The 144179-nt window shown below is 34.0% G+C and overlaps 2 protein-coding genes and 3 non-coding genes across 11 annotated transcripts; 1 reads left to right on the top strand and 4 right to left on the bottom strand.

Moving 5' to 3' along the window:
- Positions 1–66466: 66466 nt before the first annotated feature.
- Positions 66467–69996, bottom strand: RPS12 (ribosomal protein S12). Its single transcript, XM_051997769.1, has 6 exons — positions 69930–69996; positions 69736–69786; positions 69319–69435; positions 67622–67724; positions 67222–67323; positions 66467–66556 (listed from the first exon to the last, which is right to left on the bottom strand). Exons 2-6 carry the CDS (start codon positions 69747–69749, stop codon positions 66494–66496), a joined length of 399 nt encoding a protein of 132 aa, XP_051853729.1. The 5' UTR covers positions 69750–69786; positions 69930–69996; the 3' UTR covers positions 66467–66493.
- On the bottom strand, positions 66743–66868 carry LOC127563652 (small nucleolar RNA SNORA33). The gene has a single exon (XR_007954090.1). It is a non-coding gene; the product is annotated as a small nucleolar RNA SNORA33 (small nucleolar RNA).
- LOC127563673 (small nucleolar RNA SNORD100) lies at positions 67396–67479 on the bottom strand. The gene has a single exon (XR_007954111.1). It is a non-coding gene; the product is annotated as a small nucleolar RNA SNORD100 (small nucleolar RNA).
- On the bottom strand, positions 68750–68822 carry LOC127563608 (small nucleolar RNA SNORD101). The gene has a single exon (XR_007954049.1). It is a non-coding gene; the product is annotated as a small nucleolar RNA SNORD101 (small nucleolar RNA).
- Positions 69997–70077: 81 nt separating the features above from the next.
- Positions 70078–114912, top strand: SLC18B1 (solute carrier family 18 member B1). Of its 7 annotated transcripts, none has more exons than XM_051997761.1 (16): positions 70078–70208; positions 77554–77904; positions 82833–82972; positions 83809–83904; positions 84601–84696; positions 88616–88689; positions 90925–91072; positions 92126–92282; positions 101917–102053; positions 103618–103719; positions 104959–105050; positions 106091–106186; positions 109262–109336; positions 112388–112481; positions 112762–112811; positions 114230–114912. In XM_051997761.1, the coding sequence occupies exons 2-16, from the start codon at positions 77865–77867 to the stop codon at positions 114303–114305; spliced, it is 1473 nt and encodes a 490-aa protein (XP_051853721.1). In that variant the 5' UTR covers positions 70078–70208; positions 77554–77864; the 3' UTR covers positions 114306–114912. The 7 variants fall into 7 exon arrangements, with proteins under 7 accessions (XP_051853721.1, XP_051853726.1, XP_051853723.1 ...); XM_051997766.1 differs by having other exon boundaries at positions 82817–82972; XM_051997763.1 differs by having other exon boundaries at positions 70078–70212.
- Positions 114913–144179: the final 29267 nt, after the last annotated feature.

Below are 144179 nucleotides of genomic sequence, written 5' to 3'. Positions count from 1 at the left end.
AAAAATTACCCTGGCATGGGTTCTGTCAATAAAAAATTATTTTAAAAAAAAGTGTTAATTTTCTAAAAAGAAAATGACCCAGTATTTAGATAATCACTTTCACTTACACACACACACACACACACACACACACACACACACACATATCAAATTATGACATGAAATTCAATTGTAACTCTTTGAGCTAACATATTCATATCTTTGACAAGAATCGCAGATGGATGTTATGGGCCAGAACTTGAAACAAGGTACTAAGTGGAATTGAGGAGACAGTTTAGCATTGATTTAATCCTAAACCAAATAATGGTTTCCTAGTGACTTAATGATTGGTTTATACTCAGTGTGGAGCATATTAGCAGGGGCTGAGAGCCACAGAGAGAAACTGGCAGAGGTAGAGAAGACAAAAGACTGGCTGCAGGAGCTCAAGCTCTCAGAATCAAGGAGAAACATAAGCCTCTAAGAAAGCTAACAGGGCCCTAAGAAAGGAGACATGACTTTGAAAGAGATAATAAAGAATTTGGACTTTAACACCTGGCTGTCCTTGTAGTGATTACTGAACTGAAACGAAGGCTATTCCCAGAGAACCAAAACAAGAGAACATTACAGATGGACAATGAGCTGGTTTCAGAATCAAATAGGAAGTGGAATGTTGCCTGGAATTCATTTAATAAATTACTCAAAATTTTTGATGATTCCATGTTAAGCCCTAACAAAAAAAAACATATTTTTTATTTTTAAATGTTTTTGTTTTTCTCAATTACATGTAAAAAGAATTTTTAATATTTGATTTTTGTTATTTTTTTGAATTCTAAATTTCAACTTCCCTACTTACTTAGCCTCCCCTTGAGGACAGCAATATAGATTATAGTTGTGCAAAACATATTTCTACATTAGCTATGTTGCAAAAGAGAACAGAAACCTAAAAAAGAAAAGAAAAAAAAAAAAAGAAATGTTTTAATCTGCATTCAGACTCCATTAGTTTTTTCTTGTGAAGTACGAGTTAGCACCCTGGATACCTTAGAATCAGCCGGAGTCAGGATAAGCAAAAGTCCTTGATCTTTATTCTTGGTCTTTAGGGGTAGAAGTGAATTGGATGGATGCAGAATCTCCACAACTTCTCCTCTTCATCTCCTGCCCAAAAGTGATTCTGGCTAGTCTTACTCCACCCTCTAGTCTCTCTTACAATTCTCTGTATACATCAATTATCAAGCCAGCACAGAATAGTGGGAAGGGCCATTTTCCAAGCATATGCTAATAGAGTATTGTCCAATCCATAGTTAGCCTTACGTGATCAGTTGTTCATCCTCAGTGCATCAACTCAAGAGTTTCAATCTTTTATACTTTCTCTGGAGGTAGATAGCATTTTTTCATCATAAGTCCTCTGGAATTGTCTTGGATCATTGTATTGCTGAGAAATGACCATTATAAAATGTTACTGTTACTGGGTACTATGTCTCCCTAACTCTGCTTAGTTTACTTTGCATCATAACTCTTCATTCTCCAACTCATTTGCAAATGAAGAAACTGAGGCAAATTAGGTTAAATGACTTTGTCTGGGGTCACATAGCTAGTAAGTCTCTGAGTTCATATTTGAACTCAAGAAAATTAATTTTTCTTCCTCCAGATGAGATGCTTTATGTATTGCACCATCTAGTTGCAAAACCACCATACTTTTAACATTAATATTCTTTCATTGCCATTATATGACAGCAAATGATACTACATCATAATCTTCAAAGAATCAAAATTGCAGGAAAATTGAAGGGAAATAGAGATGCTTAGTGAATGTAAGTGAGAAATAACAGATTACCAACAGTGGTTTCAAAGAAATGCATTGAAACTCAAAATCAAGAACATATATATTACCAGAACAGAATGTGAGTGCAATCATATAGAGGCAGAGATGCTTAATAATTCCTATATTTCATTGGTAACCATGAAATGTTAAAAGACCTATAAGAATGTCCCCAAGACATTGGGCATGGGATGCTTCCAGTATCTTGCTTTATGGAAGATTTCTATGAAGACACTTTCAAGAATTACCAAGGATGAGAAGGTGTGAATAAATTGTAATTGTACAAATAGAGATCAGGTATCCTTCCACATACAAAGGTATTAGCCCACTCTGATGCCTCACTGAGGTCTCAAAATGATCCTAATTCTAAAGCAAAACATAAGTTTTGGGAGCTTCTACAAGCTTCAGAGGTTTGTTTGTTTATTTGTTTGTTTTAATGGCCCTTATGAGGACTTGTATGTTTATTAGACTAGATCAATCAATCAACAACCATTTATTAAGAGTTTTATTAAACTTTATTAAGAGGACTATTACTGAGTCCTAGGCATCTCTAAAATCCTTTCAGCTATAAATCTGTGGCAGTGATCAATAAATAATAGAATGATACATTGGAAAGGATTTCAGAGAAATCACATAGATCAATCCTCTCATTTATCAATTATGTAACCAAGGCTCCAACAAGTTTTGCTCAAGGTAATCTATTCAATAAATGGCATTATTAGAGAACTAATTCTTAGTTCTCTTTTGAATTAGAAACATCAATTTGAACATCTCAAAAATTATCTCAGCATCATATATTTAATAGGCTTTAATATTTCACATGCAAAAAACAAAATCCCCAAACATTTCTGAGCTAAGGAGGGCTTTTCAGAGATAATCCCCGAAACTTGTTCTACCTTTATTTTTGTTTTATTTTTCTTCCCTACATGCCATTGTGTAATATTTGGAAAAACACTGTCATTCACAGAGATTCACTAAGACCAAGGTTTAAATTTACTGGGAAAAAAAAATACTGAAAAAACAAAAAACAAAAAAACTAGTTCCACAGGCTATTCCTCATACTTGGAATATTCTTCCTCTTTACCTCCATTTCTTGGAAGTCCTACACTAGTTCAAGGCTCAGCTCCAGAGCCACTTTTAGAACTTGTTACTCTTCTATCTTCCCTGTTGTTCAAGTCACATCCAATTCTTCATGATGCCATTTGTAGTTTCTTGGCAAAAACACTGAAACATTTTTTTCATTTCCTTCTCTAATTCATTTTGCAAATGAGGAAACTGAGGCAAACAGGGGTGACTTGCCTACGATCACACTTTCCCTGACCATCCATAAAATTATTTTTTTACTTATCTTTATATATGTTGTTCACCCTCTGACCAGTAGAATGCAAGCTTTTTGAGGGTATGAATTATTTTCCTACATCTGATCCATAATAGACTCTTAATCAATGATTCTTGAATTTATAAGGGCCAATATTATTATGTAACTAGGATCATTAAGCAATCCTAAATTTTATTAGTCAACTAATTGAAATGCAAAGTTACCTGAAGAAGAACTAGTGTATTTTTAAGGGTTTGAGTTATGGGATTGATTGTTTAACTTGCTCAAACCTTTCCTTCCTTTTCTTCCTTCTCCAGGTAACTTTTAAAAAATTGCTATTATTAAGCAGTAAAGAGAACTAATTTGCATTTCTCCTTCTACCCTTGCCTTTGATTTTGGAGATTATATTAATGAATAGTAAAATTTTTAAAAATGGAAAGATAGTTATTCAGGGTCTTTCATTTCCTCACTAAGTGAATTAATTATTCTCCCTTTCTGCTCAAGAAAACATTAGATTAGTTGACAACTAATCTAGTCAGATAGGTAACAGAAAGATAACAAAAGTTGAGTAAAATCAAAGGTATATCACCTTTTCCTAAAGGCTAACCAAATACTATTTGATTAACTTTTATTAAGCCTGAATAGAACAATAAAAAGGAAAAAGAAGATTTTAAAAGGCAACCAGGTGACTAAAATGGAAAAATCCTAGATGGGTGAGTAGAAAGACACCCAACTAATTAGTTTTGAGAGCTAATCAAACTGAGTTCTATATTTACCTCTACCACTTGCTATACATACACATTTACATGTACATATATACATATATATATTCAACTAGATGGTGCAATACATAAAGCATCTCATCTGGAGGAAGAAAGATTAATCTTTTTGAGTTCAAATATGAACTCAGAGACTTACTAGCTGTGTGACCCCAGACAAAGTCATTTAACCTAATTTACCTCAGTTTCTTCATTTGCAAATGAGTTGGAGAAGGAAATAGTAAATCACTCTAGTATCTTTGCCAAGAAAACTTTAAATTAAGTCATGAAGATTGGATATGACTGAAACAACTAAATAACAATATATGTATACATATATGTCTGTGTGTGTATATGTATTAAGTATATATGTGTGTGTGTATATAGACACAGATAAATAACATATACATTATAAATGTTCTTGAACCCAGTAATCTCTAGGTGGAGCTACATATGCTATCCATCATTCTATTATATCTTTCATCATAAATAGTTTCAATCAAAGATTTCTGTGGTATGTCTTCTCTTATTGTATGACCTGTTCTTTGAGTATAAATTTCTGGAAAATTGATTAAATCTTTAAGATAAATAAAATTATTTCTTATTTGCTAAGCAAATAATTTTAAAAAGCTTATCTTTATAAATGAAATTTTTAAAAATATTTTCTCATGTAATATCTAGAAATTGAAAGAGCCCTATGACAAAGGCTTATGATTAAGGAGAAAAGAGTTACCTATGTTTTCTAGATATTGGGCTTAGTTTTCTTCATTATAATAACAACAACAATAATAATAGTATTTTGAATGTGTCATGAGTTCCAGGTATATAGTTAGTGCATAATAAAAAATTCTTGAATGGAATTGAAATGTTATTTAATATTTACAATATCCCTATGATTATAGATAAGGTAGAATGTACTTTATTATTACTACAAATGAGAAATCTTATATGCAGAGAACCTGAGACTAGAATATAACACTCTAGATTCTTTTCACACTTGTGGACCCAGACTGAATCAAGATTTGTGGTTTCATGCTACCCATCGGCAAAGCAATTCCTGTACTATTCCAGACAAAACCTGGAACTTTCGAATGAACCAAGAAGCCATGGTCCATCAACATAGTGGGGGGATTCAAATGATTGATATTTCTGAGTCTTTGCCAATGATGCCATTGAATGAATAGACCACAGCAGAGTTGTTCAAGTGAAATCAACCAAACTGCTTTGTAATGATTCTGACCTAGAGCATGTAGAAAAACCCATAGGAATTATTTACTGAATTTGGATCTGGACCAAAATTTACTATATTTGTCACATAAAGTACAATTATAGTTTATAAGTCGAATAATGTTTTTCAGCTGAATGAAATACAAAAGAAAACTTTGGTTTTAGGTCATATATAGACATGCATTATAAGCTAAAATGAGCACTTAAAGGTTTGGTTTGGTTTTGCTTTTTCCCCATGGCAGAAGGAAAAGTGGGAAGTAGAGAAAATACATGTTTGTTTACTAAAAAAAAAAAAAAAAAAAAAGTAAAATTAATTCAAAGGGAAAAATAAAATCAGCACCTTAAATTTCAAAGAGAAAGTAAATAAACAGCTAATACAGTTGAAATACAGTAGTAAGTGTGTTGTATCATTCCTAAATGGATTTAGGAAGTTAAAAAAACTAATTGGCAATAATACAATACTCCCACTAATTTAAAAAAAATAGCAAAACAGGATGATGAAAACTTGATAAATTGATTTGTTGGACTTTGGTTTGGATCTCAACTGTGTTGCTTTACATTAGTCACTTCATTTGATCTTTGGTCCCATTCCTCAGTCTAAAAATTGAAGAAGTGAACCAGAATTTAGATGAGCTCTAAAGTCCTTCTCTGCCTTAAATGCTATAAATTCCAATGAAAAAGATCGGTACTTACTATACTTTCATTTCCTCACTACCCATTGTGCTAAGTCTTTTGCAAAACAGCTTCCATTACAGTTCTTGATTCATCTTTCTAAATCTCAATTCAGGCTTCATCTTGCTCTAATTCTCCACTATATTTCACACCATTGATCACATCATTTTTATCCTTAAAATTGTCCTTCTTTGCTTTCTATGACATAGTTTTCTTATTTCATTGACCACTGTATCGCTCCTTTTTGTCTACTTATCTTGTTTCCATACTTATCTTCTTTCTATTCCATAAATATAGACAGTCTCCAAGTCCTTTTGCTTTTTTACTTTAATATTAATTCTATCAGAATTCCATTCATTCACTATCAAAACTTCAGTTAGTATGCCTTCAAAAATAGTTTTTAAACCCAACTTCTCACATAAGTCATTAAGCCTTAGAGATTTAATCAATTTTCCAGAGGTTTCTAATTTATACTCAATGAATAGGTAGTACAACAAAAGAAGACCTATTCCAGTTAGCTTTGATTGGAACTATTTATGATGAAAAGCAAGATATCATGTCTCTAGCTGCTCACAGGACCCTTTCAAAAATTATACTCATCATCTACTTAGCTCAACTCTTTCCTCAGCTTCCCAAACTTTTTCACTTCTCCCTGTTTTCCTCATTCTCTCCATTCTCTTGAGTTTGTAACCGGAGAGACTAGGTCACTATATCCGAATGATGCTTGCATGATAGAACTGGAATTTACCTCATATCTAAAGTCTTTCAGAGATATACTGGAGAATCTGAGTCTTCATCATTTCATTCCTCAGATACTGAAATGATCCCTGCGCCTTTGTCCCAGTTTTAGTTTCTCCCTCTTCTTATCCATCTTATATATCAGTGCCAGATAAATCTCCCTAAAATAACAATTTCATCATATAATTCTCCTACTTATGTTGAATCCTTAAATAAATTTCATATTTCAGCATGGCATGCAAATACTTGCACCAAGGGTACTCATCATACTAATTGAGCTTTACACAACCAATTTTATTGCCCTTGTGCTTTCTGCTCTGCTTTGTTTGACCTGTCTTCTCACTCTCCTGACCACATCCTATTTGTTTGTCTCTCCCTTTACTTTACCCATGCTTTACTTTTTTAACTGCAACAATTCAAATCCTATACATCCCTCATGTCCATTTCAAGACATATTTTCTCCAACCCATAAGCATTTTTTGTTTCCACTACTTCATTTTTATTGCTTATTGAGAATCTGAGTTAATAAAGTTCCTAAGTCATTATTTAAGTGGATAGGTATCTGGGCCTAAAGTTAGGAAGACTCATCTTCCTGAGTTCAAATCTGGTGTGACACTTACTAGTTGTGTGTCCTTGGGCAGATCAGTTAATGTTTGTCTAGGTATTCTCATCTATAAAATGAGCTAGAGAAAGAAATGGCAAACCACATCAGCATCTCTGCCAAAAAAATTCCAAATGAGGTCACTAAGAGTTGGACATAATTAAAAACAAAACAAAACAACAACAACAAAAAAAAATTACTGAACAAGAAGCCATATTAACATCTTTTTAAGGACAAGAATTGCAAAGCAACCCAAAAGGCTCAAAGTGCTCATGTACTGATTTCAAAAGCTATCTTAAAAAGCTGTCAGAGAAAAGAAAATCCTATTCAAGGGCTCACTCTAAAAGATTTAGTAATATAGTTTAAGCTACTTGCCCCTAGCAAAGGTCATAAAACTTAACATATCATACTTTTTTTCTTTTTTTCTTTTTTTTGCTGAGGCAATTGGGGTTAAGTGACTTGCCCAAGGTCACACTGGTAGGAAGTATTAAGTATCTGAGAACAAATTTGAACTCAGGTCCTCCTGACTTCAGGGCTGGTGCTCTATCTACTGCACCACCTAGCTGCCCAATGTATCATACTCTTTCAGTACTAAAAGTTCAGTGTTGGGAGGGGCAGAACCAAGATGGGGTAGTAAAAGTAGGAACTTGCCCAACCCCTCCCCCAAACTGCTCCAAATTTCTTTAAATGACTCTAAATAAATTTTAGAGCATCAGAACATCCAAAAAGAGGAGTTGAACATTTTTCAGCTGAAGGCAATTTAGAAGCTCAGCAGAAAAGGTCTATGGCATCAGGGTTTGGGTCTATCCTGCAGTCCCAGTATGGGGCACACTGGCACAGCCCCAGATGCAGCCCCAGCCTGGGCCAACCTTTGAATCAGCAGCCGTCCTGGTGGCTTCCAGATCTCTCAGCCAGAGACTACAAAGAGGACCTGAAAGGCCAGCAGAAAAGATCTGTGGAACCAGGGTGGGAGCCCAGTGCACAATTTCCCCATATCCCTAATCCTGTCCCAGCCTGGACCCCAGTGCAACAAGGTAGGACCTCTGAGCAGCAGTACTGGAGGCTTCTGGACCTGGGACATCAGGGAGGGCTCTGAAGATTAATGGAAAGGATCTGTGGCAATGTGATAGGAGTCTGCTGTGCAATCCCAGCATAGCCCCAGTTAATGGATCCCCAGCCTCAGCCAGTGCACTAGATCTTACAGCTGCAGGGCAGAAAAGAGTTCTTGTCAGATTCCTAGAAGGATCTCTGGAAACAGCTGCACAAAGCCTCTGAAGTTTGTGATTGCACCCTCCATCCTGGAAAATGACCTATACATACAAAAAAATATTCATAGAAGCTCTCTTCTCACGACAAAAAAATAAATTTTAGAGATTGAGGGATAACCATCAATTGGGGAATGGCTTAATTGACTGTGTTTATGTATTTGTGATGGAATATTATCATTGTTTGAGAAATGATTAGCAAGATGCTCTCAGGAAAAAAAAAAAAAAAACACCGGAAAGTCCTCCATGAACAAAGTGAAATATATTGTATACAAAATAATAGCAATGTTCTGGGATAACTAGCTGTAAATAGCTGTTCTCAGAAGTATAATCATCCATGACTACTTTGAAGGATTTATGATAAAAAATCCTATCCTACCCAGAGAAGGAACTGATTATGTTTGGATACAGATTGAAGAATTCTTTCTTTCTCTATCTCTCTCTCTCTTTCTTTGTAACTTTTCTTGAGAATTTTTATTTTTATTAGTGTGGGACATCTATGTTTTCTTTCACAATTTGACTTTTATGGAAATAAAATTTTACATAACTTCACCTATGATGTTTTAATTGTGAGTAGGGATAAGGGAGAGAACCTAGAACTCAAACTTTTTTTTTTTTTTGGCTAAGTAACCAGCCCAGGGTCACACAGTAAGGAAATGTTAAATGTCTGAGGTCAATTTTGAATTCAGTTCTTCCTGACTTCAGGACTGGTGCTCTATCCATTGTGCCACCTAGTTGCCCCCAACTCAAAAATCTTAAAAACAACAACAACAAAAAAAAATGTTTTGAATGTAACTGGGGGAAAATATTAAATAAATAAATTTTTGAAATGAAATAAAATAGAAGTTCAATGTTTGCAAAAGTTCTGTCAAGTATATAACCAAATTGTTGATTCTCTTCTAAATACGATGCTTTAGAATTAAAAATAACAAAAAAGATGAATATCTAGAACTATTTTTATAAAGTAGCAAAAAAAAAATCATTCTTTGAAAACTCAATTAACAAAGTTGGGTTTTGTTTATTTCAAATGCAAAGGAATGAACATGCACCTAATTTTCTGCTATGAAAAAGTGATGTTGCAAGAGACTGTTTTCTAAAATACCGTGCAGTGAGTAATCTGTGTTTAGTTAATACTGTGCCATCTTGTGGATTTGGAGGAAATTGCTACTAAATACTTTTACCAGCTGTTTTGACAATCATAGGAATGAATATGAAAAAACTTCACTTAAATAGAAAGTTTATTAAGTGAAATTCTCCTGCTAGATTGTTTCAGCTGACAAAGGCATAATCTAGATCTAAGGTTTTATTTAAACTAATTTATAATAAGGCTTCATATGGGATCTTGTTTATGATAATGGGACCAAAATTGTTCTGAATGACAGTTTAGTATGCTTGAAAGAGGCAGGTAACTGGCACAGCAGATAGAGTACTCGACTTAAAATTGGAAGGACAAGTTCAAATGTAGCGTCAGAAACTTTGTCACTAGAGAAGGAAATAGCAAAGCATTCCAGTATCTTTGCCAAGAAAACCCCATGAATAGAATAGGGTCACAAAGAATTGGACATGACTGAAATGACTGAATAACAACAATTTTTGAAAGAACACAAGAATAAGAATCAAGAGACCTTGTCTCACATTTGACACTAACTGGCTAGGTATGCTTTTTAAAAAGCAAGTTAGACTATATTATCTATAAAAAAAATTTAACTTGAAAATCCTTCAGCTCTTGCCTAATGAGTAGACACAAAAATCTTTCAAACAATGAGTTAGGAGATTGAATTCCCAGTCCTCCAAAGGAAAAAAAAGTCATTCTCTCCACTGTGGTTCCCATTGTGTCTTCAGGCCAAAAATAGAAGAATGCCAGAAAAAAATGACAGGATCAACTATAGTGTTTATGAGAAATAATATTAAATATGGCAATTTTATTATTTAATAAAATAAAATACAATTAAGCAGAAATAAGATAAAGATAATTTCTCTTATTCAATTTTTTTTTCTCTTAGTGCTCCTGCTACTAGTCCAAATGCTCACAATAAAATAAAATTTAAAATCCTACATCCCCCTGTTTTCCATTTAGAAGTCATTTCTCATGGTATTACAAAAGATAAATATGTGTATATATAGATATAGATATCCCTATTCTCTTAAGATTGAATTCAATCTTCTAATGGATTTTGTATGTATTTGTAGAAGATTTCACCCCAGGTTTTTTTGAGGGAGGGACAGTGTTTTGTACCTACTGTTCTTGTTTATATTATCTTAATAAAAGCTTTTGCTAAAAGCTTATTAGGTTCTGGTTGACTGGCTTTAAAAAGAGGAGCACACTAATATGGGTTCAGGGTAATAATATTAGAAGGCTAGCCCCTCATGATTATCCTTGGAATCCTGAAAGAAATAGTTGTCTTCTTGGCTCCCCATGCCAATAGGATTTTGAATAGCAACTCCAAAGTGGGTGATACACAAAAATGACAGAATACAGACGTGTGTGTGTGTGTGTGTGTGTTTATTTGTTGTTATAAAGTTATTTCAGTCATGTCTGACTCTTTTTGTCAGACCCATTTGGGGTTTTATTGTCAAGGACACTGGAATGGTTTGCTATTTCCTTCTCCAGCTGATTTTGTAGGTAAGGAAACTGAAACAAATAGGAATAAGTGACTTGCCCAGAGTCATACAAGTAGTGTCTGTTGGATTTCAACTCAAAAAGATGTCTTTCTAACTCTAGACCCTGTGTTCTATCCACTGTACCAATAAACTAATATGTAAACATAGACTCAGACACACAAATATGCATATTCATATACATATATCTGTGTAAATATATTATGTATGTACGTATATATATTAACATGTATGTATAGCAATATATATGCCTATATTTCTAAACATAAAATATGCATATAAAAATGAAGGTAGGTTGGTTACATAGTGAAAAAAGAAAGGAAAAAAAGGAAAAAAACACCACTAAAATGAAGCTGAATTCAAAGTTAATTGAGTTAGTCTCAAAGAATAGAGGATGAAACATGTTCCCCTCTTCTCTATATAGAGACAGAATATTACAATGGCAGAATGTATGTATTAGATATAGTTAAGATATTAGTTGGTTTTGCTTAATTTGAAGCTTTGTTTTGTTTTGTTTGTTTATTTTGCTTTAAAATTAGGATCTACAGGACCAAGGACTATTTGGAGTATAAGAAAGAACAGGTATCAATAAAACCTTTTAAAATAATTATCAGATTTTTTTAAAATTCTATTTTCCAGGATCTGAAAGTGGAAAAGAGGGGATAGAGTGCCCATATTGGAAAATGACTGAATAAATGTGAACATAATGGAATATAATTGTGCTATAAGAAATGATGAAAGGTATAATTTTAGAAAAGTCTGGGGAACTTATGATGAGGTATGTCCCAATTCTCCTCACAAAAAAGTAATGGACTCAAAGATCAGGATGAAAAATACATTTTCAGACTTGGTCAATATGGGATTTCTTTTACTTGACTATGCACATTGTTACTGTTGTTTTTTTTAAAAAAAAAAAAAAAGCATTTGATTTCAATTATTTTTCTATTTTTTTTTCTATTGGTAAGAATATCAGAGGAAAAAAGGAAAGAAAAAAAAGTACATTTCAAAAAGAAAAGGAAGAATTATGTTGAGAATGGAAAGGGTATGTTTCAAGAAAAATGTATCCAATTTGTGTAAAAATGATGGTAAGGACAATATATTTGAGTGGCCAGATAAGTATAGATATAAATAAGGATCTAAATGCAGTATTCTTTAGGATAAAGGGGAAAAAAAAGAATTACTTGATCTTGCCTGTGATATGAGAACATATCATATATGACTAGGTTAGTTATGTTATTGAATGTACTATTTTCTTAATAATAATCAATGTAAGCGAATATACTAAAAATTCAGTAATTTTTCAATTATTTTTAAGACCTAAGTCACATAAAGTATTTTCCATGTAACACATTTTTGGGGCCCTTAAATTTTACAAATGTGAAAACAAATTTCTTCTCTTCCCAGACTAATATATTTGAGAGAAAGGGGCAAAGAAAGGCAATTGTTTTTTTCCAGGTGAGTTATTCACACTTAAAAACATAGTAATACTATTTTAACCTTTAAAAGAGAAAACATGGCTTTTTGCCGAATATACAATTTCCTCCTAGATATAGTCCACAAACATTTAGACTATCACATGCACCAATATTTCAAGGGAAAGAGAAATTACTTTTTTTTTTTTAGTCAAGAACAAAACAGTGTTGCTTTTTATAAAATATTGTAAAAGCTGAGTGGTGAACAGTGACACCCTACAGGGATTAATACAAAGTATTCTAGGTTTATAGTCCTTAGTTATCAAACTTCTGGGAAAGTAGAAATATATGTCCTGAGGGCTTAAACAGCTCTAAATCATTGCTGATTATTTGGCACTAGTTGGTCTTCTTTACAATGTCTTGAGAAAAATATTTTAAACTTCTAAAACAACCTAAAAAATAGTCTAACACTGTAGTTTAAGATGCATATGCTAACATAGTTCCTTCAAAAAAGGAATGTGTAGAGACAATAGGAACCAAAGCCCAAGGTAAATATGAATTAACTTTGGACTGATCTGCCAATGTCACTCATTTGATAACATTCCCCATTTTACCCAGATTGTATTTCCTATAATAGAAAATAAAAACCCTTCGAATTCTTTTTGAGTGAATGATTTGTTGTGGTCACAAGACTAAGTGGTTAAATATTTCTAACAACTCATATCTTTATCAAGCACTGCTTTGAGAATTTAGTTAGGCTTTGGTCTTGAAAAAGCAAGAGAAATATAACCTGGTATAGTGAAAGTATAAGGAGCTTTCATAGTGGAGAAGAGAGGGAAAGCATACATTCTTATCCCTAGAGTCTTACTTATACTATGAAAGCTGTTTGAAAGAAATAGCTCTATTAACAAAATGCTCTTTGTTTTACCTGGGTAAAAGAAAGTAGCCACCATATACCAAAAGAAGTTTTCAAAATTTCTCTCTTGAGTTCCACTACTGGCTTCTGGCAAAATTTCAGGGACTCTCTTCCTTTTTCTTTTTAGCCCAAAAGTTTTCACTCCTCATTTCAAAATCTTGCTTTTTCCCAACACTAGAAATGAGTTTCTTCTCCTACCTTACTGTATTTGTTTTAGCAACTGATTAAAGAAAATTATCTTATTAATTTTTATATATGTAAACACATAAGAAACAGATATGTACATTTTTATAGAAGATCATCCAAATGTGTATTTAGCTATGGAGTAAAAGTCTAGAAATTGAATTGTATATATGGAATGAGTAACTCATTCAATCAATATTTATTAAACACTACTATGTGAAAAGCACTGTGCTAGCTGCTAGTATCTCCCACATCCCTATCATTGTACTGGCTGTCCTCCATTCTTAAAATGTTCTCCCTCCTTGCCCACTACCTTTTAAAATCCCTCACTTTCCTCAAGACTCAACTAAAATGTCATTTTCTTCAAGAGGGCTTTTTTTGGTCCTCCCTACTGTCAAACCCTATATATTCAGCATATATTTTATATGTAAATATTTCTTTATATGCTGTCTCTATCATCCAGATAGAAATTCCTTGAGGAAGCTGACTGATGTAGTGGATAAACTATTAGATTTGGAGAAAGAAGTCCTGAGTTCAAATTTTGCCTCAGATACTTCTTAGCTATATAATCCTATGTAAACTATTTAACCACATTATTTTGTATTATTATAATACTATCACTATTATTATTATGTAGTTTAGGGTCTGGAAATACTATTTTTCTTTCTTTCCTATTTTTTTTTCATGATTTCTCTTGAATCTTATGCTTCTCTTCTGAGTCCAAAATGACTTTCATTCATATTTAATCTAGCTCTATAGTAACCTCTCATTGGTTTGACTGGTATAAAGAGAAATTTGCAAATCACTTTAATCAGACCATCCATAAGCAATGAATATCCTTCAGATTATTTATAATCTTTCATTCTTTAAAAATTATTTTGTAATTATAATTGTAATTTTGTAATTAAGTATGCCTTGGAAGATTGACTCCCACATTCTTTATATGTGTATCTTGAAATTATTCGGATAGGATTTCTTTTTACTAGTTTTTCCAACAAGAGACTTTTGAAAGAATGTCATGATTTTGGGGGAGTGGGTGTGTGTAAGTGTATATCTAGCAATGGGAATATTGCCCTCTTGATTAAGCTACTATTTCTTGCTTTTCTGGAGAGGTGTGACCTTAGAGAATGTTTCTCTAAGCCCATCAACTATAAGCCTGGCCTATGAATGCCTATTTTCCTTCAAAACTCAACTCAAATTCCACCTTCTATAGAAAGCAATCCTTTCAACCGCATTGCCTTGTGACTTGAGTGAATTTGGTTAACCAAAAAATGAATACCAAAGAGCCTGAAGGCTGGGAAATAGGTAGAGATAGCAGGCAGAGAGTGCTAGGAAGAGAGATTTCCCAAGGTCTCTGGGAGAAGTCTGCATCTGATTTTGGAGCATCCAGTGACCAATCAGTGTAAGCATACTGACCTGGAAGTGAATGCCAAACCTATAGAAGTGACTCTTCACCATTTATTAATGAAATAGGGTGAAGGGAAAGATTATGAGAAATGATTTCTTGTCAGCCTCAGTACTTTGTCTCATAACGGAACTAAAGGTGAATAATCCCAAATTCTCAAAAACTCTACCATCAGGGTCCAAGCTCTGGCTGGTATTACCCAAAAGTGAAAGCTTCAAATATAAACCCAGTAACAAACTGTATATCTGTTATACTAATTAAAGTGTGAACTGAATTAATACAAATTTGGCTGAGAAAAGAGAGAGAGAGAGAGAGAGAGAGAGAGAGAGAGAGAGAGAGAGAGAGAGAGAGAAAGAGAGAAAGAGAAAGAGAAAGAGAGAGAAGAAAGAATAAGAGAGAAAGAAAGAGGAGGGAAAGACAAAGAGAGAGAGACATAAGACAGAGAAAGAGATGTGAACATGTAAAATATAATGTTATGTTTATGTAAATAGACATGTGTATATATTTGTATATGTATGTATATACATATAAATAATGTGTGTATGTATATATGTATGGAATAAAGCATCTGTTTCGCTGGCAGTGAATAGGGAATTGAGCCTGGAGTTCAATTCTATCTTCAGACATAATATTATTATTATTAATTGGTAGCTATTTGTTTTGTTGTTGTTCAATCATTTTAGTTGTATTTGATTTTTCATGATCTCATTTTCAGATTTTCTTAGCAAGATACTGCAGTAACTGAATGGAAAATAAGTCTGTTTCCAGGCCCAATGCTCTATCTGCTGTGCCACTTAGTTATATGAACCAGGAAATAGCTTAATTTCTGCCTCTGTTTCCTTGCCTTTTTTTTTTAAGAATATGATTTTGCCAATACGGGTACTCCCTCTATTAATACAAAATATAACCCATCTATTCCTTAATACATGATCTGCAAGTTTTGTCTGAGTAACCCCCAAAAAAGGTTGGTGGATGGAGTACCCCCTTGGATTTATAAAACAACAGTTTTTTTGAAGTATGAAGTACAGGCCTCTGAGAAGACTTTGTGGAAAGAGATAATATTTATGATCAACACTATTTATTTCTTAATTTTGGTTAGAACTTAATCTGCACACCTCTGCTAAGGGTACCTTCTCCAAGACTCCCTTAGAAATTTTGATTTGTCCATAGAAATCTTAGAAGACTTGTTGTCACTGAGCCCTAGAGTATCATCCAATAACTTACCAGAGTCCAGCGGAAGAACCCTGAAAATATGGCTACTAATCATCTTCTAGACCACCTAGCGTTCCTTAAGTCTACAGTAAAAATAACCCTCTCTCCCCTCTGCCTTCAGGGTACCCAAGGATTCAGGCTCTGTAGGTTTAGCAGCTCCTCTCTTAAACCAAGGGTTGTCGAAAGTGATTTCTTGATCCAATGATGTGGCCACCCCACCAATCATCTCAACAACAACTTAACAGAATATATGAAGTTAACTATTTAAAATAGAGGTTAATCCAAGGAAAGCTCAGCTTCCTACTCCTTATGGAGTTAAATTTTAAAATAGGCCCCCTGAGTAGACATGTGAAATCTTGGGGTCAAAATAAAGATGAATTTTGTAATTTAGTCTGGCTTGAGCTTTTTCAGGTGAATATGAACTGACATTTGAGAAACTGTTCTGCTTCCACATGAATGTTGGGGAAAGGTTTCTAATTCCAGCTTGAGAGTGACCAAAAGACAGCAAAGTGCAAATGTGCAATGTGCAAAAAAATAATTTTACAATTTACTAAAGTGTTGAGTGGCCACTTCATGATGCAAATTGATTACACCCCAATGTTGTGAGAAGAAAAACATTGTATGGTATTAACAGGATTTGGAGTAGGCTGCTGGCTGGGTCTGTGCCAAGGTGGGACCTGTGGTCCAGCTGGTACTAGAATATGGACAAGGCTATCAAGATAGGCAAACCTAAAGCTTCCTTTTGGTTTGAGGTTCCCAGGCAATGGAAGTAGAAAGACTCAGGGCACAAAGTTTATTGGTCCTATGCCCAATTTGGGAGGGTGCCTGTCTTATAACAGTCTCATGTAAAAGTGATGAAAATGGATTGTCTGTACTTCCATTTTGGAATTTTACCTTAAACCATTTTTCCATTTCCATAACCACCTTTGGTGGTTAATTTTTATAGTTAAGATGAAAAGATTGAAAAAGACACTAACTACCTGTGTTACCTTAGGGAATAATACCCCTGAATATCACTGGACCTCAGTTTCATTTTTGGAAAATGGGAATTTTGTTGTTATTTTTTTACCGTTTCAGGGAAACGGTATACTGAAAGAGAGAACAGACTTTGAAGTCAATGACCTCCCTTTAAATATCTCCTCTGACACCACCTGTGTGCCCTTTTTTCCTAAGTACTCTGAGCCTCAATTTCCTCATCTATAAAATAAGGGGATTAAACTAAATGGCCCCTGAGATCTCTAGAAATTTTAAATCTTATGATCCCAGGCACTGGATCTGATTTTTAACAATGTAATTTCCTATTACATTCAAAAGAAACTTCAAATCTCTCTTCTCTCAGTAGTGTGCATATCACCACATACTGGCCTATAGGGACCATTTTATGCTTACCCTAAGGAGCACAACTGTCCCTTCTTGTCTCTCACATTTCCATTCACAAATTTGTCAAGCATTATTGTCTATACATGTCAGGAGTACCACTGAAGGAACAACAAAATCAAAGAAGAAACAGACAATTAACCTTCTACCTCCTTAGCATGACAAAGATAAACATTTTAGCCTGTACAGACTTTGGAAGAAAGCCTGTTGTTGAAACATTTTGCTAAGTCACCTGACAAGCTGTTGATATGAGTGCAATAGATAAATTTCTGTAAAACTTGCCTTGAGTTTTCCAAAATTCCCACAAGGAAATTTTAAGTAGAAACAATCACCTTCGAGGCCTATGCAGCATGAATAAGTTCTATTCTATTTACAGGTAAGTTCTGAAGAACATCAATTACTTTCACAATGATCCTGCCTTCTTTTCAAATATAACATTTTTGAGTAAAAATTGATGACCAAGTGACATTTCCTCAGCCTATTCAAACTATATGCAGAATGAGTTCTCAACTCCCATTTGTTGATTTGTCACAAAGTTAAGTTATTTTCATCAATTTAGGTTTTACATTAAACATTCCCCAATTTAATTGGAACCATGCGGACACATTTGGTTAGATCCACATTCCTATACAAAATAAAAGGCACACTTTGTTAGAAGTTCAGCATTCTTTAGTAGTAAGCCATATTTTGTTTGCAATTACAATTGAATGCAAAGTTCACACTTAATAGCAAGACTTCTAGTCACATGGGTACAATTCAATTTTTAAAACCATCCAGCCAATAAGGGAGAGAGTTATCCACCCAGTTCATTTTAATAATGGAATAAACAGTATTTTTAGTGACTAATCCCAGGTTTTCAAAATAGTGCCATTGGAGAATAGAGACTATTTTAAGGAGCTTATTTAACCCCCTCACCTGCTACTTCTTGCTCTCCTGGGATACATCTCTGCATCTAAATGCAGGCAGAAGTGAGACCTAAAGAGTCAGCTAGTAAATAGTGCAGTAGAGTAATACCTGTTTTGGTTTTGTGCTTTTCAGTACTATTGTGAAAAACGATTCTGATTAGGGTTATGAAGCCAGGTTAGAGAGAAACAGCTTTCTAAGATTTGTATTTTCTCTGTCTTATATAAGCAATTCTGCATAAGTCCCAAGTGCTGTGGCACTGTAACTTATTTTGAGAAGAGAAATATTTTACTACAAAATATCACTACAAAATTTAGTGTAATCCCAGCCTCCCAGTTGGACAACATAAAAGGAGCAAACAAACAAAAAAAAAAAAAAAAAAAAAAAAAAAAGAAAGAAAGAAAGAAAGAAAAGAGGGGGAGGTGAGGTGATTGGAAAATGTGGAGGCAGCAAGGTGGTAGTGTAATGGATAGAGCACCAGCTCTGTAGTCAGGCTGACCTGAGTTCAAATCTGATCTCAGACACTTAACCACTTAATACTTCTTAGCTGTGTGTCCGTGGGCAAGTCACTTAATACCAATTGCCTCAGGGAAAAAAAAAAAGAAAAAGAAAAGAAAAAAAGATTGGAAAATGTGTTTTTTACGTGCCCATGTCCCACTGAATTCAATTCAATAAACATTTATTTAGCATTCAATATATATGATGTATTGTGCTAGGTACTGAAGATAACCAATACACGAATTAAACAGCCTCTACCTTCAAGCAGTTTACATTTATTGGGAGAAAGAAGAGCAGGAAAAATAAACATAAATGGGCATATGTAAAGTAATAAAAGGCAGTTTCAAAAGGGAGAGAGTGGTAACAACTAGGGAAATAAGAAAAAGACTTCATGTACAAGTTGGCCCTTGAATTGTGCTTCAAAGAAAGGTAGATAGTCTCAGACAGAAGGAAGCACATGCTAGATTTGGGGGATTATGGGAGAAAATGCTGTTTGTACAAGAGGGCCAAAAGTGAAAGGTGGAATTCTATGTGTAGGAAATAGATAACAAATCAATTTGATTAAAACTGAGCATGCAGATAAGGGAACAATAATATCATGTTGTTTACAAATATTTAATAGTGTCATATTGTGTCCCATTGTGTAGATCTGCTGGTCTTTGTGTGCGTTTACAATCAGGCACTCTTTTGGAGAAATAGGGAAATGACCTACTGTTAGTGTTGTCACTGGCTGGTCAGTTAATTCTACAATCATTGCTTACCTTCTTGGATTACCTTGCTGAGGGCAAGTAAGTACATGTCTGTAGGAGTTCAGATGAGGTGCTGGGAAGATTCAATTCTTCCCTATTATAACATGATTTTTAGGGTAACTGATAATTCAGGTCATACAGACAGACAGGTATACAGCTGACAAATTTTAGGAGCACACTGAATTCTATTATCAACATCTATAGAGTCATTTTAGTGTCTGAGAAGAATGGTGACAACCCCTAACAGATGTGAAAATTCTTAGCATCACTATTCTGAGTCTTCAGGAGTCTCTCTACAAAGGAAAAGATAGTTTTGTGGAGGTTTGTCCAAACTGAAGTAAAAGTGGCTGAGGCAGGATTCTGAGCCAATAGCACTTTATTAAAATGTCCACGGTCCCCTCTAATTAAGTGGACTTCTGATCTTCCTCATGATCTAAAATGCTCCTTTCTCCTAGGACCTGGTTTTTATAGGGTTTCAAACCAGATTTATAACTAAACATTCTAAAGTGACTATACAAAATAAAGAATCTCATTGATTGACATATGACACATAACTGAAAATAAGCAAAAATAATGTTAGTAGGATCACAAGTTGGGTGAAACAAGGAATATCTCCATTAACTAGGTGGTCACAAGATGGATGAGCTCCTCCTTAGGTGAGGCAGGAGGAGATGATAGAAAACCATACATGGGCTCCAAGAACAATGGGAGGAAGGGGGATTTTCCATATTATACCATCATAATTGGTTGGGTCATGGAATCTGAGCAAAAGAGGATGGCGATATCCTTGTTAGTATTCTTGTGGTTTCTCAAGTGAGCTCCATAGCTGTTAAACAAATAGTAAATAGTAAAGTCTGAGGCCTATTATAAGTCCCTTCTGCTGGAATCTACATTTCTATATAACTTGTGAAAAGTATGGATTAATATACTATTTTTATGCCTATTAGGTTATTGAGTAGATATGTATTACTAGGTGACTATAATAAAATAATTACTAACAAGCATTACCTCATACAATCATAATGAACTAATACTGATTACAATTTGAGTAAAGGTCCTCATTGAATCATTTCTCTCATGGGAGAGTGGAAGGTAAAGGGGATACAGAGCTTTTAAAGGATTGGAGATCTTTTACATGTGTGAGCAGATCCAGGTCTGGCTAAACCTGGTGTAATGAATATGATCATTTGTAGTGAGGACAATAACAATAAATAAATAGTATATTTTAATGACACTTTAGCTCATTCCAATTTATATAATATTTACCTATATAGATTTTTATCTCCATTTAATAATAATAATCTTAATAGATGGACCATGACATAAGGAAGGTGATGTCATGACTTGCAAATAAATTGGATTTAATTGAGATAAGGTTGTACGAAGTCACCAGCCTCATTCTCTCCTCCAGAGCCATCAGGGTGCAGTGACAAGATAGAGATCAGTATGACTGAAGATGGTCCCAATGCAGTAGGAGGCCTTTAAAACAAAACAAAACAAAAAAACCTAGAGTCTTTCCCAAATCTCAGTTTCTCTGAGGCAACATCTATTTCATAATTAAGGTTAAGTAAAAGTGAGGCAAAAACAACAACAACAACAACAAAAAAAAAAAAAAAAAAAAAAAAAAAACGACCTCTTTTACCTAGTCAAAATAAAAGAATGAATCAATGAGTAATAAAATCTGCCAGAGAAAGACTCCAGAGTTCCTAGCCAAAACAGAAACAATTGTTATTTATGTTAATTCTAACTGGGGCCCTCAGAATTCAAATAATGTTAAAGCTTGGAGTGGGACTTATTATTGACCAATCAATAAGAACCAGAGTGATTTGGATTTAAGGATAAACTTTAAGAAAAGAGCCAATGTTTCTTGATCTTTAAATTGTCAGTAGTAAGTACAGTGAATTGAATATAGTAAGTGCTTATTAAGTATATGAAATGAAAAAGGTACTTGAGAAGTTTGATCTTATCTATTTTTCTTATCATATTGATTATACTGTTATCTTAGCAATGTTTTCTTCAAATGCAGAATGTATGTAAATTTTAGACCACATCTGAATTTTCATTTATTCTCTGTCAATGGTGTCTAAGGTAATGCATTTTTACCAGATTGCCCAGTTAAATCAGGAAACCTAGATTTGTTTTGGAATTAGCCTTAAAAAATCTCAAAATAATTTCAGTTCTCAGACAATGATAGTTTTATGCTGTGGGATTCTAAAGTTCACCTCTCAAAACCAGTTGAATCAAGAATAAAACCTTTGCTTAGAAAACACAACAGCAACAATTGACTGCATCTTTCCAGAAGACAATTCCATTTCAACGCTACATTTTTCTTTGTATATTTTTAATAGAAATGTACTCTCTTAAAGGGAAATTACAGTAATGAAAAACATACACTCAAGAACTGCTCTCGAGACAGAAATTTCATCTGGCAAGTGTATTGTAGACATTGATAAACTACTCAACATTTGCTCCTCTGGTTTATGAGGTCATTAGGCTAGCTCAGTGAAATTGCAACTTTATATTACAGTGAGATATGTAAGAAGACTCTTATAATTTGTCAATAATAAGAATCCTCAGAAGAAATAAAGCTGTGATTTCCCCCAAATCCTTCGGGATATTCTACAAACTACATGAGTGTAGTTTGGGTAGGTTTATCATTGTCACTAGGTTTCCTGGATAAAGAACCAGATAATCCTTTGGAAAATAATACTGGTAAAACTCTAGTGATAACTTTGTTCTATTATCAAAAGGCTTAACTAAGCAATCAACAGAGCTAGGATATCATAAATCTCTTATTTGTGCCTGTTATAGATGAAATCAAAAGTACTGATTGCTATTGTGGAGGGGGTGGGAACAACAAAAATATGGCAGGAAGGATAAAAGTTAGGGAGATAAATGATATAGGGCAAGAATGAGACTAACCAAAACTTAAAATTATTCATTCTTATTCTCATAGTACTTTCTACTCATTCACTTATCAATTCTAATTTATATAATATTTACCTATATAAATGTCTCACACTGTGAACAATCACATTGTATACTGTGAACAATCATACTGTATAAATAATTTCTCCATATAATAAATATTGTTCATAGGGCTTCACTTCTCACTTGAGACATAAGCACTAAGGATCTTAAAATTTTAGTCTGTAAGGGAAATTTAGAGGTTGATTTAACCCTTTTATTTGTAGCTGAGGAAACTAGAGAATATTTTTTTATCAAGAATGTCCCCATCATTGGGAGTATTCAAGAAGATGATGGATGACCATTGTCAGCAATGCTCCCAATGAGACTCCTGAATGAGGCAGGATAAATTAAATGACTTCTCAGCTTCCTCGTAATTAAATGATCTATCTGCCCAGGGTTATATGGTCAGTTCACAGTAGAGGCAAAGTTAGAATTCAAATTTGTGAGCCCAGCTCATGTGCGTTCTCATTTACTATTAACCAATTAGCTTGTTCTGGTTTTCTGCTTGAAGTCAAGTATTATATAAAGTTTCAAAATTTTATAGTGTAATCTACAAAATAATAAACATTTGCTAAATAAGACTATACATATCCCTTTAAAGTTCATAAAAGTTCCTTTGTTCCCTCATCTTAATTGATTTAATCAAACCAAGTAGGATTGAAAAAATCTAAAGGGCAATCTGCTATGGAAGACAAAATATTTCTTCCTTAGCTTCCTTAGCTAGAATGAGACAAGTTGCTGTTTGACTGCCTCTATCATGCACACTGATCTTGCTTTCATTTCCAGAAAATAGATAGCTCCTTAAGAGCAGGCACTTTTTCTGCCTCAGTGTATTTTTTAATATTCTCAGTGCTCAGCATAATGCCTGAAATATAGTAGGTGCTTAATAAATACTTGTTGTCTTCCAAACTGATAGGATTAGTATCTTCTCAAAGGGATGAAGGCCAGTCTAATTGATGGAATCAGTGGTGTTTAACAACAGAGAATTTTCTCCTTCTAAAGATTTTTCTTGATTCTGCCAGCCTTCGACCTTCATTCCACTCCAAATTACTGGTTATATAGTACATCTTAAATTTATTTATTTGCACATATCTTCCTAGAAGAACATAACTCTGTAAGGGCAAAGATTGTCTCATTTTTAAAAAAATTTGTATCTCAGGGGTCAACATAGTGTAGGCAGTTGTTGAGTTGTTATTAGTGGAGATTTCTTTTCTATATGGCTTCCTTCCAACTCTCAAATTTCTTTTTGTATGACTGTATGATTTTGATAGATTGAGCAAAGTGGGCAAAGACAAAGAGATTAAAAAAGAGAGAGCCTAAAGCAAGAAAGCAAAGTCAGGACCTAAAGTCCTAATTTGGGATTTGCTTTTGAATCAAGATTCTTTTGTTTTTTGTTAATTTGTTTTCTCTTAGTTTTAGTTGCCTAACTGTAATCTCATTTCTACTTCCTTTTCAGAGATGTGTTCTTTGTCCTTTGTTCTCTAAGAAGACCATGACATCAGGGAGGAGATGCCATAATGTGCAAATGAACTGGATTTAAATGAGGGAGGGCTGTGCAAGGTCACCTGCCTCACTTTCTCTTCCAGAGCCATCTGGGTCCAGTGGCAAGATACATATCAGAAGGACTGGACATGACTCTGAATACAATGAGAGACCTTGATCTTTTTAAGGTAAGGTCTTAAAGGGCTCTCAGTTTAAATGAGATTTCACCCTCGGTGAGTATGAGTAACAAATGAAGGAAAGAATCTCTTCTTTCTCCTAGTCCAAAAAAATCTAAAATAAATGAATGAAGCCTGAGAGGAAGACTCTCAGGATTTCTGGCCAAAGTGGAAATGACTAATCAGGATCCAAACAATGACCAAATGGGACTTGGCTGGTAAGGTCACAGAGTAGGATTGTAAGACTACCCTCACAGTTCGGTAGGCAATTTTCTTGAAAATTAATTCAGCATGTAATTTCTCACAGTCCTATCTTCAATTAATGTCAAAACTCACTCTACTCACTTTATGAGCTATTATATGTATATATAATATATATTATATGTACTATATATATATTCATTGTAAAAATTATAAAACAAATATTAAAAGTCACCAATAAAGCCTTATGTTATTTTTCTTCAAAGGGAAAATCACAATGATAATTGCCCACATTTATATAATGCTTCAAGTGTGCAAAATGCTTTCCTCATCATGAGATAGATGAGGCACATGTTCTTTTTTTTTTTTTATTTAATAATAACTTTGTATTGACAGAATCCATGCCAGGATAATTTTTACACAGCATTATCCCTTGCAATCACTTATGTTTCGTTTTTTTCCCTCCCTCCCTCCTCCCCCCCCCCCCAAGATGGCAAGCAGTCCTATATATGTTAAATATGTAGCAGTATATCCTAGATACAATACATATTTGCAGAACCGAACAGTTCTCCCACTGCACAGGGAGAGTTGAATTCAGAAGGTAAAAATAACTCAGGAAGAAAATCAAAAATCAAATAGTTCACATTCATTTCCCAGTATTCCTTCTTTGGATGTAGCTGTTTCTGTCCATCATTTATCCAATGAAACTCAGTTAAGTCTCTTTGTCAGAGAAATCCACTTCCATCAGAATACATCCTCATACAATATCGTTGTAGAAGTGTATAATGATCTCCTGGTTCTGCTCATCTCACTTAGCATCAGTCCATGTAGGTCTCTCCAAGCCTCTCTGTATTCATCCTGCTGGTCATTCCTTACAGAGCAATAATATTCCATAACATTCATATACCACAATTTACCCAGCCATTCTCCAATTGATGGGCATTCATTCATTTTCCAGTTTCTAGCCACTACAAACAGGGCTGCTACAAACATTTTGGCACATACCGGTCCTTTCCCTTTTTTAGTATCTCTTTGGGGTATAAGCCCAATAGAAACACTGCTGGATCAAAGGGTATGCACAGTTTGATAACTTTTTGGGCATAATTCCAGATTGCTCTCCAGAATGGCTGGATTCGTTCACAATTCCACCAACAATGCATCAGTGTCCCCGTTTTCCCGCATCCCCTCCAACATTCATCATTATTTTTTCCTGTCATCTTAGCCAATCTGACAGGTGTGTAGTGATATCTCAGAGTTGTCTTAATTTGCATTTCTCTGATCAATAGTGATTTGGAACACTCTTTCATGTGAGTGGTAATAGTTTCAATTTCTTCATCTGAAAATTGTCTGTTCATATCCTTTGACCATTTATCAATTGGAGAATGGCTTGATTTTTTATAAATTTGAGTCAGTTCTCTATATATTTTGGAAATGAGGCCTTTATCAGAACCTTTAATTGTAAAGATGTTTTCCCAGTTTGTTGCTTCCCTACTAATCTTGTTTGCATTCGTTCTGTTTGTACAAAGGCTTTTTAATTTGATATAATCAAAATTTCTATTTTGTGATTGGTAATGGTCTCTAGTTCATCTTTGGTCACAAATTTCTTTCTCCTCCACAAGTCTGAGAGATAAACTATCCTATGTTCCTCTAATTTATTTATAATCTCGTTCTTTATGCCTAGGTCATGGACCCATTTTGATCTTATCTTGGTATGTGGTGTTAAGTGTGGGTCCTTGTGAGGCACACGTTCTTAGTGTCAAAGCTAGTACTTAAAATGAAGTTTTCTAGTTCCATATTTACTGCTATTTCTGCTATTTCGTGGATCTCTCAAACAAATGTTAAAAAAAAAAAAGATGGGAGTATGTATTCTGATGAGATTGAATCCTATGTTAATAGAAACTCTTTTAACAAAAATCATACACATACATATAGTTACTAATGTGATATTTATAATCAGAAATAGGGACTAAAACTATTGTTTCATTGCTATAATGAACATGAGGAATTTTCCTCTACTGATGCAGGAACTCTGCAACTTGAAGAGCTTCCTATAGTGATGAAGAAGCAAGAAATTTGCCCACAGTCACATAGGGTGAATGTCAGAGTCATGTGGACCCAGATCTTTTTTATTTCAAGACCAGTTGTCTATCCAGTATCCCACACTATATTCCTACTTGAGTCAATAGAAGTCCATTTTTCATTAAAGGATAGTTATATTTCTTTTTGAAAATTTACATTAAACAAAATTCTTTTCCTCAATGACACTTATATTTTTCTTAAGATACATATATATAAAAAGTATATATAATTATTCATTTTATTGTTCATTAAAATGCTAAGGAAAATCTTGCTCTAGAATGAAGCAAGTCCTATATACCATTTTGCAAATATGTTCAATAAGGCCAAATTCAGGAAAGACAATTAATAATGAAATTAAGTGAATAGTACAAAAACAGGCAGCTCCTGAATGAACTAATGTCTTTAAATATATATATATGTATAAAAACATTAGTTTTTTATGCCTTTGAGAGAAAGAGAATGATAATAAAAGATAAACAACAAAGTTTATTTTGCCAAGGATCTTCAAATTAAAAAAGAAATGACATAAAAGAAATTCTAATCATTTTTTCTTACTTTTTACCATAATGAATTTTAAAATTTTTATTTTATGACAATTTTATTAATGCCTTTCTTTTATATCATCATAATTTCTACATTTGTTATCTACACATACTTCTCACATACTGACTTTCTGTAACAAAGAAAAAAAAATTAAGCAAAATGGGCTTATACCACATCATATGTAATAATATATTAAACTTTTTATATCCATAGTTTCCTGTAGAGGGTCAGAACTCTACATCTCCTTATCCAGAAGGACAGAATAGAAACAATCGTTAATGTCAATAACGCAAAGAGTAGTAGGCTTGACCATTTCACTTCCTGAGAGTATTTAACAAAAGTGTCCATCTATACACTAATATGGGAAACTGGGGAATGTGTAGCTAATATCCCAGTCATTAATACAGGTAGACAATGTGTGACTTATCCCAGGAGAAGTAGTAGCATCAGGTTTACTGATACAGACTCCTAATAGGCAATCTGGTGATATTTACCCAGATTCTGACTCTATGCAACAGAATCCAGGAATATTCTGGACTGCAATTGTTACAGCTGACCATTTTATGCTCTTTATCTATGTAAATGGCATACCATTGAAAGGGTTGGTAGACATAGGTGCAGATTATACAGTTATTAAAGGTGCCATTTGGACCAGTCATTGGCCAAAGATTAAAGCAGACACCTACATGTCTGATGTAGGAGGATCAATAGCAGCTGAAATTAGTGCTGCCCCTTTGAGATGGATATTTGAAGGTGAAACAGGAGTTTTTACTCTTTTTATAGTAAATAAAATCCCCATCAATCTGTGAGGAAGAGACATCTTACAACAGTTAGGATTACAAAAGAGTGCTTCATTTGTTTAGGCAGGGCTGCTGTTGAAGGCCTGTCTCCACTTTCACCTGTTCACATTCAATGGAAAACTGTTACATCAGTGTGGATAGAACAGTGACCCTTAACAAGTGAAAAAATTCAGGCCTTATTAGATATAGTAGAGGAGCAACTTGACCAAGGACACTTACAACTTTTTCTAAATCCTTGGAATTCCCCAGTATTTGTTGTAAAAAAGAAATCTGGAACATGGACGATGTTGACTGATTTTAAAAAAGTAAATGAACAGATAGAAATTATGGGAACTCAGCCTGAACTTCTATCTTCTACTCAGTTGCCTAGGGAATGGCCTCTTTGGATTTTAGACATTAAGGATTGTTTCTATTCTATCCCTCTGAATAAGAAAATGTAGAGTTTTCATGTTCTTTTTATTGTCATTATGTGAGTCATTCTTCATATTATTTCCCTAGCTTTATTTATTTCTCTCTTTATCAGTTTACAAATGTCTTTCCATGTTTCTCTGAATTCCCCATGTCATTTCTTATACAATAATATTATATTATATTCATCTTTTTTTTTAATTTTATTTTATTTAATAATAACTTTGTATTGACAGAATCCATGCCAGGATAATTTTTACACGACATTATCCCTTGCAATCACTTATGTTTCGTTTTTTCCCCTCTATTATATTCATCTTTAACAGTTTGTTAACATTTCCCAATCAGTTGGCAAAACAATTACTTGTTTCTAGTTTCTTGCTGCAACAAAAAAGTGTCAAGATACTTTAAATGAATTGTTTTCAAGTCCACATAAATTGTTTTCTCATATACTAAAATAATTTTCACTCACAATCACAAAATCACTATTATTTTTGAGAAATAATCTAGAACAGGAGAAATTGCAGAACATTGAAGATGGACCAATATCCCAGCATTCAAAAAAGGTAAGAAAAGCAAATTCCAGAAACTGCAGACCCAAAATTTTGATGCTCATTTTCCAACAAATTCTAAGCTGAATTCTTTAATAGATGATTTATGAGCACTGAAGAGGAAAATTGATAATCACTAGGAATAAACATAAGTTCATTAAAAATAAGTCATAATAAAATAACTTCATTTACTTTTTTGAAAGGTATATCAAAAAAAGGCTATCATTATGCAGCATTTTAGCCTCTGGATTTCAGTAAGGTACTTGACGAAGTCTTGTAAAGTACTTGTGAATAAGATGGAGAGATGTGGATTGTACAGCAAGGTGAATTTCTAGTTGGTTGAATAACCACGAAATGTAAATGTTGCTTGGTGAATTGCTTATTATCATTCCAGAGGAAGGTTTCTAATAGCAAACCATAGGGTTCTCTCTCTGACTCTGTCCTGTTTTAAATCATTTATCAATAGTTCAATCATTAAGGTAGAATTTGCTGAGCACAAACACATAATTGAATTGCAAATTGAAAGAACTTCAGTAACATCATCAAGGTAATTAAATGAAATTTGGAAACAAACAGAAACAGCCAATGTGGCCAGTGTTGGAATCCAACCAATCTTCATCTTTACTATTATTTCTGTCTACCAGCAATAAATGAGACTGTATGAGACATAAATGAAAAATGTTACATCTAAAATGAACTTTCCCTAACAGAGAGCTCCAAACAATAGATAAATGGCTGTCACCTTTTTCCTCTCTGTCCAAGGGAGCAGATGTCTAATTTAATTTTTCTTTTTTAAAGTTAGATTTATAATTTGCTTAATTAATAATTAATTATTATATATATATAATATAATATATAATAATATAATAATTAATAATTAAATAATAAATGATAATACCTATTATCATAAGGTAACTGCTTTGGTTCGTTTTTATAGATGAACTAAGGCATTGAAAATAAAAAGGAGGAACATTAATGTATCTATTGAGTGAAAGGACAGAGGTTCAAATGTTTTGTTTAAATCATCAGAATCTTCTCATGACTAGATACTTGTCCTTGACAAGTATCATGGTATAGTGCATAGGCTACTAAATTTAGAGTCAGGAAGACCTAGATTAAATTCCTACTTCATATTCTTATTAGTTGTGAGATCCTTGGCAAATCATTTAATGTCTTCACACCTCAGTTTTCTTACCTATAAATGATAGGTTGGATTCATTAACATCCAGCGTACCCTGTAAGTGTAAATCTGTGAACCTGCAACTTCACCAAAAAGAGTAAGCTATTTGTATCCAATCCTTTTTTTCCTTAGATTATAAACAGAGTGAAATGTAACAACTGGGGCTTAGAAAAATCAATACACAATACACTTTTAAGTTTAATCTTCATTATTAAATTTTTTTCATTATCATTCTAAGTCTAGACAATCAATAAAACAGTAATCAAACCCTGATTTATAGCTTTGTTGGGTTCCAAGATGTAAATGCTCACAAATGATTTGACAATCAGCTTTGTTGATCCACATAAATCATCAGTATATCTGTAAATCATTAACAAAATCCAGCAGGAACGAGTAGAGAAATTTCATTTAAAATTACTATAGAATGTTTAAATTATTTCAGAATTTTGTCTACTAAGACACATGCAGGAACTGGGAATATTAAAATCCCCTTCACAGAAATAATAGGAGAAATATTAATTGTCCATGAGTAAGCCAAAACATAATAAAAATGACAATACAATTTAAGTTTATTAAGTGCCATACCCAGTGAAATTACCAAGATATAACTTTAGTGAGCTAGCAAAAATAATGAAATTTATCTGCAGGAATGAAGAAATTTCTTAAGGGAAATGCAAAAAAAAAAAAAAAAGTGGAGCGAGGAGGAGGGCTTGCAGTACTACATATCAAACTTCACCACAAAGCAGCAAAGATTCAAAGGATGGATTTAGTATTTCTTAAAAAATAAAGAGGTCAGTTCTCAAGCAAATTAGTCACACTATATTCAGAATAAAACAAATGTAGATCCTAGCTATGAGAGAATTCACTACTTGACAAAATTCACTGAGGAAACTAGAAAGCAATGTTGTAGAAATTAGTATAGACTAATATCTAATCCTGTTCCAAATGAGTACATGTTCTGTTAATATAGAATATAGCATCATAAATTAGAAGAGAAAAAAGAAAGCTCCAGTAAGATCTGCAGATTATAGAAGAGCTCATAACCAACTAATACATAGAGAGGACTACAGAGTATAAAATGGAAAATTTTTATTACATAAAATTTAAATTTTCACACAAAAATGAAAAGAGAAATAGTTAATTGAGGAAAAAAATTTATGCAGCTTTTTTTTGATAAAAGTTTTGCTTCCAAGATAAATAAATTAATTCACATTTATAAGAACTATATGCCAATAGATACTCAAGAAATATATTACAGCATAGTAATATATTGTATGTTGTACCATATTAAGTGATAAAAATTATGGTTCCAGAGAAACCTGGGGAAAATTATATGAAGTGACAGAAAGTGAAGTGAGCAGAACCAGGAAATCAATTTATTCAAGATTAAAAAAAAATTATAAAAGTCTGAAAATCTCATCAGTGTGTTCACCAACTACAATTCCAAAGGACTGATGAGGAAGTCCCCTGTCTCTCTCATAGCAGACAAGTGATGAACTCAAGATGTAAATTGATAACATATACTCTTTGAACATGACCAATATAGAAATTTGATTCTTTGATTCTGCATATTGTAAGATCACCTCAAAAAGTTAAAAATGGGTGGGAAGAAGGCAAAAATAAAAGCTTGTTAATTGAAAAGTAAAAAAATTAAGAAACTTGTGTCACATCCTGTGAGAGTCTTTAGTTTTTTACTCATTTTACTTAAGGATTTTGATTGAGCAGAAAATGGGGGGAAGGGAGTAGGAGAGAGAGATGTTATATGGCAAGTTTTTTTTTTCTGATAAATGTCTCATTTCTCAAATAAATAAGGAACTAGGCCAAATTTATAAAAATAAAGTCATTCCCCAGTTGATAAATGGTCAAAGAATATGAACAGGCAATGTTCAGAAGAAAAAATCAAAGCTATCAATAGTCACATGAAAAAAGTTCTAAATCACTCTAAATGTTCTAAATTAGATAAATGCAAATTAAAACAACTCTAAGATAGCACCTCATATTTATGAAATTGTCTAATATGACAGAAAAAAATAAATGACAAATGCTGGAAGAGATGTGGAAAAATTGGTACACTAGTGTGAACCACTCCAGCCATGCTGGATAATAATTTGGAACTATGCTCAAAGAGGTATAAAACTTTGCATAATGCCCTTTGATCCAGCAATACCAATCCTAGGTCTGTATTCTAAAGAAATCAAACAAAATGAAAAGAACCTATGTGAATAAAAATATATTTATAGTAGCTCTGTTTTTTAATGGTAGAGAACTAGCAACCAATCTGCTTATCCTTTTTTATAGCACAATAGTACATCAATGATTGTGAGTATGTACTATTGAGCTATAAGAAAGGACAAGCAGGTTGGTTTAAAAAAAAAAAAAAAGAAAGCCTGGGAAGACATATAAACTTAAGCAAAATGAATGGAACCAGAAGATCACTGTACACAGTTAACAGCAATGTTGTATTGCTGCTTTGATGAAGAAAATAATTCAAGATAATTTTAAGGACCCATGATGAAAAATTACTATCTACCAGCAGAGAAAGAACTAACCAATTCTGAATGCAGAGTGAAATATACTTATTTTACTTTTTGGAGGGAGGGTAGTTTTTGTCTGTTTTCTTTTGTAACACGACTAATGTAGAAATATGTTTTGTATGACAATATATGTAATTGATATCAAATTGCTTGCCTTATTAGAAAGGGGGGAAAATTAGGAAAGAGGGAAAGAATTTGGAACTCAAATTTTTAAAAAATTAATGTTATATTTAACATGTATTGGTTATCCTGCCATCTAGGGTAGGGGGGGAGGGAAGAGGGGAAAAATTGGAACGAAAGGTTTGACAATTGTCAATGCTGTAAAATTACCCATGCATATAACTTGTAAGTAAAAAGCTATTAAATTTTTTTTAAAAAGAGTTATTGGATGCATAACATCAAAAAAAATTAATGTTAAAATTTTTTATACATAATTTGGAAATATTTAAAATATATTGAAAAATATTTTGAATATTCTGCATTTTATTTAGAAAGGTATACAAATAACAAATTTAATATCAACAAATATAAATTTTGAATTGTAACCCAGGTACAGAATAAATAAACATCCTAGATTCCACAGGCTAATTATGAAGTGGAGTAGAAATTAAACTCCCCTACCTATTCCCTCAAATTTAATAACAAATAACACTAAATGTTTAGTTATAAAATGAATATTACCTCTACCTCTCTTAAAAATGAAAGTAAAATCCAATGTATAACTCACATTTTTAGTGAGATTTGTTGAAAGATATGATTTGTTGTAAAGATGAATTTTAGCTAGAAAAAATTTAGATGACTATAGAATGCTGGGAATGCAAAAAAAAACTATGCCCTTTGGTTACTTCCCAAAAGAAATCCACTTTTTTGGGCTTGTAAAGTTTCTTCTAGCTTTGTGTTAGTCTTGTACATATTGGTTCAAGAATCACCATGGACAGTAAAAAATTCATGATCAAATAAAGGATAAAGAAGATCACAGATGATAAAAAGATAAATTTTTGCATATTTTGGGTGAGGATGAGTATCTCTATAAGGAGTACAGGATGAATCTTCACTAGTGATGTGAGGTGGTTTGAGGCTAAAATGCCCCTTCATGTGACAGACATCAGTCCTCATAAATGTAAAAGTTACATTAACAGTCTTTTACATACTAATGATTAGTCATTAATGAAATTCAAATATGAGACATTTAAAACTTTTAGTGGACTTTGACAAAGTGAACTTCCCTACTATTATCTAAGGGAAAGTATGTGTATTTTTTTCATCATCATTATATTTTTTTTCTTTTTTTTATCAGCAATTTAGACTCCAAGGAATGAGAAGATAATGAGTACACTGTTAACCTGGGAGTCAGAGAAGATCTAGTATGTTATTCCATCTAATGAGAGAGCAAAAACAGAATGGGCTAATCCCATAGAGAAGGTGAATCCTTAAGTTATAAAGGAAACAGTTTCCAAGAGAGAGATGTAAAGTATGAAGGACAGTTAGTGCAAAGGAATGGAGATAGGAGATAGAATATTGTGTATCAGAAGTGGCAAGACCAATAAAGCTGGAAAGATGTGTTGGAGTTAGTGAAGTACCTTGATAAATTCAAGTAATAGGAAGCTACTGGCATATGCCATAATTAAATGACATTACAGCATCTGGATTTCTGGAAGGCATTTGGCAAGATTTTTTATTATAGCCTTGCAAAAAAAAAAAAAAAAAATGGAGGAATATGGCTATGATAGCATAGCCAAGTGAATCCATAGAATCAAATGAGGTAATAAATGCAAAGTACCTTGCAAGTTCTAAAATATTACATAAATATTACCTAATATATTGTCAAACAATTGTATACAACAAATGTGGACTTGTGGATTAATGTTACAGTTCAGCCTAACTATCCACACAGGAGAATACAAGTAGATGAAGAATGATGGTTAGATAGACTATAATATGCTTTTTTTGTGAACAACCTAGAGGGTTAATTTTCAGTATTTATGTTGAATAGACACTGCAGATGGATAAGAAGATGAACAAAAATGAAACAGAAGGAAGACAACAGATTGGATTGCCTCTGGTAAATATCTTAATACTTTTAATGATTACTAAGTTTCTCCCCAAAAAATAACAGCCCATCTTTTTAACATCAAAATTGTTCTATTCTATGCGACTGAGAGTCATGACATGACTGAGAGACATGACATGATATATCAAAGGATTTAAGTTGTGGAACAAATGAAAAAGAATGAAGACACATGGTAGATGTGAGTAAGCCACAATGAAGAATTACACAAAAGAAAAAATATGTTAAAGATTTACCAAAGGAAATGAACAGGATTTGTACCAAATGTCAAAGCAAAGATTGCAATAGAAAGATGGGAAGAGAGAATCTTTATCAATAAAATGACTAATATGTGTCCTGATTAAAGAAGATAATAGACTCATTGGACTGTTGAAAGTAGTGTGTTATAGTGAATTAAGCATTAGACATGGAATAGGAACATAGTTAATAAATATCTGAGACAGAATTTGAACCTATGTGAGCCTTAATAAGTTTCTTGATATATCTGAGTTTCAGTCACATTAAATCTAAGAATACTCCCAGCTCTTAATCTATAATCCTGATCAGATCACATCTGTATACTGTGTTCAGTTTAAATCCCTTTTAAAATGAACATTGACAAAATAAGAAGAAACAGATTTATTATGAGTATTTCTGAAGGACAAACAGATAGAAAGCATCAGGTCCACATAAGAATTTTCTCTCAGGGCTGTTGTTTGTTTCTCCTCCTTTTAGAAGAGGATCAATGATATCATTGGCTGATGTCCTGACTTGAATATGAATTGGAGTTAAGTAAGGCAAAATTGCAGAAAATCCTCAGCCTCATTCCAGTCATCAAAATCGAGCGGCAAGACAAAGTCAAGACTGGCAATAGCCCAAGCTATAGCAGATGACCTTGTGGTCTTCAGTGTCTAATCAAGCTCTGCTCCATAATGTCTGCTTCAGCTACCTTCATGTCCATCAGCACAAATTGTTCTCATTTGCCTATTTCACAGAGAGAAGTCTTTGAAAGACACCCTCCTTACTCACTGACAGATTTGATTTTATATGATTTCAGTTACCCTCAACCTGGTTTAGCCCACCTGCTGAGCAGTTTTACCATAATGTGGCCATATATTGAACCTTCAAGGAGCCACAGGTAAGATTTGGGTAAAGGTGGACACCCAAGGTAGAGAAGCAGCCCTGACAACTAGCAAGCCCTCACACCAGAGGCATTAATCCCCGCAGAATATCCCAAATACCCTTCAGAGCTAAACAACAATGGAATGAGCTGTTTTTGGTGTAGTGAATTTCTTGCCACTGGAAATATTCAAATAGATGAAATAAGCTCTGGCTCACTCCCCAAAGCCAGACTGGTCATATCTACCCCCTGCCCCTAGGATCTAGAGTTTCTCAGGATTTTATAGGGTATTTCTTCTCTAGCTTGAGCTCCCAGTGATGTGTACCTCTCTTGCACACACTCTTAAATGCCAATGATTAGCATCCTAGTCTATTTAATCATTAAATATCAATTAGTCGTTACAAAGGAATAGCTACTTTGAAGAGGACATTTACTGTAAAGAAAGAGGAAAGTAAATATTTATTAAACACTTACTATGTTCCATGAACTGTGCTAAGTACTTTATAAATATTATATCATTTGATTCTCACAATCACCCTGGGAAGTCATAATTACCATAATGTAATATACAGCAAGTAGTTATATGTAATAAATTATAACATGTAACATAATACAGCATAATATAACATACAGGGAATTTCTTCATAGAATTTGTTCCAGGTAGATCTGACTCAGTCTGGTCCAGTACAAGTAGAAAAAAACAAAGTACTCATTGACCATCTAACATTTAACAAAAGGAATTATAATTTAAAATAACATGAGAATAATATTCAGCAAGGATGCAGCATTGGTCCAATTGGGCACAAATCCCTTATCTCTGATTTATCATAGTGGCATGACTGGTTAGAAACTATGCAAGCCTGATTTATCTGTGACTTCTCATGGGAGAGACTTTTATATTATGACCAACTATTTTAATAGTTGAAGTCTTAGTCCCCTGGTGCAATTAAATCTGAGATGATTTCCATCCCTTTTAGGAAAAAGAAAAAAGGAAAAAAAAAAAAAAAAAACTCGTGCAAATGGCAGGGATCTTAGAGAATATTGCTCCTACCAGAGTTAAAACTTGTATAAAATGACTCAAGGCCCCAGTTAACTTTGAGATTCTATGATACATGGATACAATTAATTTATGTTTGATTAGTTTATAAGTATAGCTTTTTAGAATCTGAAGAAAAAAAGAGGTCATTGCAGAGTAGCTCAACTGAAACTATTTTAAAATTAGTGTGAATTAAGCACAGATCATTATAGACCCAGCAGATCATCAATTAACATTCACTAAAGTTCATCCCACTCTTTGGGCACTTGAGATAATTAAGTGATTAGAGTAAGCCTTAGTAGGAAAAGGGCAACAGATTTAAACATAACTTGTATTCCTGATCTTCTTAATACTAGTTTAGTAATAACATTTCTCTACAAGAGTGTAGGATAAACTGTAGGCAATATAACATGAGAAGCTTTGAATATAAACAGTGAATATTTTAGTATCAGAATCGAGAATGGTAAGATGGATACTATCACTAACACCCCATATAAGATTTCCATATGCTGGTTTTGCTTTTGGGGGTCGGTTTTTTGTTGTGTGTGTATGTGTGTGTTTTTTTTTTCCCATCAAATTGGAGAATACTGTAGAAGGAGAAAAGGATTAGTTGGGACAGACCACCCACAGAGAAAACAATTCAAATTTCAGAATCTCTTCCCTATGTCAACCAATTAACCCACTTAGTCATCTTTTCTCTAAACTGAAATACCTTACAATAGAAGGGTATAAACTTCCCACTCAAGCTTTGTTTACATCATTGCCCTATGACTGTACCTCCCTTAAAAACATTAGTTTCCTGTTAAAATATCCTATTATTTTAAAAGTATTTTTATATGGTCTATGAGGTAATACTTCACTGAAACTTGCTTGGAATCTTCCTTATGTTGGATTAAACCTTCTCTTTCAGCTGATCAATTTACAAGAAACCATATGACTTGATGTAAGCACTCAAATTTTCTTCATTCTCACACAATAACCATCACTCATAAAGGTGGATGTTGACCAGATCTGTAATAATTTTTAATAGTGGATGTCTTACCTACATTTTGTATTGGGTCTGTAAGAGTAAAGGAAATTCTCAATGAGGAAACTCCTTCTATCAATTCTGATCAGCATCTGCTCAAATACTAATCAGAGAGGCAAGGTTGAATGAGGTCTGATTCCAAGGTCCAATCTCCACCTACTATACTATTTCTTTTATATACATAAGGAATACAAATTACTAGTAGGAAAAGTGAGCAGTTTCTAAATTTGAGGTCTACAAATACTTCTTTTCTTAACTCATTCAAAAAATAACATTCAGCTTAGTGGAGCAATAGACAATCCTCTGTAGCCTCTGTGGGACTCAGTTTCTTCATTAGTAAAATGAGGATAATAATAGCAACTGCTTCCTAGGGTTGTTGTAAGGATCAAATGAGATAATATCTATAAAGTTCTTAGCACTGTGCCTGGCATACATAGGTACTATATAAGTGTCAAATCTAATACTTAATTATTGTTATTGATATTATTACTATTACTAATATTATTATTGTATTATTGAGCCACTGTCAGTAATATGTGAAAGACCACAGAAGATGGGGAAAATAAGTGCACCTCATTTTCAAGAATCATGCAGTATATTTTATAAAGCACTTTGCAAACCTTTAAGTGCTATATAAATATTAATTAATATTTATAGTTATCATTATTATTGTCATTTACATAGCAATGTGATAGATACTTTTTTTTAAGAACATGGAAAAAGGGCATTCTTGAGTTTTTTAAATTTCTCTATTTAGTCCTTTTAAATTAAGGCATTTACCTCTCTAGGTATTTTCTTTTTAAATGCAAATTTTACTAGGAAGAGTAATCCTTTAAATTTTTAATGTTAGTTGATCACATGCTTCCATGAGAATACACTAACGGGCAAAAGGCTAAGTACTGAGGGAATGAGAATTTAGGTGTGCGGAAACTAGCTTAGACAGAATAGGTTTTTTTTTTTTAATTTTCAGCTTAAGCATTTACACCTCAGAAATTGATGAATGCTGCAAATTACAGCTTGATTTTTTTGCTTTATTGGTTATCTGGATTTAAGACAGTAATGAAAAAAAATTAATAATGCAAATTAAACTTAAAAGCAATATATTGGGCTTTCGAGGGAGTTGATTGTTCAACATTTGCCAACACATCCCTGGATGTTTGGTGGGAAGGAAAAAAAAAAAAATAGAAAAGCAATTTTGGTGTGTAAGGCTCTTGGCAGCAATGACCACTAGATTAGGGATAGAAGTATCAGGATGGAATGGGTAAGTAAAGAAAGGAGAAGTGGAAAAAATTTAAAAAGCAAACCTCTTGTTTCACACCTTTGCCTAAGGCCAGCACCAATCTATTCCACTTTGTCACAATAATGAATGCTTTTGGGGAAGTGGAGAGAAGAAGGAATGATTGGACCTATTATTTCACTGAAGTTGGAAACTCTGGTACAGAAACATTCAATCAGCAAGCATTTATTAATCATCCACTATGTTCCAGCCACTGCACTAAGCCATGATACAGTTCTGTCATCTAAGAGTTTATATTCTATTAGGGGGATACAACATATATTGGTGACCATGGAAGAGAATTTTAGTCTAGGCAGGCAGTCACAGAGATTAGAGTAGAGATATAAGCATTAAATTTGTTATACTTTTTGGATAGCAATGAAAAGCATTGATCTAATTATTATTCTCTAAGCAAGAGGTAAAAAGGGTGGGCAGACCATCCACTAAGTTCATATAAGTTAGCTTCTGATAACCTAGTAGAAAGCATAATTTTGGGTCTAGGGTTGCTTAGCAACTCTACTGTTGAATGCCAAAGCTGATGGAGAGAGAGGAAGGATCATATGGAGAGAACATAGAACTATTGTCTCCTTCTTTATAAGTTTTATGTGACTGATCATAAATGTTCCTATTGCATCTTAACCAATGAATTTCCAGTCAAAGATATTTTAATTTTTAATGTATGTGAGTCACTAATGGATGAAACATCTTCCAAAAATATGATAACACATTCTAGATACAAGGAATTAATTCTGCCTTGTGTAAATAAAGTCTATTTTTTGAGATGGGTACTTTACCTCTTCCCCAGTGCCTTTCTTCCCCTCACCCAATTTGCCCTTTTTTTTTCACCCTTGCCCACTTGCAGATCTAAGAAACTAGGAAACCAAACACATTCCCTCCCTCTAAGGACCTTCTAAACTCCAGAATATTGCATACAGTTGGAATTGGTTCATTCCTTCTGGGAACATAGACTCTAATGAGAAAGGTTAGGTGCATTTTTTCTCATGATCTTCAGGTCATTACTCCCTAGGAATGATGTACTCAAATGTTAGTTTTTGACTTGTCTCAAGGAACTCTGTATAATATGAATCAGGTGTAGGACAGTTCTTTACTCCCTACATACAAAACACAGAAAAACTTAAAATTAGATTCAGTAACTTAATTTAGATCCACTGCTACACTTTCCTGGAAAATTGATACTTAAATCTTTAATTATGTTCTTATCAGAACATAAAACAGTTTCTGGAACAGCTAAATAAACATTGTTCATTTTCATCTTGACTTGACATTGTGCCATTAAAATCCATTTCCACTAGCCAGATAAGCTAGGGCTTTACTTCTTGTTGGTGGCCATTTTTTCCAATGCAGAATTTTCCCCTGCTCCCAGTGAATTCCATTCAAAGTCACTTCAAAGCCTAGAAATGTCCATTTCAAGTCCAATGTTTGGTCACCTACTCAGTAAAAGAAACAAAAACTGGAAAAGGCAACTAGAGTCCTGAATTGAATTTCAGTTAGATCTAGGTGCCAAATTAGAGTTCATCATATAGTCTAGAGTGAAGGAAAGGATTCTTTCCCACCCTCAACCTCTTTACAGAAAATATAGTAAGAAGGAAATACTTGCTACACTGGAAAATTAAAGGAAGAAAGAAACAAGAGTGGAATCATTCTCTTTTCTTAAGGAGTCACTGATTTTCTCAGTCAATATGGAATTACTTGATCATCTCAAAACCCAAGAATTTTCAAGTAGTGAGTAATACCACACAAAAGTAGCTAGAGATCTTATCATTCTCTAAATACCTAAATACTATGTTAGGATCCATAGAATCAGAAAGGGCAACTTCGAATTGAATTGTATTCCACTTCTTTTCCAGTCTTTGTTATAAAGAATGGCTTTCCTGAAGATGGTAGGGGAATCCTGTGATGAAAAATACAGATGACAAAATTTTATTTTAGTTTTTTAAAAAATAATGCTCTTTAACAATATTATCTCTGACTGTTTAAAATTAGGAATATTTATTAGAAACAGAACAATGAGCATAAGTGAGCAGAATTTAGTATGCTAATCATACAAAAATCACCAAAAAGGCAATGTGGCCCATTAGGGATGTGTTATTTTTTATATGACATTCTTCTTAGATTCTATGGCACATTGGAGTTTGAAGAAAGCCAAATGCTTTCCTCAGAATAGGAGAAATATTGTATTGCAAGTGGTATTCTTCCTGGTTATACATGAAGAAAATAAATCTTTAAAATGAGGAAAACTGATAAAAGTAGAAAGAAAAGTAAGTCAAAATATATGTACATACAGTTTTTGTAGAGATGGGATCTGGGTCTATAATTTCATTGGTTTTGTTTGGTTGTTTCAATTATATCTGACTGTTTGTGGCCCCATTTGTGGGTTTTCCTGGCAAAAATGTCAATTTGCCATTTCTTTCTCCAGCTCATTTGACAGATGAGGAAACTGAGGCAAATAAACATTAAATAACTTTCTAGGGCCCCACAGACTGACACTCTATCCACTGTACTACCTAATTGGCCCACAACTGGGAAATGGCTAAACAAATTGTGGTGCTTGTAATATAATGTAAAAATCTAATCTTGTAATCTAATGTAAAAAACAATGAATTTGAAAATTAGAAAAGTACAGGAAAACTTATGTGAGGTGGTGCAAAGTGAAATGAGCAGAATCAAGAAAATAATATATGCAATAACAAAAACAATGCAAATTGAACTAGAAAAAATAAGTGAACTCCATGTAATTATAATGATCAGGCACAAATCTGAAAAAAAGAAATAAGAAAATGAACCTTCCTCCCATCTTTACAGATGTGAGAGACTATGTGTATAGAGTAGGTTGCTGTTTTAGTTAGTTTTGATTAATCCCTTTTTTTTAAATTAACTGTAATGGAAATGATTCTCTGGGAAGAAAAGTAAAAAGGAACATATTTAGAAAGTTAAGTGATACTAAAATCAATAATACTTAACATTAATATATCACTTTAATGTTTACAAAGCACTTTATGAATATTATATAATTTGATACATTATCACTGGAAAGTAAATACTATTATTAACCTCATATTACCTCTGAGACAAACAGAGGTTGAGGAACTTGATGGAGATGGCTCTGAGCTTACATCTTGACTTCAGGTTCAGCACTCTACATACCCTGTTATATATCTGTCATAATAAAATTAAAAATAAAATCAGGAAAACTGAGCTCCAGAGTGATTTCCTCAAGACCAAACATATCTGGAAGAGCAGGGACTAGCACTCAGTTCTCCTGAAATCAATCCAAACATTCTTTCAATATTAGTACACTATTAAAATACAGTGCAAAAATTTTTCCCCAAGACTAAGTTTACTTGACTCTTTTCTTTCACATTTGGTGTTATAATTATGCTTTGTATTGATACAGATGATGCATTTATCATCACTACAAGACCTTTTCTGAGTGACTATTGGGCATAGGATTATCATAAAAAGCAGAATTAATAATAATAATTATAGTAATATTTTCCATTTATATAATAGAACTTTAATGTTTGTAAGGTATTACATATGAATATATAATTTCATTTATCTTTCTATTAAATTTCCATAATTTTATAAACAAGTATTTCTATTTTCATTTCAAAAATAATGAAATCAGGAATCTGAAAATAAATTATCTATTAGTTTGATAATTATTCAAGAAAACAATCCAATAATGAGAACAGTCTAGATTTTTTTTTCAGTCAGAAAAGTATTAAGAAAAGGAAAACATAGGACCTGGGGGTGGGGTGAAGTAGGTGTGTGTTTTGCGAGGCGAATGCATAAATTATTAATTATACACATATACTAATTACTCCATACAACATTATATTGTATATGTTCATATTTATATATAGTAATATAAATATGGATATTATGCACATATACATATAGGCATATACAAAATGCATATTTGGAACATTTAATACTATTTTAAAATGAGCAATATATCCCTAACGACTAAAATAGATGTGGTATTACTCAAGGAAAAGAAGATGGAAAAAAAAGGATTAAGCAGTTAATAGTATTTTTCCCCCAAATCTATATACTTTTCTTTGAGAAAAAGGACTAAAAGAACTCTGGCTTCAACTAAGTAAAGCAATTCTTTCAGGAGGCTTTTTTTTTTAAGGAAAAGCTTAGCATAAGAGTTCTCACGATAAATATTCAATTTTGTTGTCTCAAGATGAAGTATCCAGATTGTGAATGCACCCAACCATTCTGGAGAGTAATTTGGAACTATGCTCAAAAAGTTATCAAACTGTGCATACCCTTTGATCCAGCAGTGTTTCTACTGGGCTTATATCCCAAAGAGATACTAAAGAAGGGAAAGGGACCTGTATGTGCCAAAATGTTTGTGACAGCCCTATTTGTAGTGGTCAGAAACTGGAAACTGGTAGATGCCCATCAATTGGAGAATGGCTGAATAAATTGTGGTATATGAATATTATGGAATATCATTGTTCAGTAAGAAATGGCCAACAGGATGATTTCAGAAAGGCCTGGAGAGACTTACATGAACTGATGCTGAGTGAAACGAGCAGAACCAGGAGATCATTATATACTTCAACCACAATACTATATGATGACCAATTCTGGTGGACCTGGCCATCTTCAGCAATGAGATGAACCAAATCAGTTCCAATGGAGCAGTAATGAACTGAACCAGCTATGCCCAGCAAAAGAACTCTGGGAGATGACTAAGAACCATTACATTGAATTCCCAATCCCTATATTTTTGCCTATCTGCATTTTTGATTTCCTTCACAGGCTAATTGTACAATATTTCAGAGTCCGATTCTTTTTGTACAGCAAAAGAACAGTTTGGTCATGTATACTTATTGTGTATCTAATTTATACTTTAATATATTTAACATCTACTGGTCATCCTGCCATCTGGGGGAGGGGATGGGGGGAAGGAGGTGAAAAATTGGAACAAGAGGTTTGGCAATTGTCAATGCTGTAAAGTTACCCATACATATAACCTGTAAATAAAAGGCTATTAAAAAAATAAATAAATGGAAGCAATGCTGAAGAATAAATAAAAAAAAAAAAGATGAAGTATCCAGAATGAAGTTAAGAGGAAGAAAATATTTATCTACCTGAAACTGACACCTAATACAAATTATACTCCATCAAAACTTTTTTTCCAAATTACCCATTATTCTCTTATGGAAGAAAAAAGACATCGATTATTTGGTACATCATTGTGTTCCAAAATACTTCTGATGTATATTTTATTATTTGGAATGAGGCCATTCTAATAATGGTTTATTAGGATGATTGCTTGCTTTGTAGTAAATTGACATTTTTGGCCATGACCCTAAGAACAAAAGCCAGGCAAAGAATGATTTGGAGATGATGTACCAAAAAGCCCATTTTTCAGGATAGTCTTGTTTATATCAGTGCCTCAAAAGATCTATGATAGTATGCGGGTTGCTCATGTAAATTGTGAGTAAGGCTCTGAGTATCCTACTAAGTGGTTTCATGGATTGTTATGGCCAAAAGAAGTCATCAACTGGCGGATAAATTTCTAGTGAGAACGTTATCCAAACTTAACGTGGCTGGTTCTCAAATATCAGTTCATTTCTCAGTCTGTACTGTCCAGATTGCTAGGACTAGCACCACAGGTCTGTAGCTTTTATGCAGGTTCCAGTATTTGAGAAGCACACTTACTTCCTTTCTATAGCATTTTGGAGACTTCCATCTCCATGCCTTGAATCAATTATCAATACCTTCATAGGAAATAAGACGAAAGCTGAGTCCTAGAAGTGGGTGAATGAAATGATGTTACAGACTAGTAAAAGTTGGGTGAAATAAGAATGGAGAATAGTGGGCCCTTTTTCCATCACAACTATAGCCAGGATAAAACTGTTTCTCCTGAAGTCTCCCTAGACTTTCCCTTTATTCCTGAATACATTTACTATAGATGCTTAAGTTTCTAGTTTTAGCATTATATTGACATTGCTTCCAAAACTCCAAGGTCTTTTCTGTGCCAGAATCACACAATTTGGCAGCTTTCCATGTACTGTGATATAAGGGGTTCTAAGACTCCTCTACTAGTCTGCTGAAACATTCAATGTTATTGTAACTCTCTATGAGAGTTTGACCTTGCATCATGGTGGCCATGGAGAAACTGATGCTTTCTCAAGATCCCACTGGCTGTTAGGGTTATGAATTATATATGAAGTCTCATAGAATTGTTCAGGAAAATTCTGCAGAAAAGACTCAAGAAGCAGGAGGAAGAGGAACCAATGAATATCCAAATGCATCCTTCATCTTGGGAAGATGTAAGGAGCTGTTGACACCTAAGCTTCTTCCCTTCAAGAATTTTTAAAGGAACATATGGAAAAAAATGTTAATACTTCAATTTATTTCCTCCCAATACAGTCAGAAAGACAATGTTGAGTGTAACAGATATCAAAAACCTGAAGCAATACCTTGGGCTATTAGGATAACTCATCAAATATGTAAAGAAATACCCAATGTACAGCTAAGCCCTAAACTTCCTTTCTTTCTAATGGATCATTTTCATGGATGTACTGGAATGACATCCCATCTGTCTTCAACAACAAACAAAAAATATACTGTCATACAAAGTGGTCTTTAAAAAAGTATTGAGGACCTGACATGAAGGTTCTGAGTCAGTAAATTAAGAATTGAGAGTGTGGACATACCAAAAATGGGGTAAAGGCATATCCAAGATGATTTCCATCAGTGTTTCACAACTTGCTTTCAAAACTGCATTTCTTTGATGCTACTGAATAAACATCTAAAGTACTCTATTAGAAGAACTAAGTTTTATTAAGTCAGAAAAAATTTGGTCCTTGCCAAACCATAAGAATTTTCAAAGAACAAAAAGCAAAATAGATACAAATATCCACAGGTAAAGCTGTGAACACAAAGAGCTAATCAAAAATTAAAGACTATCCTGTGTCTTAAGCAGAAAACTGGAATTTGCAATGTTCACCTTCACCCTTCAAAAGCCCATGGGACAGCAGAGAGGAGAACACAGAATACCTTTATATAGAAAATAAACTGCCTAAAGGAAAAGCTTCTAGCAGAACTATTTCCAAATGTTTTAAGCTGTGCACACACTTCTTGCATTTATCACACTATTATGTTAGTAAAAACACATTTTGGAGGCTGAAATAATAAGTCTGAACAAAGAACTAAACATAGAATGGATGTACATTGACCTATGGGAATTCAACCAATGTTTTATTTAAAAATTTCAGCAGTAAAGTATTCTAAGTGGGAATAGTGGGCCCAAAATGCTGTAAATCAAACAAAACATTTATGAAGGAAAACTCTTTAATTCCTCTCCAAACACTTGTATCAATGAAAAAATAATCAGAATAGAACAAATTCAATGTCAGAGGTTAATGGAGATGTGTGGCATATCAGATTGCAGCCTTCTATTATATAGTATGTAAAGTATGCTATATACGAGTTCATTTTTAATCCCAATCCTAATGTTTCAACTGTACTTACATATGGATCCAACTTAGTTATTGGAATGTATTTTCCCCACTTTTCTCCTTTCTATTTCCTTTTTTAGGGTGGTATGTAGAGTAAAGATTTTAAAGGTCTGGTAAATAATATTCCCCATTCACTCAGTTTGTTATGTAACACATACAGGACATTGTGCTGTCTTTCTTTACATGTAAAGATGATGCTTCACCATCGGTGGCAAATGTGTCATGGTAAAGATACTTTATTTATGAATCCATAATCCTTTCTTGGTCTTATCAATCAAGTTCATGAGAGCCAAATATTGAGCAAAGAAAATCAGTCAATCCCAAGTGAGATATAACTAGTGACTTTAACATCACTAATGTTGTACTTTGAACATCTAGCACAGATACACCCTTCATAATATGTGTGTGCCTCAGCTAATATGCAGCAATGATAATAAATTAGTATATTGTACTTGTCAACATCAGGAATTGTTAATATGTCAAAAAAAAATTAATACAATGAAACACAGATGTGATTTTATTTTTAGCTTGGCCAACCTCAAAGAACACTATATCCAATATGCTAATAGTGCTAAAGAGATAATGGATAGCAAACAAAACTCAAAGGCAGGAAGTGTTGGGTTAAAATCCTGCCTCTGACAACTATAGCTGTGTGACCTTTAAGCAAGTCACTTGAGATCTCAGGGTCTAGACATCTATAAACTATAAGTTAAAAACTCTGACCCTTATTGGTAGAGGGTTTTTCCTTCCAGTGGGGAGGAATTCTTATACCAATGAAATTACAGATCCAATACATATACCCTAATAGGGAACCTTTTGTCTTAATTAAGATGTCATCCATCAGTTAAATAAAATACTTAAGTTACGAATAGAAATATCAGTAAAGATAGAATCTTCTAACCAGCTGATTTTTAGGGAATTTTTCATTCATTTGTTCATTTCAGAAATCTTTATTGAACACAAGGCTCAGTATTGACTGCTATATTGAATTGATAAGTCATATGCACATATACATACACATTCCTTATATACCAAAATGGCTTTGCTATCCACAAGCACAAATGCAGCTGAAAGATTTATGCATGACCAACAATTCTTTCCATGCAACGAACAGTGTTTTGGTTTGCAGCCAGAACTGCTGTCTGTGGAGCCTGTTGTTGTTTGCCTCACAGACTGAATGTCACCTTTTCTCGAAAACAGCCACTTCATCTCTGGTTACTAACTGTGGGGTCATCCTGTCATCTGATGCGCTTTCCCAGCATTCTACAGCTGTTGTGAGTCAGCCTGGTCCTTTTGTTTCTTGGACTCACAGGTACCCCATGCTATCCAGCAGCTGGTTAGGTGGCCTCCTTTTATTATTCCTTATCCCCAAAGGTCCTCCTTTTCAGAGTTGCATCTCTTTGATGACACTGAATGGTCCTTGGTATGGGGTCTCATAGTTGATAATCATGTTTTATTATGTCATTTCAAACCCGGTTGAGATAATGATGAAATTTCTCAATAATTCAGAAATGATTTACATTCAATAATTTCTCAATAATTCAGGCTCAAAGGGAGATTGATCATTTTAAAAGTTGACCCTCTTTTTTGTCCACTGTATTCTACTTCACTTCTGCCTTCCAAAACCAAATTAATAAGATGAAAAGAACCAGTATTACTTAAACAGCATACAATTATACAATATCCCCTGTAATTTCTAACATTTATTTATCATTTTACAGTTTGATAAGTGTTTAACTTATTGTCTCATTTGATTCAATCCTCACAACTCCATAAGGTATTATTATTCCCATTTTACGGATGAGGAAATTAACATTGAGACTAAATGACTTGCCCAGAATCATATAGTTAGCAAATATGTGAAGCATGATTATAACTCATTACTTCCTGATGCCAAGTTTAGTGCTCTATCCACTATATTATCTAGTCACTTCAACTTTGCTTTGCTTTCCACTACATGGAACTCAGTCAAAAAAAAAAAAAATAGGAAAGAAAGAAATGCTGTCATTCAAGGAGTTAAGAAAGGTTGTCACAGGAATTCCAAATGGCAGAATAAGAAATATGTTAAGTGAGTTTCCTGTAGTTTGGCACATTGTGCATAGCAAGGTGTCTGTGATCAAGGGCCCTTTGTAACCAGTGGGATATTATTTATAAATAGTGTACTATTCTCTTTGCTTTTGTATTAGAAATTGTTTTGTGCTAGATATGAGTGACATGAATATTTGCAATTAATACCCTGATTAAAGATAACCTTCCAGTCACTAAATACAAAAAAATGATATTTATCCTTCAGGAGAAAGCTACTAGAATTATATAAATAGCAACTATGCAGTAGACAAACACTTTCTAAAAGGATATATTTTTCACTTTTATTATTTTCATGTTAAATTTTAACTCTTTAAATATATTTCATTTAATGCATGAAAATTCTCTAGTTCTATGAATGGAATAGTGAAAGTTATTGCTGTATATTTTGACAAACCAATTCAACAGATTGCCTCTTCAGTTAAGTCTTAGCTAACCTATGTTTTTCCTCTACTTTTTTTTTCCCCTCATTGTGGTTAGTTAACCCAATCTTTTTTCACATTGCTACAGATTTCATTAAAAAGACTTTGTAGTATTCTACAAGAGTATGATTTGATTAGTATAATAGCATTTGAAAACTAGAGCATTTGAAAAGCTTAGATGAAACAGTAAATCACTCTGAGGAAGAGAGAGGAGACATCATGTACCAGCCTATTCAAGTCATTATTGACTTGAATTGAAATGTGTCAAGTATGTTTTTGTTTCATACAAATCAAGTACATTTATTCCAGTTATGAAAGGACTGAATATTTTGTAAGAGATTGACCTTTTCCAAATGGTATATATGTAAAAAAAAAAATCACAAAATTCCTTACATAGATTATTCTTGCATTGAAACAAAATATAGACATAAAAAAGACTAATTCTAAGACTAATGTAAAAAAATAAAAAAATTTATAGTACAAAGAAAGAAATTAGGAGGAAATCTGATAAATAAACTTTCTAAAGATTGTGGTGGGGGGAGGGAGATGCTATAACAATTCTTTGAATTATCTTTTTTTAATCACAAAGTAAAGTCGTACAAAGTAATGCACATGTTTAGCTCTCTGACTTATATATTGGGTGAAAAGTTTCAAAAGTAATAAAATAAGCCTTCATTTTCTTGTTCTATTCTAAGTCATTAGTCTGGATTCAAAAGATATTTCTTTACATGGGGTCTTTTGTTTATAAATTAAAATTCTCATACTAATAAAGCCAACTGGGGGGGAAATCCATATCATATTATTATATTATTTATTATACATTATAACAAAATATTGTAACATTATATTATAACATATATTATATTACAATGAAATATATTTTATAATTATAACATTATAACAAAATATTATATGTTATAAATATTATAACAAAAACTATTTAAAGCAAGATTGAATTATATTTTTACATTACAATTTGGGGCACAATATGGAAGATTCTTCCATTCTAAGAGGTTTTGAGTACTTGAAATATTAAAAACAGAAAATTATGTTCCTTAAGTGAAATTGTGTAGAATTACTATCTTGATTTTTTTTGAGGGGTGGATGAGTCCTCATTCATGTGAGCAAGTCCCAGTGTGTAAACTCCCATTATCTCCACCACTGCAGATAAAGTGTGTGTGTGACAACTTAAACACAACTTGCTCATATCACACAGAATGTATGAGGAAAGAACACAGAATGTGGAGTCAGAGGAACTAGATTTAAATCTTTCCTCTGTCATTTACTAATGATATAACTTTAGGAAAGTCACTTACTTTTCTGAAACTCAGTTTCTATACCTGTTAAATGGCTTCTAAAGTACCCTCCAACCCTAAATTATAGTTCTGTGTGTCAGACGCCAGATTCAGAATTTGCTTGATTCCAAGACTTGACTCTCTATCTATGATGCTATGCTGTTTCTCTATTACTTTAGTGTCCTTTCTTAATTGTAACTACTAGTAACTCAGTAAATCATATCAGAAGTTCATGTTCTTAAATGAATTCCTATTTTCTAATTAATTTCAGAATATGTGTTGCTAAGAAGGGTAAGCATCTGACATTTCTTAATGAATTACTACTTAAAGGAAAAAGAGATTAAAAATGCCTCTGCTACATGGCTAAGCACTTTGTTTCATACACATATCTCTAAATTGAAGCATTTGAACCATTTCATTTCTCCAAGAAGAGGGGTTGTTGTACTGGAAAATATGTATAAAAATTTACAGTATTGACAGACATTAAATAATTTTGTTTTGAAATTGTCTCCAAATTGATGAACTCAAAGAGTATTACTATAGCACCTGCTGTTATAACTAAGAACTCAGTTGCCACATCTTCCCCAGGTTGGACCGGAAGAAGGTTGGGATTAGGGCTAATAGCTGTAGTCATGCTGCCATCTCCTGTTCAAAAGCTAGAATGCCAAGTAATTAATCAACCTTTGAAATATAAGGAAATGAAGCATGAGATGTAAAATTAGAAGCTAGGAATGTTTGACTTCTCAATAAATATTTTTTTCAAGTTGCAAAAAAAGCACACTTTAAAGTGTGAGCTTTCATGGAATTTTGTATTAATCTAAATATTTTTAGATTACTTAATGTATTAAATAGAGGCCTTCCTTCACATTCTGTTGAAGGTAGTTGTAGGAGAACACATAAATAAGTTTTCAAGAGTCATTTTCAGAACTTAATGTTTCTCTTTTGATGATGCAGGTCAATTCTAATAAACTTGTGATGGAGAGAGCCATCTGTATCCAAAGAGAGGATTACGAAGACTGAATGTGTATCACAATCTGTATGCGTAATGAATGTGTATTTTCATCTTTTTTGTTGTGGTTGCTTGTTTTTTCTCTCTCATTTTTCCCCTTTTTGATCCAATTTTTTTGTGCAGTATGATAAATGTGGAAATATGTTTAGAAACATTGAAAATTGCACGTTTAACCTATATTGGATTACTTGCTGTATAGGGGAGGGGAGAGGAGAGGGAGGGAGAAAAGTAAGGAACACAAAGTTTTACAAAGGTGAATGTTGAAAATTATCTTTGCATATATTTTGGAAAATAAAAAAGCTATTTAAAAAAAAAAGAAAGTTTCTCTTTTAAGGCTTTACTAAACATAGTTCCCTGAAACACTTACATTTAAATAATTTATCTTACATTATAACTAGTTCAATGAAATTAAAATAGATTTTTAAAAACCTTTTTCATGAATTACTGTTTTAAATTTAGATAAAATACAATAGCTGAATCCTTTTTTAAAAAAATATCACTCTTGCTGGCCCTCTGAGAATATCAAGAAATAGGATTTTATTCACATAAGTAAGAAGAAATTAAAGAAACTTCAATAAGTTCACTGAGGACAGAGATTCATTTTTGTGTTTATGTACCCATTATCTAACACAGTACCCACACATAGCAGGTACACAGACAATGCTTGTTAATAGGTTGATTAATTGATCTAGAAATATCAGGACTGAGGGCAGCTAAGTGATATAGCAAATAGATTATTAGCCCTAGAATCTGGAGGATTTGAATTCAAATCTGACTTCAGATACTTACCACTATGTACACCCCAGGCAAGTTACTTAAACCCTATTGCCTTCAAAAAAATAAACAAAACTGTCAGGGCTGAAGTCTGATGTGTATTTTTCAGACCTTTTCTGAGAGATATGATGTCATAGAGGAAATAATTTTGTCTCTCTTGAGTTTTTCAACTCTTTTTCTTAAGATTGGTCAAACCTTATGCTCCTGATATCTTTTCATCACTATAATTTTTTTTCTTTTTCCTGTCGTGAGATGACTTTTGAAATCAAGGATCAACTTCTCATTCTAAACTATGCAGCAAGAATTTCCTTATAAACTCAGGAGGTAACTAGTGGTATTATGGATAGAGAGCTGGACTTAAGTCAGGAAGACCTAAATTCAAATCCTATCTCAAACACTTACTAGCTGTGTGACCCCCTTCTAGTCCCTTAATCTCAGTTTCCTCAATTGTAAAATTAGGATAAGGTAGAACAGCATCTACCTCCCAGGGTTGTCATGAAGATTAAATGACTTACTATTTGTTAACCAATTTTGCCTAGCTCATGGAGGCACTATCAACATTTATCCCAAGAAGGTAAAAGATATACACTAAAAGTATTTATGACAGCACTTTTTGTAAACTCTGGAAACCAAGTAGATGCCCATAGATTGAGCAATGATTATGATTTAGGCTATGGTTCAGTAATGACATTATTTAGTAACAAAATATTAAAATTTCAGAGAAGCACAGGAAGACTCACAGAAAATGAAGAATGTTGAGGTAGAAAAACAATACACTCAATAATTACAATACTGAAAATGGAAAGAATAACATGAATGTTGTATAGGTATTAAGACCAAGCTTGACTCCAAAGAAGAGTCATCTTTTATGTATAAAATCCCATCATTTATGTATAAAAAATTATTATGCTGGAATCAATTGATGTGTTGGTTAATTTTGCAGATTTTTTTATTTCTTTCTAATTCTACTAATTGTTAGAAAGTATAACTTTGTAGATGAGGAAAAGCAAAAGAAATTAATTTAGAAATGACAGTGATATAAAACCAAAATATATAAATAAAATTATTAAAAATTTAAATTGGTAAGGGAAACTTTACACAAATATAGCTAATAATTTGCTCAAATCTTTAATATGATATATAATTTTTACACAAAAAGGAGCAATATTTAAGCCACATATATAGTTCTCCCATATTTAAATTATTAATTTACTATCAAACACTAGCAGTGTTACCCTAGACAAGTCACTTAACCCTGTTTTCCTCAGTTTCCTTATCTGTCAAATGAGCTGGAAAAGGAAATGGCACTCCAATATCTTTGCCAAGAAACTCCAAACAGGGTCACAAAGAGTCAGGCAAAACTGAACAACAAAATAGATTCTATAATCATCTGACAAAAAAAGCTAACTTCAGGATGTAAAGTAAAAATATAGTGCACAATTATGCCCTAGTCGGACACCAACCTACTCTGTTTTACATATAACCTAGAATTAGACAAAGCCTTTAGCCAAGTGGGCTCACTTCCAAAAACTTTAAAAAAAAAAAAAAAAGGTGGGGGGGGGGGGACAAATTAGTATAGGATTGGCTTAAGATAGCGAAACTCCAATATCCATGTAAGTCCTGTTGGCAAGTCATGAGGTTTACTCTTCCACAGAAATCATAAAATTATAATTTTAGAGCTGGAAAGAACCTTAGAGATCTGCTAAGTACAGCACCACCTTATTTTTTTTTTCTTATTCAAGTAACAAATTGTTTTACTTAATCATAGATTCTCAGCTTTAGGAAGAACTTCAGAGTCCATCTGAACAAGAATCTTTTCTATCATTTCCCTTTTATAACAATGTCATACATCTTTTACCCCTCTCCTCCCAAAAAAATTCATTGAGGGAAAAATCCTCTACCTCCTGAAGCAACCTATTTTGCTTTGGGATAGTTTTAATTATTGGGAATTGTATTCTCTGCTCTCAGGCCTCAATTTGCTTCTGTGCCCATTCTATCCATCATTCTTTGTTGGGCCTGTTGGGACTAAACCAATTATTCCCTCTTCCACATGACAATCGTTCCAATATTTCAAGACAGGTCAAAATGATATCATCCTCCTTAACTCTTCTCTTCTCCAAGTTAAATATCCCCCGTTCCTTCAAATGATTTTCACACTTGTGGTTTTCTTTCTTTTTTTTAAATTTTTTTTATTTTGAAAAAAAATTTCTTTACAACATTATCCCTTGCACTCACTTCTGTTCCAACTTCATCCCTCCTTCCCGCTACCCACTCCCCCAGATGGCAAGCAGTCCTACACATGTTAAATATGTCACAGTATATCCTAGATAAAATATATGTGTGCAGAACCGAACAATTCTCTTGTTGCACAGGAAGAATTGGATTCAGAACACTTGCGGTTTTCAATCATGTTGGTTGCCCTCCTCTGGATGACGGCTCTCCATCATATCATTGTTCTTCATAAAACATGGCATTCAGAACTGAAAATAATAAAGATCCAAGGCAAAGTACAGTGTACTGTTATCTCTTAGTCTTGGACACCCTGACTCAATGTAATTTAAGCTTCTTATCATATTATATAACTTGAGCTTATAGTCATATTGAGCTTGTTTTCCACCAGAACCCCTATATCTTTTTCAGATGAACTGCTTTCTAGCCATGTCTCTCACAACTTATACTTTTATAATTGAAAGTTTTAATCCAAGAGTTAAGACTGCATTTCTCTCCATTAGATGTCATCTTCAATTTGTCCCAATGTTCTAATCTTTTCTTCTTAATCTTGACTAATATCTAATATGATAGCTTTTTCTTCATCTCTGTGTCATTTCTATCTTTATCCAAATCACTAATTTAAATGTTAAACAGCACAAATCTCTTTTGGGCACATCACTGGAGGCCAACTTTCTTGCTTGACTTGAGTCCATTTGATAATTTCCTATTTGAATATAAAAGTAAAAATGATATTACTATTGGGTATTTTTTCCCTCTTTAAACAAAAGCTGTAAAATATCACATCCAAATTGAATGACGCAAATTCTGAATAAGAATGGATACCTGAACAAGAAAATACCTTAAAATTAGCACACATAACATGCAATCTTTTACTTTAATGCATTAAGTAAAATCTAAAGCATCACAACCACTTTTTTGTGGTTTAGCCACAAAGGAAAAACATCAGTGACATTTTTCACTCCAATAAAATACCATTTTATTGAGAATATATGTAGCTTGCCAAAGTATAAAGTACTTAATATGAGAGGTGAGGTCAGGTCTTGATTGATAGCATACACAGATTTCAGAGTTTTTTAGAACATTGGCATTTTTTTTCCCACTGTCCTCATGTTTCCAATTCTTCAATGGTATTTTTGGATAAAAATGAAAGGTTGTTATCTTTTTCGTAAGAACGAATTTATGAGGATTAATTTCATCCTTTAAAAAAAAGAAAAACTACTTGTACTCTAAAATATTAACCTTGTTCCTTCTCATTTTCCCAATGATAATGCATTCTTTCAACTTGGAAGTAAGTTAAACTTCTTGTAAATCTTATTCAGTTCAATTTCAGAAATGATTATTAATCATAAATTATTGATAAGGAACTATTCTAGGCATCTATCCCAAGTAATCCAATAATGACAAAAATATGTAATTTATATAAGGTTTTACCTACGTTATCTCATTTGAGCTTCAAGTATATCATTAATTACTCCAGGTATTATCCCCATTTTACAAGAGAGAAAACAAAGACTCATAGCTAGAAAGAATCAAAGAAGTATGAACCCACCTTACTCCAGGATTCTCTCTCTATACTCTATATTGTGCTATTTCCTTCAAAAACAGATTACTGGCTTATAAACCAAATAATATACTACACCACTTTGAATGCAACTTAATTCAACTTTCAATAAGCCAAAATAACAATGGCTATTATACCAATATGGTATTAGTATGGTATTCAATATGGTACTTATTCAGCACTCCATCAAGGACCTACGGTACTTCACATAAATTATTTAGGTTATTCCCACAAGCATCCTTTATTTTGTTCTGAAGACCTTTCTTTACTTCAGCATATATTATAATGCACTAACATCATAATAGCATCATGATTTAATGGAAAACATTTCTGGACAGAAACTTCAAAAATGAAATCTTCACCTCAAAAAAATATGAATTCCTTGGAAGCAAAGACTGCACCACTCTTTGGATTTGTATATCCAATAACACATTTAATTGAAGTTTAATTGATCTAGGTAAAATGGAGAAGGGGACAGTTTTTCTTTAACCTTTATTCAAATGATTACTCCTTAGTAAAATAAAAATAGTATAACAGTATTAATTACCTAAGTATACACTGGTACCTTTCAGCAAGACAGTTTTCCCCACTAGGCAATATAGTTGTCAACCCGGGAAAATTGCCACATTATTAAACATCAAGTCTAAAAACCAAGTTTCAATTTTGAATTAATTTGTACATTAATATTTTCTTTTCCCTCCTATTGATCCCGCACATTATATATATGTGTGTGTGTATATATATATAGGCACATTGTTCCTTTTAACCTAGTATGGCAGTAATGTGAAGCACCGCAGGCCTTTTAAAGGGTATTGCTCTAACAAGCCAAGCAGGTATAAACAGGAGTTTTATATCCATTGGTAAATTTTACTTAGGTGTAGTTAGGTTAAGGGAAAGGAAAATAGAGAGACAAATACTGCAATTGTATAAGGTTTTATTCATCTCACTCCTAAAAATACAGTACTGTTGGCATATGTCTCAATAAATGGGCTTCAAAGAGGAGTTACAAGAGTGTAAAAATAGTTTCCCTGATTTCACATGCTCTTTAGTGCTCCCAGGACTCAAAATGGCTTTTAAAATTATTTTTTCAGGCTCTTAGTGTTATATACCCCAGATTGTGATGGGATATATATTGCTCCACCCAATTCCCTAGGATGAAGTTGAAGTAGAGGGAAATTGAGACAGCTTGGCACCATCCCACTCCAAGAGAGGCCCAATTGGAAATATTAGTTTTCCCTGCCAGGGAGACATGACTCTAATATATATATTAAAGGGTTAAGAGAGGGAGAGGATGAAAATGCTTTAAGTAAAAGAGATGATCATCCTCACTTCCTGATAGAAATTTTGATCAAATACATTATCTCCTCATTAGAAAAGAAAGGAGTTGAAGTAGGAGGAATCCACTTTCTATAATTAGCCTATTCTGTGGTCTTTTGACCTTCAAAGTATTCCAATGAAGTTCCCAACATTGTTAATGGAAAAAGTTCTGAATCCACAATCAACATACCAGGAACAGTACTTCATGATCATCAGCAAAACTTTTCTTCATTATCCAGGAATTTCTAATTAATATTGCGATATGACAGTTCAGTTCTAGTTGATGTTTCACAAAGCACTAGATAAACTTTTGGCATCAGATAGAATTGTTCCTCAAGTAATGAGTTAGGAAATTCCAGCAATAAAATTTTAAATATTATTTCACAGGATCATAAATTTTGAGTTGGAAGAAAAGTCAATGGTTATCAAGTCCAATCCCTGAATTCTTCTAGCAAGAAAATTTACTTGGCCTAGAGAGTTAGTCATTTTATTCAGGGCCAGAGATCAGAAATAGGATTTAATTCAAGATCTTTTGACACTAATACAGGATCAAGATTTTAAGATAGCTAAATTTCAGCCCCATTGAATAAAAAGCAACTTATACTTTAGCATACTCAAAAATAATTTCTAATGACTATCATTAATGGATATTCAAGATAGTGTCAAAATTCGCGCTGGTGAAGGTCAGTATGCAGAGAGTTCAGAACAGATTTATTATCACGTAACAGTGTATGAGCAAATTTCTAAGGCTGCAATAAAAGCTTGGAATTCTCTCCCTGGACAGAAAGATGGAAATAATGCTTTCACAAAAATAGAGCAAGGTCCCAATGAACCTTTTGCAGATTTTGTGGGACGTTTACAAACAGCTGTAATAAGAACCATTGGAGACAATGCAGCAACAGAAATAATGACTAGACATCTGGCTAAAGAAAATGCCAATGAGCTTTGCAAGAGAATTATATGGGGGCTAGACAAAAATGCTCCTTTAGAAGAGATCATAAGACGCTGTGCCACAGTGGACATAAATGCTTATTATGCCCAAACTATGATGAACATGGAAAGACAAGGTCCTTCTTGGCAAAGGAATTATAGAGAAACTCGTCGATGTTTTCATTGCGGAAAAGTTGGACATTTGAGAGCTCATTGTAGATATGGAGATAGAGTGAGAAGACAGGGTGAGAGAAAACCTAAAACCCCATGTCCAAAATGTAACCGAGGCTTTCACTGGGCCTCTAAATGTATATTGACCCAGAGGAATGAGAGGCAGGGCCCAGCTCTAAAGTATCAATCAAAGGACAGGTGGGGCATGATAGCAGCTGAGGTTACACCCAGAGAGACTTTAGAAATTCAGAACTCTGATGTCATCAACCAACAGAAAAGCAATCAGGATTACAGTTGGGAAGAATACAGGCCTTTTAAGACAACAAGACAATATCCAATGCAAAAAGCTCCAATGTAATTACCAGATGATGAGGAGAAATCCCAAAAGTGGTAAATAGAAGAGAATTAGATAGGTTAACTGCTTGGGGAAGAGGATCTGCTTAAATTTCCACAGGTGGAAAAGGCTAACAATGAGACTGTCAAAAGAACTTTAAAATCTTCAGCTTTCAGTTCCTGAAAAACCAACAAGAATCACTGGATTCCCTGAGATGAAAAATTGTTGATGAGACTTTTTGCAGTACTTCAGAGCTTACAGGAATTATTAGATTCCTGGTGCATGAACTAATGGACAATGGATTCCTTATCGACTATTTCTAGGAATCACTGGATTTCCTATTCCCTTTGGTGTTTTCATCTAACAAAAGAAAGCCAAGTCCCCTCCCACTTGTCGGATGATTTCCAAACTCAATGTCTTCTCTTCGAGAATGATGGCCATGTGGAGAAACGTGTCTCCGTCCTCGGTGCTAGTGACACATATTTAATCATCAATTGTAGAGAAAAGAAAACAAAAAACTTGTGGTTGTGGAGTTATTTCCAACCCTTTGTGACCTCATTTAGGATTTTCTTGGCAAAAATACTAGATTTCCTATTTCTTTCTCCAGTTCATTTTACAGATAAAGAAACTGAGGCAAACATGAGACTTGCCTAGGGTCACACAGCTAATAAGTATCTGAGGCCAGATTTGAATTTGGGAAGATGAGTCTTCAACTTCAGGCCATTGTACCACCTACCTGCCCTGCCTCCCTCCCCCATATCCCTACTGACACACATATAACTTAGAAACATATTTTTTTCTTTCTTGTTCTAAATCTAATAATTATAGCAACTCCAAATGTGTCACAGCTGAGATTTCTGTTAATATCTGCCACAGGAGGAAAGAGCAATTAAAAATCAATTTTCTATCTACCTTTCTACTCCAAAATTTTTAATTTAAATAATAAATTCCACTTTGATAAGAAAGCTTTACAGAATTGTTTGCATATCACATTTTACTCTTTACAGCAAGAAGCTAGGTTAAACAAAATTCTTCAAAGGTTGTCCATCTACCTCTTTAAAGTAGAAGGCTTCAACTAAACAATTAGCAATCCAAAAAGACATGGGAAGACTTACACAATAATGTAAAATGAAGCAAGCAGAAGCAAAATAATGACTTCAAATATATAAATGGATAGAAAAAAATCCAAAGTATACACTATGTAACTAGAAGTACTAAATTGCCACAAAGAAAAGATACAAGACCCTACCTTCAGCCATAGAGAACTGTGAATGTGATCACAGCATATAATGTGAGACTTGGTAAATGTTTCAGTTAATTTCACTGATTTTTTTTTTTCCTTCCTCTTTCTCTTCTTTTTATTGTTATAAATGGCTCATTGAGTAGAGAAGAGGAGAGGGCTTCAGAAATTTTAAAAAATTATACAAAATATAAAATATCAAGGATTCCTTTTTTTATTTTTTAATGAAAAGACCTAGAACACAAGGAAGAACAATTGAAAAGGGATTGTTCTGATGCTTTCAATATATATATATATATATTTATATTTTAAATACAATTTGTATGTAAAATTTCACTTTCATATTTAATCCATTTTTGTTCTTTGTATATACTGGAATACTTATGTTTGTTGATATTTAAGTACATAATTTTTTTTAAAAGATTCTAAAAAGCGTGCCAAAAATAGTAGATAAGTCAAATAATTTTCAAGTTGGAAAAGACCTTGTTATCTAGTCCAATCCATATTTCAAAAACAAATTCTTTTTTTTTTTTTTTTGTTTTGCTGAGGCAATTGGAGTTAGGTGATTTGCCGAGGGTCACATAGCCAGGAAGTGTTAAGTGCCTGAGGCCACATTTGAACTCAGGTCCTTCTGACTTCTGGGCTGGTGCTCTATCCACTGTATCACCTAGCTGCTCCAACAATTCCTTTAAAAAAAAAAAACAAACTCATCATTCAGTTGTTACTTGAAGATTTCAAGGCTCAGGATTTAGCTCCTGTCTTTTAAAAACAAATTATGTCCCTTCAAAGAACAATGGTCTAATTTACATCTATCCATCTTGCAAAATATTAACATAACCTGGAGATGGAGGTAGTCTTACAAAGAGATTTGAATTGAGTTGAGAACCCTTCTCCCTATCTACATTAAGTACAACTTTTGTTCAGGACACTATCATCTCTCAGATAGTTATTGCAATAGCTTACTGCGTCTTTGCCTCAAATTGCTTGCCACTTCAGTCTACCTTCCCAACCACCGCCAAAGTAACTTTCCTTAAGCAAGATCAGCTTTTTCAAATCTTTTTCTCCTGATTTCCTATTCCTCTGAATGAAATATAAACAACTCTGGTGAGCTTTTAATGCCCTTTATCACCTTGCTCAACCCAGCTTTCCAGCCTAATTTGAACCTTATTTCTCTCTCCTGCAATCTCTAATCCAATTAAATTGTCCTTTTCTTTATTCCTCACACAAAACTCTCCACCTGTCTCTAGAACCTTTCCACTTCAATGCCTGGAATGCATACCTTCCTCATTTCCATTTCATATGATTCTTTTCCTTCAAGTCAGTTCAAGGGACTGCTAGATAATGCAGTGGATAGAGTATCAGCCTTGAAGTCAGGAGGACCCGAGTTCAAATCCAATCTCAGACACTCAATACTTACTAGCTGTGTGAGTCTGGGCAATCATATAAGCCCAATTGCCCTCCTCCCCCCACCTTCCCCCCCAAAAAAGGTGGGGGAAGAGGAGACAGCTCAAGCACTAGCTTCTAAGAAAGGCTTCATTGATGACTCAGCTTCTACCTATTCTATTGAATATTTTAAATCTATGTTACTTATATATACAAATATACATATTTCTCCTAGACAGAATACTAGCTCATGTAAGGATTGCTTCATTCATTATACTTGTATTCCTAGTATGTGACACAATGCCTAGTACATTCAGTTGTTTCTGATTCTTCACAAGTCCACTGTCTTTTCCAGCTCATGTGACAAAATGACTTTGACTTGCCCAGGTCACAGCTACTAAGTGCCTAAGGGCAGATTTTAACTCAGGAAAATGACAGGCCCTGTATTCTACTCACTGTGCCCCTTAGCTGCCTTTCCAAGAGTGTATATACTAGGTACTTAATAAATACTTGATATATTGACTGAATTTTAAAATGCATGAGCCTTACTTCACAGGAACTGAATCTCATTCTACTATAGGGTTCTACTCATTTCTTTAAAAAAGAAAAAAAAAAGGGTAAAACAGTAATAGCAGAAGACTCAAAATGAGGTTAATAAGTTGGCTTTCATTTCTGTTGGTTGACTGTTATTTTCCAGACATGTCTGACTCGAGCTTTTTCTTGGAAGTTACTGGAGTAATTACCAATTTCCTTCTCGAGCACATAAGGGAACTGAGGCAAACAGTTAAGTGACTTGCACAATGTCACTCAGCTACCAAGTGTCTGAAGCCAAATTAGAACTTGGGAAGATGAATCTTCTTGACTCTAGGACTAACACTAATCACTGCATTACCAAGCTGCCCATTGATCAACTTTGAGAACTTGGTAATTTTTTTTATTAATAGATTTCTTGAAATACACAGGGGAAAGAAATGCATTCCAAAATAATTTTAGGGGGAGATAAAAATGTGTAAAGGAAAGGATAGATGTTTCCATGGTATGAAAGAAACCTTTAAAGATTATGAGATTTTCAAAAACGTAATTTTGAAAATGTTATCTAGATCAATATTATTGTACAAGGGGTTCTGAGATAAGCTTACATCTACAAAAATGAAAACAAGAAAAATATACATCCCTTAGTTGTTTGCCCTTCATTTTTTAAGAGAACCAAGGTTCATGGAGTGATATCTTAACTTCCCATTGAAATCAGATTTAAATGAGACTAAGATGAACATAGTTGTTGGTCACACTCTCCTTCCAATTATCCAAGTCCATCAGCAAAACAAAAAGTCAAGATGACAGGAATTCAGTGGATGATCTTGGCATCTTCAATGTCTGACTAAATTCTATGCACTTCACAGTACTTACGTCAGCCCCCTTCATGGTCCATTGGAACAATTTGTCCTCCTATTTCAAGGTAAGTTTTCTTGTGCTTGGGATAAACCTCCCCCTTAACTCACTGATGGTTTTGAGCTTTGTTGATTACCTTCAATATGGTTTAGCTAGCTTATCCAGAAGGTTATACAGGGCTGTGGTTACTTACATGCGATAACTTGTAAGAGCTACTCCTTAATGATGATCTTTTAGGGAAGTCAGCATTGTAGTCAATGAATGGACTTCCCTTTCAGAAGATGCACAGATGTCCTTAGCAGCTTGTTAAATATTATCAGATGGTTGCACGGTGTGATAATGAAGTCTTCCAATGGGCTGCTGAACTGAAACTCTGGTTATAGTGAAGGAATAACCTGACCTTAAGATCTCCTCCTTTATCTTTCTTCAAAGCCTGAAGACTGTTGGGGAAGGTAGACAAAACAAGTCTTATCTTTACCCAGTTTTAATGCCCTACAAGGCAAGAGATGGAGCAGTCTCTTTATTTGTTTTCCAATAAGGTTACTGATGAGCAACTTTGTGAATTTCAATTCATGAGGCTTTCCTAAGCTAAGAAGGAAGTGGCTTCAGGAGCCATCAAAGTAGTCTTTTGCATTTACAGCACCAGCAAACAGAGGAGTGGGCTGGTTTGGATCACAATTGTTATAGACTGTGTTCATTATAGGTGAAATGTGAAATATCTAATTAGTAGCAGAAAAAGGTCAGTTCTGAAAACTGTAGGCCAATGTGCTCGATTTCAATCCCTAGGAGAATTGTAGAGTATATGATTAAAATCAGACATCACTTAGAAAAGGAAGCAATGATTACTAAAGACTGAAGTTCACTTTTAGAAGTCATGATATGGCTAATATGGAAATGTTTTACATGATTAAGCATGTATAATCTATATAAAAGTATTTGCCTTCTCAAGGAGGTAAAAGGGGAGAAGGGAGGCAATGTCAAAGTCAAAAATTATTAAAAAAATTAATGTTAAAAATTGCCTTTATGTAAAAACAAATTCTTTTAAAAAAAATGTGCTAGATTAATCTCCTTTCCTTTATGAAGTATTAGAATTTTAAGTGCTGATTTCCAGAATGTGATTTTTGCCTCCCTCCGTGAATGGAGGTTGCAGATTCCAAGATTTAAGACTTATGGTCAAGGGGAGCTACGTGGCTCAGTGGATGAAACACTGGGCCTGGAGTCAAGAGCTCAAATTTAAACTTAGACACTTGCTGTGTAACTCTGGACAAGTCAGTCACTCTGATAGTCTCCAGAACATTCAAAAAAAAAATTTAAAAATAAGTCTTAAGAGATTTGCTTGAGGCTTGATCATATTTGTGATTACACAGCTATTAAAAACAGGAAGCAAAATTTGAACACAGGTCTTTTGAATTCTGGTCCAACATTCTTTCTTCTACTAGATTATTATATGGAACAGGAATGTCAAGAGTTTACTTGATTTCAGCAAAGCAAATGATGTTCAGACCCCATCAGTCTGGGTAGAGAACAGGGAGGCATTTTTAGAGCTGTAATATTTGAGGAAATATACTATGGATAGTCTATTACTGATGCTGGTTGGTCAATAACATGGTTAAAGATTTTTTCCATTACCTCAGTAAATGAAATTGTCTTCAAAAGAGCCAACAAGTTTTTTGGCTGTCTTAACTTCTGCAAAGTGATTCTACTTACCTCACAACTTCAAGAAAGACCATGGGATAAGAGGGTTATAAGATTACTCTTCAGCAAGGTAATATAGTTCCCCCATATTACCTCCTTGACCTTTGTTTTCTAGGAAAAGAAAACTCCAACCATGAAAAGTCTAAGGCTAGGAAAACAAGCCACCGAAGTCTAGGAATCTAGGCCCAGTCACGGAGTAGGTTTTGAGACTGATCAAGCAGAGACCTGAAGCAATACCACCATACACATAAGTTTTGGTAGATCAATGCTTTGTAAGAAAGACATTTTCCAGCCTCCGTACCACTTCCTACCCACCTACATGAGATCAATGGGGTGTATTATTTTTTTCAAGTGGTAGAAGACATTTGTACATTTGTTGTTACAGCTTTTGTAAAAGTTCGGTGTTTTAATGGAACAGGCGTTATTAGTCACTAATAGAAATGGCAGAGAAAAGAACCTATCCAACTCCTCAGGATGACAAAGAACCCTGGAAGAGGTGAACCTTGCAGGGACAGAGGCTAAACATTAACACTACAATTAACACAATAGCTTTAAATATTAATAACTTTAGCTTAATTATTTTAATAGGCTTTGCTAGTTTAAAGGTATACCAAGACTTTTGGGAAATGGTTTTGTAAACTGCATTGCATGTGGCTTTTCCCAGTACATCTGCCCAATACCAGGAATTCAATTGTTTGAATTAAAATTCAATATTCCATGACATGACCCCTTCCTTCCTCTTCATTCTCAAAATATGCATCCTCTTCTACTTCTGCTAGCCTATGAGTGTTATCTATGTATAATATTCTGTATCTCCCGTCTACCTTGTTTTGCAGAGTTCACCATGTCTGAAATGTATTCCTTCTCCCCCTTTTCCTTGAGACTTCTCTACTTATCTTTGTTCCTATCCCATCTATCTCTTCATCTTCATTGACAAGTTTTTGAATCCTTCCTTTGGTGCCTAGAGATCATTTGAAAAACCACATTAAGTGAGTGGTTGTCATGACCCAGACCTATAGTTACAATTAACAATTGGGACTGAGAAGCTGTGATGCCATGACCTTGCATCCTGTTTTATCAAGCAAAATCAGTTTTAAATTCCACCCAAATACAATGCCTGAGCTCTTTTTGAAAATAAAACACCAAGCTCAAAAAACGGCCCCACTCCCAAAGGGAAAGCAAACCCAACTGAAAGGGTCTTCCTAGGGAAATGAACTTTTCTTGCTCTGTTTTGGTACTGTTTACTACTAAGACTAACTGTGAAGTCTGGTTGTGAGCAGATAGGGATATTTTGAAGACAAGGCACACTGTAATGGTCCCTACTTTTTTTGGTTCCTCCTCTTTTGAGGTCAGTATAAATTTATACTTTTTTATATCTTTTTGTAGAAGTTTCTTTATCTCTATCTGGTGCCAAAAACCTAATTATTTTAAGCACTGCACTTAATTATGTGAATGAAGAACTGGGGAAATTTGCCATTCAAACTGGCAGAATGTAAGAGATAGGTCAATTATACAAGGACCATGTGTGGCAACCCCCAAACTACAGCTGTCAGTAACTCCCCCTTTGTGGAAATAACATTTACAGGTTTACAAAGCTTTCTCCCCCTTCATTATCCTGTAGACATCCAAATATAGTATCCCTTTGTATGAAACAGAGTAATTTGATTTGTCCACAGCTATTATTGGATTCAAATAGTTTTGTTCCACAACTTAAAGATGTGGCAACAAAGATTTAAAAAGTGCCAAGAGAGCACAATTTCAAAATCAAAACAGGTTTTTTAAAATAGTGTAGGTTTCCTTGAATCTAAACAGCTAATGCAAATCCAAATCTAACAAGTCAAATGTCCTAGTGTTAGGCAACTGTCACAATGTACTCCCATACACCAATGAGAAGTAAACCATCTGATTTGCATTAAGTTCTTTTCCTGAAAGACTGATGTTCAAACTCAAGAATACTTCCTAAAAATGAAATAGATATACTAAACATAACTACTTTTAGGCCAAGTATTAGATAGTATCCAAAATAACAGCTAATACAACAAATCAAATCAGACCAAAGCTTTTATTTATTCATTTCTTGCATTTAAAATATTCTTCGATGACATCTTTGGCCTGAGATTCCTTGCCATAGTCCTAAAAGAAATTAAGGAGCACTTTTAAATTTATGAACATCATTTTTGAACTCACATTTCACAACACCAACCTTCATTAGTAAATTGCTAAGCTAGTAAGAACAGAAGAAATATAATTTCAAGAATACACAAAGCAAAAGACATCTTTTCAAATTCTATGAAAATATCCAAAATTATCATGAAATGTAAATGTAGCCATTCTCAGGGACCTCAAGGACCTTAGTCATTGAGGCTCGTACCATGGCTGTACTATTGCCAGCATTTTACTTCTGAAAAACACATTCAGGTAATCCAGATGTAATTACACTGGCTTTTAGGATTTCATAGCATTTTTTTCCACATTATACTTTTTTTTTTTTTAAAAAGACACTTAAACGGGGAAAAATGTTAATTTTTAAATTACCATTTTAAAATATCACATTCAAAACATTTCAAATTAAGGCCCTCAAAACCTTGCTTTCTTTCATTCCTCATTGTTGAAAATAACAAAGCTATAACAAGAGGCAAGTCATTTCTTAACCTTACTGGTTTAAAGCTATTGACATTCAGTCAATTCCGTCATTCATAAGATAACCAGAATTTCTCCGAGTATTTAAAGATATAATATTTAATACTATAAAATATTAATTACAAAATATAATTTTTAATAATGATATTTAAGCTCACCTTAACAACCACGCAACTGCAGCCAACCACTTTACGGGGTTTTCCCTCTCTGTCAATTTTACAGAGGCCTACCCATTCACCCAGCTTCTTGTTGTCATCAACCTGTTTTAAAAAAAAATAAATGCTGAAGATGGCACTATACTGGCACAACAAAATCAAAAATGTTAAGTAGGTGCTGTATACTCAGAAATAATGGGTGACATGGCTGTTCTCTTCAACATTCTCAGTAGAGGGAGCCAAGTTGTCATCATGTACAGCAGTTTCAAAACAGAATCTACTAACTCCAACAAATACTTTTTTCTGTCTCATTATCTAACCTCAACAATATAAAAAATTAGTGCAATTCTATTAACAAGTGGCTTGCTAAAATCTTTAAAAATTTAGCATTTAAGAACCTCACCTTGATCAAGTTGATCTGGTGTTCAGCACACAGGGCCTCAACCAACTTTACATACATAGGTTCATCACAGTTGGAAGCAAGAACACAAAGATGGGCTTGGCGTCTAAAAGACACAAAATTATTGTTACAGTCTAGCATTGTTTATATAAACATCAGGCTTACACATAGTTTAGTGTTGAAAGTTTTTTCCTGTTTGTACTGGCTACATTGGCAACGAACAGCATGGTAAATACCCAGCAGTTTACTATATGCTAGGTTGCATCCAGTCCTATTAACAGATCAACCCAATATAGTGGTCTTAAGTCTGGCATTTGGGTGCTTTTCTAACCAAGGTTTGAATTTTCTGCATTTAGTTGTTACCAAAGAGCTCTGAAAGCTTATGGGCAATCAACAAAGCATGCATTCTGAAAGCTTTAGCTTGTAGCTCAGCTTTTATGTAACTTGGAAATAGTAATCAACATTAGGATCAACCACTAGATATAGAGGGTTGTTACCTGTTGCTGGATCAGACATCGAATTAGAATCCATTTTTAAATTGTGCAGCAGCATTCCCAAGGTGCTAAGGTTGAAAGGAATTCATGACAGGTACTGCTGAAGTATATCCAGTCGATGTTTCCATTGGATTGAACTGTTCAGTCTATACCAAAGTGAATTGAACTGACTTGAAATTCATCCATTTTAGAAAGCTTTCAAAACTTACAATTTTTAAAACCAAATCAGGTAGTTTTTTAAACATGCATACTTTGCCAACGTAACTAGTCTTGAAAAAAACTTTCAACTAGACCCAGTAAGTATATTTTAAATGGCTCTTATCAAAATGAATTGTTTGATTACTTGGTCAGCTGTATCAATAAAGTCAAATCACTAATTATTTTGGTTTGTCCTGAAATACAAAATTGAGTTTCAAAGCAGAATACAGAAATGTTTATGGTGTCAGATAATTAGAATAGCATTTAAGATATAGTCCATGAAATTTTGTAAATGTATTTCAATATATTTTGTCTGCATCTCATGCTATTTTTTGCACTTTGAATTTCTGAGGCAAGGGCACAGGTTTTAGTAGTCTGCCAAAGGCTTCTCTTACACACAACTCAGTTCTAACTTTTCTCAGCTAGAGAAAGGTTACAGGTTTGTCAGACTTTTTTTTATCACTCATAAATGGAGTGAAGGGGTATCCGACAATCAAAGTCATCATTCAAACACTGTAGATTTCCAAAGCTTAAAGACAATTTTTTGGAACTAATTTTCATTCCTAATTTTACAAAAATGTAAAAAACCAAATTTAGTCAAAATAAAAACACAACTGTTTGCTGCCATATTTCAAATAATATTACCATTTACACATATATACTCAATTAGAAGAACTTATCACTGTACTTCAATGTTTCTACTAAACTTTTGCAAAATAGTTATCAGAACAACACTTCTATTTGGAAAATGTTTCCAATTGTTATTTTCAGACTTACGAAGCAGTAAGTTTCCCAAACCCCAAATAACTTAAAGTAGAACTACTTTCCAGCAAAATATAATTTAAACGGTAGTTATTAAAAACTGCAATATAATATAGAATTTCTTTACAATTAGAAGCTGGCAATCTTGAGCTAGTTACCAAAGATATATACTTCATTTTTAGAGGGCAGGCACATAGATCACTTAAAATTTAAGTCTTTTAACAAAACTAAAATCTCAAGACCTACTTGTCCAAGGCTTTGGCAGCTTCACGAATTCCACGAGCTAAGCCATCGTGGATGAGTGCGGTCTTCAGCACTTCTTGTAGAGCAGTGTTAACGTCCATTACACCTCCAGCAGCAATGCTGTAATGAAAGTATATTATCAAAAGACTGCTCGCTTTAGTCCAAAGAAGTGGCCAGCCACGTGAGAGGTTTCGGTCTGCAAGTGCCACTACTTGGGGAATGGGAGGGAGCAAGCAGCTCTGCTTTCCCCACCTGCGGAGTAAACTACACAGAAAACGGGAGTCTAAAGAGGCGCCAAACCCTCAGGCCGAGGTGCGCACGTGGCCGCGCCGCAGGAGGAGCGGCCGAATAAAGGTTACACATCTCCGGAGGATTCCTCTCCCTTAAGATTCACCCCTCCCCCACAACCCCCGCGCTTACCCTTCCTCGGCCATGGCAGCGGTTCACGGGTGAAGCTAAATCTTGAAACCACTGAAATAACATTTAAAAAAAGAAAAACAAGCACGTCAAGTAAGAAGCCAATGGGAGCTCACGCCCAACACAGAAGCCCCTAGCTCGTGTAAAAGAGTTAAGAATTTAACTTTCGAACGCGCGTAGCCGTCATCAACACTCACCCCGGGAGCCTCAGCCTCCCGCTCGACTCAGCGGCGACAGGGAAAGAGGACCTTCCTCCCCGCCCGAAAGAATTTAAAGGGCTCAGGACCCCCTCTTGCGCATGCTCATTAGTTTTCTCGTTTAAAGGTGTCTACTGCACTGCCAGGCCTTGAGATAGCTATTTCCGGCGATCTTCGCAAAGTTTTTGGCCGGGAGCTACTGGCAGGCATAAGAATGGACAGTACAGGCCAACTCTGCCTGACTGAGGATGGGGCCTGGAGATCGATTCCCGACAAGATGTACGTGGGTATCCGGATCTGCACGTGGGTTGTGTGCATGTCTAATTCAGTGTTAGTACGAATCCTATGGTTCCGAGGTCCTCTTCAGAACTATGATAGACTTGGTCCCATTTTTGTGCTCTGTCTTCCAGACCTTTGCCGCCCATAGTGGACCGGCTGTTTAGGCCATTTTAACTGTGTCTTAGGGCAAGTCTCTTAACGTCGGCTCTCACTTTTATATGTAAAATGAGAAAAATCACAATAATTTCCTCCCTTCCTCCCCCTCCCCGGATTATGAGAATCAAATGAGAAACTAATTGTAAAGAGCTCGGTATAGCACTTAAAACTTTTTTTATTCCTGACCTTTATTTTTTGCCGGAGGAATTATGTGATCCCGGTATATAAATATATAAAATAGGTAAGCAAAATCAAACATTTGCTGATAATAAAGCATAATTTCATAATTCCCACATTTAGTTAAAAACCTGGGGTGTTTTAGTAAGTGTATATGAATATTAGCTATTTTTATTATTGTTATTACCTTTCCTGAGTTGTGAGAAGAATCGTATGCAATATTTGAAAAGCCACCTGGCACATAGTAGGTATTTGATCAATTTATTTTTCAGAGAAAGTCAATCTGCCCTCATTTGACTTAGTTTCTCTTGATCTTCCAGGAGACTGGTAATGTCACCTCGTTTTCTTGGCAGTAAAATGTTAAGTTCTTCCTTCTTCCATACCTCAACATTTTCTCTTAAATCCGCCAAAAGGAAAATGGGGAGTAGAATAGAGTGGAGAAAGGTATATGAGGAGGAAACAGTACCTGGAAGGAAGCTCAATTTTGCAACTCTAGATTAGAACTAGAAGGAGATGCATAAACTTTGTTTTCATACCTGAATCATTACATTTCTAATTTAAGTAATTATAATAAATGTAATTATTTGGAGGTGCCCTTTTTTCAAAGGACTTTCACATGCATTCTCATTCAAAATAATTGAGACTTTCTTCTGAAGCTTAACTGGGTCTTGGGAGTTGATGGACATTTAAAAGCTGTATTGTCTTGAACTATAAGGTTTATAATTATTAAATGATGTTTTAGCAGTTGCCTATTGACCTAAAAGCTAGTCTAGCAACTCTTATGTAGCATCCAATGTGTACTGAGAGTTTGTATTCAAGCAGTTTATTTTTTATCCAAAGACACTAGAAGGACATGGGAACCTGAGAAGGGGCTTCAAAGTAGAGGAGAAGAAAGTTTCTTCATCTATAAAATAAAGAATATTTATTGTTTTTTAAAGTCCTTTAGGCTCTTATAGAATATGACTCTAAAAGTGGGAATTGGAAAACTGTATGTAAGTTGTTTGAGGCCTTGAACATAGTATAACATACATAGAGCTGAAAAAGATCTTAGGAGTCATTCCATTCAAAATTAACAGATAAGGTTCACAAATGGCTTCCTGAAATCATATAAGAAGGATAGCTAAGTTTTGAAATTACTTTTGTTACAGTTAGTATCTATATCTACAATAACTTTTCATGTTGGTGAGCATGTTTTTTTTGTTTGTTTGTTTTTCAATTTGTCCAGTTTTAGTTTCTCAATGGGAACTTTTTTCTGGAGCTGGTTTCTGCCCTATGCTACACTTTTGAGTGGGATAATCAGTCCTGCCTGGTCTCATCCCATGGTATCTGTGCACCTGGATTGGACCTTAATCCCTGGAGTTAGTTCCTATGGACCTCTGAGGTTCAATGCTGAATTTTTAGGGTCCTGACTTAATTCCTGAAACAGATAAGGAACTCTTTGATCCTAAGCTTATAGTGTCCAGATCTAAGTATTACATACAGCTCCATTCTCTTTGTTGCCTGCTATATTTTCCAAAGACTCACCTGTGAGCTTTCCTAAGCATATTGGGACTTTCTCAGAAGAGTTCCCTGATCATGGTCTCCAGTCACAGAGCTTTGCAGGCTCTGTCTACTCTACTTGTTCTGGGATGATACTCTATAATGGTATCAGTGTGACATGTTGGAGCCAATTCTTACTGGCCAAGAACTGATTATTAAATTTTCATAATGAGTATTTACATGCCAGAAATAGGCAAATACTACAAATCAGGACTTGACTTACTACTTTTTTTGACTACCTTGACTTAAGAAAGTGGTGAAAAAATATTAATAATGAAGATTAGGCTTAAAAGTATATTGTATTTATATTTTTCCCCCAGAACTGGTTATTAAACATTTATTAGCATACCCCTGAAAGCCCTTTTTCATATTTTTCTTAGTCTTTTGGCTGACTTCTTGTGTAGTTCAGATATGAAAAAAGCTACTTATTATAATTTCTCATTGGATTTCTTGATCATTTTTTAGTGTGGTACAAATTTAAATTTTTTTGTTGAAGTACATATGTGGGAACTGGGCAGTTTGCCTCTAGCTCAAGCTTTTTAATAAACATTTAATAAATACTTGTGAATTGACCAATTGAATCATATCTAACCTAAATCTCTACCTGCTATAGTTTTAAACCAGTCTAATAATCCCTTTGCCCTTAAGTAAATTCCACTAATGGTGCAGAATTCATTGTTTTTTACACTCCTTTGGGTGAATATACTCAACCAATAGTCTACCAGAGGCTGCAGCCCCAAATATACCCTATGGCTCTTCTGAAAAGAGATATTATTGGGGAGTGTGAAGAAAGTACGGAAGGGACACTGTATGTATATGTAGAGGGATATTATTATAGGGCAAATGAAAGAAAACGGAGAAATATTTTGGGGAAAGAACAGAAAATTGGGATAGAGGAATGACGATAGTGGCTATCTGTGTTTAGAGGATTTCCTGTAATTCTTAACAATTCTAAGAACATCACCTTTGGCTTTGTTGCCATTGGTTGCTTATTCCCTGGAATAGTCCAGGGGAAATAGACAAAAAGTAGCTATAACACAATTATCTGTCACTTCATGATTTATAGAAAATATAAACTATAACCAAAATACCTCATTTATAAAAAACTGTTAAATTATTTAGCAATCTCTTTCACTATTGCTCTTCTAACTCTTCTTCCTTATGCTCCTTAAATTTTCATGTTTCATAACTTGGAGTCACCATTATGTACATGACTCTTCCCAAATTTTCCTCCCCAAAATTTTCACTAAAAGCTTGTCCCCATGATCTGTTACAGGTATATATCTGACTGTCCTGCAGATATTTCAAATTCATCATATCAAAAACTGAATTCATTGTTTATCCTATTAAAATTTTTCTCCCTCTAACTCTTTTCTATTTCTGTAAATGGCCAGCTACTTTGCTATTGAGTATCCCAACTACCTTAGTGTCATCAAATTTTACTTCCCACTCTCTTTCTTACCTTATGCATCTATGATTAGATAATCAGTTACAAAAGTCTATTAATTGTGTATCCTTAAGCATAATATAGTGGAAAATATGCTAGTTTGGGAATCTCAGGACCTGGATTCAAATCATGCCTTCAGTAAGAATGCCAAACTCTGCCAAAAATTACTTTGGAGAAGTTTTTGAACCAGATTAGGCCTATTTCTCGATCTACAAAACTAGGAGATTGAAGAAAGAAAAAAAAAAAAATCAATGCTAGGGGATTGGATTATGTGACATTTAAGGTCACCTTCTTCATTTCCAGACTCTCTTCTCAACTTCCAAGGCAATCATCCTATTTTAGGCCTCTCATCTCTTCTTGCCAGGGCCTTATCTAGAGAATAACCTTTTTAAAAGCCTTGCCTCAGGTCTAACTCCTTTCCAATCAGTCTACCTTCATGCTGCTATACAAATAATCTTAATATACCCGTATAATGCTATTCATCTCTTGGAAAAAAAGGTTTACTGGTGCTTACTTGTCTAATGAATAAAGTACAAGTTCTAGATCCAGCCATTAAAGGTACTCTACAATATAATTCAAAATAATCTGCCTAGCTTTATCTTTTTTGTTATTTAGTCATTCAAGACTCTTTGTGATACAATTGGGTTTTCTTGGCAAAGATACTGAAGTGGTTTGCCATTTCCTTCTCCAGTTCATTTTACAGATTAGGAAACCGAGGCAGAGTGACTTGCCTAGGATCACACATCTAGTAAGCATCTGAGCCTAGATTTGAACTCAGGAATATGTCTTCCTGACTGTAACCCAGGCAATCTACCCACTGAACCACTTAATTGCTCTTTCTTAACTTTATCCACTTCTTTCCTTTTGCTACCTCTCTTAAATTAGATTACTTTCTATTCCTTGTTCTGTGGTTTAACTCACATGGTCACCACAGTTGGAATAAATATATCATTCTCCTCCTAAGACTGTCTGTAGAAGTCCCTCTCATCCTGTTCAGAAGAAGCATGATATATTGGATAGAATACTGAACTTGGAGTCAGTACAGCCTGCTTTCAAATTCCCCTTTAAATATTTGCTACCTATGTGATCATAGGCAAAACACTCATCTTTCTGTGTCTTAGTTTCTTTATTCATGAAAATGAGAGATTTGATTTGATGATTTGATGGCCTCTAATGTCCCTTCTAGGCCTAAATCTGTGCCTTCAATATCTAATTCAAATACCATATCTTTCATGAAATCTTTCCTGATAATATTCACTGTGCTAAGTGTACTACAAATATAATTATATTTGATCCTCACAGCAACTTTGAGAGGTAAATGCTATTATTATCCTTTTTTATAGATGTGGAAATTGAGGCAGACAAAAGTTAAGCGACTTATTAGGTTCACACCTTTAGTAAGCATCTGAGGCAGAATTTGAAAATGACTCCAGGTCCACTGCTCTATTTACTGCACGAAAGATATAGAGATTGTTTTGCTTGTTTGAATTTGTATCCCACATGCTTAGCACATTGCTGAGATAATAAGGCACTTAAAAATTTTTTTTTCAATTTTTCATTCATTATCCAAATTATTTCCTTTGACTTGTCATTTGACCTTATCTTAGTCTTCCACATGTTCATGTCCCTCCTTTGTCTTATATTTTAAACATTTTTGGAAGTCTTGTATCCTCAGCACCTGATGTATAATAAGGACTTAATGATTTCTTAAAAATAAATGGAATCATTAACACCAAGTAATTAGTAAAATAAATGGATATTTTTAAAGCATAAAAATCATTATAATTGTGTTTTCTATTTTAGATCAATTTCTTAAAGATAATTTAAAAATCATAATCTTCCAGATGGTATCTTTCAAGTCAAGAAATATTTATTAACTATTATGTACCAGACATATTACTAAGTTGTAGGGATACAAATAAAGGCAAAAGCAATCCCTTTCCTAAACAAGTTAACAATCTAATGGGAAAAAACAGTATGAAAACAACTTCATATGAAGTACAAGTTTAACTAATATCACTACTTCACAGGATTATTTGAACTAATAGGGACTTAGATATATGTGCAAACAAGATATATGCCACATAAATTGGAGATAATATCAGAAGGGAGAGACCAGGAAAATATTCTTGAAGAAGATAGAATTTTAGCTGAAATGAAGAAAGCCAAGAGGCAAAGGCAAGGACAGAGAGTATTTCAGACATAAAGCACAGCCAGTAAAAATGCCTAGTGTGAAACTTATGTAAGGAATGATAAGAAGCTAATGTTGCTGGATCACAGAATATGTAGAGGAATATAAAGTACAAACAAACTGGATAGGTAAAGACCTAGTGTAGGAAAGGTTTTAAAATCTAATTTGAAGAATTGCATTTGATTCTAGAAGTGATAGAAATTCACTAGGGATTATTGAATAGAGAGATGACAGGCAGAACTCCACTTCAGGAAGACAGTTGAGTGTAGGTTGGGCTGGAGTGACAAAACACTTGAGGGAGGGAGACCAAACAAAAGCAGGCTATTGTAACTTCATTGGTGTAAGATAGGGAAGGCGGGACTTGTGGGCATAGGTCAAAGTAGAGAAAAAGGAGTGGTTCACAAATGAGAATTATAAAGGTAGATGGAACAGAACTTGGTAACACATTGGATATGGGGGAGGGGGAAGGGATGGTTTGAGAGTGAGGAGTGTAAGGCGAAATGGTATTACCTCTAACAGCAGAAGAAAAGTTCAGAAGATGGGAAAGTTTTAGGGGAAAGAATATTCATTTAGTATGTTGAGTTTAAGAGGTTTTTGAAAATTTATTAAAAGTAATATAGAACTGGAAATTTAAAAACCTGACATAGTGGTAAATTTGGCAAGGTACTTCCTCAGGACTTTGTTTCCCTTTCTGTAAAATGAGGAGTCTAGATTAGATCTACTATGCAAACCTAGTAGATTTTAATATTTCAGTAGTCATTCAATCAACTAGTACTTATTAAGCATTTATTATGCACCAGCAAGGATACAAGGCTTCAGGTTGGGGATCTGTGATTTTATTGATGTAGGTGTACTACATTGATAGAGCCTTACAGAACCTTGGTTCTAGAGCAAAGCATCTGAATTGACCATTGTAAAGGAGCAACATTGCCCCCTCCCCCCAAAAAAAGTACCACAAATTTGAAATTATTTCAGACCAGTATTCAACTTTCTTGCCACAGTGGGACAGATCATTAAGTCATATGTAATGAACAAATTTTGTTTAATAATATATTACTTTCCATCACAATACTGCTTATAAATATAAATCGAGTCCTTTGAGTTTCACATTTTCATAGTTTCTCATTTTATTTGGTCTAAAATTGAGCAGTGTCACACTTTATTGTTGAAGTCTTTTAGGACTAGTAAAATGGTCTAAAGGGAAGAGAATTAACTGAATTTATTATCTTCAAATTTAAGTTTAATAGTCAACATATATACATAACACATTGATAAAGCATCCATAATACGATAATTTTTATGATTAATAATTAATATTGTCATGTGTTCTTTAAAACCAATCATATATTCATACCTGTACTTTCAACTTCAGTAATAATTTCTGACTAAAAGGTGGAGAAATGATTGACTAAGATTGGGTGAGGGCTCTGGAAAAAAGTAGGCTTACATTTTGCCATGCTGTAATTGAAGTTTGAATGCTATAATTCTTACCTCACTAATAAATTCAGGCACAATCTTGGAGTACAAGTCTATAAAGCCCTAACAGTTTGATACCAATAGCTTAGAACCCAAAACCATGAGGGATAAATTATCTTTAAATTCAGCTTCTTCTCATTTCTAACTTTTTACAGTACTTTAGAGCAGTTTAAAAAACAGTAAGTACACTATATGAATTCAACGAATTTAATTTTAAAAGCTCTATATTTTTTTCACCACAATAATCTTTATTAATGAACAACCCCATTTTCCACATCAAATTTCACGCATATATTTTGTTTCCTTTTGATTTTTAATTGACATTTATGCCCTTTTTTCCCCCTCCTTTTCTTTTTTAGGTTGAAAGGGAATCGATTACATGCCAAAAGTGGTACCACGTGGGTTTCTGAGTTCCCTCTCTTTGACAATCAGGATAGTGGCCTGTGCCTTTAAAAAAAAAAAAAAAAAAAGCCGGGTGAAGGGAGCTACAGTCTCCCCAGGAAATCTCTCCTTGAGTGTGAAGCAGAGAACCTCCAGGGGCTGGGGAAAATGCTAGGACGTAGCTGAAGGGCTCACAGATAAACCGCTACAGAGTCAGAGCTGAATCCGGATACCTCCTGCACGATTCCATTCAGACAACTTGCTTCAGTTTCGGCTCTGCAGGCTCAGGATGGACAAACCTCTTCTGCCCGAGAGCGACTTTACCTCAGGTGGTCAGGGAAGTAGTGGAGCGTGGTTTTTAAAAGGCTTCCTTCTGAACGGACTTATTCCCTTCCCTCTCCAAAGAAAGGTTCTGAGACTGGAGGACAGTTTCTGGGAGCCTTTATTTTGGAGAAGGGTCCTCATGGCCTTGTTCACAATAAAATTATTTAGTGCAGGATACTGTAGATGTTGGGACAGATGACTTTAATCCTCCTGTACCCAAGATTTGCACTCACGCATTTGTCTCCCACCCAGGAATTCTGATTAGGAAATTGTTGCATATTATGTCTTCTTCCCTTCCCCCCACACACTATACTCCTTCCCTCTTCCCTTTCCCTCGACTCTCAGCTTTTTTTTGTTTGTTGGTTTTTATTCTAATTTTTTTTCTTTGATCCTTTCTGGATTGGGTTCATAGTTCCTAGTCCAGATTTTTGTGGTGCAACAAATGATTTAGGTGTTGGGTTTTATTTTTGTTTCTTTGTGACAAAGTTTACGGATATCCTTTATGCAAATAGAATCATTTCCCTCAAGGTTTCTCTCTTTGGGCCTTTTTAGTTATTTACTAAGGAATATAGCTTGCTGGAAAGAGTCAGGGAAAACAGAAGCTGCAACTGTTTCTGCATGAATGACAGTTTTTCAGTAACTGAGTTCAGAAAGTTCTTGAAAGTTTTACACTAAGTCAAAAAACCATTCTGAAAACAAAAGCTACATTAAAAAGTGCATGAGTTTATTAACTAACTTGAATGTGATGATCCTGAAAATAAAAGCTTAAACAAAAGCTGCATTAAAAGATGTATGAGTTTATTAACTAACTTGAATGTGATGACCTTGAAAATAAAAGCTAAATGTAATAGTCGCTGTTCAGTCCTTTGACTCTTTTTGACTCCATTTGGAGTTTCCTTGGCAAAAATTCTGAAGTGGTCTGCCATTTCATTCTCCAGCTCATTTTATAAATGAGAGACCTGAAGCACAGTTAAGTCACTTGCTTAGGATCACTGATTAGAACTCTGATTTTTTGAGTTTAGCCTTGGCTCTCAATCCACTTCACTACTTAGCTACCTTAATTAAAAGGTACATGAGCATAATAACTGGTTTGAATGTGATAATCCTGAAAACAAAAGCTAAATTATAAGTGATGCACATAGTTAATGTGAAAATATATTTTGTATTACTTCATATGTGCAATGGTATCATATGGTTTGCCTTAAGGGGTTGGAGGAAGAGAATTTGGAATTTTTTTTAATGAATGTTAATTTTTTCTTGCAATTTGAAGATATTTAATAAAACAAAATATTTTTTAAAATAACGAACAAAAAGGTACATGAGTTTATTAATTTAAATATGATATTAAAACTTTCAGATTTATTTATTTATTTTTTTTGCTGAAGCATTCTGTTCTCTCCTATAATTGTTCCACTGTCTGATTTTACTTATTTGCCTATATCCTCATTTCCCTTAATGACCTTAAATGAAAAATAATGAACTACCACTCAGTCCTAAATGAAAAATATCCATTTTAGCTAGCATATGAAATTGGTCAAAAAAGATTTGTAAATTCTTCAGAGTAAAACCCCAAAATTCATTCCCCTGTTTAGTGTGGGTCAGTTAAGGGGTACAGTGCCAGACCTGGAGTCAGGAAAGCCTAAATTCAAATCCAGATTCAGGCACTTACTAGCTATGTGACCCTGGGCAAGTTATTTAATATTGTTTGCCTCAGTTCCATCTCTGTAAAATGAGCTGATAACGGAAATGTCAAGCCATTCCAGTATCTTTGCCAAGAAAACCCCAAATGGAGTAATAAATAGTAAGATAGCATTCAACAAGAACAAAGAGTGTCTTAATTATAACATTCCCTTTAAACTAATTAGATGTTTTTGTAAATTTCTAGTTTGAAGTACTTATTGCCAAACTTATAAAAATGAAAATTGCATTTCTCTAAAATCACAGTAAAATAATATGGAGATTGTGTATCTCAGTTGCAAAAATTAATACATTGTTTCTCTTGTAAAACTGCTGCCCAGAGGACTATCAGGAGCAATTCAAAATATATAGCATTTCCATTTCAAAAAGGCATATATAATAAGAGGAGAAATTATATTTGTGTCAATTTTTGCTTTCTTGGAGGTTATTCTTTTGTTCTCTGCTGACTACTTTTTACTTTATTCTTTTTTCCCCTTTTATCCCTTCTACCCTTCCCCCACCCCCAATTAAGCACAGATATATTTAATATGTACACACACACATATGCATACATATTCACACCCATCTACAGAATCATATATCTCTACACACATACACATAGATCTACAAGCATACATACCCAAATATACTCAGACACTATATATATATATATATATATGCATAAGCATTTACCCATATATAAAAATTGCATCTAAAACAATAATATGGCTGACATATAACGTAGATTTCTCTTGATTGAATCTTAAAGTTTGACTTTGTCTAAGATCAATGAAAACCCTACTTCTTCTTTTTTTTTTTTTTTTTAGGAAATTATACCCCCGATCCTTGTTGTGTTTCTATATATCTCATTTTCTATCCCAGATAACTCTTCTACTTTAATTCTGCTCATCACTTAACTTCCCCCCACTCATGGATCCAATCTTTTCCTTCTCTTTTTATCTCATTCTCATTAATCTACCCACTTTATCCCACAACCATTTTGTACTCCTATCTTATTTTATGCAACCCTTTCCTCCTTCTTTATCCCTTTCCCATTAATCTACACACCCTTATCCCATTACCATTACTCTATACACCTTTCTATACTCCCACCTCATCCTTTATTCCTTACCCATTAATCTATACACCTTACCCCACTGCCATAAATCTGTAGATCCTTCCATACTGCAACTTAGCCTTTCTTATCTTCTCTCACTTTTTGCTTCCCCTTCCATCCATTCATCCCTCCCCATTCATTTCTTTATAGATTTTTGGAAAGTGCTATACCTTTCATGGCATATATGTAGTGTTGCCTACTTAACCTATTCCCTTTGTGAATAGGTTTTCAGAACTATGAGCCCTCCTGCTACCTTCTGTTGCCTCTGTGTCTATATTTCCTCTGCACTTCATTTGTATAACATAATTACTATTTTTACATTTTTCTACATAGTTTTGCTTTTTAGAGTAGATCATATTCAATCCTCCCCAATCTTTTTTTTTTTTTGAGCTACTCAATTAGTGATGTCAATCTTAAACATGGTACATATTTCCATGTAGTAGCAAAAATTTGTCCATATTAAGTTCCTTAAAATTAATCTTTGATATTGGCTCTTATATGTTAAATTTTCTATTAAAATCAGATTTAGTTGAAAGTCCTGAAAATCTACAAGTTCGTTGAATGTACATTTTTTTCATTCAATATTATATATAATTTTGCTGGATTTTTGGTTGAAGACCTAGTTCTTTGTATTGCCAGGATATATGATTCCAGGACCTGTAGTTTTTTATTGTGGCTGCTGATAAGTCCTGTACACTTCCAATTATAGCTCTGGCACATTTGAATTGTTTTTTTGTTTCTTACAAAAATTTCTCTTTGATCTGGGGGTTTCAAAAATGTGTATTCCACAAAGGCTTTCTTTGAGATGGTGGTGAATAGATTTTTTTTTCTCTTTCTACTTTCCTTCATGTTCTATCACTCACTCCAGGACAATTTTCTTGGATTATTTCTTGCATTATGGTATCAAGGTTCTTTTTTTGGTCACAGCTTTCAGGAAATCCAATTATTCTTAGTTTTCTCTTCTTGATCTGTTCTCTTTTTCTCCTTTTTAAATAAAATGTTTCATATTCTATTATAGTTTCCCTTTCTTAATATTTTCTTTTGTTTTCTTTTGGTCTCATAGCTTCACTGGCTTCCTTTTGCCCGATTCTAATTTTCATAGAATTATTTTCTTCTTTAAGACTATATTTCCTTTACTAGTCGGTTTACTTTTTTTTTCATAATCTTGTTTTTTCTTGGGTAGTCTTCATTATTATTTTGTTTGTTTTTCCTCAGTCTCTCTCATTTGATTTTTAAAGTCTTTCCTAAGTTCTTCTCTAAATTCTCTCTGGCCCTGGAGCCATTTCACATTATTCTTTGGAGTAGAAGCAGCTTTGTTTTTTTTTTTTTTTTAACTTCAGTGTCCTCCTCCTCTGATGAACCCCAGTTTTTCCTGTTCCCAAAGTAAGTTTCTGTGGTTGGGGTCTGTCTTCTTTGCTGGTTCATTTTCTGAGAAGTATTAGTGTGAATATCCCTAATTGTGGGGAGGCAGAATGGTGCCTCTTGCTTCACTTCATTTCTCCCTTCTGATCAGGAACCCCAAATCAAGAGCTACACCCTCTAGCAAGTGCCTGCAGCCAGCAGCATCCCTGCCCCGCTGCCTCTGCACTCCCAGGTGTGCTGGTTCCTTCCCACCCAGGGCAGAGTCCCTGCAGCACAGCTAGATCTGGTGTTCCTAATAAGCAGAGGTTCACTCAGTCTTCCAGGACTCATACCCCACATACCTGGGAGGTAAAAGTTTTTATGATTTTGGAGGAACCTCTAGCCAAACCCAGCTCACTCCAGGGTTCCCCACTTGGTTTTTATGTAGATCTATGCTGAAGGTATTTGCACTTCATGTGAGTTACTCTCCTGGCTGGGATCTTTCTTTGGGTCTTCTCCAGTTGTATGGGGAGGACTCCTGTTCTGCCCCAAGTTTTCTTTGTTTTTCTCCAGTCTGTATTTGTCCTGAGGCACAAATTTGTTCTATTTGTGGGTGAAATCTGGAAAATTTCAAATTTACTGATCTACTCCACCATCTTCCCAGAATCCTCCTCCAAAGATACATAGTTTTAAAAGTATAATATATGTATATGTATATATGGACACACACAAAGAGCACTTAATGTATAACTATGTTGTTATCTCAATTTATGTAATCTTAGAATGTTTATGTTTAAGATGATGGTCAGCCAGAGGTTGTCAGAAGAGAATCTACACGACTTTCAAGAGAGCAGCTTTGTACACTAATATCTGCTGCTTCCATTAATTTGGGATCAATGATGTGCTATTCCATATTGGGACCATTTTTTCCTAATGAGGTGAGAGGTTTTTCATTTCTTTACCCCCTCCATGCCCCTCAAAAAAGGACAGAAGTTATTGTTGGACTTAATTGTCCTGTTAAGAAAAAAAAAGCTATATATCATGCAGAACCTTTATATATGGCAGAACAAATATCAATAATCAGAATTGTAACTTAGCAAAAACATATTAAGTCAAATCAGAAGTCCATTTATTTTAAGCAATAGAGACTAAGATTTCATCAGGATAGGGAATCCTTGGATAAGGGAAACTCTTTATCAACAGATTCAGGCAGGCACCTTTTCTGCAACCTAATATTCTCAGAGAATTGTCCAAAGGGGCAAAATATAGAATGACTTGTCCATGATGACATAGCCAGCATTTCTTAGAAGCAAAACTGGAACCCAGTTCTTCCTGACTCGAAGTCCAGTTTTTTTCTCCACTATATAACTAGCACTTATCTAACACTTTAAGGTTTGCCAAGTACTGTATGTGTATTATCCCACCTGATTGTCACAATTCTGAAAGGCTATTATTATCCCCAGTTTACAAATGAGAAAATTGAGACTGAGATAGATTAAATGGCTTGCCCAATGTCACACAATTAGGCAATCACTGAAGCTGAATAGTAATTCAGCTCTTCCAGACTTCAAGTCCAGTGCTGTATCCCATATGCCACAGGTACCGGTCATTCTGATATAAATAAATCCTTTACCAGAAGAATATATATGGTTTCTTGGAGTTTCCTAACCTATGTAATTGATTTCTGCTGAAAGTAACTTTACTAGACATTCTGATTTTTCTTCTTTTGAGTAGTTGTTCTTATTTATTTATTTATTTATTTTTTGGACCGTAGAAAAGAATAACTGAGAATAACTTCCCCTGGTGTTTGGTTTACCGGTTTCTACTTACAAAGTTTGAAAGTCATTACAACACAATATCAAGTTGCACAGTGAGTTGAGTATTGTTGGACCTGACATTAAAAAAACCTGATTTCAGATCTGACCTCAGGCACTTACTAGTTATATAATCCTGGGCAAGTTATTTAACCTTTGCTTGGCTCAGTTTCCTCATTTGTAAAATGAGTATAATAATTGTACCTATCTCTTAGAGTTGTTGGGAGGATGAATTGAGATCTTTGTAAAGTGCTTTACAAATTTTAAAGCACTATATAAGCACTAGCTGTTACTACTACTATTTCATAGTTCTTTGAATTTGTCTTTTTCCCCTAGCAATCTAACTCCTGAAGTGTTGTTGAGTTAGGACCTAGAGGTGGTATAACAAATATAAACTTGCTTACATTTTCATTTCAAGAAACCATTAGAGCTGTTCTATTTATTAGTTTAATTCCTATATTAATTCATGTTCAACTAATTCAGTGTCAACAGCAAGATCTACATTCAGGTCTTACTGACTTCAAGTCACTGCCACATTCATATTAGAGTTGATACTGAGTATTTATTTATTCCCAGTGAATGTTGATCTTAATCTTGTGGTTTTTAAATATCTTAAGGGATAGAATCTGAATCCATCTTCTCCAATTCCCAATCCAGTGCTCTTTTCACTAGAGTTTAGAAGAATAAGACTATTATTCTAATGATTTTATTTTGCCTTGGTTATGCTAATTTTTTTTGTTGTTCCTCTAAAGGCTCAAAAAAAGAATGTCAGCAACACAGTTATTGGAATGATCTTTGGATGTTTTGCTCTGTTCGACTTGCTATCATGCCTGTTATTTGGGAAATATGTAAGTATCTTTAGGGTTAATCTGTAAATTGTAGTTTATGATGATGATCTTTGATTTATCATATTTTCTCAATGATCTTTCTTTCATTCCCCTTAGTATAGGAGTGATCAATGATATATATTGGGTAGAAGAAATAATATCATGAATTTCATTTTGTTTATGCTTTTGTTCTCAGAAATAATGATTTAAGTAAAGAATTTTTGTCTTAACAACAGCTATTAAATAAATTTGTAGGCAGTACCCAAGTATAATAATAGCACACTTTTATATTATGATGTGTGGTTATAATGTTATTTTACATTTTGTTTAATTTGATCACAGCAAAAGAGTTTACACACACACACACACACACACACACACACACACACACACACACATATATATATATATATATATATATATAAAATAATCCCCATATGACAGATGAAGAAATAGACAAGTTAAACAACTCTCTAAGATTGCACAATAAATAAATGCAAAAACTAGAACTTGAAATTTATATTAGTGGAAGAAATACTAACATTGATGAAGCAATTTTTTCAAACATTAAATTGCATTTAAGTATATAATTGCATTTTTAAAAATTATTTTATTTAAAAAAACAGAATAGAAAAAAAAGAAAAATAGAAAAAGAATACAAAAGAAAAGAAAACAAAAGAGAATATTGTCATGTGCCTAGCAGACCATTAGGGAGGATTCAAAATGTAGTGTGCTTTCTAGAACCCTCAAATTGGGGTGCCAAAATATACTATGCTTTCTAGAGCCCCCATGCTCGGGGGTCAAAATATACCGTCTGGACTAGCTCTCTGAAGGATCTCGGGACCAGCCCGAGTCTTTGGGCTTAGTGGAGGAGTGATGAGGTTTGAGACATGAGGATGGTCAAAGATGGAGTCCCTTTATTTCAATTCCTCTTAGCCCCTAAATAGCTTAGTACAATTACGTCTCTACAGCATACTGAGCATGTGCCAACTATGGAACCATTAAATCACCACAGCACACTGTGCATGTGCTAACTATAAACACCCTACTATAGATGTGTAAATTCCTCTTACTGTAAATATCCCTTGCTTCAAGTAGAACAGAGGTGGTCATGCCCTCTAGACTTCTCAAGAAGGGTGGGGGAGCCAAACCAGACATTGTCATCAGATTCCCTCTGGACTGAAGGGTCTTATACCTTACTCAGAGTTCCTCCACTATCTGCAGCCCTCTACACAAAATATATAGTAACAAATTACCATTTCAAGAAAGTATATATGTGTACACACACACACACACATATTAATAGAAGAAATTATACTCATGAATGTATTTGCTTTACTTCCTTATAAACTGTTCTTTTATTCTTTGCTGTGCACCTTTTTTATTTCATTCTTTTTTTTCTTCCTTTCTTCTCCCCACTACCCCCAAGCAGGCTATAGTTAAGAAAGAATATATTTCTGTGTACTTATGTAGATACACACAATTCTGCTCCTTAACTTGCCTTGCTGTTGCTTAACCTCTCCCCATCCACAGATCCTTCCCTTTTCTTCTTCCCTCACTCTTTACTTCCCCTGTGCCCATCCCTCTCTCCTTGTTTCTTTATAGATTTTGGAGGGTGCTATACCCTTCATGGTGTATATATATAGTGTTGCCTAATGAACCCATTCCCGATGTGAATAGATTTTCACAATTAGGAGCGCTTCTCTTTCCTCTAATGCCTCTGTCCTATTATTCCTCTACACCTCATTTGTATAATATAATTACTATTTTTGCATTAACTCTTCCCCAATCTTTCTTTTGAGCTACCTTATTGTGGATGTGTCAGTCTTAAACATATTGTATATATTTCTCATGTAAAAAAACATAAACAATTTTGTCATGTTGAATTCATTGAAATTGGTCTTTGGTATTGGCTCACCTGTTAAATTTTCTATTAAATTTGGGTTTGGTTGCTAGAAGTCCTGAAAATCTGCAAGTTTATTGAATATTCATTTTTTTCTCTTTCAATATTACAGATAATTTTGATATTTTTGACCTGCGGTCAAAGTTCTTTTGATTCTTGCTAGATATGATTTCAGGATCTGTGGTTTATTATGGTGCTTACTGATAAGTCCTGAACAATTCTAATTGTAGCCCCAGTATATTTAAATTATTTTTGTAGTTGTTGTTTCTTGCAAAATTTTCTTTTTGATCTAGGGATTTCAAAATTTGGCAAGTTTTCTTGGCAAAGATACTGGAGTGGTTTGCTATTTCCTTCTCCAGTGGATCACTATTTTTTGTCAGAGCTCTCTACTATAACTTGTCTGTTTTGAGTATCCCTGCACATCGTAGCTCATAGTTAAATTGATCTATACAAGGCAGTGATCTACAAGGGGCTTTTTAGACAAGAAAAATGTAGCTGATCTAACTCAGGTGTTTTTCTCTCTTGTAACAGGACTCTATCAATAGTAAGCACATTATAAATGTTTGTTGACCAATGACTGACTTTGATGCAGGGAACATACCCAGTTCTGGAGATACAAAGACAAAAGGGATGCCTATACAGGGAATCCCAAATATTGCAATTTTAAACTTTAACAGTTTAAAGCTACATTAATACTTTTAGGACACACTGTATAATATACACAAAATGAATGCAAAATAGTCTATTAACAAACTTTTAGATTTCAAGTCCCCAACATGAGACTTGAAGGGATCCAGGGGAGTCAGGAATTGGAGATAAGGAAGCAGAGAATCCAGAAATGGTGTACAGCCAGTGAAAATGCTGAATCAGGAGATAGAATGTTATGTTTAGGGAACACTGAGGAGGTTGGATCACAGAATACATGGAGGGAAGTAAAGTGTAAGAAAATTGGAAAGGTAAAAAACCCACCAAGTTATGAAGGGCATTACAAGTCAAAAAGAGGTATTTGATCCTGGAGGTGAAAAGAAGCCACTGGAGTTTATTTTTTGGGAGAAGGGGTAGAAATATGACATAGTTGTTCTTTTGCTTTAAGAAGATAAATTTGCACACTAACTGGAGCCTGGACCAGAACAAGAAGAGACTTGTGGCAAGGAAACCAAGCACAAATTTTTGCAATAGTCCAGGTATAGGCTTGTACCAGGATGGTAGCAGTATCATGCCATTAGGTTTGGAAGGAAAGGCACTAGCAGGTGATGGTATGAAGAAAGACTTCTTGTAAAAGGTGGTGTTTGAATTGTATTTTTTTTGGGGGGGTGGGGGGAATAGGGCAAGACAACTGGGGATAAGTGACTTGCCCAGGGTTACGTAGCTAGTAAGTCTTAAGTGTTGAACTTAGGTTTTCTTGACTTCTGGGCCAGTGCCCTAACTACTGCACAATCTAGCTGTCCCTTAACTTAAGTCTTGAAGGAAAGTAGAGATTCTAAGAAGCAAAAGTGAGAAGGGATATTATCCAAGATAAGAAGGATTAGGCAATGTAATAAATTAATTAAATTTAATTGACAAATTTAAATAATTAGTCTATAAATTTGAAAATCTCTTGTCCTGACTTGGTATATAATAGCAAGCCAAAAGATACAAAATAGACAACTGTTTTTTTTTTTTAATATTTAAATATAATAGGAGATGGAGTGCCACATCTGTCTTCATCTGTAAAATTAGGATTATAAATCACCCATCTCCTACGGATGTGAAGATAACATGAGAATTTTTTTTTTGTAATGTGTTTTGCAAACATTAAAGCATTATATAAATGCTAGATATCATATGGCACACTCTTTCCCACATCTTGTAAATTCATTTAGCAAACATTTAGTAATACTTAACCTGGAAAATGCAAGGTACTGGATATATAGGAAAAACAAGAATAAGTCCTCTAAGTCTCTTAGTATAATTTTAGATATAATGGATACTCAGTTTTGTTAACATAGATATAGCGCTGAAGTAAGTAACTCATTATTGTTATTTAACATTTTATAGCTTGTACACATTGGAGTAAAGTTTATGTTTGTGTCAGGAATGTTTGTCTCAGGAGGAGCTACAATTCTGTTTGGGTAAGTATCTGGCTTTCTGGGCTGGAGGGTTGGGTTGGACATCAACTTCCAAATATTCATTCATTTTGGAATTTGTGTGAGTTCATTTAAATCAATAAAAATATATTTCAGTTTTTTCTAGTATGCTTGGAATTGTGTTAAATACTTGTGAGAAAGGTGGTGAGAGGGTAAAGATGCAGGATTTCTCTTTCATTCTCAAGATGTAGAAACTGAGGATTAGACAAGTTAGCTTGTCTGAAATAATATAATAAATAAATGAAGTTAGAATTGGAAATATATATTGTTCCTGAGAACAGATCATTGAGGGCTAAGCCACTTTCATATACAATAAACAATTGTGGAATCTTTTACTAACAAGTATGAGACCAAATTAATACAGAGAAAGCAGATATATATTGAGGGAGCAAATTAATACAGAAAAAGCATATATATGTTGAGGGAGATAAAGATGTAACAATCATCTAGGTACAAAGCAGTGTTTTGCATCTAATTTGTTTTTGGCAACAAGGGATCATTCAAAGGGAAAGTGAAGAGTGGTTATTCCAAAAAGCAAATTACTATTACCATGGCTTTCCTTCATTTTGTTAGCCATATACCCCCAATATGCTTTCTCTTTAGGACCACATACGCTCAATCACTAGGTGACTAGGTAGAACATTGGATAGAGTTCTAGGTTTGGAGTCAGGAAAACTCATTTTCCTGAGTTCAGATCTGATTTTACTCCAGCTGTGTGAGTCTGGATAAATCACTTACACTGTTTGTCTTAGTTTTCTCATATGTGAAATGAGCTGGGGAAGGAAATGGCAAACCATTTCAGAATCTCAGCCAAGAAAACCCCAAATGTGGTTATGAAAAGTTGGTCACAACTGAAAATGGCTGAACAATGACAACAAAATGCCCATTTGGTCAGGTGGATACAAACTTATTTTGCAGAATATATGCAGAATAATTTTCAGTAACTTTTAAAATAGTATTCCCCTTTTAACCTCTGAGTACTTTCTCTCTTGTAACTTGACTGGTAGATACAAGTAAAACCATGAGTAACTGGTTCATGAATCTATAGCCAAGCCAAAATTTGCGTTTTATTGCCACAAAAGAGAATCCACACCTGCTTCTAGTCTCATCAAAATGTATTACTAGTCAAATTGAAGTGTAATTTTTTTTTTGCTTTCTTTATTTTCCTTGCTTTTTTGGTTGCAACATGGCTAATATGGAAATGTGTTTTGTATTATTTCACATGTACAACTGACATATCATACTACTTGCCTTGTGGTGGAAAAGGGAGAGAATTTGAAACTCAGAATTTTTTTTAAAAGAATGTTAAAAATAAATAATAAGCATTTTAAATAGTTAAATTTTTAAAATATTATTAGTATAGTTAGAATTAGAACATGAAGAATCTAGGTAAGAAAAACAAATGTAGCTTAGATGCAGAAGAGGTCCCACAAAAAGTCAAAAGCTTTGTAGCTCATATCTGACATTATTGCTGATGTTCATTTTTTTTTTCTTGTCTTTTGAAAATCAGTTTAGGTAGTGAAAGGAGTTGAAAGAGAATAGAAGAAATGTTTTATGCTGAGCTCTAGGATTTTTATTAGTAGATAATTAGTATTGTTAGTTATAGTAGATGGTTACAATTTTACAAAATCCAATCCTAGAGGACACATCAAACTGGTTGTAATGAAGGTATATTAATCTGTTACAATTTTAATGTAGTGCAGAGACCCTACTGAGTATAAGCAAGTCTTTTCTCAAAAGGTATCATAGGTACTCCTTCCTTACCTTAGGCCAACCAGTGCCAGAGATTTGAAGATAGTTCAAAATCATGAAAGTTAAAGCTCTAAACTGAGGGACTTATAGCCTTTCTGGGTAATTCTGACTGAGCTGTTCCATTTTTAGGGTAGTACTAAAGGATTTCAAATCACTCTGAGGTTGCTAAGTTCTCACCCTCATTCATCAGTCTGTCAATAAGTATTTGTTAAATACCTCATCTGTGCCAGGTACTGTGGAACTGTGTTCTCCAAACATTATCTCAAAAACTGGGGGAAAAAGAAGCAACTGAGTTACCCCAGAACAAATCAAATTCTAAAAGATCAGTATTCTCCTTGCTGTGAGAATGCAACCCAAAACTGCCAATTGAGGAAATTGAATATTTGATGTGCTAATCAGACTGTTATACTGATCTGTTGATTCAAGTAGAAAACTTTATATTTGAGAATTGTTTTTATTCTTTTATAGCATGTTGGACCAAGCTCCTGATGGACCAGTATTTATAACTATGTGTTTTCTAGTGAGAGTGGTGGATGCCATAAGTTTTGCTGCAGCAATAACTGCATCGTTTTCTATTCTTGCAAAAGCTTTTCCAAATAATGTAGCTACAGTAATGGTATGTTTTTAAGTGCTTGCCAAATATTTCACTTCTGAGTTTTTCCCATGTCTAAAGAGGCTGTGGACCCTTCCTTCCATACATATTAATATTATTTTCTTCTCCTGAAACTTTTATTATACTAGATCCTTGAGAAGCAGGACAGAAAATAAGAGCCTCAGAGTAAGAAGGATCCCATTTGACTTTGAAAACACACATTGGATGACCCTGAACTTAGCCTCTCAGTGTTCCAAACAGTCCTCTAAGACCATAATTTACCAAATAGTAGAACATCAGGCTTTGTAGAAAGCATTTTCTCACCAGTTTTTATCCCTATGTGGATGGAATCACAGGTCTGGGTGAGAAAAAATACTGCATTCCTATCTTATATTCCAAGACCACAGAATTATTATTACTGACTCTGTAATTGCTTAGGAAGATGTAACCCATTTTCCACAACCTTCTGAAGAGAGAGAATTATAAATAAATGATGTAAAAGCTAAATTATTCCTTTACTTCTAATTTTCTTTAAAACTACTTTTCCCCCTTTCTCTCCAGCTAGATGGAAGCATGAATGTAGCCACATTTGTCCTGGCACAAGATCTATTCTCTGTAGGACAGCATGAAAATTTGGGTCCTAATCTCCCATTTTTAAATATTAAAAACTATGGGCCTTCTTGCTACCATGGACTTTTTGAAGATTGAATAATGCATGGATATAAAACAACTATACAGACGGTTATATCACATATCACTCTAATTTCTAGATTTTGTACTGCCACTCATTTCTTACACTTCACTCTTATGGGCTTTCTTATTTCCTTGAAGAAAAACCTTATTAGTAGTGGGAAATTTGCTTGGTATGTACCCTATACCTATACGGGTTATTATAAAAAGCTACCCTATCAGCAAAATAACTACCTCTAGTTTAAAGTTCAAGGAAACTAGCTTAATTTTGATGAGGGAAAATGGCTATGTAGTAGTTTGCTTCTGGGTGGCCTTTAAGAACTTATCAGTTTTAATGTTACCAGTAAAACACATTCACTTGGTTTTTCTTTGTTTTCCTACTTTTAGGGAAGCCTTGAAATCTTTTCTGGTCTGGGTCTAGTTTTGGGACCTCCTCTAGGTGGTTTTTTATACCAAACCTTTGGCTATGAAGTACCCTTTATTTTTCTTGGATGTTTAGTTCTGCTGATGGTGCCACTCAACATGTATATTTTACCTAATTATGGTAAGACTACATTTCCTACTCACTTTTGGTGCTTGACTAGACAGAATGGTCTTGTGAATGTATAACCCCTCCCCAAATTGATGATGAACACATGATTTATGGTTATCTCTGTCTATAATATAAATTGTAAATTTTCCACTTTTCCTTTTTAAAAGATGCAGCTATTATTATGGGATTATAGCTTTATTACCAAAGGGTATCAATCTAATTTAGGGTTTCTTAATCTTGGATCCTTAAACTTGATTTTCTTATATTTTGATAACTATGTATCATGAACTTGATTATTTAATATTTTGATAACCATATTTCAATATAATTGGTTTCTTTTTTTGTGATCCTACATGTTTTGTTTTATTCAGTTAAAAAACATTATTCTGAGAAGGGACTCTTGAATTTCACCAGACTGCCAAACGAGCCCATGATACCAAAAAAAAAAAAAAAAAAAAAAAAAAAAATTAAAAATCCCTATTTAGTATAATCCCCTTACATCTAGCATAAGCTCTTTTATAGATGAGATAACTGAGAATTATAGTTTTAAATGATTTGTTTAAAATAATAAAGTATTAAGTAGAAGAGTTGGGTTATTACATTTAAAATATAATAATAAACAGCCATGTTTTAGCAATAAAATAATGGAGCAAAGGGAACTCCAAATGACAATCCATAAGACCAGGAAAATTTCACCATATAGGAGGGCATAGTTCTGCAAACTATGTGTTGTTAGGTGTGAGACTTAGCTATAAATAAACTTGTAAAGAAAGCAAAGCTTATCTCTAGCATCTGCTTAGGGATGAGTCTATCTATAGTGGTCATCCCTTTCCCAGTTGACACTTTCTGTTACCTCAAATCAGAACTCCTTTTTTTTCTTTACATTCCATAGTTGCCAGTTTCCCATTTCTCCATGCTGTACTTTTGTTCTTGATTAAGTGGAAGAGAAGAATGCTGACTTGCATTTTAGCATGAGTTTCCTCATGTAGAAATTTCATTTACCAGTCAAATTCCTTTTCCTTTTTAGCACTGGGTAGGGGGAAATTGCTAGTTTGATTTTATTTTATTTTTAATCCTTCAATTAAAAATAAACATAATAATATTTCAAATGTTTCCTTATTTGATAGAGAAAAACTTGACCCACGATTTTATTGGTGTTAGGAACTCCCAAGTGAGGAAACCATGCAGATTGTATCTTCTCTTCCTTTGTAGCTTTTAAGAGGACCATTTTTCCTTTCTTTTTATTTAGTTATTTGATTACCCTCCCCTCTTTCTTTTTTTCTCTCAGTCAAGTGGTCAAGTATAATTTCTCTTCCTCCTCTTTCCTTCAACTTATTTTGTTCATGATTTAAAAAAAATTTTTTTCAGCACTCCTTTCTAAAAAAAAAAAAATACTTCTTTCCCTTAATTTTATTCATTATCCATCTTCTCTATTATAGATTTTTATTCTTTGATTCATGACCCTTATACTTATTTAGGCTTTTTTTTTCTTTCTATTCCTCATGAAATTAAAGCTTCCAAGGTTTATCTATTTGGTGGGGTTTATTCATCTAAACAATTTCTGTGTTATTGTCCAGTGATCTTGTGCCTGGCCTGCTTTTTTTCTGCTATTCCTCATCTTAAAAATACCATTTTCCTATAGGTAATAGAAAGAATTTTACCCATGTTAGAAATTTTCCTATGCCTTTGATCATCTAGGTCATTATTGAACTTTCTCATCTCTTTGGTATTTTTTCCCCCACATTTTCCTTGAAGTCTCTTTCCTGAGTCTACGCTCTTCCTCTGTTCTAGCCTCAATTGTGCCCAGGAAGTTTAGTTTCTTAAGACAGTATGAATCATCTTTCTAAGTAACAAATCCCTATAGATTTTACCTATTATAAGGTGTCCATTTCCCTTTATAAGAAATTTCTTTTCCCCATAAAAGCATTCCTTCCACCAATGAAATAATGTTTCTCCTTTCTTATTATCTTTTCAGTCTTTTGCCTTCTTTTTCATCCTTTGGAAGGCCATCTTTTTCCAGAGAGACTACAGAATATTTTCTTTTTCTTTTTAACCTTTAACTTGATTGAGATATGTCATCTATTCCCCTCTATCTTTTTCCTCCCCACATCCCTTCTATTTGCCCATGTGAATGCCCACAAAGCATTCACTACTTTTGTGAATGCCCTTGTTAATGCCTGCTCTGCATTCACTCTGCCAGTCTCTCCTCCGGTCACTGTCTTTTGCAGCGCTTAAACCAATTTTACCAAGCTTACCTCTTTCTGAGGTCTTCAGAGGTCTCTGGCTATCATTTCATAGGAACGATGGTTTAAATACATGATAGGGCACTTGAGAACAGTCATGTGCAAGCTCAGGGTCTTTTATTCACGTGTTCACATCCTGCCTAGCTGACCTCCTGCTGACTCCTAGTGAACTCCAGATGAACTCCAGGCCAAAGAGAACCTGCTTCCTCATCCCACAGCTTAAATAGGGTCTATGAGGACATATGCACAGCCAGACAGAGAAGGAGATGCCTCCTGTTAAGGATGTGATCTCAATGTTACCAGAGTTCCTGCCCATGAGGCAGTCCCTGTTTCACAGAAACCACTTCCGGGGGTCTCAGGCATTATTGCCTGTTTACTTCCTGTTTGCACTCCTCCTCCGACCCCTACATGTGTTCTATAACTTGGCCCTGCCCCCAAAAACAAATCCACTTGTAGGTGGAATGCTATGAAACTTACTTCATGATATTTCAGAACTGTTTCTTCACCATCCCTTCTATTTAATTTTTGTTCTTAATTCTTGTCATCATCACCTCATGTATATTTAGAAATAAATCTCTTTAATGGTCTTTCTCTTGTTATGTTTTGTTGTTGTCCTTGGTCACTGTATTTGTTTGCCCTTCTGTATTTCTGTTGCCTAGCATATTTGAGCAACAGATAATTTCTTTAAATCTAGTTTTCTCTCTAGGAATGTTTTAAATATCTTTTTTAAAATTGAACAGTCACCTTTTTTATTAATAGGTTCAGATTTACAGGATAAATTTGGGCCACATTTTGAGTTCTTTTACTCTGGAATATGTTTTTCCATTTCCTCCTGTGGTTCTGGTTAATGCAGAATAATTTTGTGTCATTTGAATTTTTTTTCCCTTTACATTTGAAAGTCTTTCTCATAGTCACTTTGTAATTTGTTTTATCTTAATGGAATTATTTTTAAATCACTATGTATCTTGAAAGCTGCAACATAATTTTTATTGTTTTCATTTTTCTTTTTTTCCTAGAGGTAATCTGTGGATTCTCTTGATTGACAGTTAGTTTGCAGTGTTCAAAAATTCTCAGCAGTGTTCTTGTCATATTGTGTCCAGGTTTTTTAATGTGTTTTTCTGGGAACCCTATAATTTCTAAGTTGCATTGTTGAAGCTTTTCAGTACATTTTGCTTGTATGAAGATACTTTTTAACGTTTTTGGATTGTTTTTAATGTTATTGCATTGTGCTTTTTTTCCTTCCGATTGTCCTTTGCATCTATGTATTTGCACTCTCAATCAATTATCTTCACTTGTTTCTTTGATAAGGCCATGTGAATTTGGATTTTTCTATTTTGCCCATAATTTTTGCTCTTCATGACATATATTTCAGAATTTGCATTTCTTTTAAACCATTCAGAAATAAACTACTGTGGCCCCATGTTCTCTTGTAAATTTATAGGCTCTTTTTCCTCATTAGGCATTGATTCATTTCCTATACATTGCATCAGTGCCTGAATTGTTTTAATTGACCTAGAAGTTACATTATCTTCTACTATTATTATTTTCCCTGTTGGCTTATCTAGTTGTGCTCATTGTTTTTAATGATTTTTTTTCTCCTGATATATTTGGTAATTTCAGCTTCTTTTTTCCCCTTTATTATTTTCTTTTACTCCTTTTATTTTACTCCCTCTTCTTTGATGATACTTTCCCTTGAGTTTTGGATCTCAAAGTATCTCAGTCAACCTCTTCCCTCACTGGGCAATTCACCACTTATCACTCCAGATCTCTGCCTTACATGCTTCTTGGGAGACAAAAGTGACCCAAGATAGATACTGTGCTCTTTCCCTCAGGGTTAATGGAATGCCATAAAACCATACATACATTCTGTCTCAATTCCTTTTGCTCTCTGGTTGATCAATGTATTTGGCAGAACTAATATCTTCTATTTGCACTTCTGTAACACTGGAAGAGAGGGAGATAAGTTAGGGTATAAAGTTGAATTCTTATGAAAACAGTTCAGCTTATACAATCTAGCTTCCTGGAGGATTGCAGCAGGTGGTGAGAGAAATTGCTAAATGACCCTATAAAGAGTTAGGAATCCTTTTCAGTTGCTAGTTCATCAGGTTATTATTTTGTTTGGGTTTTTGATATTCAAGATTGTGGAGCCAGCTAAAATAGCTGTGTCTCAAGGGCATAGTTTCTATTTGAAAAGGTTTAATCTAGTCCTTTATTTTATTGGTCACCTCCTGCAATGTACTTAAAGCAAAGATACTTGGGTTTTGTTAGCTTCCATAGGGCAGGGACAATTATATAGTATGTGTTTAATAAAAATTTTCTAATGATTTGTTGTTTGGGTAATTATTATTAAATGGATTTGTGCTCTCATTGATGTTGTTACTCCCAGATTACAATCTATTCTTTACTCTTTGAAAACCCAAACAAACAAACAAGAAAAATCTCAAAGGAACTCACTGAGCAGCCTCTCTCCTACCTTCTACAGCCCTTTAGGAAGCAGAGTTATAGGGTGGGGATCTTCCCAGTATGCTGGAATCCTTCCTCAGAACATCTTGATTGGTATAAATAGGAGTAAAGCATGTAGGCTTTTTGTATGTCATCCTTCGCACTTGCTACAGAATTGGTTTAACTCTTTTTCCCTTTTTATTCATATATCTTTGTTGTCTTTTACACAGATTCTCGTGCAATTATTCGTTGGTAATATATTGAAATTATTACAAAAATAACTGTTTTCTATAGATTTTTCCTTACAGCTTTGTAAAAGATAGAGATGGTAGAAGCAGTATTTTCTCCATCTTTCAGATGAGGAAATAGACTCAGAGAAATTAAGTAGTTTTTCTAATATCATAAGGGTTTGAACTAAGATATGAACCTGTCCCATATAACTAAAAATTCAAGATTATTTTCACTGAATTAAATGTATCTCTGCCAAAATCCAGCAGAATTTTTTTTTTTGTTTGTTTCTTGTGCATTGATAAGATTGTAAGGCTTTTGTTAAAGAATGGTCTCTGCTAAAATTCTATTATAATCTTGTGAACCAGTCCCAGTGCAACTGACAGTGTTGTTTTTCCTAACTTATAACTTGATAAATTGTCATTTCAACCTGTGAATAATTATAGTGAAATTATTTTTAAATCTAAAGCAAATAGGAGACACTTTGGGGGACTGTGGCATTGGTTTTTTTTTTGTTTTTTGTTTTTTGTTTTTTAAATTCTATTTTATTTTATTTCTTTGCAATTTTTTTTTGAAATGCATGCAAAGATAGTTTTCAACATTCTGCAAATCTTGTGTTCCAAATTTCTCTCCCTCCCTTCTTTTTTTCCCCTTCCCTAGGCAACAAGCAATCTTATATAGGTTAAATATGCAATTCTTCCAAATGTACTTCCTTTTTTTTTTTTTTTTTTAGATATAATCTATTCCAGGCTATTTTTTTTTAAATTTTTATTATGGCTTTTTAATTGCAAGTTATATGCATGGGTAATTTTATAGCATTGACAATGGCCAAACCTTTTGTTCCAATTTTTCCCCTTCTTCCCCCTAGCCTCTCCTCTAGATGGCAGAATGACTAATACATGTTAAATACATTAAAGTATAAATTAAATATTAAATAAGTTTACATGTCCAAACTGTTATTTTGCAAAAAGAATCGGACTCTGAAATATTGTACAATTAGCCTATGAAGGAAATTTTTAAAAAATGCAGTCAGGCAAAAATATAGGGATTGGGAATTCAATGTAATAGTTCTTAGTCATCTCCCAGAGTTCTTTCGTTGGGCATAGCTGGTTCAGTTCATTACTGCTCCACTGGTGGAATCACATGAATGAAGTCTGGAAAACAAGGTGTGTGTACTGAGGCAAGAAGTAAATCAAGCTCTGGCTAGAATGAAGGAGAGAAGGTACAATGTGACTCTGAAGTTTACCCTTTTTCATTTAGGCACTGGGAAAATAATGAATATGTTTGATCAGGGGGATGACATGAAAAAGGAGGTGTTTTCTCTGAAGATTAAAATGGCAGTGTGAATTGGGAAATGGAGAGGAAAGCTATTGGAAGATAATCATTTGTTGTTCAATTGTTTTAGTCATTTCTAACTTTCACCATTGCATTTGGGTTGTGTGTTTTTTTTTTGTTTTTTTTTTTTGGCAAAGATATCAAAGTGATTTCCTGCTAGCTATAAACAGGAACAAAGAATCGGAAAGCAAGATGAGGGGCTGCTTTTGGAAGCAGGTACATGAAATCTTAAAGCTGGAAGGCTCTTAGATATCAGTTGCTGAGGGGGCAAATTGCACAGAAGGAGTGCATCAGCCTGCTCACAGCCTGCTAAGTATCTGTGTAGATTATATCTGGTAGCTGAGTTTCTGATAATATAGATGTCATTGGGATTTGTCCTCTTCATTTATAGAATCAGTAACAATGATTATATCTTTTGTGTGAAGAAAACTTTGTTTTCCCAAGTGTTTTATCACCTATTAAAATGGTAACAGTGAAGAACGGGAACAGAGCTGGGTCGAAATGGGGAGGGGAAGACATTGCTGTGGTTTTTTTCATCCTTGGAAACCACAAATGATGGAAAAGATGCAGGGGAAATATCTCTGATAATCAACTTGGATATCTATTAATAACTCTTGGATATTTATCAGTAACACTGTTTATTTAATGGTACAGTCTGTTCTATGAGTTAAGATTTCTCAAGAAATCCTAACTTCTTATTTTTCAATAAGAAAACAAAATCTGGGAGTAGCTAGTTGGCATAGTAGATAGAGCCCAGACCTTGGAATAAGGAAAAAACCTGCTTTCAAATCCTGCCTTTACTCCACTATCTTGGCTCGGCTCTGAGTTCAAATCCAATCTCAGATATTTATTAGCTATGTGACCCTGGGCAAGTCACTTTGTCTCAATTGCTTCCATAAGAAAAAAAAAATGAGGCTACGTGAATTTTCCAAAGTTAGAAGCTAGTGAATGATCTGGAACCACAGTTTTCTAATTCTCAACCTAATGTTCTTTCTCTCCCTATACTAAGTTGCTTAGTTTTGCTTTTGAGATGATAAATGTGTTAATGGGACTGCTAGATGAAAACTTCTACCATCAAGGTGATAGTAAAGATATGAGAAGAAACTTCAGAAAAAAAGTTGAGATTGAACTTGGATTTGGGAGCATATTATTATTAATTAATATAACTATATAATTATATATAGTCATACAATAACATAATTTTTAATATAAACTGATAAGGAAGCAGCATTACATGGTGGCTAGAGATCTAGCTTCAGAGTGAAGATCTGAGTTAAAGTCCAGAATCTTGTATATGTGACTGTGACTAAGATTTATAAGGTGCTTTATATAAATTATCTCAATTTATCCTCTCAATATCTCCATGAGGTAGGTATTGGTGATGTTTCCATCTTACATATGAGGCAATTGAAGATAAGTGGGGTTAAGTGACTTGCCCAGAATCATTCAAATCTTAAGTCAAATCCAAAGCAGAATTTGACCCATGATTCCAGTTTTCAAGCCCACTGCTTTCTTTACAGTACCTCTATATCTCCATATCAGTGACCTAAATCACATTAGGTGAAGTCTCTGAGGTAGTAAAGAAAAGGACTAGAAATATCCCAAAAGGTTATTATACTTGGAAAAGGATGTTTCAGAAGAGTAGGAGGGGCTAAACTAAGTGGGCTAAACAAAGTAGTGAGAAGTGAAAGAATCTTCTACAGATCACTTGAGGGCAGTTTAATTAGAAGAAAGAAGAACAATCTAAAATAAAAAGAAGATACTTTTATCTGTTTTGAAGAGAGAAGTAAATTAGACTTTGGGGAAGCAGAGATTGTAGATGTTAAAAAGAAGGAATTGAAATACTCCTGGTTAATTTTATGTAGCTTTAGTCCCACAAATCAATCCAGTAGCTTCTTAGTATATATGTTTACTTGTTTATTCTATTTATTTGCAATTAATTCCAGTGGGTTTCAGGAGTTTTCTTTTTTTGCTTGTTGTTATTTATTCTGTTTTGTTTTTGGCCCTCTCTGTATACATTATTAGATTTTTAAAAGGTTTCCAGGGAAAAGGGTTTTATGTCCTTATTCCAGGGTGTGTGTGTGTGTGTGTGTTTTATTACAGATCAGATATTCAAAAAACATTTTTAAATGGCAGAATTTTAAGGTTCTAGCTAAATTGTCTTCAAAATATCAGGCAAGAATTTAGATTTGAATTTAAAAATAAATGACTCAAAACCTACTCTGTTTGAACTCTGCTTATATAATACCTGCCTTTTGCTTTTCCAAAAATGCAGTTACCATTTTTAGCCACAAGGTGACACCCATCCTTTACTAAAGTTGGTAACCTCACCTTCTGTTCTGTTGTATTGGAGTCCAACTTTTAAATATAGCATGCCCTAGCTGAGTTTATGATTAGGAGACTCTCCCATATGCTTTGCTGCTACTTCAGCAAATCAGTGTATAATATGGTCTCTGCTCCTCTTACTATTTTGGTCTCCTCTCTGTGCCTTTTCCAGTTCCAGTACTCTTCTTACAATGTAGTAACCAGAAAAATACTTGATTTGTGCTCTAATCCAGATAGAGTTTCTTCTTTTGTTCAATGTATCATCTCAATGCATTTTAAAATTGTAGTAACTTTTAAAAAACTACTGTGTCATATTGTTTTCTCACATTAAATTGATGCTTCCAGATTTTTTCACGTGAAGAGGTATCTCCATTTCTGATTTTTGTGTGGATGGAGTTTGTTTGCTTTTTTAATTGTTAGACTTAAATTTTAGCAGAGGTAAGTGTAATCATTTTAGATTTGGATTTAAAGACTACATTAGCCTTTAGAAACATTTTATATTTTCACTCTATCATCCAGTGCCTTCACTGTCTCTCACTCCCAACCTTGGGTCATCTGCAAGTATGCCTTCATCTGAATCCCTGATAATAGATTTAGTCAACATAAGGTCAAGGTTAGATTCCAGGGCCAACACTGAAGCTGTTTCACTGGGTTGACACTGATTCAATTACTTATCAACCAAAGAGAGTAACTCTCATGACTGGTTAGGAAAGTTAGGTGCTGTTTTAAGAGCTAATGTGGCAAATACAATAGAGAATTTGTTGAGCAAGGATTTGTAGTCTTTTCCAGTTTCTGGAAAATATATTCCCAGCTAGATCACTAAGTGACTTTGTGATCTTAGACAAGTCATTTTAGTTCTCTGAACTTATATCTTCAAATGAGAAAATTGGACTTGAAGACTACCAAATCTCATAGGTATCATTTTCATAATTAATAGGATTGGATCTCTATATGGGGAGGAGGGAGAAGTATTTTGAGAAATAAAGATGTTTATAAAATAAGAATTATCAACAACTTTTTCAAAAGTTGAATTTAAGATTACTGTTATTCTTATTATTTACTTTGCTCAACAGATTCTGCTCCTAGTGAACACTCATTCTGGAAACTCATTACTTTACCCAAGGTTGGATTTATATCATTTGTTATCATTTCTTTAAGTGGATGCTTTGGCTTCTTGGATCCTACATTGTCTCTCTTTATATTGAATAAAGTAAGTAATGTTAATATGAACATTTTCAGTGTTGCATATAACCATAAATTGCCTGTTTCTCTGCTTTTAGGAATGGCTTCTACATGGACATGAAAAATATAAGAGCAGAAGGTTTCTCTTAAGCTTAGAGTTCCCTATCTCCTTTGGTATAGTGGTATGATGCTGCACCTGAAGTGAAGGGGCTGGGAATGCATCTCTTTCTGACACTTACCAATTGTCACTTTTCTCATTTGAATGCAAAATGTGAGGTTCAAATGAAATCATGTACTTAAAAGGCTTTTTGCAAATCTCAAAAATATTTTACAAAAGTTAAGACTTCCATTGGAAAGATGACAACTATGAGAAGGACAAAGTGACCTAGAAAACTGCATGGGCAGCAACATAATCCTTAATCTTTTTTAGATAGCTTTCAGATGATAACATTAAGCATAGTCCAAGTCTTCATTGGGACATTTTGGATAAATTGTCTGTGCGGTGTCTGTGGAGAGAGAACAAAGAAAAGTATTGTTTCAGGAGAAGAAAGAGGTGATAGGTTGTGATCTGCACAGATGAAGAGAATATCCACATTCATGAAATCATTAGATCCATTAAAATAATTTGAAAGAATTAGTACTGATAACTGGCTTTGCTTACAGGCCAAATTGATTTAATTATTAATATTTCTTTAATATGTAAATGATTAGACATTATATTTAGGTTTTTTTGTATCCTGTGATTTTTTTCCTAAAGCCTTCACTTCTTGTAGATAAGAAGATGAATTAGCTTAAATTCTGTTTTTTGATATATTTTGTTAGTGATAGATTTCAATTTCTCCTGGGGAGAAGAAGGGAAGAGGAGGTAAAATTAATAACATCAGCTTTAAGAAAACATTTAAAACACTAAACTAGTAAACTACTTTAAATTTGTATAGTGCTTCACAATTTTCAAAGGGATTCCATATAGACATCTCATTGAGTCCATACTTATTTCTTTTTTATAGATGAAAAAATTAAAGCCTAGAGAGGTTGTTACTGACCTCAGCTTCTGGCTTGTGAGAAGCACCCAGAACTTAAGAAGGAAGCCTTCAGACTCCTATTTCAGTGTTCTTTTTTCTGTTCCAAATTGTCCCTGCCACACTGCTCTTCCCCTAATAAGTAGAAAAAGAATTACCTAAAAAAAAAAAAAAAAGCTTAGATTAGTTGAATAGAAGATATGATAAAAAAGGGTTTTAATGTTATTAGTTGATTCATACTAACAAATAGGAAGATGAAAAGTGGTGAAAGGGTAAAAAGAGGGACATTGTTTGAATCAGGTTATTAACCCTTTTGGGGGATTCATGAACTCCTTTGACAAATCCTGTGAAGCTGATGGACCAATTTTCAGAAACATGCTTTGTTTTTTTAAATTCTTAATTAAAGGGAAATTTCTTTTAGGGGTTACTTTAAATAAAGAAGTAACTGTTTTCCCATACATATTCAGAGACCTTCTGAAATTCACTGACAAACTCCTAAAGGGTTAAGAACTTCAGGATCAATGACTTAGATCAATGATTTATTATGATTTCAGTGTAGTATTTTTCTTGCAGTTTAATTTGTCATCAGGATATGTGGGGCTCGTATTTCTGGGATTGGACTTATCATATTCTATTTCTTCACCCCTCTTTGGATTGCTAAGTGATAAAATTCCAGTAAGTGTTCTTTCTTTCATCTTAAGAATTTATTTTAGTATTTTCATATTTTCTGGTTGTAAAACACCAGTAATGTTTCTTTTTCACTCCTTCTTCCTTCCTTCCTCCCTCCCTTTTTTCCTCCCTTCCTTCCTTTCTTTCTTCCTTTCTTCCTTCCTCCCTCCCTCCTTCCCTCCTTTCCTCCCTCCTTTCCTCTTTTCCTCCCTCCTTCTCTCCCTTCTTTTTTCCTCCCTTCATCCTTCCCTCTTTCCCTCCCTCCCTCCTTTTCTTTTTCCTTCCTTCCTTCCTTTTTCATTTTTAGATTTTGAAACAGTAGACCTAAACATAGACTAAAATTGTAGGAGTGCCAACATTTGGATTTTATTTATAGGAGAAGGAATTGATCAAGGACGTAGCTATTGGTATTTTATGAAATCACTGAATGTCACTTCCATTTTAACTTGGACTAAACTGTTATGTATCAGGGAAAAATGTTAGTGGCCAAATCTTGAGGTTTTGTAGCCCTTTTAGCTTGTCTTTCTTCTTTTTTTTTATTCCCAGTTGGGATTGGCATTAGTCTTTAATTTACTCAAAATTCCTGGACAATTGTTCAGTATTGCTTATAGTGGTGCCTGAAGCTTGATTAAAAAGGAAAGATTTGAATTTCTTGGTTATTTTATCCCATAATCTTTAGCCCCTTTTAAAGTATGTGCATGAAGCAAAATTTGCAATTTGTGAATTTAAAAAAAAATAGGTTTACAGTAGAGATCTTTTTCTCTCTACCTCATGCCTCTCTTCTAATTTTACAAGTAGCCTTTTTTTAAAGGTGAGATTTGGTGAAGACATTGGCATGTGATTATTATTTAATTCTCTAAATCATAACTCAAAAGGCATCTCTAAGATTAGTAAGTATGTACAATAAGCAAACAAGAACCTTTTTCTTCCTTCTCCCCCAATTTTCTTTGAAGGATAATAATGATATGAAAATGTGGTAGTTGTAAAGCATATAATAAGTAGCATATAAATGTAATTATTATTATGGTGCTAATGATGATTGTCATTGATGTATTCTGTCCTCATCTTCATTCAGTTTACCATTCTCTTTTTCTCTCAAAATGAAAGGGGAATTGTTTTTTCTATTCATTTGAATCTTATAAATAGTATTGTCTTAACTTTAACTTCTGCTACTTTGTTAGTAAAAATTTTTTACTTGTTTTGATTTCATCTGGCCTTTGTCTTTTTTTTTTTTTTTTTAATTAGTATCTAAGGAAATGGCTCTTGGTTTTTGGAAACATAATAACAGCAGTATGTTATATGCTTTTAGGACCTATTCCAATCTTGCATATTGAAAGGTAAAGTTTCTTTTCTCAACATTTATTGTCTGACTTGTCATTAAGAAATCTTTAAGTAATTAAGTTAATTTGAGATTTTTGTTGAACCTCCTTTTTATCAGTGAGTTACTTTTGGGTCTGGACATATGAAATTCTGGCCATCCTTTCTATATTACTCAAAGCACAAAAATCTGAACTTATTAAATGATCTAAGGTACTAAGAAAAATGAAAGAATTAAGTATGATGAAAAGATTACTTGTAATACCCATAAATTTCTTCTTCATTTCAAAATATTGATGCTAAATTTCTTTTTGTGTGCCAAAATAAAGGAAACAGTTCTGGTGCTTTGATTAAAACAAAAACTCACCCAAATCTAGCAGCTTTTGTTCTCTTTTGTCCTTTAAAAACAACTTTTTTTTTTTTAAAGAACTTAGAATGGAAATATAAAAGTTCTAGTGAACTTGAACTGGTTGCTTTTGAGGGGAGCAAGAGTTACTAAAGATCCTGGGTGCTGGATTTCTTCCCAGCTTAGCAAAGCAACCAGTCCAAGCTTTGCCAAAAGAACTACTACAAAAACAACCTTTGTTAATATAAAATTCTGACATGTAGTAAATATGGCAAGGATTTGCCATCTTCCTGGCTTCCAGAGATACTTTAGAAGAAACAAGAAGCAAGACTAAAAGGTATACCCATCAGCTACTTATTGTACACAAGTCCAAAATCTAAATCTAAATCTAACACTTAAAAGATGTTGGGACTAATCCGAGTATAGAGGAGGAAATATGATAAGTAGGTCTAAGTAAGGTAAATGAGCTACTCTTGGAATAAGGAGATGGCTGGGTTTCAATGGGGTATTTATGCTTATATATAATTTCAGCAGTAGTGAAGTTCCTCTGATGATTACATTCCCCTTTCCTGTTAGGAATCATGTCTTTTAGAGTCAGTGGCCAACAAGTTCTTCTCTATATGAAACTAACTTATCACATTAATGCCATTAACATTAGGTTTTCATTTTCTTTAAAACACTAATTTTTCCCCCTTAATTCTTTTTTTTTGGTAGTCAGCTCTGGCTGATAATCCTAGTACTGATTGTGAATGGCATCTCTGCTGGAATGAGTATAATACCAATTTTTCCAGAGATACTCAGTTGTGCATAGTAAGTGAATGATTCAATTGATTAGACTGTTTTTGTATTTGAGATAATATATGTTGAAAACTTTGTTTAGTTTCACCATGTGGAGAAATACTATCGTAAAAAATAAGAGATCTTATTACTTAAAACCTTCAAGATTTTTGATCCCAGAAATTATTAATAAATGAATTTTTAAATTAGGGTATAAGTTACAGTTATCTTTTTGATGGTTGTATGTGTCACTATAGATTGGGACTGGAAGGCAACTTAAGAGATCCAGTCTCTTCGTTTTACAGATAAGAACACAGAGCCTCAATGAAGTGAGTCAAATGACTTATGAAGAGTTTTACTTCAGAAAGTCAATGTTTGAGGCATTGGATCTCACTGAAGCTGGATCTTATTTGCTGCAAGTCCAGGACTCTATGATAGGCAGAGGAGTTGATATTTTTTTTCCTATAGGTGATAAGGAGTCACTACAGCTTTTTGAGCTGAGGAGTAACAGATATCTTCCAGAAAGATTATTTTGACAACTATGTGGATTTTAGAAACAGAAGAGATAGATTAGGAGGCTGCTGAGAAAAACTGAACAGGGCTTTTAATAATACCAAGCACAAAGACCATCTTTTCAACACAAATGCTTCTCTAGTAATGCATCATGGTTATAAATCTCAGAACTGTCTAGGGCATCAGACTTACAGGTAATCCATAAAACAATGAATAGAATCTTTCCTATTATCACTTATACTCAAGAAATGGCATAAGGTATATAATTAAGGAACTGTATAATTAAAAGAGGAGTTAAGCTGGCCATGTGCAGGCATCATGACATAATAAAACATGTAGTGACGCTGGAGTCAGAACTTAGATTCAAATGCTATCTTTGATACTACATAGATGATTTTGGTCATTTATCCTCTGTAGACTACAGTCTTTTTAATGATGATAATAACAACAACTACAATAATAGCACTCTATATATATTATCTCATCTCTGTGAGGTGGGTATTATTATACCCCTATTTTGCAGATGAGAAAATTGAGCCCACTGAATAAAATTAACTTGCTCAAAGTCATACACCTAACAAGTGGCTGAATTAGTATTCAAAGTCAAGTGTTCCAGACTATAATTCCAGCACTTTTATCTGCTGTACCACCTACCTAGTTATCTGTTAGGCCTTTCTCAAATCATTATTATAAGAAAGACTTAAAATGAGGAGATTAAAGTAGAAAGCTTTCAAGGTCTTTTCTAGCTATTAAATCTTTAATATTCTGTGAAAAGAACAGAGATGACAGGGGCAGCTAGGTGGTATAAAGGATAATCCACCAGTCATGAAGTCAGAAGGACTGAGTTCAAATCTGGCTTTAGACACTTAACTAGCTGTTTTACTCTAGGCAAGTCACTTTAGAGAATTATAAGAAAATTTATATGAATTGAAACCATGCAATAGGCAGAATGAGGAAAACTATTTAATGACAACAATCTTGTAAATGGAAAGAAAACATCACAAAAAAAAAAAAAAACCAACAACCCCAAATTCCATATAATTTTAATGACCAAGCACAGTCCTAAAAAAGACTTAAAAAAGAAACCATACCTACTTCCTTTTTGCAGAATTGAGGGATTATGATTATAGAATATTGGATATATTGTCAGCTCTTTTATATTTTTGTATGAGATAACCCATTGAGTTATTATATATTTATAATGAAAGTGGAAAAAGAGAAATATAGCTTTTTTTTTTTAGGCCCAGGTGATATTAGCTAACATCCTTGTAGAGGACCCAGTCAACACTGTTGTATACCTTCTTATAGCGTTCAGCAACTTGAGCAAAGTAGATAGACAAGGAGGGTCTAAGATTGAAGAATGGCAGAACTTGAAAGATAAGGGAGTATGGGAATAAAAGGCAGTATGTTGTTAAACTTTTGCCTTCAGGGTCAAAGGAAGAAAGTGAGCCTACAACAAAGTTGTTCTGACTTATATGAAAAGGACCAGATAGAGGTACTAGGTTTAAAAAGAGTAAAGCAGAAAGAGAAATCAATGATTAGCAGATAAGGATCACAGAAAGGAATTTTAGAGCTCAAATTCATACAGTTACAGGTGATATTGAAGTCTGATATTTTGACTACTTCTGAGCATGCATGGAATCTGAAATGAAGATCTGGGTTATGGGACCTGAAGAAGTTAATAAATTGAGAGGCCAGGCTGATCAGAAGGGTAACATGAATATTTGTTATTCAAGCTTGAGGCTAGCATTAGAATAGAGAGCTTGGGAATGAAAGGGGAGTAGCCCCAATATCTACAGATGGTGACAGTCTTGAGAATCTGTGTGGAGTGACATAGATGAATATGGCAGAAGGTTAGAAGCTATTATCAACCCCATTAAGGCAGTTGAGGCAGATAGGGGTTAAGTGACTTGTCCAGGGTCACAGCACTAAGTGTCTGAGATTAGATTTGAATTCAGGTCTCCCTCCAGATTCCAACTACAGCACTCTATCTTAGCAGCTAGGTAGAATAATTGATATAGTACTAGGCCTGGAGTCACCAAGACCTGAGTTCAAATCTAGTTCATTGGTTCCCTCTTGCTTAAAATGCAAATTAAAATATAAATAAAATGTAAGTTAAATATAACACTGACTGTTGTTCTTTTCTTAAATCTTTGCCAATTTGCATGATATGGGATGAAATATCAGAATTGTTTTTAATAAATATATAGAATTATTATAAGGGAAGTGGAAAGGTGATGGCATCTATGGGGAGAAATAGAAATTTAAGAAGAAATTGGCAAAGATTTAAGAAAAGGAGGAAAGTTAGCGTTAGAGGAACTATAGGAAAAGAGATTTACAGATACACTGCAGTGGAAGCTTCAGATTAGTCCACCTATTCTAGACATCCCCTTGAACTAGGCAAGAAAGATGACTAAACTATGATCCTATCGCTGGGAATACAGACCAAAGAAATCAGACAAAGAGAGGTCCAAAACATTCCTAGCATTGCTTCTTAAGGCAGTACATTGTAAACAAGATTTTTGTCACTGTCTTTATCTTTCTTAAAGCTATCAACACTTATGCTTAATAAGTATTTGGTTGTTCTTTCTCTAGTGAAAATGGATTTGAAGAAGGATTAAGCACATTGGGACTTGTGTCTGGGCTTTTGGGTGCAATGTGGTCACTTGGGTAAGAAGTTATTTTCTTGTAAAATTAGCTATACTTACACTTACTGGAGTTTTCATGTGAGATTTATTGTGCTAATAGTATAACATTTATATATGAGAATTGGTATATCAATTTCAATCCCTTGATTCTTGAAATCCTCTCTCAGAAGCATTATGGAACAGTGAAAAGTGTTTGATATAAAGTAGGGGATGTGAATTTAGATCTTCTTTCTACTACTTACTAATTATATGACCATTGGCAAATCTCCCATTGTCTCTTATTGGTGAAGTGCACAGTGCCTGGCACATAGTAGACATTCTAAAATAAATGCTTGTTCCCATCCCTCTTCTTTCCCCTCTGGGCTTTGGTTTCCTCACCTCTAAAATGAGGTTAGACTAAATGGCCTCTGCTGTCCCTTCCAAGATCTCTGTGTGTTAAATCACTCTTTACATTCTTTAATTAAATTTTGCTCCTTTTTAAGTTGCTTTCAAATTTAAACAAACCTTTTCTCTTTTCATGGTCAAGAAAAAGTTAAGAGGTGCTTATAGTTTTTCTTCACTCTGAGATTATTTTCAAATTAGCTGCCTTTACTACATTAAAACAATATCCCTATCTTAAGGAGAAAAGTAATCTAACTATTATTTACCCCTAAAACTTTTAAAGAATTTAATTTTTATTTTTTCTTCTGACAAATTCTACAGAGTAGTACCTCAAAACTCATTAAGAGAAAAATTAATCTTAACAGCATATGTTAAACTTCTGTTAAGTATCTTATTAGATAGGACAAAGAGAAGGGGGAGTGAGTTCTTAGAATTACTCCCTTGTTATTTTAAAATTATTAATCTCCAATCTCCTTGATCTGCAAACCTCCAAAATCTACTATGATATTAACAGTTCTACACCAGGAAAAAGTTTTCCTTTTTAAATTTGATTTTATCTCTGTAATTGCAATATGACTACAACTGAAATGACAGCAAGCATCTTTTTTTTTTTTCCTTCTTGCCAAAAGTAAGAGGAAGTCCTGCTTACTGGGACAGCTGATTTAAGTATGAAACTTCAGTGCTTTTTCCCTGCGTTTTAAATTCTTTGTAGTTTTTTTAGAAGTTTTTTTGGCACTCTGCATTTTCCGCTTAGAAATATTTCAAACTGCAAACAAATCTGCAAACAAAAGTAAACACAAGACAAACAAACAAAAAACAGACAAAATGATAAGACAGACATATATTTGTTAGCCTTACTTTTTTTTTTCCTTTTACAATAATGAAAAGAGGACCAAAATTAGGACGAAAAAAAGATTTACCTTCTGAATCTCTAGCATATTTATATCAGATATCACATATTTCAATTGTTTAGTGCTGTTTAGTCATTCCTATAACTATCAGGAGCAACCCCAGGTACAATATTATCAAAAAGGAAACAAACTTCCACTATAGGAACTCATAATTCTTCCCCACCCCTGGGGGAAAACCTAATCCTTAAACTAAATTGCATTCTAAACTTCCCCTTCTCCTAGGGGAAAATCTACCCATCTACTGGGGAAAATGTAATTTACAATTATAGCACCCCCTTCTGGGGCAAACTTAATATATAACCACATTAAATTAAACCTTACCTGTGCTTGGTAACCAGATTACTCTAGAGAATTTTTATGAAAATTTTTAGCCCAAGAGTCAGAGTCCTACCCCAAGATGGCTGTCTTTTCCAAAAAATGTGTCAGATGAAAGATGAAATCATTGAGAAAAAAAAAAAAAAAAAAAAAGCTTGAGCTTCCAAGCATGTTAATTTATTCATCAGTGCTAGCAAGTTGCCTAACAAATAAGTTGCAGGCCACAGTTTTTTAATATATACACATATTTAAACACATGCACATACAATCTCTTCTCTAATCCTGTGGGATATGCACATGCAACAACGCTTCAAGAAAGGACTTGTGATCTGTGAGCCTGAGGACTTCCTAATGTAAGAGCTTCCTCCTAGGACCTAGTAGACAAATCCAAAGGAAACGCATGAAGCAAAGAGAGGTTAAAAGAAAGGGCCCAGATCCCACAGTTGTTATTGTTTTGTCCTTCATTCTGGAAGAGGACCATGACATCAGGGAGGGGATGCCATGACATGCAAGAGGATTGGATTTAGGTGTGGGAGGGCTGGACAAGGTCACCAACTTCACTTTTTTAAGCTAGGGCCACTTGAATCCAGGGGTAAGAAAAAGATCAGGAAATTTGGAAATGACTGTGGATGAAGTGGAAGACCTTGGGCTTTTTTAAGTTAAGGTCTTCAACCGGTCTCAATCTGAGGCAATGTCCTATCAGTGATTAAGGGTAGGTAAAACATGAAGAAGAGAATGGCCTCTTTTACCTAGTAAAATGTGTGTGTGTGTATGTATATATGACTAATCTCTTTTACCTGATTTATAAATATATGTGATATACATATAATTTTCATAATAGATATATTCTATATATATGTGTGTATATGTGTCAATATATGTATATATATATGTGTGTGTATATATATATATCTATATATTATTTGTTTATTTATTTGGGTTTAAGCCATCAGGATCCTAGCCCATAAACCCCCAAGACATTTTTTTGACATTCAGAAGTGGTGTTTGAACTCAGATCTTCCTAATTTCAAACCAAAACAGTATACAATACAATCTCTAGATATGTATGTGTTTATTTGTGTACATATATTGATGAGAGGAGCCATATTTCATGCTATCATTGTATACTCTTCGAATTTAACATGATATTCTTTGAAATAGAGTATAGCATTTAAAAGTACCATTTATAGACCTATGGATTAGAAATATAAAGGATAGGTGATAAATATGGCATCAGTTTTTAAGAAGTTAAATTTTTTGAGGTTTGCGGTAAAATTCTTTGCTCAAATTCTACATTTGACCAATAGATGCATATTGTTTGATAACCTTAAAAAGATATTTTTTCTTTTGTCTTTCAACTGAATTACCATGTAGCCATAATTCCAAAAGATTTAGAGGTTCTTTTAACTTACAAAAGCAACTCTCTTGGGGTACATTTTGTCCTCTTTTTTTTTTTTTTTTGAAAGAGCATTCATAGGACCAACACTAGGAGGATTTTTATATGAAAAAATTGGTTTTGAATGGGCTGCAGCTATACAAGGACTCTGGAGTCTAATTACTGTAAGTAATCAATCTTTTCTCTTAAATTATATTACTGCTCATGGAAAATAAATTCAGATGTTAAAAAAAAGAGGCAAAGAAAAGATCTAAAATGAAAAAATACATAGATGAGAACAGAATGAATTTCAGAAGAGAACACAGATAAGCAGGGCAATTTTAATACTATTTGGATAAATTTAAATATACATTTAAAACTATGTAATGGAAATTCACAATTTTGTATAAAAATATCTGCATATTACACAAGTAATTTTAACCAGTTACTGTAATTCTATTAAAGGGACTAGTGATGGGACTCTTTTATGTTCTGGAGCATTGGCGAGGAAAGAGGTACTTTAAACTGTTCACTTGTATTTATTTGTCCCTTATTAATGTTTTTTTTTTTTGGTTTGTTTGTTTTTCCATAGCATTCATTTTAAAGTATGTTCCTTCCTCTCCTGCCCTTCCCCTCCTCCAATCAATATGTCTTCTTTTAGCAGAGATTTAAAATGGAAAAGCAATTTTAACAAAACCAACAAATAAATGGAACTTGACTGGCAGCATATGTAATGGCCTCATCTATAGTCTTCCCACCTCTGGGAATGAAAGAGGATTTAATTTTTCTGCTTATTATAAGCTCCTCTGTTGGGACAATAAAAGCCCTTAATAATCTGATCTCAACCTACGTGGCCAGCCTTAATATAACTTACTTCCCTTCCTACACTTGATGACCCAGTCTTTCTTGCTTTCATACACTATTTGTACTGCATGGCTTCATAGTTTCCTTCAATAATAATAATAGCCAACATTTATATCGTGCTTACTATGTGCCAGGCACTATGCTAAATGCTTTAGAATTATTATCTTCACAACAATTTTACAAAGTAAGTGGGTATTTTCCTCATTTTGTGTTTATATTATTTAATATATTTGTATATTCCCATTTTACAGGTGAGAAAACTGAGGCAAACAGAAGTTAAGTGACTTGTCATACAGCTAGGAAGTTTTGAAGGTGCACTATGATGTCACCTAGCAGCCCCTGTTTAATAATTACTTCCCCCATCAAATCTTTCTTGATTTCCCTCAACTGTTAGTACCTATTCTTCCCCTTCCAAATAATCTTTGATATATTTGAACACACTCTTACATTGAACCCAAAAAATCTTTGAGCACAGAGCTATTTTCTGTTTGTCTTTCTAAAAGCCCAATGAAGTGCCAGACATAGAGTAGATACTTGTTATATTCTTGCTGATTAATTAAAGTACATTTTCTCAACCCTTCAAATTGCCAGGCTTGAGCATTATAATCACACAAAGTTCTGTTATGTTGTATTGTTGTATTTTTTGTGTATATTTTCTTAGTTATGCTTACTTTACAATGATTTCTTAATTTTGGTAAGAATAAGGGAGAGAATCTAGAACTCAAAAATCTTAAATGTAAACAAAATTGTTTTAAATATAACTGTGGGAAAATATTAACATTAAATAAAATTCTGATTTGAAGGAAATATAACTTCAAATACTATGTTTTAGAGTCATTCAGTTCTAAGAAAATGAAATCATAATCACTTGGCAAGAGTAGTTATAAAGTAAACATTTTAGTACAATTTAAAATATTCATCTTTTTCTTTTAAGAACATTGGATTATTTCTCAGTAGATGAGGTGGAATTGGGAGGGAGAAAAGGCAGATCTTTTATGAAAAATAAAATATAATTAAAATTTTTAAAATAAGCATTGTAATGTCTTTCTTTGTTTTTAAAAAATTGTAGATGTGAACTCCAAAATACCGTCATCACAGAAGAAGAAAGAGAAGAAAGAACATCTCTATTACCCCATGAGATATAATCTTACATACTCTGGATAGACAGAATGCTTGAGACTGTATTCTTGTTACTTTTAGAAAGCAGAAATTTTTTTTTTCAGAAAGAAGATTCTGTGAACAAAACACAGGGCCTTAAAACCAGTCTTCGGAACCTGTTGACACTACCTTTTGAATAATCCAGTTAGGCAGTCAATGGCCCTAATAAAGTGGCCAACTTTGATGCACATTGTACAGGACAAATGTTGGAAAATCCTGTGGACCTTTTTCTAAGTGAATGTCAAAGCTCCTTGTTTTCTGGGCTAGATGGCTGAATGTATTCAAATTTCTTACTAGTTCAATATATGTTTTACCAGAAGTGCAATCATTCTGTAAATGCACCTTTTTATAGGAGGATTGAAAAAGAGGATGACCTAACTTATCTGTGGTAACTAATAACCTCAATGAATTTAATAACTCAAAATATTTTAAAATGAATTTAAAATTAAATAAAACATCTTTCTTAATGTTGAACTCATTTGTCTATGCGATTCAGAAGGGAAAATTCCTTATTTCTGTCTTTGAAATATAAAGTGTACCTTCTTATTTCTTTAAAAGAAAAAGAAAATAAAGGAAAGGAAAAGAATGATCAGATGTGCTTTTGAAAGGCGCAACATTCCTTGTTTGTCTTTTTTTATAACATACAAATTTGACCTTATTTACATAAGATTTATCCCAGGTCAGCAGCCTCAGGCTTAGTTTTCCTGTCTATAAAATAAATAAATTTTTTACTTCGGAAGTTTTCTTTTAAAAAAGAAAACTTGAAAACTCCTTTGATCTATTGTTAAAATGTCTAGACAAATGCTCAGGTGCAGTACTTTCAGTTTACAAGCTGAGAACAACATGGCCTTAGATTCATCTTGATTTATCTTGGACTCCTATTTAACCCCCATATCAAACTTATTACCAAATCTTGTCATTTCTACCGTCATATCCTATTTTCTAGACATCATCTTTTCTCCATGTACAAATAACCAATATCCTCATTCAATTTTTAATCACTTCCTGCCTAGATGATTGCAGTGACCTTCAAATTGGATTACTATCCTCTGGTCTCTCCTCTTTACAAACCATTTTTTTAATTCAGCTGCCAAAGTGATTTTCCTAAAGCTTAATTCTGTGTAGATCATCTCCTTGCTCAGCAAATATTAGTGGCTCACTAATTCCTCCAGGATCAAATTTAAAAAGTCCTCTAGTTTGATATTTAAAGACTCTTTACAACCTGGCCACTTCTTACTTTTCTAGTTTTATTATACTTTATTGCTCTCCATGTTGCAAACTATGATCGTTTATTTGTTAATCCTTGTCTCTGTGCTGGCTGTCTCTTTCCTGAGTTTCCCTTTTCTTTTTTCAAATTATTGTTATTGTTGGTCACAGGTATTTATTACACACCTGTTGATTAAAGCACATTTTCTCAATTGTTCTTATTGCCAAACTTGATCATTATAATTGCACAGGGTTCAGTTATGTTCTATTGTTATAGTCTTTGTGTGTATGTTTCTATGTGTGTGTGTTTCTTGGTTATGCTTACACCATACGATATGCTATTAGCTTTTCCTTTTTTCCTTTAAAATTTCTGATTTGAGGAAATGAAGGCAGCATAATTTTAAATGTTATAATCCTAAAATTATTTGGATGCAATTTAACATATGAACTTTTTTTTTTTTATAATAAAGACCAAATTCCAGTTTTAGGTACTGTTTCCAATTTCCCACCTCCCCCTCCCCCCACAAGAAAATAGACCATTAACTAACTACCAGGTTCTTTTGTCAAAGAAATTCAGTCAACGTTTTTAAAGTGTCTAGGCTGGGAATACAAGACATGAGGACACACTATTTATAGCTTTATTAATGGGAAGGCTAATGGTACAACCACAACTAATCAACTATAACTACAAGGAAGAATATGGAGAAACATCCATTCTTCTTTAATGTCTCTATTATGTGGTGATTGGATGAGATAGGATGGTGTTTGTACAGATTGAAGCTACTCTGAATGAATGAAAAATTATCAGTTGTCAATTTTTATTAGAGATATTGAAAATTTAGAAAATTTTCCCTCCTGATTCATTAGATTTCATTGATATTGAGAAGACCCTATAATCTAAGTTATCTAGGGAAATAAGAGATTTTTGGCTTTTATTCTCATTAAGGTACCATACTAATAATAATAATAACAATGATAGCATTTATATAGCACTTACTACCTGCTTGGTGCTACGCTAAACACCTTAGCAAATGTTATTTAGTTTGATTCTCATGACAATGACAATCTTCAGAATCATTGTTATAATCCTCTTTTTTAGACAGGAGAATATTAAGAAAGACCTTAAGTGCCTTGCCCAGGGTCACCCAGCATTTTCCTGTATGGTTATATCTAGCTTTATAGCTTTATATCTACTTCATCTGAAAACTTCATATCTTTTGATCATTTATCAACTACAAACTTAAAAAAAATTCTGACATATACTTCATATTTATCAGATTATTTAATAGTCCAGAAAAGAAAAAAGACAAATGGTGACAATGTGGGTAAAATAAGGCATTACTGCATTGTTGGTGGAATTGTGAACTGATTCAACTATACTGTAGAGCATTTTGGAATTATGCCTGAAGGGTTATAAAACCATGTATACACTTTAATCTAGCAATACCATTGCAAGGTCTACATCCCACAAGAGATTTTTTAAAAAAGGAAAGGCCCTATTTGTCCAAAAATATGTGACATATTTAGTATATAAAAATAAAGCATTTTTCTGAGGGCAAAAAATTTGAAATTGAAGAGATGCCCATCCATTGGAAAATGGCTGAACAAATTGTAATATATGATTATGATAGAATACTATTGTGCTTTTGAAAAATTATAATCAAGATGCTTTCAGAAAAACTTGAAAAGACTTACATGAGCTGATATTTCAACCTTTATATCTTTCCTAAACACCTCCTCATATGGAGACAGATCTGTCTGGGCTCCAAAGTTCTTCACAGTCAGATATTTTCTTATCTTTCCCGCCTTTTCATACATTCCTCCCTTCCAACAACTCTATGAGCAAGAAATACCAGCAATACCAGTCCTTTGAAATGGCTGTTTTCCATGCATACCATGCTCTCTTCTTATCTCTGTCACTTGAAGTCCCTGACTTCCTCAAAGACTCACCTTAAACTCTACTTTCTATGGGAAACCTTTCTCAGACCCTTCAGGCACTGAAGCCTTTTATTCCTAGTTAAGTTCTTTCTACCTTGCACGTATCTTATACATACCCATTTATTTACATGATGTCTCTCTCTCATTATCCATTGATGGCAAAGACTGTTTTTTGTGTTTTTGCCCTTTTTAGAATTCCTTGCATTAAGCACAATGCCCGGAACATAGTAAAGCACTCAAAAAGTGCTTGTTGGTTAATTGATTACCAGATAATAAATAGTATAATCAAATTTAAAGATTCTTACTTCTTTTTTGAAAATCAACCTGATGGTTAGGTTCACAAGACAGAATAGTCAACTATAGCAATCTAGTGTTTGACAAACCCAAAGATTCTAAATTTTGGGATAAGATTTCATTATTTGATAAAAACTGCTGGGATAACTGGAAATTAGTATGGCAGAAATTAGGCAAGGACCCACACTTAACACCACATACCAAGATAAGATCAAAATGGGTCCATGATCTAGGCATAAAGAATGAGATTATAAATAAATTAGAGGAACATAGGATAGTTTATCTCTCAGACTTGTGGAGGAGAAAGAAATTTGTGACCAAAGATGAACTAGAGACCATTACCGATCACAAAATAGAAAATTTTGATTATATCAAATTAAAAAGCCTTTGTACAAACAGAACGAATGCAAACAAGATTAGTAGGGAAGCAACAAACCGGGAAAACATCTTTACAATTAAAGGTTCTGATAAAGGCCTCATTTCCAAAATATATAGAGAACTGACTCAAATTTATAAAAAATCAAGCCATTCTCCAATTGATAAATGGTCAAAGGATATGAACAGACAATTTTCAGATGAAGAAATTGAAACTATTACCACTCACATGAAAGAGTGTTCCAAATCACTATTGATCAGAGAAATGCAAATTAAGACAACTCTGAGATATCACTACACACCTGTCAGATTGGCTAAGATGACAGGAAATAATAATGATGAATGTTGGAGGGGATGCGGGAAAACGGGGACACTGATGCATTGTTGGTGGAGTTGTGAACGAATCCAGCCATTCTGGAGAGCAATCTGGAATTATGCCCAAAAAGTTATCAAACTGTGCATACCCTTTGATCCAGCAGTGTTTCTATTGGGCTTATACCCCAAAGAGATACTAAAAAAGGGAAAGGGACCTGTATGTGCCAAAATGTTTGTAGCAGCCCTGTTTGTAGTGGCTAGAAACTGGAAAATGAATGGATGCCCATCAATTGGAGAATGGCTGGGTAAATTGTGGTATATAAATGTTATGGAATATTATTGCTCTGTAAGGAATGACCAGCAGGATGAATACAGAGAGGCTTGGAGAGACCTACATGGACTGATGCTAAGTGAGACGAGCAGAACCAGGAGATCATTATACACTTCGACAACGATATTGTATGAGGATGTATTCTGATGGAAGTGGATTTCTCTGACAAAGAGACTTAACTGAGTTTCATTGGATAAATGATGGACAGAAACTACACCCAAAGAAGGAATACTGGGAAATGAATGTGAACTATTTGATTTTTGATTTTATTCTCATTAAGGTACCATACTAATAATAATAATAACAATGATAGCATTTATATAGCACTTACTACCTGCTTGGTGCTACACTAAACACCTTAACAAATGTTATTTAGTTTGATTCTCATGACAATCTTCAGAATCATTGTTATAATCCTCTTTTTTAGACAGGAGAAAATTAAGAAAGACCTTAAGTGCCTTGCCCAGGGTCACCCATCATTTTCCTGTATGGTTATATCTAGCTTTATAGCTTTATATCTACTTCATCTGAAAACTTCATATCTTTTGATCATTTATCAAGTACAAACTTAAAAAAAATTCTGACATATACTTCATATTTATCAGATTATTTAATAGTCCAGAAAAGAAAAAAGACAAATGGTGACAATGTGGGTAAAATAAGGCATTAATGCATTGTTGGTGGAATTGTGAACTGATTCAACTATACTGTAGAGCATTTTGGAATTATGCCTGAAGGGTTATAAAACCATGTATACACTTTAATCTAGCAATACCATTGCAAGATCTACATCCCACAAGAGATTTTTTTAAAAAAGGAAAGGCCCTATTTGTCCAAAAATATGTGACATATTTAGTATATAAAAATAAAGCATTTTTCTGAGGGCAAAAAATTTGAAATTGAAGAGATGCCCATCCATTGGAAAATGGCTGAACAAATTGTAATATATGATTATGATAGAATACTATTGTGCTTTTGAAAAATTATAATCAAGATGCTTTCAGAAAAACTTGAAAAGACTTACATGAGCTGATATTTCAACCTTTATATCTTTCCTAAACACCTCCTCATATGGAGACAGATCTGTCTGGGCTCCAAAGTTCTTCACAGTCAGATATTTTCTTATCTTTCCCGCCTTTTCATACATTCCTCCCTTCCAACAACTCTGAGCAAGAAATACCAGCAATACCAGTCCTTTGAAATGGCTGTTTTCCATGCATACCATGCTCTCTTCTTATCTCTGTCACTTGAAGTCCCTGACTTCCTCAAAGACAACTTAAACTCTACTTTCTATGGGAAACCTTTCTCAGACCCTTCAGGCACTGAAGCCTTTTATTCCAAGTTACGGTCTTTCTACCTTGCATGTATCTTATACATACCCATTTATTTACATGATGTCTCTCTCTCTCTCATTATCCATTGATGGCAAAGACTGTTTTTTTGTGTTTTTGCCCTTTTTAGAATTCCTTGCATTAAGCACAATGCCTGGAACATAGTAAAACACTCAAAAAGTGCTTGTTGGTTAATTGATTACCAGATAATAAATAGTATAATCAAATTTAAAGATTCTTACTTCTTTTTTGAAAATCAACCTGATGTATTTTGTTTTCATACCATCTACATTTCCTGATATATTCCTCTCCTGCTACTTAGAGAGTCATTCTCTATAAGAAAGACTTTAAAAAAAATCAGTAAAACAAACCAGGACACTAATCAAGTCCAAAATGTCACATTCTACAACCATGATTTTCCTTCCTCTGCAAAAGAAAGAGTGACAGTGATACATTCTTATATCTCATCTTTGGGGCCAGGACTTTTATATTTCTGTTTCAAAGATTGACTCATGAGCTCTTTACTTTTCTCTAAAGCAGGCTCCTAAATAAAAAAAATAAATCTTTATCTTTGTCTTAAATGATATTTTAGACAACTGAAACACAGTGTTCTATTGTTCTGCTGCCATACTTAACTGCATTTTAATTGAAAAGCCTACAAAGTATGCATAATACATATGCATACATATATATACATACATGTATAAAATTTTTAAGCATTAAGTTTTATTTTATTTTTTCCCTGAGGCAAGTTAAGTGACTTGCCCAGGGTCATTCAGCTAGGAAGTGTTAGGTGTCTGAGACCAGATTTGAACTCAGATCCTCCTGACTTCAGAGCTGGTGCTCTATCCACTGCACCACCTAGCTGCCCCTTTGGCATGAAATTTTAATAGGAATTTCCTTCCTTTTTCCTACTCGCTAACAAATAGTTTACTTGATTTGGTCATCCCTCAACATCAGAAAAAAGACATATTTACCTACTTTAATAATATGTAATAATTTACTAACTGAAGTACTTTTTCTTTTTTTTTAATTAAAGCCTTTTATTTTCAAAATATATGCACAGATAATTTTCAGCATTCACCCTTGCAAAACTTTGTTCCAAATTTTTTTCTTTCCCTTTTCCCTCCCCTCTCCCCCAGACAGCAAATAATCCAATATATGTTAAACATGTACAGTTCTTCTATACATATTTCCACAATTATCATGCTGCACAAGAAAAATCAGATCAAAAAGCAAAAAATGAGAAAGGAAACAAAATGCAAGAAACAACAAAAAGAATGAAAAAACAATGTTGTGATTTATACTGAGTCTCCACAGTCCTCTCTATGGGTGTAGATGGCTCTAGAATCCCTTTTTCTAAAAAAAAAAAAAAAAAAAATCATTCATTTCCCCCAAATAATCAATTTCCTTTCCTTTTTTCTGGTATCTATTCTTTCACCATTTAATGCAATACCTTAGATACAACAGGTAGGTGAATTATTAAAAATTCTCAAATAAATGAATGTTGTTATTTAGAATCTGATTTTTGGTCTGCTAGCCTAGTACTGTTTGCCTAGTAGCAAGTAGTAAAAGTAAGAATTGAAGTATTTGAATTGATTAGATAATTTAGAATGAGTATAAGCACAGAAAGGAAGCAGGGTCTACTTGTGGTAGTTTGGACATTTCTCATCCTCATACTTCCTTAGTCCCTTCCTCATCATTTCAGAGAATCTTCATTAGAATATGATCATTATTTCTGAAAGTAAATTAGTGCCCTTGGCTGGCTCAAAGGTTTGTCTTTGAGAGTCAATGTGTGACAAGAGGGAAAAATAGAGAATATGAAGTCAAAGGGCTGGGGGTTCGACTCTGTTACTTGTTACCTTTCTGATTTTCAGGCAAAATACTTTGCTGCCCTCGACCTCAGTTATTAAGTCCATAAAATGAAGAGGATGAACTAACTGAACCCTGAGATGATGAGAAAGAATAGTGCAGGGAAAAGAGGACTGAATTTATGTTTAGGGAATCTGGTTCTGAGTCTCAGTTTTCTCAGGGAACCTGGTTCTGAGTCTCAGTTTCCTCTTCTGTAAAATGGGAATAATAATTCTTCCCTGAGCTGCCTTCAAAGGGCTATTGTTATTTGGTGTGGAAAAGAGATAATGATGTGAATAAAAAGTATAGAAACCTGCAACTTGGTGAAAACAGAAGCATTATTATTTTATAATGTTCCATAGCTGTGTGCCTCTGGGCACAATGCCTCTCTAATTTGTGAAATCAAGCCTCTCAAAGTCCTACCCCTTAATGCCTTAGTATTCAACATAGATATATGTGGATTAAAAACATTTCTCAAGTCAAAAAAAATCTGAGTTTTGGTTTGACATTGCTCTCAAGTGCTATATACTTGGCTCTAAGAGTTGCATTCTACAGTATTTTTTTCTCAGTGTTGTCTTATGTGATGTTTTCATAAGATTTATAAACAACCAACAACCAATAGTGACATAATCCAGAGCTGTTTCCCAATCTATAAATATTCAAGGTATCTTGGTTTTCACTTTCAGAGACATTAAATTCTAGCCATGGTTACTTCTTGGTTTCCCATTTGTGTGACAGCTTAAACATATTTATAGCTGCCGTATAGGATATGACATATACTACAAAATATATCCGAAATATGTTTTTTCCAGGAAAGATGCTCTGAGGTTGATGAATAAACACTTAGATGTTTTAGAGAAAGCAATCAAACTGACAGGCAAGCAGATACTATTCCTGAAATAGAAGGTGAATAAGGTGGTATGCTGTTATTTGTATTGAAAAAAGTACTTATTCTATTGTTTGGAGCAGAGTGTACATAGTATTGTACCCCCAGAATTTGGAGTTCATGGCTGGATCATCATCAGAGACACTCATTTATCCTCAAATAGCCTTATTTAGACTTATGTCTAAAGTGTTAGACACCTAATACTTCCATAAATATGGATTTCCCAGACCCTCATATCAATTGGAGTCCATGTGCAGAACCTTGCAGGATCTATTTGGGGAAAAAAAAATAAGATTCTATAATAGATAACATTTGTATAGCATTTTAAGCTTTAGAAAGTGTTTGATGTGTATTATCTCACTTGACCTTCATAACAATCCTGTGAATTGGTATCATTCTAATTTTACAGATAAGGAAATTGAGGTTGAGAGCATTTATATTCCCAGGCTTGCATAGCTCTTAAGTGTCTGAGGAAACATTTGAACTCAGATTTTTCAGGTTCCATATCCAGTGCTCTTAACCACTGTAGTACCTCATCATCTAAGAGGCAGAGTAACTCAAAATTCTTTCTTATTTTATGCTAAGTGCTGTGCTAAGTACAGGGAATAAAAAGACACTAGTGAAATAATTCTTTCCCTTGATGAATGTACATCCTAACATTCTAACTGGGAAGATGATATGTACATGTGTAAGTATATTAATGAAAATATTAATCAAAATTAATACATTTGAGAGGGATGATATGAATAGTTGGGGTGGGAAGGGGTTCATGTAGAATATGACTTGAATTCTCTTCGAAGAAACTAGGAGTTCCATAAGATAAAGAAGATGAGATAGAACATTAAGGACAACTAATGTTGTTTTAAGGAAAAATCTCTCTTAGGTCTTCATCCCCATAAATCAGACGGTTCAGGAAAATGTAGAAAAAGGTGTTTGCTATTATATACAAGGCATATAAATTGCATGGGTCTGGCAGTGAACAAGCCTTGTTTCAAAGACAAACTTTTGTAACAAGAGAAATCAATTCTTTTTTTTTTTATCCTTTTTTTTATTTATTTAATAATTACTTTATATTGACACTCGTTTCTGTTCCGATTTTTTTTTCCCTCCCTCCCTCCACCCCCTCCCCTAGATGGCAAGCAGTCCTTTATATGTTGGATATGTTGCAGTATATCCTAGATACAATATATGTTTGCAGAACCGAACAGTTCTCTTGTTGCATAGGGAGAATTGGATTCAGAAGGTATAAATAACCCGGAAGAAAAACAAAAATGCAGATAGTTCACATTCGTTTCCCAGTGTTCTTTCTTTGGGTGTAGCTGCTTTTGTCCATCGTTTATCAATTGAAACTCAGGTTTCTTTGTCAAAGAAATCCACTTCCATCAAAATATGTCCTCCTACAATATCGTTGTCGAAGTGTATAATGATCTCCTGGTTCTGCTCATTTCACTTAGCATCAGTTCATAGAAATCAATTCTGACAGACTGAAAATACAAAAAGGGTATAGACTAGTGCTGTATCAATGGCAAGTTAATAATCCAGTAGGGTGTGGATTCTAAAGGAAATCAAAGCATATGTGACTGTAATGTTCAGCCTGGCATATACAATAGCTATCACATTTGTCTATGTATCCTCCTCTTAACCCGTGATACAGGAAGTCTTTCACCTTTACTTGGGTAGCCCTTTGTCCTGTAGATCTCTAAAGGAATGAAACTCATGGATACACTCATATTTACATGGTAAAAGTGGATAAACAGTGATAGGGATGGAGTGGCAGACCTGTAGTCACAACTGTGTGCCTCAATTTCCTCATCTGGAAAATAAACTGAGGAAGGAAAAGACAAATTACTCCAGTATTTCTACCAAAAAATCCCAACTGTGGTCTCAAAGAATCAGATCCAATCAAAAAAACTGAACAACAAATTGGATAAATTCTTCAATAATGTGAAGCTATTTAGATGTTATACTGTATGAGCATTTAAGAGTTGGCCATGGATGGAAGAGTGTGGGAAAATAAGTAACATGTAAAGACACTAGAAAGGTAGGGAGAGGTCAAGTTTTGTAGAGATTAAAATTTCAAATAGAATGGAATTTCTGCTAGAGGCAATAAGGAACCAGTATTTATATGCAGTACTACCCTTAGATCTAGTCAAATATTACCCCTTCCCTACTCACTAATTTATACTCTAGCCCCTCTTGTGGGACTTTACACTCATTGTAGGTAAAAAAAAAAAAAAGGTACCATGTAAAAAAAGAATTATTAGGATAAAAATAAAGTATACAGCACAAAACAAGATAATTATGAATAATCTATATAAAGAAGAGAATGTTACCTTATTTTACATACATATGTGTACATATACATGTATATGTATATACAATATGAGAACATCTGAACACACTTAAATTAAGCCTACTAATTGTCAATTGTCCTGGAGTATGTTGTGTGAACGTAGCAGAAATTTAGTACTATGATAGTAGCAGAATAAGGTCATAAAGTTCCCAAATTAGTGCCAAAGTAACTGCCAAAAATTCATCTCTAAAGCATCAAGTCTCTATTACCAGTAGCTACAGGACAACCAATTAGGGCTTGACTTGTCACTCTCCCTGTTGCAATTGAAGTTTGAAGACAAAGAGAGAAAAAGCTCCCACTGTCCTACAACCCTATTGCTAAGCCCATGAGCTGGGCTATGGTGAAGCTTCCAGACAGAGAAAGGATAGAACCTGAGGATGAGACCATGCTCTAGAACTAGGGACCAGGGAGTGAAATGCTGTTCTCAAAACCCTCCATACTGTCTAGGGCTCCTAGAGCTGAAGGCATCTCAAATCTCTATAAGAGTAGGACGAAACAGGTAAGGAGAGGAGTTGTTCATCATCTTCTTTGCTTTTTCACACTCAAAAGCCATATCAAGAGACCAAGTGAACAATGGAGACATGATCATATCATCATCATCATCATCATTACTAGCATTTACATACTGCTTTAAGGTTTATAAATGTTATGTAATACTCACAATAACTGTGGGAAGCAAGTTCTATTATTATCCCCATTTTACAGTTGAGGAAACTGAGGATGAAAAAGGACTTGCTCAAAGTCACACTTCCAATTAGTCTCTAAGGCAGGATTTGAACTCAGTTCTTCCCAACTCCAAATACAGCGCTCTCTCCACTGAGCTACCCAGATTACACATCTCAATCACTCACTATTTTAAAACCTCAGAAATAGTAAATTTGGATTTGGAAACTTCTTTTTTCTTTCTTCTTCCTTCCTCTCTTCCTGCTTCCCCTCCTCCCTCATTCCCTTCTTTCCTCCCTCATTCCCTCTCTACCTTCCTTCTTCCCTCCCTCCCTCTCTTCCTCCTTTCTTTTATCTCTTCTTTCCTCCCTCCCTCCTTCCCTTTCTCCTTTTCTTCTTTCTCCTTCCCTCTTTCTCTCCTTCCCTCCCTCCCTTCCTCACTTCTTTCCTCCCTCCTGTTTCCTATATTATAATTTTTGTGTATCAGCAATGGAATAGTGTTGAAAATGCTTTCTGAAAATGAAGCTATGTACATCTGTGGCCTGCTGAGGGCAGCAAAGGAGTGAGATGTAAAATATTTTGCTAGACTATCTAAGGAATAGTGGGATAGAATAGTGGGAAGATAGATAGGTAGATTTGCTCTTTTAGTCATCATTGGTCATGAGTACTGCATCAAATTATCAATATTGAGTGTGGACTACAATAAAAAAATTGGAAAGATTAGTATTGTTCAATAAAAGTTTTTTTTTTTTTTTTAAATAGCTTTTTATTTACAAGTTATATGTATGGGTAATTTTACAGCACTGACAATTGCCAAACCTTTTGTTCCAATTTTTCCCCTCTTTCCCTCCACCCCTTCCCCTAGATGGCAGTAGATGTTAAATATGTTAAAGTATAAATTAGATGCATAATAAGTATACATGACCAAACCATTATTTTGCTGTACAAAAAGAATTGGACTCTGAAATATTGTACAATTAGCCTGTGAAGGAAATCCAAAATTCAGGCAGGCAAAAATATAGGGATTGAGAATCAATGTAATGGTTCTTAGTCACCTCCCAGAGTTCTTTGGGTGGGTGTAACTGGTTCAGTTCATTATTGCTCCAGTGGAACTAATTTGGTTCATCTCATTGCTGAGGATGGCCACGTCCATCAGAATTGATCATCATATAGTATTGTTGTTGAAGTATATAATGATCTCTTGGTCCTGCTCATTTCACTCAGCATCAGATCATATAAGTCTCTCTAGGCCTTTCTGAAATCATCCTGTTGGTCATTTCTTACCAAACAATAATATTCCATAATATTCACATACCACAATTTACTCAACCATTCTCCAATTGATGGGCATCCATTCATTTTCCAGCTTCTAGCCACTACAAACAGGGCTGCCACAAACATTTTGGCACATACAGGTCCCTTTCCCTTCTTTAGTATCTCTTTGGGATATAAGCCCAGTAGTAACACTGCTGGATCAAAGGGTATGCACAGTTTGATAACTTTTTGAGCATAATTCCAAATCGCTCTCCAGAATGGCTGGATGTGTTCACAATTCCACCAACAATGTATTAGTGTCCCTGTTTTCCCACATCCCCTCCAACATTGCGTATTATCTTTCCCTGTCATTCTAGTCCGATTGACAGATGTGTAGTGGTATCTCAGAGTTGTCTTAATTTGCATTTCTCTGATTAATAATGACTTGGAGCATATTTTCATATGGTTAGAAATAGTTTCAATTTCTTTGTCTGAGAATTGTCTGTTAATATCCTTTGACCATTTATCAATTAGAGAGTGGTTTGATTTCTTATAAATTAGAGTCAATTCTCTATATATTTTGGAAATGAGGCCTTTATCAGAATCTTTGATTGTAAAAATATTTTCACAGTTTATTGATTCCCTTCTAATCTTGTCTGGATTAGTTTTGTCTGTACAAAAACTTTTCAATTTGATATAATCAAAATTTTCTATTTTGTGATCAGTAATGATCTCTAGTTCTTCTTTGGTCAGAAATTCCTTCCTCTTCCACAGGTCTGAGAGGTAAACTATCCTGTATTCCTCTAATTTATTTATAATCTCATTCTTTATGTCTAGATCATGAACCCATTTTGACCTTATTTTGGTGTACAGTGTTAAGTGTGGGTCAAAGCCTAGTTTCTGCCATACTAGTTTCCAATTTTCCCAGCAATTTTTGTCTCAGTAAAAGTTCTAATGGCACTTAAATAGTAAAGAGTCCCTCAGAAAATACTTTAGATTTTGACATCAAGAATGTCATGTGATAGAATCATATTCTCAAGTTCAAGAGATCTGCCTGCTCAGTCTCTCAGGCAACTAATGTTGCTGGCATGGATAGCTATGCCTTAATCTTATTAATTTTAAAAATTAATTTATTTTGTATTTTAGTTTTCCCCACTTACATGAAAAAATGATTTTCAATATGCATTTTTTGAAAACTCTCCTTTCCTTTCCAGAATCTCTCCTTTCTTCCCTTCTACATCATCCCCTACCCCACTCATTGAGAAGGCAAGCAATTTGATAGTCTTGTTAATTGTTAATTGAACTACAGGTAATTTATTTTATTCTGATTCCAAACCTAAACTAACAGTACTAGTCAGAAAATTAGCAACCTATAGTACTCTCCTGCATCCTTTACTAGACATTTCAACCTGAATAAACATATATCAGCAATAAGAGAAAAAACATAAGAATTCTTACCAAATTGTAATCTCCACAAGAAAAGATATTTTAGTCTTTGTTTCCCCTTTGGGGCCTGGTATAATGTACTGTACATTATAGGGATTTGGCATGTAAATAATTAATAAGAAGGAACTAGTCAAACTCAATTTGTTTTCTATCTCTGCCTCAGGAGGCTGCTACTGTGTAAATGAACTAAATAATAAATTATCATTCCAGCAGATTAATTATTATTAAAACATAGCTTTCTACCTTCTAGCATGAGACTTTTCATTGACAAATTGGTCTTCAGACAAGGTTCATATCCAACAGAATGAGGTCAATGGTACAAAGCTCAAAAATCAGGCAGGAGAGTGGAGAGTGGAGTAAATATTTAAGACCTTTCCATGCTTGGAATTTGTCTGTGTGGGACCACATACCTCACATGCCATCCCCTCCCCCCAAAAAAACCCACCAAAATAAAACTCCTCTTGTTGGCAATAAACTGATAGCAAGGGCAAAACAGGAGGAATTGATTAGAGCAGCTCCATGGTTCTCTGGATAGATCCTTGGTCCTGAAATCAGAAGACCTGAATTCCAAATACAATCTCAGACACTGACTAGCTTTGTAACCCTGGACAAATCATTTAATCTTTTCCTGTTTTGATTTTATTATCTGTAAAATGGGAAAACAATGCCATAATTGGCATAATGCCAAGCTACAAAGGCAAGAAGCCAAACTCTATACTACAATCTGTTGCAAGAAAAGTATTGGTTTGACATCCCCTTTCAAAGATCTTGCTTTAGGTCTTCAGCTGTACTAGAAATCTTTGGAAATGGGGCAACCATGTGGGAAACAGCTACTGTATATTCCTATTCTAAGTAATTATACATCCTAACTTTGTGCTAGCTTTATTTTTTTCAGTGTTGCTGAAGATCAGCAATGATTATGCATGTCCTCTAAATTTTCCATCCTGAAGTAAATTTCTGATAGTCCTAATCTGTCTACAAGCCCCATTTAAGCCTTTTAGTCTAACTACCTACCTGCTACATATAGGAAATAAAGATGTTATCAAGTATATTTAGCAGTTGGAGATATGGGTCCAGACTATATTATATCAGTTAGGGTAATCAGACTTGGAAACAATGTTTTTTTTTTTTTGTTTGTTTGTTTGTTTTTTGTTTTTTTAATGATGGGACTAAAATTATCCTGGCATGGATTCTGTCAATACAAAGTTATTATTAAATAAAATAAAATTAAAAAAAAAATGATGGGACTACCAAAAAAATTCCACACAAGAATTTCCATTTATTTCCTCTTGGCTCTGATGGTAACACTTGTTTATTTAAAAGGTTTAAATGACTAGATATTCTAGGCCAGCAGATTACTTGTTCCCAGAAATAGGTAAGGGATAACATGGTTAAACTTTAATTTTAGGAAAATCTCTCTGGAAAATGGATTGTATTGGGGAGAGGCTTGAAGTAGGCAATGCGACCAGCAGATTATATAATAGTCTAGGAACGAGGTTTTTAGGTGAAGAATTTTAGGAAGTCTTGGTACTATTTTGAAGAAATAGCAGCATAGCTCAAGATTACATTAAAATAAAAACATTTCTTCAATGTTTTGCAAGGAACTCATGGTTGCAGTGACTCTGTAGGAGCAGCCTCCAAAACAATGATTATTTGTTGAGGACCACACTTAATTGTGGAACCCAGATAAGCCTGTAAAAAGGTTCAAAGGAACCACATTTTTTAAGAAAGGGGCTCAGTTCTCCAAAGCTCCCTCACCCCCACCCTAACCGTGAATCACAGAACTTTAGAGAAATTAAAAGATGTTTTGGTAATAGTTATATCATTCTCTGAGCACAACTGACTGACTTTAGGAACTGTCCTGACCCATACTGGCATTCAGGATAAGAGTCTGGAGGTCATTTTTACTGATGCAGATGTTACTTGAGAAAGAATGTATGCTTTTCTTTAAATAGTAATAATCTTGCTGTACTTAGAAATTATATATTCTGTGAAGAGATGAAATAAATCAGAGGTAAGAGGTTGAGATTTCCACTGCTATTGCCTCTCAGTCTCTTTGTGTCATTGTCCACACAATCTATTCTACTGGTCAGATTTAGATCCTAGCAGTCACTAGCAGGTGGTTCCCATGACAAGTGGCATTCAAACTTGGGGCACAAAGCACAAGAAACAGAAAACAAAGAAGCAACAGCACTGGAGAGCTGTTCTTGACAGGATCCTTCTCACAAGTGGCCCTTTGATAAGCCTTCTCAGGGAAGGAGATCCAAGAAGAACCAGTAAGACATTTTTCAATCAGGGTAATTAAAATGGATCAAAGTTCTATCAGAGGACCAAGCCCGGAGACTTATAAAATATCCTTAGTAAAACTGATAAAGGAACACAAGCCTGTTTAACGTTCCTTTAATTTATCCACCTTTATCTTAGGAAAAGGTTTTTGCCTTATCTTGTAATACTAATTATGAGTTTAAAGAAATGTGACCTCCACTGCCATCAGAGGCTCTTATGTGCCGACAGCAGGAAAAACTAATGTCTCCACTAGAAAAGGGAATCATGAAAGCAAGAGAAAAGGGTGGATATGTGTTATGATTTAGGATTATTACCTGTCAGGTCATAGAAAGATATGACCCAATAACTTAGGACAACAGAGAGGAATGTATAAATCTTTTGATGGGAGCACCCTTAGAAAAAATTTTAAAAACAGCTTATTATGACTACAATTCTATTTCTCCATTTGTCAGAATGACGTTAGAACAAATTGCATATGAGATACTGACTCCTAATTATTGAAAACATTGGCAAAGGCTTGTTTGGAGCCAGGTGATTATGTGATGTGGTCCAAAGAATATATTGATAAACTCAAAGATCAATTGAGAATTAATGCCAGAAACCCTCAAGGATACCAATCCACATTTGAGATATTGTCAGGGACAGGAATATACCAATCTAATACTGAACAGACAAGATATCCTATTGAAGTTTATCAACAGATAGCTTCTTGCACCTTAAATGCTTGGATAAAAATTCCAGAAAGGAAAAATCAAGGGGTTTCATTCACAAAAATTATACCAGGACAAGAAGAATTATTTTCTGATTTTCTTGGACTTTATAATGAAGCCCTGGCCAGATCAATTGGTAATGAGAGAGTAGTAGAAATATTCCTAAAACAGCTGACTAGAGAAAATTGTAATGCAGATTTTTAAAAAGTCTTGGCTGGTTTGAATAAGGATGCCTCTGTAGAGGAAATATGGCGAAGGAGTTCAGCTGTTGGCACACAGACACTTTCTATATCTGCACTAGCTGGTCAATATGCAGGTGTCCACAAAAGATAAAAAAAAAAAGGGTGTTTTATATGTGGAAAGATAGGACTCTTTAAGGCTCAATGCCACCAGAGAGATAAGAATAACAGGCCTCAAACTCTGTGCCATAAATGCGAAAAAGACTTTCATTGGAAAAATGAGTGCCATCTTAATAAATCACAGACGGGAAATGACCAGCGGGGCCAAATCCCCAGGCCCCTCAACAAGAATGGGAAATGATGGCTGGCATAAAACCCCCTCAGTGCAGGAGCCCATTAATCCTACAGGAACAATATGCACAAATACCAGAAGAAAGCAATTCTAAGCTGGAGATCATATCCAGGTGGCCTGTAGTTCTCCTTTTATGCTCAAAAAGAGATCAAAATTATCCCAAAGTACACCAGCTATGTTAAAATCCAACAAATATCTCCTTTACCTATTGGGTCAGTGGCTATAACTCTTTTTCCACCGCCCAGAGAATATTCAATAGGTGTGACCCAAAATATGTGCTGGGGAGAGAAAGAAAAACTATTGAGTATACCTAAATGTGAGCACACAAACTGCAACCATAAGTAGAGGATTGTGTTGCACGAGTTGTAATATTACATTAGAGGCAATTAGAAGGCTGTATAGTAAGACCAGAAGAGATTTGTTTGGAGCCAGGTCATTACAGATACATGACCTATGTTAACCTTGTACATAGAAGGAATACTTTTTAGAGGCTTGGTTGACACTGGTACAAACGGGACAGTTATAGCACAGAAATACTGGCCTCCGTATTGGAACATGGAACCATCTTCAACATGAATTGTCGTGGTAGGTACTCCCTCCCCTCCAAGCAAGTTCCAGTGAATTGACATGGACTCAAGAAGGAAAACAAGGTATTATTAGACCTTACATTCTCTCAGGTCTCCCTGTCAACTTCTGGGGTAGAGACCTGCTAGATCAATTAGGTATTGTATTTACAACATATTTTTAATTGGGGCCACTATCTTAAAGCCACTCCAATACACACCCTACCTTCTATCCATATTCATGGAAAAGATAAAGACCCCATATGGGTAAAACGTCCTGTCCTTAACAAAAGAAAAGATTGTGGCTCTTCAGGACACAGTTGAATTACAATTAAGGCAAAAGCACTTTGAACCTTCTGTCAGCCTTTGGAATTCCCTACTATTTGAAAAAAATCTGGAAAGTAGAGAATGCTGACTGATTTGAGAAAAGTTAATAAACAAATGCACACTATGGGCACATTGCAACCCCGCTTGCCTTCGCTTAATGTTTTGCTACCAGGATGCCCTGGATGGTTTGTAGACATAAAAGATTTTTTTTATTCGATACCCAATGGACCTTCAGATAGAGTTAGATTTGCATTTTCAGTTCCCTCCATTAACTATATTGTACCCTAAAAACTACATCAGTGGTTTGTTTTACCCCAAGGAATGAAAAATAGTCCCACAATGTGTCAAGAATTTATTGCAAAAATACTAGCACCTCTAATATTGTATTTAATTTATACTTTAACATACTTAACATGTATTGGTCAACCTGTCATGGGGGGAGGGGATGGAGAAAAGGAGGGGGAAAATTGAAACAAAAGTTTTGGCAATTGTCAATGATGTAAAATTATCCATGCATATAACTTATAAATAAAAAGCTATAATAAAAAAATACTAGCACCTATAAGAAAAAGATATAAAAATTAACTCAGTTACATTATATAGATGACTTGCTGGGTGCCCATTAAGATGCTTTTATCTCAGAGCAAGCTTTACAAGAAATGTTAAGATAGTTAAACTTGCATAATTTAAAAGTAGCCCCAGACAAAATGCAAAAATCCCTCCTTTTTAGTACTTAAGCTTTCAGATTATGACAGACACTAAAAAACCACAAAAATTGCAGATAAGAAAAAATAGATGAAAAGTTTTAAATGATTTTCAAAAACTTATGGATGATATACAATGACTTTGTCCAAAACTAGGATTTTCTAATGCACATTTGGCTCCTTTATGATATTGTGAGAGGAGATTCAGACTTAAATTCTCCACATCAATTTAGTGAGCTATGAAAGCACTACAAACAGTTAAACAAAGTGAAGGAACACTTTCAATAATCCTCACAAGCAATGTAATAACACAAGCACAATAAGAGCTGCTCCAAAGTATAACAAAACAGAAGTTATACTGCCTAAAGGATTCAATTGTTGTATGACAGATAACATATTTTTTGCAACATTTCCAGGATCAATTCCTGGTCTTTGGCTATGTTCAGTGTTATTAATTATTGCATTTAAATCCCTCATATCCAATGTAGTATTCACTTAATAACCAGATTTCAGTTACAGTTTTACCAAAGGTAAAAAGGTCACATTGACCCAGACAAAGGGCTAAGTATTACAGTGTTGGATTTTCCTGAATATTCTACTTTGATATTTCTTCAAGAAAAAACTATTGTAGAATGGATGACAGACCAATGCAGTTTAACTCTTCATTAACTCCATATGTTACTAAGATAGCCAGATTATTATTCAAGATTGTCAAAAGGATAATTATTTTGAATGGATATTCTGTAATTTATATATATCCTTTTTTTTTTTTTTACAGAACTCCTAAATGATTTGTTTCAGATATCATTAAAATGGCAGTTATTGCTACAATTTCCTTTGTTTTATTTACATGGCTCTCTTTTACCTAATGTAAAATTGTATTCTACATGGACCTGGGTGATACCCAGAATAATTACTGACAAGCCTATTCCACAGGATCTTAATGTTTTTACTGATGCTATTAAACATAATAAAGCAGATTTTTTTGTTCTTCTTTCAACAAAATTATGTGTATGATACTCCTTTTGAGAAATGAATGAATTATTTGCTATTTTACAGGCTTTAAAGACTTGGGCTGTGGACATTAATTTACTTTTTAAACAGTGTTTAAGCTACTTTTGCTTTAAAATATTTAGAGACAGCACGTATTAAGTTTCAACCAATTCCTATATTCCAATTACTTGTTGAAGTACAGACACAATTAAGAGCACGACATGGCAAAATATTTCCTTATCATATACCATCTTTTGGGACCCAGAAATATGTGCATGTGTCAGTGGACACATACTCTGGTTTTACTTATGCTAACACTAGCAAATACTTCCTTATAATCTACAAGGTTAAGGAATTAATTTTCTGACATTTGATGACAACATTGTAAGCCCTGAAGACAAATTTTGTCCCTTCTTTTTAGGGTCACCTTGGGCGCCATCTCCACAGTGCCCTGCAACAAAAGCTTATTAGGGCCATGCAGAGAGACCTTCTCACCAATACATGGCATATACTAACTTGGGGAAGAGAGCTTTTTTTTTTTCCTCAACAGATGATGGAGAAGAAAAATGGATTCCAACTAGAAACATCCGCATCATAGGGAGAGAGCAAACATACCACAAGATTCAACAGCTGCTACATGATCTCACCCTACAAACTCATGAGCTTCCTTACCAACAGCTACTATACAGAAGAAAAAGACCAAGAAGAGGAGATTTAAGTTCTGTTGAGACTCTAACAATGTTGTTTACGTTCTTTAACATGCAGACTCAGATAATAGCCACTGCACAATATTGGACTTTTCTTTTTCCACCATGGGTATGAACTGTGACTTGGGAGGACAAATTTACTGATATAATTGCAAATAACACCGTGCTGTTAAGGGGAAAAATATATCTTGTGGGAAACTTAGACCTGCAACAGCTTTTAACCATATGCTTTGGTAAAACTGTAACTGAAATCTGATTATTAAGTTAATACTACATTGGATATGAGGGATTTAAATGCAATAATTAATAACACTGAACATGGCCAAAGACCAGGAATTGATCCTGGAAATGTTGCAAAAAAATGTATTATCTGTCATATAACAATTGAATCCTTTAGGCAGTATAACTTCTGTTTTGTTATACTTTGGAGTAGTTCTTATTGTACTTGTGTTATTATTACATTACTTGTGAGGATTATTGAAAGTGTTCCTTCAGCCTGTCAGCCAAAGTAGCACTCAACTTCATTTAGCTTCTCAAAAACAAAAACGGGGAATTTGTTGAGTATCATACTAAGTGTAGAACACAAAAAACCTTATAAAAAGGTTCAAGAGAACTGTACTTTTAAGAAAGTGTCTGGGTTCTCCAAAGTACTCCCCTCTCCTAGCTATGAATCACAGAACATTAGAGAAACTAAAAGATCTTTTGGTAATCGTTATTATCACTCTCTGAAATTGATCAGTTCTTTTCAGTTTTTTAGGAACCTGCTCTAACCCACACTGGCATCCAGGATAAGAGTCTGAAGGTCATTTTTACTGACAGATGTTGCTAGAAAAAGAATGCATGCTTTTCTTTTTTTTTGAGGCATTTGGGGTTAAGTGACTTGCCCAGGGTCACACAGTAAAGCAGTGTTAAGTATCTGAGGCCAGATTTCAACTCAGGTCCTCCTGACTTCAGGGTTAGTACTCTATCCACTGCACTACTTAGCTGCCCCATGTATGCTTTTCTTTAAACAATAATAATCTTGCTATGCTTACAAAATGTAGACATGGAATAAATCAGAGGTAATAGCTTAAGAGATTTTTCACTATAACTGTTCTCTGTCTCCTTGTATCATGATTGTCCTCTCACATGACACGATCTATTCTGCTGATCAGAATTAGATCCCAACAGTCACTAGCAGGTGGGTCCTGTGACATTGTATTTTCATTTTCATTTTTTATTCCAATGTTGCATATTATTCTCAATGGTGCATCATTAACTGTCATGGGACAAATCAGCTATTTAACTTGGAACGGGCAAATGGAAAGGGATCTACTTTATGGATCACATTGAATTCTGATAAGTCTAGTAAAGATAATTGCTGTTTTCTTTTTTCCCCTTCTTAAAAATTTTTTTTTCTAATAGCTTTTTATTTTTCAAAATATGTGCTAAGCTAGTTCAACTTTTTGTTCCAAAATTTTTTTCCCTCCCTCTTCACCTCTCTTCTTCCCTAGACAGCAACTAAACCAATATAGGTTAAATATATGCAATTCTTCTAAATATATTTCCACAATTATTATTCTGTACAAGAAAAATCAGATCAAAAGTGAAAAAAAAAGAACAAGCAAGAAAACAACATCAACAACAACAAAAGATGAAAATACTATGTTGTGATCCACATTCAGTCCATATAGTCTTCTATCTTGATGCAGATGGCTCTCTGAATCACATCTATTGAAATAAGCTTGAATCACCTCATAGCTGAAAAGAGTCAAGTCCATCACAGCTGATCATCACATAATCTTATTGCTTCCATGTACAATGTTCTCTTATTTCTACTTACTTAATATCAGTTCACATAAGTCTCTCCAAGTCTTTCTGAAATCATCCTGCTGGTCATTTCTTATAGAACAATAATATTTTATAGCATTCATAAACCATAATTTAATCAGCCATTCCCCAATTGATGGGTATCTGTCTACTCAGTTTCCAATTCCTTGCCACTACAAAAAGGGCTGCTACAAACATTTTTTATACATGTGGGTCCTTTTTCCTTTTGTTATAATCTCTTTGGGAGATTATACAGACCCAGTAGAGACAGTGCTGGATTAAAGCACAGTTTGATAGCCCTTTAGACATAGTTCCAAATTGCTTTCCAGAATGGTTGGATCAGTTCACAACTCTACCAATTTTAGTAATGTCCCAGTTTTCTCATATTCCTTCCAACATTTGTCATTTTCTTTTCCTGTCATTTTAGCCAATTTGAGAGGTGTATAGTGATACCTCAGAGTTGTCTTAATTTGCATTTCTCTGATCAAAAAAATTTGCATTTTTTTCATATGACTAGACATGGTTTTAATTTTTTCATCTGAAAATTGTTCATATCCTTTGACTATTTATCATTTGGAGAATGGCTTGTATTCTGATAAATTTGAGTCAATTCCCTATGTACTTTACAAATAAGACCTTTAACAGAAGATGTTAAATTAAATATAAAATTCCCCCTCTTCCTCAGTTTTCTGCTTCCCTTTTAATCTTGTCTGCATTAGTTTTGTTTGCACAAAAAACTTTTTAACAAAACTTTTATGTCTAAATTATAAACCTATTTTGACCTTATCTTGGTATAGGGTGTCAGGTGTGGTGCTAGTTTGTGCCACAGTATTTTCCAATTTTCTCAGCAATTTTTGTCAAATACTGAGTTCTCATCCCAGAAGCTGGGGTCTTTGGGTTTATCAAACTCTAGATTACTATAGTCTTTTACAATTGTCAATGATTATAGTAATTGCATCTTGTGAATCTAACCTGTTCCACTGATCAATTATATTGTCAATTTATATATTGACAGTACCAAGTGGTTTTTTTTTTAATTTTTATTTAATAATTACTTTATATTGACACTCGTTTCTGTTCCGATTTTTTTTCCCTCCCTCCCTCCATCCCCTCCCCTAGATGGCAAGCAGTCCTTTATATGTTAGATATGTTGCAGTATATCCTAGATACAATATATGTTTGCAGAACCGAACAGTTCTCTTGTTGCATAGGGAGAATTGGATTCAGAAGGTATAAATAACCCGGGAAGAAAAACAAAAATGCAGATAGTTCACATTCGTTTCCCAGTGTTCTTTCTTTGGGTGTAGCTGCTTTTGTCCGTCATTTATCAATTGAAACTCAGGTCTCTTTGTCAAAGAAATCCACTTCCATCAAAATATGTCCTCATACAATATCGTTGTCGAAGTGTATAATGATCTCCTGGTTCTGCTCATTTCACTTAGCATCAGTTCATGTAAGTCTTGCCAGTCCTCTCTGTATTCATCCTGCTGGTCATTTCTTACAGAACAATAATATTCCATAACATTCATATACCACAATTTACCCAGCCATTCTCCAATTGATGGGCATCCATTCATTTTCCAGTTTCTAGCCACTACAAACAGGGCTGCTACAAACATTTTGGCACATACAGGTCCCTTTCCCTTCTTTAGTATTTCTTTGGGATATAAGCCCAATAGAAACACTGCTGGATCAAAGGGTATGCACAATTTGATAACTTTTTGGGCATAATTCCAGATTGCTCTCCAGAATGGTTGGATTCGTTCACAACTCCACCAACAATGCATTAGTGTCCCAGTTTTTCCGCATCCCCTCCAACATTCATCATTATTTTTTCCTGTCATCTTAGCCAATCTGACAGGTGTGTAGTGGTATCTCAGAGTTGTCTTAATTTGCATTTCTCTGATCAATAATGATTTGGAACACTCTTTCATATGAGTGGTAATAGTTTCAATTTCATCCTCTGAAAATTGTCTGTTCATATCCTTTGACCATTTATCAATTGGAGAATGGCTTGATTTCTTATAAATTTGAGTCAGTTCTCTATATATTTTGGAAATGAGGCCTTTATCAGAACCTTTAACTGTGAAAATGTTTTCCCAGTTTGTTGCTTCCCTTCTAATCTTGTTTGCATTAGTTTTATTTGTGCAAAGGTTTTTTAATTTGATGTAATCAAAATTTTCTATTTTGTGATCAGTAATGGTCTCTAGTTCATCTTTGGTCACAAATTTCTTTCTCCTCCACAAGTCTGAGAGATAAACTATTCTATGTTCCTCTAATTTCTTTATTTTTTCTCCTCATTGCTAAAGATAACATTTCTAATAAAATATTGAATAATAATGGTGAAATAAGATTTCATCCTTGATCTTATTGGGAGTGCTTCTAGTTTATCCCCATTACATATGATACTTCTTCTTCTTCTTTTTTTTTAATATTTTATTTTATTTTATAATAACTTTATATTGACAGAATCCATGCCAGGGTACTTTTTTTTACAACATTATCCCTTGCACTCGTTTCTGTTCCAATTTTTCCCCTCCCTCCCTCCACCCCCTTCCCAGATGGCAAGCAGTCCTATATATGTTAGATATGTTGCAGTATATCCTAGATACAATACATATGATACTTCTTGATGGTTTTAGATAGATGCTACTGATCATTTTAAGGAAAATTATTTGTTCCTGTGCTCTCTAGTGTTTGTTTGTTTTTAATAGGAATCTGTGTTATTGAATGCAGGGCTGGTTCAATATTAGGAAAACTATCAGTATAATTGGCCATATTAATAATCAAATTAACAAAAACCATATGATCATCTCAATAGATGCAGAAAAAGCATTTGATAAAATCCAACATCCATTCCTAATAAAAACACTTGAGAGTATAGGAATAAGTGGACTTTTCCTTAAAATAGTCAGGAGCATCTATTTAAAACCAGCAGTAAGCATCATATGTAATGGGGACAAACTGCAACCATTCCCAATAAGATCAGAAGTGAAACAAGGTTGCCCACTATCACCGTTACTATTTAATATTCTATTAGAAATGCTAGCTTTGGCAATAAGAGTTGAGAAAGAGATTAAAGGAATAAGAATAGGCAATGAGGAAACCAAATTATCAGTCTTTGCTGATGATATGATGGTATACTTAGAGAACCCCAGAGACTCTACTAAAAAGTTATTAGAAACAATCCACACCTTTAGCAAAGTTGCAGGATACAAAATAAACCCACATAAGTCATCAGCATTCTTATACATCACTAACAAAACCCAACAGTTAGAGTTACAAAGATAAATTCCATTTAAAGTAATTACTGATTGTATGAAATATTTAAGAATCTATCTGCCAAGGGAAAATCAGAAACTTTATGAGCAAAACTACAAAACACTTTGCACACATATTAAGTCTGATCTAACCAACTGGAAAAATATTAAATGCTCTTGGATTGGGTGAGCAAATATAATAAAGATGACAATACTACCTAAATTAATCTATTTATTTAGTGCTATACCAATCAGACTCCCAAAAAACTATTTTGATGACCTAGAAAAAATAACAACAAAGTTCATATTGAAAAACAAAAGGTCAAGAATTTCAAGGGAATTAATGAAAAAAAAAATCAAATGAAGGTGGCCTACCTGTACCAGATCTAAAATTATATTATAAAGCAGCAGTTACTAAAACTATCTGATATTGGCTAAGAAATAGACTAGTTGATCAATGGAATAGGTTAGGTTCAAAGGACGAAACAGCCAATAACTTTAATAATATAGTGTTTGACAAACCCAAAGACCCCAGTTTTTGGGATAAGAACGCAGTATTTGACAAAAATTGCTGGAAAAATTGGAAATTAGTATGGCAGAAACTAGTCATTGGCCCACACTTAACACCATACATCAAGATAAGGTCAAAATGGGTTCATGACCTAGGCATAAAGAATGAGATTATAAATAAATTGGAAGAGCATAGGATAGTTTACCTTGCAGATCTGTGGAAGAGGGAGCAATTTATGACCAAAGAAAAACTAGAGATCACTATTGACCACAAAATAGAAAATTTTGATTACATCAAATTGAAAAGTTTTTGTACAAACAAAACACATGCAGACAAAATTAGAAGGGAAACAATAAACTGGGAAAACATTTTTACAGTCAAAAGTTCTGATAAAGGCCTCATTTCCAAAATATATAGAGAACTGACTCTAATTTATAAGAAATCAAGTCATTCTCCAATTGATAAATGGTCAAAGGATATGAACAGACAATTCTCAGACGAAGAAATTAAAACTATTTATAGCCATATGAAAATATGCTCCAAATCATTATTAATCAGAGAAATGCAGATTAAGACAACTCTGAGATACCACTACACACCTGTCAGATTAGCTAGAATGACAGGGAAAGACAATGTGGAATGTTGGAGGGGATGTGGGAAAACAGGGACACTGATACATTGTTGGTGGAATTGTGAACACATCCAGCCATTCTGGAGATCAATTTGGAACTATGCTCAAAAAGTTATCAAACTGTGATAGCAGTGTTTCTACTGGGCTTATACCCCAAAGAGATACTAAAGAAGGGAAAGGGACCTGTATGTGCCAAAATGTTTGTGGCAGCCCTGTTTGTAGTGGCTAGAAGCTGGAAAATGAATGAATGCCCATCAATTGGAGAATGGTTGAGTAAATTGTGGTATATGAATGTTATGGAATATTATTGTTCTATAAGAAATGACCAGCAGGATGAATACAGAGAGGACTGGTGAGACTTACATGAACTGATGCTAAGTGAAATGAACAGAACCAGGAGATCATTATATACCTCAACAACAAAACTGTTTGAGGATGTATTCTGATGGAAAGAGAGCCAATTCAGTTTCAATTGATCAAGGATGGACAGAAGCAGCTATACTCAAAGAAAGAACACTGGGAAATGAATATAAACTGCTTGCATTTCTGTTTTTCTTCTCGGGTTATTTATACCTTCTGAATCCAATTCTCCCTGTGCAATAAGAGAACTGTTTGGTTCTGCACACATATATTGTATCTAGGATATACTGTAACCTATTTAACATATAAAGGACTGCTTGCCATCTGGGGGAGGGAGTAGAGGGAGAGAGGGGAAAAATCGGAACAGAAGTGAGTGCAAGGAATAATGCTGTAAAAAATTACCCTGGCATGAGTTCTGTCAATAAAAAGTTTTAAAAAATTAAAAAATTAAAAAAAAAGGAATCTGTGTTATTTTTGTCAAATGTTTCTTCTGCATCTATTGAAATAATCATATGAATTTTGTTAGTTTGGTTGTTGATATAGTCAATTAGGCTAATAGTTTTCCTAATATTGAACCAATCTTGCATTCCTCATATAAATCCTATTTGATCATGGTGTCTTCTCTTGATGTTAACTTGCTGTAATCTTTTTGCTGATATTTTATTTAAGATTTTTGCATCAATATTCAGTAGGGAATCCCTCTATTTTTGCCCACCGGCATTTTTAATTTCCTTCACAGGCTAATAGTACACTATTTCAAACTCTGATTCTTTTTGTACAGCAAAATAACTGTTAGAACATATATGCTTAACATATTTAACATATATTGTTCAACCTGCCATGGCGGGGAGAGGGGGGGCGGGGTGTGTGGATGGGGGGAAGAAAGGGAAAAATTGGAAGAAAAGGTTTGGCAATTGTCAATGCTGTAAAATTACCTATGCATATAACTTGTAAATAAAAAGCTATGACACCAATTGGTTTAGGTATCAGTACCATATCTGTGCATTAAAAGGAATTTGATAGGACTCTTTCTTTCCCTATTTTTCCAAATAGTTTGCATAGTATTGGAATTAATTATTCTTTAAATGTTTGGTAGAATTCATTTGTAAATCTATCTGGGCCTGGAAATTTTTATAGGGAGTTGATTAATAACTTGTTCAATTTCTTTTTCTAACATGGGACTATGTAAGTAATTTATTTCTTCCTCTGTTAATCTGGGCAATCTACATTTTTGTAAGTATTGATCCATTTTATTTAGATTATCAGATTATCCACTACAACAACAGTTGGGCAAAATAGCTACTAATTATTGCTCTAATTTCCTCTTCATTGGTGGAAAATTCATCTTTTTCATTTTTGATACTTGCAATTTGATTTTCTTTTTTTAATTATACTAATTAAATTAACTAAAGGTTTATCTATTTGGTTGTTTTTTTCACAAAACCAAATTTTAGTTTTAAGAACTAAAAATTCTTAGTTTTGTTTATTAGTTCAATAGTTTTCCTACTTTTAATTTTATTGATTTCCTTTTTATTTTCAGAATTTCAAATTTGTCATTTAATTAGGGGACTTTAATTTGCTCTTTTTCTAGCTTTTTTTTTTAAAAGTAGCATGCCCAATTCATTGATCTTTTCTTTCTCTATTTTATTCCAGTAAGCATCTAGAGATATAAAAGTTTCCCTAAGAAATGCTTTTTGCTGCATCCCATAAATTTTGGTATGTTGTCTCATTGTCATTCTCTCAGATAAAATTCTCAATTGTTTCTATGATTTATTGATTCACGCAATTTTTTTGGGGGGGGTTATTAGATTATTTAATTTCCAATTAATTTTGTTCTATTTTTCACTGGCCCTTTATTACATGTAATTTTTATTGTATCATGATCTGAAAAAAGATGTATTTACTATTTTTGCCTTTCTACATTTGATTTTGAGGTTTCTATGCCCTAATATAGGCCAATTTTTGCGTACATGCCATGTGTCAGTGAGAAAAAGGTATATTCCTTTTTATTCCCATTAAAATTTCTTCAAAGGTCTATCATACCTAACTTTTCTAAAATTCTATTTACCTCAACTTCCTTCTTATTTGTTTTGTGATTTGATTTATCTAGTTCTGATAGAGTGAGGATGAAATCTCCCAGTTGTACAGTTTTGCTTTCTATTTCTTCTTGCAACTCTCTTAATTCCTCAAGGAATTTGGATGCTATCTCACTTAGTGCATGTATGT

Source organism: Antechinus flavipes, chromosome 4 (genome assembly GCF_016432865.1).
Source record: "Antechinus flavipes isolate AdamAnt ecotype Samford, QLD, Australia chromosome 4, AdamAnt_v2, whole genome shotgun sequence".
Lineage (NCBI taxonomy): Eukaryota > Metazoa > Chordata > Mammalia > Dasyuromorphia > Dasyuridae > Antechinus > Antechinus flavipes.
This window is presented reverse-complemented; position numbering and strand designations above follow the sequence as displayed.

Excerpts from the sequence above, each read along its gene's own strand:
- RPS12 (XM_051997769.1), bottom strand. Across the intron at positions 67,324-67,621 it reads ACCAGATCAACTTGATCAAG|GTTGATGACAACAAGAAGCT; the intron begins GTGAGGTTCTTA and ends TTTTTAAAACAG. Across the intron at positions 66,557-67,221 it reads GCAGTTGCGTGGTTGTTAAG|GACTATGGCAAGGAATCTCA; the intron begins GTGAGCTTAAAT and ends AATTTCTTTTAG.
- SLC18B1 (XM_051997761.1), top strand. The coding sequence starts at position 77,865 with ATGGACAAACCTCTTCTGCCCGAGAGCGACTTTACCTCAG. Across the intron at positions 88,690-90,924 it reads GGAGCTACAATTCTGTTTGG|CATGTTGGACCAAGCTCCTG; the intron begins GTAAGTATCTGG and ends ATTCTTTTATAG. Across the intron at positions 102,054-103,617 it reads CTCTCTTTATATTGAATAAA|TTTAATTTGTCATCAGGATA; the intron begins GTAAGTAATGTT and ends TTTTTCTTGCAG.